The sequence below is a fragment of the Leptodactylus fuscus genome, chromosome 8 (assembly GCF_031893055.1).
Source record: "Leptodactylus fuscus isolate aLepFus1 chromosome 8, aLepFus1.hap2, whole genome shotgun sequence".
NCBI lineage: Eukaryota > Metazoa > Chordata > Amphibia > Anura > Leptodactylidae > Leptodactylus > Leptodactylus fuscus.
Genome location: NC_134272.1, coordinates 30,989,642 through 31,106,914, shown reverse-complemented (window position 1 = coordinate 31,106,914; position 117,273 = coordinate 30,989,642). Strand labels below are relative to the sequence as shown.

Here is a 117,273-nt window from a genome sequence, read left to right as displayed (position 1 = left end):
CATGTTGGCCCATTAAGAGACATAGAAAGTTGGACCGTGCAAGCAACACCAGTGATGGCGGAGGTGGGGGGAGGGAGGGGGAGAGGAGGACACTAGAGGGGAACAGGAAGTAGCGGAGTGAAGGTACTATACCAGAGAGATGAAATAGGATGCCGGCAGGTCTGCACTGCTGGTGATATACAGGAAATCCCTGTGCAACATGATATACTGTAACACTAACAGTAGTTCTGTAACAAGACCTCCATACACATGGTGACAGCATACTGAAGTACAGCATGTGAATTATAGGTGCTTTTAGATTTCATGTACCTGAACCCAATGACATTTACTGAACAATGAAACCATAAATCAATGCAAAACCAATACTAAAGATCATCGCAAGAACGCAGTCGAATGTGCCGCCAACTATAAGCTGTCTGTCTGAGTGTAACCATTACCTGTGTCTGTCATTTGGTTTATGTGGTGGCACATATAAAAAAAATTTCAGATCTAAATGTAGACTTGGACTGCCGAATAACTGAATCCCCCGTGCCCTTGTACAGTACATGGATTGTATTTCATACACATACCCATTGATTAACATGGCAATAATATACATTCAAGAAATTGTTTGCTGTGGCATTCATTATAGAAATCTGCATGTGTTCTCATTGTGGCGGGATAGTGCAAGTTGTTTGTTTTATCAGTGTACAGTCAATAGGAGAAGCACTTTCTGCTGATTCCTAACCGTATGCATCTGCCGCTTTGTAAAAAACTCAGTGTAACATTCATTGCAGGAAGTCTTCCACCACCCTCAAACATATTCAACTGGTGCCACTGCCTTACAGAGCACATTACAGTGATAAACATCAAATCTCTGTTATAAATATCACTTTTGTAGATGTGGAAAAAAACACCTTTGAAGTCTTATGCAGTTGTGGCAGTTGGTGTAGTGGAGGCAGGCCTATAGCCCTGGGAGCACTGCACTGCTGCCTACTGTATGAGGAGGTGAGGCTAGGAGATAGGAGTGGTCTGGGTGGCATGAGCAGTGCAGAGCTGCGAGTAAGGTCACACGGGGTATTTTGGTCCGGAACCTGAGACGGACGCCGCCTCAGGTTTCAGACCATGATACTGGTAGCTACGACTGGACGCCAATGCAGTGCACCGCCATCCAGTCACGCACTCCGCTCCAGTTTAGGCCCAAATGAATGGGCCTAGTCAGGAGGGAGTGTCTTCAGGCGGATGTCGCGAGGCGACTCTGCCTGAAAGAATGAGCATGTCGCTTCTTTTTTCTGGGAGCCAGAACAAATGGCTCCCGGAGAAAAGAACTGACCGGCTCCCATTGATTTCAATGGAAGCTGTCTTTTTGGTCAGGATTTTGAGGCGGATACGGCCTCAAAATCCTGACCAAAATACCCCATGTGAACTTACCCTAAAAGCCCATCCCCAGTGCACCAACTGCCTAACTTGCATAATACCTCAAAGTAGTTTTTCTTCAAATCTAAAGAGACTTGCATAAGAGGTCTGTTGTAACGTGCTCTGTAACATGGTAGGAACAGTTGAATATGAAATAAACCAGCAGGCCCCTAGGTCACTCTAACCACACTACTACAAATAGCCCCCATGTAGCGAACCCGAAGGGGTAGTGGAGTAAGGACACATGACTTAAAATGGATGAGGAGCAGTAGGTTGGGGTTCACTTAAGCGACAGTGGGTGGGCTTTTGAAGCCTGTTTGGTAAACAGCTGGCTAGTGACAGGCATTATTCTACAGGAGTTGGAAGAGGAAAGTTGTCCCGGCCACCCTCCCTTAATATATTCAGTTTGTTATAGCGGCATGCACCGGAGAGGTGTTTGGAGGCACAACGGGGGTGGAGGAATAAGGGGTCATCTACACCCTCTTGGTAGTATGCATGTTGGTGGAAAACCATGATGAATAACAAGTCCTGTGGTCAGGGGTATCCAGGACGTAATTGCCTCCGATGTTGGTGCCCTTGGGCTAGGTGAATCACGGCTGGGGGTAATATTCGGAGGTGGTGGCGGTGTCTCAGGGGTGGTGCCTTCAGAGGCCCCTCCTTCTTGGAGGGGATACGATTCCTGGATTGATGTGGCTCGGATTGGATGGTTAGGTAAACGGGGAGTTATGTTTGGATACGTACATTTAGGCAATGTTTGGTATGTGGGTTTAATGTCATTCTTGCTATGTTTATGAATATGGTAATTTAATGGTTCACTTAAGGTGTTATGTTAATAAAATGCCACTGTGTATTCTTCCAACCTCTAGTGTCAGTGTCTTTATTGGGGATCCATGGGTAGGAGGTTGAGGGGTAGGTTACACAGCTCAGCTAGGCCATTTTTATAGTCATGAGTAAAGTGCTTTGATCTGATTTCCTTTGAAGGCTGGCAGTCTGCATTGTATATTGATGACCCCTGTCCTCTGGTGCAGTGGAGCAAGACAGGTAAAAACGATTTATGATACACAGACTTTCACTGTCAGAAAGGAGAAAATCAACCTTTTAATGCCAAAAGCACCTTTATATACTCAATAAAGAAGTCTGTGGAGGGAGGCTGAGGCACAAAACGAGTCATGATTACTGTGTGTGGGGCACTGACATGTTGTGCATGTTATGAATATTTTTATTATACTTGAATAAAACTTGGAGTATTATGTGGCAGCCATTTTAATTCATCTGAGATGAATCTATATCTGTTTTGTAAAAAAAAAAACAAACCCGATCAATTTGGAATATTCGGGTCCAACTGAGATCAGTAAAATTCAGTTCTCCCATCTCTCCTAATGATATGACCACTATAAAGTGATCTCTACAGAACAGGTAGTGTTAGCCTGTTATGAGAATCTGTGGTTGGAGTGAAAACTACAATATTTCAGGATTTTTTTTAAAACAAGGAAAAATGTAAAAAGTCAAACATTCTTAAAAACTTGGTGATTTTCTATTAACACAATCCCCTTAAAAGGCTGATTTTGGTTCAGTACTGGAGAAAATAAAGTTAGTTGGAAATTCTAATCATGCCAATAGTGGTTTTTACCCAGCTTTCCTGGTTGTGAGTGTAACTAGGAAACAGCTGGAGAGAACCTTTATAACCAGAAATATCTGTGAGAAGTTTATTTGTGACTCAAAAGGAGGTCTGACTGTGTTTTAAATGCAATAATGACAAATTGACAAATGTGTGTAATAATTATAATGTAGGTCATAGAATACAACTCATATCTATAATACTGCGGTTTCTTTAAATTTACTAGATTGTTTTGCATTGAATAAACAGATGAACAAAAAAGCATAATAAATCATAATTGAGAAACCTCTTGCATGATACATAACCGGTAATTACACAAGTAATAGATAAGTAGACACCGGCACATGCAGGCAATGAATAATTCAAGCTCTTGCCAAGAAACAGCACTGATAGATGCTCTCCTCTCTTCTTATCTGTTGTTGAGGCAGATTCATGTGAGTGTTTATGGAAATTTGGAGATGCAAAAGAATTAAACTGGGTTTGGTTCAAAGTCATATGAGTAACATTTCATTACATCAAATCTTGGATTGGAACACAATGATAGGAAAAGATTCCATTTGAATAACTTAAAATGTAGATACATATTCATAATAAGCAGGGGCGTAACTACTGTAGAGGCAGCTGCCACAGGGTCCGGGCCATTAGGGGGCCCGGTGACAGCTGCTGCCGCTGCGTTTTTTATTTTTATTTTGTAATAGGCCGTTACGGGCCCTATTTACTTGCTGATCCTGACTGGGCCGGGATCGGTAAGTGACACCGCAGGCCCCACAAATACTATCATTATACTCGGGGGTCTTTGCAGACCCCCTGAGTATAATAATCGGAGACCCGGGGGAATAAAAACATTAAAAAAAAACAGTTGCTTACCTGTCCCCCGGGATAATACTGTGTGCAGGGGCCACTATGGGACATAATACTGTGTGCAGGGGCCACTATGGGACATAATACTGTGTGCAGGGGCCACTGTGGGGGATAATACTGTGTGCAGGGGCCACTATGGGGGATAATACTGTGGGCAGGGGACACTATGGGGGATAATACTGTGGGCAGGGGACACTATGGGGGATAATACTGTGGGGAGGGGACACTATGGGAGATAATACTGTGGGGAGGGGCCACTATGGGGTATAATACTGTGTGAGGGGCCACTATGGGGTCTAATACTGTGTGCAGGGGTCACTATGGGACATAATACTGTGTGCAGGGGTCACTATGGGGAATAATACTGTGTGCAGGGGCCACTATGGAATATAATGCTGTGTGCAGGGGCCACTGAGGGACATAATACTGTGTGCAGGGACTACTATGGGGCATAATACTATGTGTAGGGGCCACTATGGGATATAATACTGTGTGCAGGGGCCACTATGGGACATAATACTGTGTGCAGGGGTCACTATGGGGCATAATACTGTGTGCAGGGGCTACTATGGGGGATAATACTGTGGGCAGGGGCCACTATAGGACATAATACTGTGTGCAGGGGCCATTGTGGGATATAATACTGTGTGCAGGGGCCACTGAGGGACATAATACTGTGTGCAGGGGCCACTAATGGACATAATACTGTGTGCAGGGGCCACTATGGGATATAATACTGTGTGCAGGGGCCACTGAGGGACATAATACTGTGTGCAGGGGCCACTATGGGGCATAATACTGTGTGTAGGGGCCACTGTGGGGGATAATACTGTGTGCAGGGGCCACTATGGGAAATAATACTGTGTTCAGGGGCCACTATGGAGTATAATACTGTGTGCAGAGGACACTATAGGACATAATACTGTGTGCTGGAGCCACTAGAGGGTTATAATACTGTGTGCAGAGGACACTATGGGACATAATACTGTGTATAGGGGCCACTATGGGACATAATACTGTGTGCAGGGGCCACTATGGGGTATAATACTGTGTGCAGAGGACACTATGGACATAATACTGTGTGCAGGGCTTACTAAGGGACATAATAGAGTGCGGAGGAGGGGGTCGGTCGATGTCTTCGGCGTCGGTGTCGGTTGGGGGGGCGGGGGCCATGTCAAAAGTTCGCCACGGGGCCCCGCCATTCCTAGTTACACCACTGTATATACTATATGTACCGCAAACATTAACTACAACAAGAGCTCAGACTCCCAAAAACACTAATACAGAAGACAAGCAGGATTTATCTGTTATTCACTAATATGTTAAAAATCTATACTGCACCTAGCAAACTGTGACTGTGACACCAAAATCTAACTTTTTTTCAGAGTACACAGCATTCCGTATATAAAAACACAATTTAATAGTTCATATATACAACCACCTTCATTCAACTTTGCGGCAAATAGAGATTGCAAGCAAAAACTGCACAAAAATTCAAATTTGCCACTAAAGTGCGGCTCAAGCAATCCCTTTCTGCAAACATAATGTGCTGTCCATAAAACTGCAAGATATGAGGAGTTCATACATAGCACAGATGTATATATTTACAGGGGCGGGTGTTAAAGAATCACCAAAATCGCAGAAATGCGCCATCCCGTTTTGTGCATGCAAATTAAATAGGACTTTAAATAAAAATGTTATTTTCCATCCCCCTATAAAAATTTTAGCAATCTATACATTCATCTCTAATGATAATAATTATTGCTATTGTTTTAGTGTGTAACGGATATCACTAGAGACATATTTTACTCTACAAAGCTCAGGTATAGACAGGACAGGGATTGGGTGAAATGTAAACTTTATTCATGACTTTGTGTATATGTTGTGTGTTTGGTGCAACTTTTTTTTTTTTTTGCGCTGCGACCTGGACAATAGTAAACGTCTGGGTCACAGCGCCAATAAACTTCCTGGTTATGTTCAGGGGGTATTACATAAGAATACCCCACTAGTAAAGCTCAGGGGGGAATTACATTATACCTGTATGTGACAATCAGAGAGAAATGTATAGTATGCGCTCTGATTGGCAGGAGAAGGGTTAATAGGGACAGAAGAGTCCCTGCCACCCCCCTCCTGGTGTCACATACAAGTTATATACAGAGTCAGATTGTTTCTCTGTCTCTCTCTGTCTGCTGGCCTGCTCGTGCCCCTCTCCCTTTCCTGTTACAGTTTGCAAATTACTTACTTAGACAGGGGGGGGGGGCATTTTAGAGCTCTATATCTTTGGACTGCATCAACGTATCTTGATGCTTTCAATTGCATTGTAAAGAGGAGAATCTCATCTTTAAAATGATACCAAGAACTTGATATATGAACTTACAGTTTTGGAGCGATTCACTGTTGAATCGCTATCAAGAATTGAGATCTGCAGTTAGATCTCAATGCCAAATAGCGTATTCAACAGTGAATTGCTCCAAAACTGTAAGTTGTATTATCAAGTTCCTGATATCATTTTAAAGAAGAGATTCTCTTCTTTAAAATGCATTTTAAAGCATCAAGACATGTTGATGCAGTCCAGAGATATCGGCATTAGTAGGCAGTGGCGGATCCAGGGTTTGCGGGGCCTTGGGCAATTGACTTTGGCGGGGCCCTACTTACTGGGGGTCTCGCACTTCTAACCTGTACTTCCCAACTGTTGAAGACTAGAAAGAGGGAACAAAAAGAGGGCAAAAAGAGGGCACAGCGCGCCGCACCAAATTAGGCCCCGCCCACTTTTATGTTGACTCCACCCATTCTTATTCAATTTTCATGTGATTCCACACAGTATAATCCTCCTACAGTCACCCGTAAATTATATCTCCCCCCATTTTCATATACACCCTTCATCTACCCCTAGTTTCATGTTCCCCCCTCTATCTCTGTCCCCAGTTTCATGCCATTCTCCCCCTTTATCTGGCCACAGTTTCATTTCCCCCCCGTCTCTGCCCCAGTGTCATGCCGTTCTCCCCCCTTCATCTGCCCCAGTGTCATGCCGTTCTCCCCCCTTCATCTGCCCCAATGTCATGCCATTCCCCCCCCTTCATCTGCCCCAGTGTCATGCCATCCCCCCCTTCATCTGCCCCAGTGTCATGCCATTCTCCCCCCTTCATCTGCCCCAGTGTCATGCTGTTCTCCCTCTCCATCTGCCCCAGTGTCATGCCGTTCTCCTCCCTTCATCTGCCCCAGTGTCATGCCGTTCTCCCCCCTCCATCTGCCCCAGTGTCATGCTGTTCTCCCCTCTCCACACACACACTCACCATTCCTCGTTCCCCCGCAGCTCTCTCCCTCATACACATATTGTAGCCGCGATGTGATGACGTCATCACATCGCAGCTACAAATGCCGGAGATCAGCGTTAAAGCAGGAGCTGAGCTGTGACAGCTCCTGCTTTAAGCGCCTATGTATTCAGCTCATCGGCGTCCTACCACCGATGAGCCGAATACATAGGCATTTAAAGCAGGAGCTGTCAGCTCCTGCTTTAATGCTGAGCTCAGTTGGAATCGGGACATGCCGACCGGGACCATTTTGTTAGGTCCCGGCCGCGCCACGGGGCCCCGCTAAGCGCGGGGTCCCAGGCGGTTGCCCGGCTCTGGATCCACCCCTGTTAGTAGGGAGGACGTAGTAACTACATCCTCGGCTACTGAAGTGCCACCTTGAGAGCACGTATAGGTACGTGCTTGGCAGCGAAAGGGTTAAGGTGCATGCTACCCAATCTATATACCGTAACTTATTAAAGCCAGGTGTATGATACTGAGCTCCACTTTCTCTTCTCAGGCAGTGATATCACAACCATTTGTTCCATGACCTTGCTACAGCTGAGCCCCATTCATTTGAATGGGACTGAGCTGCAGCATGGCTATGTGACCAAGGGACATGATTTTACTTCCTAATAAGAGGAGATGGAGTTCAGTATCATAAGCTTGGACAACCACTTTAAATGGTAGGCAAAAATATATGAAATCATTGAAATAAAGCATCATGTGAACAGGCATCTAAAATTCCTATTATTTTGCATGTACAGGCAGCTCAAATTTCAATCACATAGAGGCCACACGGTGGCTCATTGGTTAGCACTGCAGCTTTGCAACGCTGGAGACCTTGGCATTTTACAGTCAGGGAAAAGTGGATGGAATTCTAGCGAATCCCATACCCACTTTGCGGTAAAAAGTGTGGTGCAGACACGCAAAACTGGCGCGGTTTCTGAAATCGCACCATGTCAATTATACGTACGGAAATGCTGACAGATTCTCCATAGATATAATTGTAACTGAAAGTCCACAGAGAAAACATCTGCAAACTTTTCGTCTAAAGCACTGCGGGAAGAACCACAATGCATTGCTGCCGCAGTTTTTCCCGCAGTGCTTTTTTGCTGTGGGACGACCCGTGGGGTCTTAGCCTAAGGATTAGGCCAAGAACAGCAAAACGCTGCAAAAACAACACTGGAGAAAAAAAAGCTGCGAAAACACACGTTGTTTCCCACAACATTTTTCATTGAGCTTTGCTGAATTTTTCTCTGCCCTTACTTCCCCTATTAAAAGTGGAAATGCTCACAACTCCGCAGCTAAAATTAACCTGCTGTGGATGAGATTAATGATTACATTTTGTTCACTTTGCTGGCACTAGCTGCAGCGGCCATAAACGCTGTGTGTCACATTATGGAAAATTAGATTTTTTTGTTGCGGATTTTGCTGCATTTTTTGTGCAACTTGTGTATGGGATTAGCCAGAATCCCCTCCACTTTGCAGGTACTATAAAACGCTGTGTTTTTTGCTGCAGTGTTTTTGCGGTGGCCAAAAATGCTGTGTTTTCGCAATGTGGGGTCCTGGCCTTAAAGAGGACCTTTATACCTGAGGTGCATGCGGTTTTACATACTGTTAGAAAGCTGACAGTGTGCTGAATTCAGCGCACTATCGGCTTTCCCGTTCTGTGTCCCAGGTGAAGAGTTATCGGTGCCAGTACTGTAGCTCTTCACTATCAGAAGGGCGTTTCTTTACAGCCAGTCAGGAACACCCTTCCTAACAGCAGCGTCTATAGCGCTGTACTGTGAGAGCGGTGAGGAACTCTCTCCCCTCCTGATAGTACTTGTCCATAGACGAGTACTGGGGGGCGTTCCTCCCTGCTCAGCGTCATCGCTGGGCGGTAAGCAACGACCGCTCTCACAGTACAGTGCTATGGGCGCTGCCAGGGGCAACTACTGTAGAGGCAGCGGAGGCGGCTGCCACAGGGCCCGGGCCATTAGGGGGCCCGGTGACAGCCGCTACTGCTGTGTTTTTTATAAAAAATAGGCCGTTACGGGCCCTATTCACTTGCCGATCCTGGCTGGGCCGGGATCGGCAAGTGACACCGCGGGCCCCACAAAGACTATCATTATACTCGGGGGTCTTTGCAGACCCCCGAGTATAATGATCAGTGGACCGGGAGAGGTAAGGGAACATAACAAACTGTTACTTACCTCTCCACGATCCTGCCAGGCCTCCGTCCTACTTTGTCTGACCTCACATGAACCCGGCATGCTTCCCGGGTCATGTGACGTCCGACGTCTTTAAAGAAGGACGTGAGCGGCGGTCAACAGCATAGGAGCCGGGGGACAGGTAAGCAACAGTGTTTTTTTTAATGTTTTTATTCCCCGGGTCTCCGATTATTATACTCTGGGGTCTGAAAAGACCCCAGAGTATAATAATTTTTTATGGGTGTCCACTATGGGGTATAATACTGTGTGCAGGGGACACTATGGGGGATAATACTGTGTGCAGGGGACACTATGGGGGATAATACTGTGTGCAGGGGACACTATAGGGGATAATACTGTGTGCAGGGGCCACTATTGGGGTTAATACTGTGTGCAGGGGACACTATTGGGAATAATACTGTTTGCAGGGGACACTATTGGGAATAATACTGTGTGCAGGGGACACTATTGGGGTTAATACTGTGTGCAGGGGACACTATTAGGGTTAATACTGTGTGCAGGGGCCACTATTGGGGTTAATACTGTGTGCAGGGGACACTATTGGGGATAATACTGTGTGCAGGGGCCAGTAAGGGACATAATACTGTGTGCAGGGGACACTATTGGGGATAATACTGTGTGCAGGGGACACTATTGGGGTTAATACTGTGTGCAGGGGACACTATTGGGGATAATATTGTTTGCAGGGGACACTATTGGCGATAATACTGTGTGCAGGGGACAGTAAGGGACATAATACTGTGTGCAGGGGTCACTATGGGGGATAATACTGTGTGCAGGGGCCAGTAAGGGACATAATACTGTGTGCAGGGCTTACTAAGGGACATAATAGAGTGCGGAGGAGGGGTCGGTCGAGGTCTTCGGCGTCAGTTGGGATGGGGGGGGCGCCATGTCAAAAGTTCGCCACGGGGCCCCGCCATTCCTAGTTACGCCGCTGGGCCCTGCTGTCAGGAAAGGCGTTCCTGACTGACTGTCAGAAACACCCTTCTGACAGTGACGAGCTACGGTACCGGCACTGATAGCTCTTCACCAGGGGCACATAACGGGAAAGCCGATAGTGCTTTGAATTCAGCACACTGTTGGCTTTCTAGCGGTGTATTTTGGGGCCCCACTTTTAATTTTGCCCAGGGCCCCACTTTGTCTAAAACCGGCCCTGCATATATGTCCCAAAGGAAGAGGAGCCACATGGCGGTCCAAAGGGAAGTGACGGGAAATGTGGGAAAACGTCTTCATTTCTATGGGAGCGTGCTATTCGGAACGGCTGTTCTGAATAGTGCTCGCTCATCTCTAGTAAGTATTATTGCATAATATATTACTGCTTTGTATTCACTGTAATGTTACCACTAGCATCCCCTCTCCCCCACTGCCTGAGGCGGACAATCAAAAGAGGAACACCCCCGGACTGAATACCGGGGGGGGGGGCGTAATTTGATCGTCCGCCTCAGGCAGCAGGAAGGTTAGGTTCACCACTGGTGCCTGAGATAATCGTTGCCCTTAGTTTTGGAACCGATATCTCTCCCCTGTCAGAGGGGCGGGCCTTACAGCCAAGTGTCATCGCTGGGCTGTAAGGAACGCCTCCCTGACAGTACAATGCTATGGAAGAGTACTGTCAGGTGGAGTCACTCCTCACAGACCAGCGATGAAGCTAGACTCCTCTGACAGGGGAGAGATAGCGGTGCTGAAACTAACAGCACAGATATCTCCAGTCGCATTCCGGCAAAGCTTTCTAGTGCTATTTAATACCGCTGATGACAGAGAACGCGAAAGGTTCTCTTTAAGTCCTTATGGACAGGGTCCTTTATCCCACTGAGCCAGTTGCTCATTACGTTATTATAAATGGTTTTGAATGTTTTGTGTTTTGTATGTGAACCCTTGTCATATGTAAAGCACCATGGAATCAATAGTGCTCTAGAACTAAATAATAATACTGTAATATTATGTGAGTTCAGTCCTGCCAAGCCATGGGAGATCCCGGAAGTGCAACCGTTACACAAACCATTCATCCTGGCCTAAATACAGTCATGCACATGGGACCTAGTGGTGGGCTACAGTGGCTTTTTCCAGTGCTACTAACTGATCTAATCTATCAAGTGACAGCGGCATCCATAAGATTGCATACAATGCAGTGTATCTCTGTGGACTATAGGTGTAGATAGATTTATCATAGCTCCATGTCACTCTGTGACTCTTTTGCTCATGTCAATGAATGGAGTTACAATGCAACAGACGTTGCAGGATGACACTGCAATATTTTGGTCATCCATTTGGCCCTAGCCATAACATGCAGTCTTGACTTTGTCGAGCTGCGGCCAGACCCCTCTGATAGCTTATCACTCCTCTCTCTCAGGAAACATGTTGAAATCCAACATCTGCATTGAGGGAGAATCTCGGAGAATATTCTCCTGCTCACCTGATCATAACACCTTCTAAGACATAACACACCAATCTTTTCCACTGTCTGTTTTAATTATTTCTGCCTTTGAAGTTCTCGTGTCTCATACTTAATACATGTTTTATCAAGCAGCTCAGTCTTCCCAGCCAAGAAGTGGGCTTACATAACTCTATACTGCTGCGCCTGATTCTACCGCCTGTGCTATGGTAAATCCTGGTAATAGTATGAGCACAAGGAAATCCAAATACATGAGGACTACAGTGTATTATACTGAAAGGCCACAGGCCACATTACTTGGAGGGACACTTTAGCAAAATATGTAGTGCCATAGGGCTGATGAACATGACGCAGACTATTACTTAGCATAGGGGTAGGCAGCCATTTCTGTACGGAGTGCCAATATAATTAATAAAAAATAAGAATGGGACCTGCAGCTATAATATAGGGTGTAGATTTCCTCAGTATTATAAGTGTGTGAACAAAATAGTGCAGCTGAATACCAGGACCCCTATATAAAGTATAATGCTTCATATTGCCCCATTACACAGTGTAATGCTCCATATCAGCCCCTATACATAGTATAATGCTCCTTATTGGCCGCCATACACAGTATAATGCTCCTTATTGCCCCCTATGCAAAATATAATGCTTCATGTTGGCCCCTATACACAGTGTAATGCCCTAGTATAAGTTTCCCACACAGTATGTTGCCCCATTTGTGCCCCCTCCCAGAGTATTTAAGCCGTTTTGGGGCCGCAACATAGTTTAGTCCCCCACAAAGATTCCTATATAGCTTGTGCTTTATTCCTGATGACTGCTCTGCCCCCAGTTTCTCAGCCTCCTGCATCCTGTCCATAGATTGATGGCGAGTGGAGGACCTTGTGATTATTCACGTCACTGAGAGTGCTCTATAGTATCCAAACTAAAGCAGGAGCGCTGGAGGAAACTGAGTGGCGTGAACGGCCATATGCCAAGCCATGTTCCAGTGCCAGATGCTGACAGAATGGGGGTGAAATGGAGGTGGCAGCACACAAGTGGTAAGCTGTTGTGCCACAAAGATATGGCTTGCACGTTACTCTTTGGCACTCTCATTGGGAGTCGCCGACCCCTGACTTAGCAGAGCTAGGCTATAATTATATGTTAGAGAATTACATGGCAAATCTAAGTTCAAGACCTAGCAGAAATGAAGGAATCAAAAGTATGCTCTGTTCTCCTTAGAAGTGCAGGAGCGTGCTGCGCATGCACAAGAGCGTCCTCCACAAAATGGCCGCCGGCCGACATGCGCAATTGGCTCTGCTTTGGTCTCGATGGCAGAGCCGACTATGCAGGCGTCGGAGCATGACCCCAGCTGGAAGAAGACGACAGTAGAGGCGGTTGCTGCTGAAGATGGAGGCATTGCTGGAGAGAGTCCTCTGGCAGCATTGGGGACGCCCCCAGTGCTGTTTGAGCGCTGGGGCCCGCCCCCAGTGCTGGAAGAGAACTCATTTGCATACCAACAAAAAACGGATTTTTGACCGAACAGCGGGCCGGAGGCGACTTATAAAGGTAGGAGACGAATAGCCTTTCTTAAGGCTATTCCGACGTGTTAACTAGAAAAAAAAGTATTTTAATGGCATTTTAATCCCTTTAACATCAGTCATGTGAATTGTTGCAGAAAATTAATCAAAAATGTAACAAAAACCACAATCTTAGGGTAAGGCCCCACATTGTGGAAAGGCTGGTTTTCTTGCTGCAGATTTTGTTGCTGTTTTTTGAGCCAAAGCCAAGAATGGCTACAAAAGGAATGGGAAATGTGTAAAAAGTACTTATACTTCTGCCTTCTGCTCAATCCACTCCTGGCTTTAGCGCAAAAAAACACAGCAAAATCTGCAACAAAAAAAAGCAGTTTTTCTGCAATGTGGGGACTTAGTCTTTGGGTAATGCCCCACGTACTGTGCCGCAGCAAAAATGAATTGCAAGAAAAAATGCAGCAGCAACGCATCACGGTTTCTCCCACATCACTTTCCACGTAAAATCTGCAGAGGTTTACATTACACCTACAAGGGAAACTGCCAGTATTTCTGTAGTTATAATTAACTTGCTGCGTTCTCTAAAGCCACAACAGTTCTGGCAATCGCAGCGTTTTCCGCTGCGCATATTTTTCTGTAATATGTGGATAGGATTCCACTTTGCAGTAATTCTTATGCTAGGTGGGGCCCCAGCCTTAAACACGCTTGCATTGTTCGCTACTTTTTTTGATACATTTTGCATTTTTGCCAATTCACATGTAAGGGTGCATTCACACGGAGTAACGTGCCGCGTGACCTGGCACGTATACGCCGTGGGAGATTTTGAGCGCTGTATACGCTCCCGTTGATTTCAATGGGAGTTACTCTCGTATACGCCGTGTTATTTTGCAGCCGTGATTTTGCGGCCGCAAAATAACGCGGTGTATATGATCCAGGCTCCCATTGAAATCAATGGGAGCGTATACGGCGCTCAAAATCTCACACGGCGTATACGTGCCAGGGAAAATGCAGTGGGTTTTTTGCATGTAAACATAATATACTATATTATTGAAAACATTGCGTTTTCTGCAGCTTTTTCCCCCACAATGTGGATATTAGATTGTATACAATTTCATTTACTTTGCTGGGACTGTAAAACACAAGTTTTTTCTAGACTGTGTTTCTGCAACAATAATAATGTAATGTGTGGCCTCAGCCTAAGGGTCAGTTCACACGTGAACTGCCCGCGCGGGTTTTGACACGGAGAGAGACGCGGTGAGCCGCGTCTCTCTCTTGTCAAAACCCGCCTGCCGCGACCATCGCGGTCGCGGCTTTCCCCTCCGCTGTCGGCTCAAATGAATGAGCCGACATAGGAGAGAGCTACCGGGGGCGGAAGCTGCGCGGCTTCCGCCTGAAGAAAGGGCATGTCCTTTCTTTTCTCCGCTAGTGGAGGTCTACATAGACCACCATTGTAAAGGGGCGGATTTTGAAGCGAAATCCGCTGTCAAAATCCGCCCCTTTGTTCACGTGTGAACTAGCCCTTAATGTAGTAATGTGTCGGATTAATCTAAAAAAAATCAACATAATTTTGTCCGTTTCCAAGCTGGCTGCTTGATTATTCATGCTGCCGCTCCGCCAGTGCCGTTGTCTTCTCACATACCACTGTAGAAATAATACCGCAATGCAAAGCGGAACAGAAAACACATGAAAAACAACCAATTTGCTGTGTATTTTAGTGACAAGAGCCAAGAATTATTTTGTACTATCTAACAGTTACGTGAATCATTTATTTTGCACTATAAATTTATAACATGAATCAATTATTTTTGCACGATATACTAGTAACATGACTCAATGGTGAGAACCAATTTCTTTTGTATTGTTTATTAAATGATAAGAGCCAATTACTTTGTACTATATACTAGTCACTGGAATCAATTATTATTACACAATATAATAGTGATATGCATAAATTATTACATAATATATTAGTGACATGTATCAATTACATATGTAGATCAATTACTTTTGCAATTGTTTTATAATTTTGCTTAATTCTACGCATCACTTTCAGCCATTGGTCATGCAAAGCAGAACCAGTTCCCAGTTAGACCATGTCCTTCTCCATTTTCTGCTTGTACAGGCAAATCTTTATTTTTGTATGTTTTGCATTGAGACTTCAATGACTATAAAACAAGACAAGTACATACAATATAACTTCTGTTCCTCTGGCCTGTTTAATTTGGTTACATTACATTTCAGGGTAGTCATTGACATTCATTATTTGCTCCAAGATCTTCTGGCTAACAACTGAAATACTTGATATTGACATTGCTCCTTGCAGAAGTGTCTTATAGCCACTTATCTCTTGCTGCTGGATTAGAATCAAATAGACATAAGGCCCCTTTATCTACAGTGAGTAAGGAATCCGTGTTCTTGTATGTCTTTTTAGATCTATAGAAGCATTGGGCTCAAAGGGAAACATTACTAAATATTTTCTTAACAGTAGAAGAAGGACCAGACGTGGGCTCAACAAGAACCCAAGTCTCAGGAATTGCGCTTCAACCACAGCAATGATTTATATTGGCTTTATTTGGCAAAACAACACACTACGCGTTTCAGGCTTCACACAGCCCTTTATCAAGTGTAATAAGCTGCATTAGAAACAAATTCAAAAACAAATGATGCATCCATATATATATATATAAAATCAAAAATTATTTTTTTTAAAAAAAAACCACAAAACAAAAAATCCAATAAAAACCTATTTGGCAATAACTATTGTATAAAAGGTAAACTTGTAAGATGGAGGATGACATGTAACAGTTCTATTGCATTTACTCTCAAATATTTTGATTTTAGAGCATTTGTCCCCTTTGTTTATGGGATTTTAACGGTGTAAATAATGTTCAATGTTATCAAAGATTACAATTTTACTTGTTATGCAATAGTTATTGCCAAATAGGTTTTTATTGGATTTATTGTTTTGTTTTTTTAAAAAAAAAAAATTTATTTTTGGTTTTATATGTATGGATGCATCATTTGTTTTTTTAATTTGTTTCTAATGCAGCTTATTACACTTGATAATGGGCTGTGTGAAGCCCGAAACGCGTAGTGTGTTGTTTTGCCAAATAAAGCCAATATAAATCAACGCTGTGGTTGAAGCTCAATTCCTGAGACTTGGGTTCTTGTTGAGTCCACATCTGGTCCTTCTTCTACTGTCAATACACACCCTTGAGGTGAATTGGAATTTATTGCAGCTGTTACCATCTCCACACAGAGAGGAACCCTCTGTTGAACGGTTCCGATGTTTTCAGCCAGGTGAGAACCTGTAGTTTTTTATTAATTGCCATTGGGATCCAGAGATACTATACTATTGGTCGCTCGGTGTTTTCTTGTGTTTATTTTTGTAAATATTTTCTTAGGAGATATTTCCGGTTTTCCTTAGTAGATATTCTCTTGGCCCTTTTCATTTGACAAACCAAGTGTGAGAATTATTTTAATGGAGATCGAGTATAAGTGGTCGTCAAGTATCTTTTAAATCTGCTTATCACACTCTTCTCCTACTTTCAGATTTCTACATGTAACAGAGGGAGTACCTTAAAGGGGTTGTCTGGGCTATATATATAATTTTTTTTTTAATTACACCGGCGAGGTGAAAAAAAAAATACAAAAAAACCCATATTCGCCTATCCTAGGGTCTCCAGTGTCTCCCAGTGCGGTATAATAATAATAATAATAATAAATTTTATTTATATAGCGCCAACATAATCCGCAGCGCTGTACAGTTTGGTCCTGCAGCTCTACTGTTTTCTTCCAGCAGAAGTCGACACCACATGTGACCACTGAGGCCAATCAGGTGAGTATTTGTTACACCTCTCCAACCTAAATATAAAAAAATAAATAAAAATTATGCTCGACAACCTCTTTAACTCTAATGATGGTCAATTTGTTTTGTGAATATTTGTAAACGGAGCTTCTATTATGTTTCTTCAGACGACAGAATATAATAATCAGAGGACAAGGAAGGTGCGTAAAAATAAATGAAACACTCCTACATGCTGACATTGGCGACCCTGGGTTACTGCTGAGGACCGGTGACCCAAGATCAACGATGTTAGTGTAGGAGGCCAGAAGATGCCAGAGTTGCCCAGTAAAGAAAACTAGAAGCAGAGTCCAGGAAGGCGAGTAGAGTTTTTTTGTTGTTGTTCTTTTTAGTTTTCTCACCCTAGTTTAGTTCATAATACCAAATATGAAGAAGAAATTGAGGTAGACGTGCACCTCAGGTTCCTCTTCATTTTCGGGTCATCAGGCTTCTCATTGCAGAGCTCTAACCCTTTGTTCACATCTGCGTTTGGTAATTCATTCGGGGAGTCCACATGGGGACCCCCCCGAACGGAATACTGAACGTACTGGCAAGCGGTGTGCAGCTAAAGCACACGGTCCCCATACTATAATGGGGTCTGTGTGCTTGCCGCGAAATCTCCACAGGGAACATGCGGACAGGAAAGTACTTCACAATCTACTTTCCTGTTCGCATGTTCCCTGCGGAGATCTTGCGGCAAACACACGGACCCCATTATAGTCTATGGGATCAGTGTGCTTTTACTGAACACCGCTTGCAAATACGTTTGGTATTCCATTCGAGGGGGTCCCCATGTGGACTCCCCCAAACGGAATACTAGCACAGATGTGAACGAGGGGTAAAATAGAGCTTCAGATTTCCGCTGCTCAACAGGCTCAGATGAATGCGGCTGAATCAGCCAAGGAAAAAGGTCAGTTTGAGAATGAGCATTAATACAGAATCCTATGCCACTTGAATTCAGAGACATGTGGAGGTACATCAGGACCCCATAGAAGTTTACAAGTCTTTTTACTGTGTCACACAAGTTAGAGGTTGTACAGAGCAGATATTCTGCCATCTGTACGATCCCTAGAAGAATAGATAGGTATTAATCAGCTCACAATACCCTCACGGTTCTGTTGGGTGTAGTGCGGATATCAGCAGTGAAGCCAACAATTATTTTCTCCTTTCATTGTTTTACTAAACCCTTGCTCATACAAGTCTTAAAATCCCGCACATTATAATATCGCTAATGTGAACCTTAACCCCAGTGGAGCACAAAGCTCAGGGGCAATAATATTACCCTGCACAATCCAGACAACATAGTACAGATTGGTAATAAGGCCTGTGACTATAGCAATGGCTTGCTAGGATGTAGTAATACTTCCATAATACAGTAAGATTTATTACAGTGCTGCAATAAAAAAGCTTTGTTATCTGGACAGGGCTGGGCTCGGCCGACATTATGATCTATCAACACTAAAGTACAGTCTCGAAAGTCACAGCAATAAACCAAGATCTACAGAATGACGCAGTCTACATAGTGTAACTGGTACGAATGTATATATATCCTCCTACGTATACTCTCTGAAGCAAAGGAATGCTCTGGCAATGCAATGGTTAAACATGTAAGAGCAGCCTGGGTTCATGCCTTTGAACCGCACATTACATCACATCTACAGCTTACATCCCACATTATTCCCATACAGAAGAGGTGGCTTTACCAATTGGAAAAACTGGTTTGAGGGCTGTATGACAAGGTCAAGAGATGTGTGCCCAGCCCTTTGGATATGACAGCCCAGCCAGGATGCGTACAAGCTGTGCGGAGTGATGACAAGGGAGGGGCTTCTAACACATTACCTGCATAGGTGTGGAGGTGCGAGTCTGCCTAGCTGACACACAAGGCAGGCCGCCTATTAAACCACTCAGAAAGAAGTGTGCAGGACGCCTGAGAATGTGATGGAAGCTGCTGGGTAATGTGACTGCTGTATTCTAGAAGAGAGCGCCTTCACGTTGTGTGGATTACCTACAACATCAGGTAAGTGGGGATCAATAAGCAGTAATATACCTGTTGAGTCTGACTGTCAACATCTACACCGTACCTGCCTCTGCCTCCGGCTGTAGCCGGCCTACATTACACTGCACAGGTGAGATGTTCTGTAGGATTATCTTGTAGAGGGTTGAAATACATGGTAGAGTAACTGGACACAGACATTCAACCTTCAGGATCATCCAACAATCTAGAGTCTAGGTGGTGACGGAAGCATCTTAATATTCATTCATGGACCAGAATTAAGTTTTTCTCACTGATTCCGCCATGTTTGTCACCAGATAATATTCTGTGCCCAGTATATATGTTAATAGGAGACTGCTGATGGTAAAGAATTAGACTTGTCTTCCCTGCTGACCGGTCTGCTTTAGTAAATTTATGTATTCCTCATAATGTAACTATTACAAAGCGTCTTTCCTCATGAGGGTATGGTAACACTGCTGTCATTACAGTCCGTTGCTCTTATCCATCATAGGATGAGAGCAATGGACATTAATGGTAGTAGAGTGACGCATGCACAACTATTTCTCCATCAAAAAAGTAAAAACCATTATTGAAAGAAAGTTTCCAGCATGTTTAACACATGGAGGTGAATGCAGATGGACACCAAACAGAGGAGACTCCATCTGCATCTGTCATTTAGTGTCTGTTGCTCTTATCCTGTGATGGATGAGAGCAACAGACATTAATTAATGGTAGTGTGAACCCTAACCCTGCATTCTGTTATTACTCCTAGAGTAAATTGAGTATTGGTTGTTACCACACAGTGTGACATTGACCGTTTATCTCTACCAGTATTAGGCTATGCAGGGACACATTTAAAGTGTCCACATCCAGCTGTTTGCATCTTTTAAAAGTTGCTTCTCCACTGATTCTGGCATAGTCGGAGTGTTTTCTTTAGTCCTCACCTTTCCTGAGTAATAAGTGCTGTTACTTTTGGTGCCTTATATTCCAGTCTCTCTGCTGTGGGTGGATTCAGGCAGGAGCAGACAAGGGGTCTGATTCAGAGCTCTGACACTGTTCACCTTTCATTGCTCCATGTCACAGCTCTGAACCACGTCCTTTTTCCTTCGTGACCCTACTTGAGAATAGAGAGACTAAATAGCATTTCAGGCACCAAAACTAACAGCATTGGTTGCACAGGAATGGTTGGGGCTAGAGAGAAAATCTCCAACGATGCCAGAATCAGTGGAGCAGCCCCATATAATTATGTAAAGAACAGCTCTTGGTGATAGGCAAAACATCTTTCCACATGGAAAAGATTGCTGTAACCACTACACAGTATAACAACATAAAAACATAGATACATTTGGTATTTCTGTAATGGTAGTCACCCAAATAATAAAGGTAACTTGTCAGCTGCTACATTCATGATAGACAAGCTAAGACTTCTAGTTCCTGAAATACAGTAAGCTGACAGTAAAGATGAGTTCCAGATGAGTTCCTATGTGTTTCTGAACCAATATAGATCCATTGTTAGTAACAGGGAACGTGTTCTCTGCTGTGCGTGTATATGACCTTGTCCAAACAAGTTTACATAATAGGAATGTGATTGTAATTGCATAGAAGACGTCTCCTGAGGAAGCGCAGAGATTCAGCGTCTCCAGTTTGTGTGCTGCTGTTCTGATGTTTTCTAGAATGTGTTATAGATTGTAAGTGATAAGAGTTTGATATGATAGTCCACGTATTGATAAGTCACTGTTCACATTTGCTTTGTGGCTTTCACTTAAAACTAGGTATGTCATAGGACATACAACAGAGCCTCCAATACAAATGTGAATGGAGTCTTAGAGAGATAGGAATACCTACCAAAAAAAAGAAAAAACAGATGCATCAGTTATCTGCGAAAAGAGAATGAAACATGGACAACATGCAGATGACATACGTGTGCTGTCTGTTTTATTTTAAAGACCCATAGACTTGCATGGCTGAGATGAATTGAGAAATACCACAATTTTTTCCTCATTTTTTCTTGGTACGTGATAAAAACTGACATTGGAATTCTCCATTCATTGTTATAGGACCTTGTGCCTGCTTTTTTTTTTACAGGCAGCACTTGGACAGAAAAATCGTTAGTCTGAAAGGGCATTAAGGCTAAGGCTTCACATTATGGAAAAGTTCTTACTTTTGTTGCAGATTTTGCTTCATTTATTTGTGCCATAGTCAGGAATGGATTTAACAGATGGGAAAATTATAAGCGCTTGCTGTATATTTCACTGTTCACTTTGGTTCAAAGAACCTCCACAAAATGTGCAACAAAAAAGGCAGCTTTTCTGCAATGTGGGGCCTTATGTTAAAGCTGAAGCCCCATGTTGCGAAAACGCACAGTTTTACAATACCTGCAAAGTGAATAGGATTCTGGATAATACCATCTATACAACAACCTGCAGCAGAAAAGCAACGTGTTCGAGAACGCTTTTGTTTTTGAAAATTGCAGCATGTCAATTCTAGATAGATAATAGATAAAACCTTTAATAGTCCCACAGTGGGGACATTTCAGTATGTTACAGCAGCATAGTAATACAGATACAGGATAATACACAGTAATATATTACGGAAGTAGACAAACATAAGCTGAGAAGAGAAGATATACTAGGAGCAGCTAAGGAACAGAAGAAGGAAGACTTCATGGTCATCGTCATAATCATTAGCTTTTGTGTGGAGTGATCTTCGCTTGGTCTGATGTAGATTATACAGCCTGGTCATGGTTGGAAGGAAGGACTTGCGATAGCGCTCCTTCTCACACTTGGGGTGAAGCAGACGCTCACTTACAGTGCTGCTAAGTGCCATCAAGGTCTCATACATGGGGTGGGATTTGTTCTCCCGCATGGAGGTCACCACAGACAGTATCCTTCTGTCACCCACCACCTGTACTGGGTCCAGAGGGCTCCCCAGGACAGAGCTGGCCCTCCTGATCAGCCTGTTAAGTCTATTTCTGTCAATGGTTGATATACTGCTCCCCCAGCAGGCTACACCGAAAAAGATGGCTGAAGCAACCACAGAGTTGAAAAAGGCCCTAAGAAGTGGCCCCTGGACTCTGAAGGCTCTCAGCCTCCTGAGCAGGTAGAGCCTGCTGTGACCCTTTCTGTGCAGCGCCTCCAGGTGATCAGCCCAGTCTAATTTATTATTGAGGAGCACGCCCAGATACTTATAGGTCCTGACTATCTCAATACATGTTCCTTGGATCTCCACTGGGGTCGGAGCACCTCTCCGTTTACTAAAGTCCACCACCATCTCCTTGGTCTTCCCAGCATTAATCCTGAGGTGGTTCAGCTGGCACCATTCAACAAAATCCCGATGTAAGTCTCTCTATTCCCTATCGTCACCATCAGTGATAAGGCCGACTATAGCAGAGCCATCGGAGTACTTCTGTAAGTAACAGCTGGATGAGTTGTGCCTAAAGTCAGCAGTGTACAGTGTGAAGAGGAAAGGGGCAAGAACTGTACCTTGTGGTGCCCCCGTACTATAGATCACAGCGTCAGACACACAGTCCCGGGCTCTCACATACTGAGGGCGGGTTGTCAGGTAGTCTTATACTTGTGGAAACACTGCCGTTTTCCATATAAGGGCAGAAAGTCCGCAGAGAAAAACTTAGCGAAATCTCAATGAAAACATTGCGGAAAAATATACAATGGATTTATGCTGTGTTTTTTACCCACAGCATTTTTTTGCTGTACTTCATCTCGTGGGGCTATAGCCTTAGGTTTCCCCATAGATATAATTGTAACAGAAATTCTGTGGAGGAAAACTCAGCAAACTTTCTGTCTAAAGTGCTGCAGGAAGAACTGTGATGCATTGCCGCTGAAGTTCTTCCCGCAGCGCATTTTGGCTGCAGGGCGTCCTATGGGGCTTTAGCCTTAAGGGATTTTCAACAAACAATACTATACAACCTATACTCTCAATTGGCCATATTTATTGCTTACAGAATATAATAATGGTAAGTGTTAGGGCTCGTTCACACTGGGGGCGGATTTTGACTCGAGGAGCTAAGTCAAAATATGGTCAAAAAACCCCTACCACGATGTCGCGGCTTCCCCCACCCTGGAGTCGGCTCAAATGAATGGGCCGACGCCGGAGGTTGCAGCTGCCAGGCAGAAGCCGCGGCTCAGCGAGCCGTGGAATCCGCCTGGAGAAAGGGCAGCTCGCTTCTTTTTTCTGTCAAAATCCGCCCCTTTGGCCACGTGTGAACTAGCCCTTAGAAGATAGCCCACTATAAAATGCATTCTTAGTACTATATGTTGTGGACATTGTAAACACACAGGTCCTGAATCTACTCGCAATTAAGTCTCCATTCGACACCTCCATGGTATAAAACAACGTCTGTTTTTCATAAATGTTTTGCACCCGAGGGGTGGACGTTTTCATGCATAGTTTATACATTACAGTGTTAAGGCTAAGGTCCCACGTTGTGGAAACGCAGCTTTTTTTGTTGCAGATTTTTCAGCGTTTTTTTTTTTTTTTTAGCCAAAGCCAGGAGTGGATTGAGCAGAAGGTAGAAGTATAACAACTCCCCATTTGTATCCATTTTTGGCTTTGGCTAAAAAAAACGCAGCAAAAATCTCCAACAAAAAAAAAGCTGCCTTTCTGCAATGTGGGGCCACAGCCTAAGGAGGGCTTCGTGAAAACAGACATATACAAAGCATAACCTATATTTTGATAGCAAAAATCAGAGAAGAAAGTAGGGGGCACTCACCCAGGGCGTCTTTTTTTTTTTCTCAAAATCAGTGCTTTATTCCAATGTTTGTAAAAACATGATACAGGGAGAGAGCAGATGCATAGATAAGACAGGCAACATATGTTTCGCACCTTTCTTGTGCTTTTTCAAGCCTTATACATGCCATATTTTGATAGTCCCAGAGAACAGACCATCAAAATATTGATCATGTAAATAGCACCATTCACAGGCATTGAAAGCAATGCAGTAGGGTGACAACCTTGGTCAGGAAAAATCTGCTTCAGGAAAATTCATGAAGCATTTTTGAGGAGTTTTTTTAGGTGTTTTTTCAGGCGTTTCCACTGAAAAAAATCAATGCAAGTCAATGGGAGGTGGATAATCTGACTGGAGTTTTTGAGGTGTTTTTTGCCAAAAACCACACAAAAAAAACGCTAGAGGTTTTTCTGCCTCCCATTGACTTTATTGATTTCCTGAGGCGGAATCCGCCTGAAGAATGGATATGTTCATTCTTTTTTCTGCTAGTGGAAAATCTGCTAGCAGAAAAAGAAAAAAAAAAAAAGATTACATAGGAATGTATGGTGAGGTGTTTTTTTGGTCAGGATTTTGAGTCAGTTTCCTGACCTAATTCATGACCAAAAAATTCTGTGTGAACGCAGCCTAAGGCAGTGGTGGATCCAGGGTTTGCGGGGCCCTGGGCAATTGACTTTGGCGGGGCCCTACGCGCCGCAGCAAATTAGGCCCCGCCCACTTTTATGTTGACTCCGCCCATTCTCATTCATTTTTCATGTGATTCCACACAGTATAATCCTCCTACAGTCACCCGTAAATTATATGTCCCCCCTCCATCTCTCCCCATTTTCATATACACCCTTCATCTACCCCTAGTTTCATGTCCCCCCCCCTCTATCTCTGTCCCCAGTTTCATGCCATTCTCCCCCTTTATCTGCCCACAGTTTCATGTCCCCCCGTCTCTGCCCCAGTGTCATGCCATTCTCCCCCCTTCATCTGCCCCAGTGTCATGCTGTTCTCCCCCCTCTATCTGCCCCAGTGTCATGCTGTTCTCCCCCCCTCCATCTGCCCCAGTGTCATGCTGTTCTCCCCCCCTCCATCTGCCCCAGTGTCATGCTGTTCTCCCCCCCTCCATCTGCCCCAGTGTCATGCTGTTCTCCCCCCTTCATATGCCCCAGTGTCATACTGTTCTCTCCCCCTCCATCTGCCCCAGCGTCATACTGTTCTCACACACACTCACCTTTCCTCGTTCCCTCGCAGCTCTCTCCCTCATACACATATTGTAGGCGCGATGCGAGCGTTAAAACAGGAGCTGAGCTGTGACAGCTCCTGCTTTAAACGCCTATGTATTCAGCTCATCGGCGTCCGTAGGGACATGCTGACCCAGGACCGGCTCCAAGTTTTTATGGGCCCTTGGGCGACAGAGCCTCAGTAAAGGAGGCGGGGGGAGTCGAGACACTGTGCGTCGCAGATGAAGCGAGTGACGTCATGCAGGAGTATGGCGTCACTAACGCCATACCTCCCAATTTTCAAAGAGTAGAAAGAGGGGTAAAATGTGCGGCGCGCTCTGCGCGCCGCAGCAAATCTGGCTCCACCCACTTTTATGTTGATTCCACCCATTCTCATTCATTTATCATGTGCTCCCACACAGTATAATCCTCCTACAGTCACCCGTAAATTATATGCCCTCCCTCCATCTCTCCCCCAGTTTCATATACACCCTTCATCTGCCCCCAGTTTCATGTCCCCCCTCCATCTCTGTCCCCAGTTTCATCACGTTCTCCCCCTTCATCTGCCCACAGTTTAATGTCCCCTGTCTCTGCCCCAGTGTCATGCTGTTCCCCCCTCCCCTTCATTTGCCCCCCAGTTTCATTGGGCCCCCTCCATCTCTGTCCCCAGTGTCATGCCGTTCTCTCCCCACCCCCTTCATCTTCCCCAGTGTCATGACGTTCCCCCCCTCCCCTTCATTTGCCCCCCAGTTTCTTTGGGCCCCCTCCATCTCTGTCCCCAGTGTCATGCCGTTCTCTCCCCACCCCCTTCATCTTCCCCAGTGTCATGACGTTCCCCCCCTCCCCTTCATTTGCCCCCCAGTTTCTTTGGGCCCCCTCCATCTCTGTCCCCAGTGTCATGCCGTTCTCTCCCCACCCCCTTCATCTTCCCCAGTGTCATGACGTTCCCCCCCTCCCCTTCATTTGCCCCCCCCAGTTTCATGGGCCCCCTTCATTATGTTCCACCTTAATATTTAATACAAAACAAACACTTACACTCACCTTCTATCACTCACCTTCCATCGTTCCCCCGACGCTCCTCTCTCCAGTCACATACGCGATGCAGGAGCTGGGACAGCTCAGCTCCTGCTTAGCTGCGGCCCGGCTTGCGTGTGTAAGCGTGATGTGATGACGTCATCACGCACACACACGCAAGCCGGGCCGGAGCTTTAAAGCAGGAGCTGAGCTCACAGCTCCTGCTTTAATCGCGATTCAGCTCATCGGCGGACGGACGCCGATGAGCTGAAATCGTGACAGGCAAGTGCCGGGGGGCCTCCAGAGGCTCTGGGGGCCCCGGCACTTGCCCGACTATGCCGAGCTGACCGGGACCATTTTGTTAGGGCTGGGCCGCGGGGCCCCGCTAAGCGCGGGGCCCCGGGCGGTTGCCCGGCTCGCCCGGCCCTGGATCCGCCCCTGGCCTAAGGGTCCATTCACACGGAGGAAAATGGTGAGGAATTTGGTGTGGAATTTCAGCGCTGAAAAAAAGCCTCCAATTGACTTCAAACGAACAAACCGCTCGTGGAAAAAAGAAGCAAGCTGCCCTTTCTTCAGGCTGATTCTGCAGCTTATTTAGCTGTGGACATCTGCGGCGCAATACTCCCTCCCAACTAGGGTTATTGATTTGGGCCTAATCCGGAGCGGAATGCCGCGACTGGATGCCGGTGCACTGTATGCACTGCACCGGCATCCAGACGCGGCTAGCCGATGTTTGGACCGAATTCTGAGGTGGCCTCCACCTCAAAATCAGATGAGCCATGCATGTGTTCTGAATGGGGGAAGCCACTGCCAAATCAAACTGCGGTGGAAGCTGGAGGAGAATTGGGAGGGCCCCATATACATTAGATGGTGAATTTGGCCAACAATCATCGAATGCATATGATCGCTATAAGGCTCTTTTCACATTAATATACTCTTCCATTGGCTGAATACACAGCACATGCTCCAGGAACTTTCCCAGCACAAACGCCACACATGTTTATATATGCGGTGTGAACATCCTCTAAAAATGAGTATCCCTAAAGATAGACATGTCGACAGATTGGATTATGTACATATTCATGACATTTATCATCACCTTAAATTATATTCTTTAGTGCCAAAAAGAAACCCAATTACATAGTATACTTATTGCGATACATATCAATAAATTAATGCCGGGGAAATTACTATGTGCATACAATAGATCTATGACAGATTAGTAAATTATTGCCCCTGTGTAACCTGATTATCAATGAGATGGACATAAAGTACCTATGTAAATTTAGCTGATGTTACACAGCAGATGAATGTTTATTTGCTTTACTGTGTATATTAGCGCTGATTCATTGTCCCGTTCCTCTACAGTATATCCTTTGTTCACTGTGCTGTATAACGAGTGATTATGAAGATAATCTTGTTTCCCTTAGTCCTAACAGCGGCACAATGTGGGGTATTTCTGCCCCTGTGTGCTGGTAGGACAGGCGGATATTTAATTACCCAATCAAATGCGTGGCAGGCCCTATAAGAGGGCACAAGAACCTCCCCTCTGCGTGTAAATACAAAAGTACCTCCATTACATTTATATACAGTTTTATACATAAGATATGATTCCCAGGGTGGGAAATCTTGTGCCGCTGTTAGGACTAAGGGAAACAAGATTATCTTCATAATCACTCGTTCCCTGTCGTCCTCAACAGCGGCACAATGTGGGGATATAGCAAGCAGGTCCCCAAGATGGGTGGGACAAACCCATGACCGAACTTAAACTGGTCTGGGCAAAGGCAGTGGAATCTGCCACTTGGTCCTTCAGGCGGTAATGCCGAATGAAGGTGGATTCAGATGCCCAAGAGGCAGCTGCATATATTTGGTCCACAGACAAAGCACTTCTTTCTGCCCGTGAAGTGGACACTGCCCTGGTTGAATGGGCATGAAGGAAAGATGGAGCCGACAGCCCTTGGGCGGTATAGGCGACTCTAATAGTCTCGGTAACCCACCGGGATATTGTAGCTTTGGCGGCTTTGGCGCCCTTGTTTTTCCCCGTGTAGCTGACCAACAGGTTTTCAGTCCACCTAAAGGGGCGAGTGCGCTGCAAGTAGATCTGCAGGCATCTAACCACATCCAGCTTGTGCCATCTTTCTTCTTCAGCAGAAGAAGGGAACGGAAAAAATACTGGAAGGGAAATCAGTTGGTTCCTGTTTACAGCAGATGGCACCTTGGGACGAAACCCAGGGAGGAACCTAAGCTGTACATGGTCAGAGAAAAAGTTGGTATATGGCTCCTCAGCGGACAAAGCTTGTAGTTCACTAACGCGTTTGGCAGGTGTGACTGCCAATAGCAGCGCCATTTTGCCGGTTAGCGACTTGAGGGAGACCTCTTCCAGAGGTTCAAATGGCTGGCCACATAGGGCGTTCAGGACCGGAATAAGGTCCCATTGGTGGACAGGGGTGTTTACCACCGGTCTCAGCCTAGTTGCCCCTTTAATAAAGGTGCTCACTAAAGGATCCTGAGACTCCCCAGATAGGCGGACAGGGCCGCTACGTGTACCTTGAGTGTGGCCGCAGCAAGACCTCTGTCTAGTCCGTCTTGAAGGAAGTCCAGGATCGCCTCCGTAGGGGGATCGGTGGAGTCCACTTGATGCTGCAGACACCAGGCATTAAAGATGTTACCTATTCGACGGTAGTTCCTGTTAGTCGAATCTGCTCTGGCGCTGGATAGGGTCTTCAAGACGGCTTGTGACAGTCCTCTATTTCTCAATAGGGACTGGTCAACCTCCAGGCTGTCAGGTTGAGTCTCCTCAGATCCTGGCATCTCAGCTCTCCTTGGGTTACCAGGTCTGGGAGTGGGGGGAAGCCTCCAATATATGCCCTGACTCATTTGTATGAGCTGAGCAAACCAAGCCCTTTTTGGCCAGAACGGGATTATGGCTATTCCCGAGGCTTGGTCCTGTCTTATTTTTATCAATGCCTTCGGTATGATTGGAATTGGAGGGAATATGTAAAACAGCCTGAACCTCCATGGGATGGACAGGGCATCCACCGCCAAGGGATTGTCCTCCTGGTACAGAGAGCAGAAGGTCCCCACCTTGGCGTTGAGTCGGGTAGCCATAAGATCGACCTCCGGGAGACCCCATCTCTGGACGATCTGTTGAAATACGTCTGGATTGAGAGACCATTCTCCTGATACGGTAATACCCTGACTCAGCTGATCCGCTACTATGTTCAGGGAGCCCTTTATGTGAACAGCGGATAACTGGACCAGATTCTTCTCCGCCTAGGCAAATATGAGATTCGTCTCTCTCAGCAAGGTTGGTGACCTGGTGCCCCCGTGTTTGTTTATATAGACTACCACCGTCATATTGTCTGACCGGTTTTTGACAGACTTGCCTTTCAATTCTGGGGCAAAGTGTACTAGGGCCAGGTACACTGCTCTGAGTTCCTTGAGATTGGATGACCCCAGCTCCGGACATCTCCATCGTCCTTGTACAGTTTTGTCTTGACAATGGGCTCCCCATCCCCACTGGGATGCATCTGTTGTCAACAGGGTCCACACTGTCGGGACCGTGGACCTTCCGTCTTTCAGGTGTATCCACCATCTGAGGGAAAGACGGGTAGCGGGAGAAAGGCAGATCTTCTTGTGCAATCCCCGTGGAGACCTGTTCCAGGTTCTCAACACTTCCATCTGCAGGGGACGCAAATGCCATAAAGCCCAAGGCACCGCCCTGGCCGAGGATGACATCAGGCCCAGGACTCTCATGGCGGTCCGGATGGTTACCTGCCGAGTGCGCAATAGGAATCGTGCACTGGCTTGGATTCTTTCCTTCCTTGGACTGGAGAGGAAGATCTGCATCGCTTCTGAATCCACTATAAATCCGAGGAATTTTCTTCAGGTGGATGGAACGATTTCGGACTTCTCCCAATTGATAATCCTAACTCCTGTAGGAAGTTGATGGCAAGGTTGAGCTGCTGGAGGAGGGCAGCAGGAGACTAAGCTTTCAGTAGCCAGTCGTCTAGATAAGGGACGATGAAAAGACCCTGAAGTCTGAGGGCCGCGGCGACCGGAGAAATCACCTTGGTGAATACCAGTGGGGCGGATGTGATGCCGAATGGCAGAGCTGTGAATTGATAGTGCTCCCTGTGGCCGGCCATAGCGACGGCAATCCTGAGGAACTTCCTGTGGAAATGAGCAATGGGGACATGTAGATAGGCGTCCTTCAAATCGAGGGTAACCATCACCTCTCCTGGCTGAAGAAACACAGCCACGGAATCCACGGTTTCCATTCGAAATGACCTCTTCCTGATAAACCGATTGAGGTACCTCAGATCTATTATCATCCTCCAGCCCCCGGTGAACTTGGGGACCAGAAAGACGGGGGAGTAGACTCCCAGACCGAGGTCTGAGGCTGGTACCTTCTCCAGGGCGCCCTTGGTAACATATTCGGCAACCAAGGCTTCTAGACTGGCCTGCTGAGAAGGTGGAAGAGTTTGGGTGGAAACGAACCGATCTGGAGGTGGAAGATGAAAGTCGATGTGATACCCGTGTTGTATGATCTTCAACACCCATGGGTCTTGGATATGGGTGAACCATGCTCTGGAAAAGGAGGAAAGACGTCCTCCCACAGGAAGGGGGGCCACAGGGAGCTGCCCCACGTCAAAACTCAGGCTTCCTCTTGGTGTCCTCCTTGGAAGCGCCACGACCAGCTGCCCTAGGGCGATATCTAAAACGCCGTTGTTGGGAAGGGCGTCTATAATTAGAGGAAGAACCTCTGCCTCTAGAGGGAGCACGTCTGCCCCTGGATGCTTGACCTTCCCCTACCTTCAGCTAATCCCTCCATAATGGCGTCTAAGCTTTGGCCAGACACCCTTCCCGGCTCAAAGGGGAGAGCACAGAGTGCTGCTTTAGACGCAAAATCTGTCCGCCAAGGCTTTAGCCAAAGGGGTCTACGGGCCGCAGTAGACAACGCCATAGATTTGGCGGAGATTTTTAATTGATGGCAGGAGGATTCCACCAAATAATCTGCAGCCCTATGAACTCTTTTCATAGAGGCCAGAATCTCATCTCTGTCTACGCCCAAGTCTATATCCCGCTCCAAGGCGGCTAAGCGGTTGCGCAAAAAGTCACCAACCATAGAGGAGGCTATGGCCACAGAGGCTTGCGCGGAGGAAGCTGAGTAGACCTTCTTCAGAACGGAGTCCACCCTACGATCCAGAGGGTCCTGAAGATTTGAACCATCTTCCAAGGGCACCAGGGTTCTGCGGGACAGCTTTGCTACGGCCAAATCCACCTTCGGGGGAGGCCCCCAGGAATCCCACTGGGTAGTGTTAACAGGAAACAAACTCTTGAAGATCCTGGAAAGCGAATGTCCTTTCTCTGGCTGTTTCCACTGCTGCGCCATAAGGTCGGTCAGCGTGGCGTCCGCATGGAAGGCAATATGTCCCCCAGAGGCAGACGTGGAGGCTTCCCCGTCAACATCTCGGCCCACTGTAGACCGGATGGACTTCAGCAGCCTGCCCGTTTGTTCATAATGGAACGCAGTTCTGCTGGAATAACTGAGTCGTCCTCGGAGGAATCATCCTCTGCCACCCGCAGGTGTTCCAAGGGGGGGAGAGACGAGGAACGGAGCTCAGAGCATGGTCTCCTGGTGAGCTGAGACAAGGTGCAATGGATCCCTTTGAGGGAATCATCCTGCAAAACAAAAAGGAGAGTACAAGCAAGGGAAAAACTATTTACCCAAGCGATGCCCAAACTCACCATCTCATTGACCCATGCCATCATATCTCTGGGAGAGGGCTCCACAGGTGGAGGACCTCTGCACCCGCGACAACGGGCCCACTCATAGCCTGAAAATAGGCAAGTTATAGGACCAGTAGTACCCCGCAGGGCACAACCTTTCAAGCCGCTACCTACCATCAGGGAGCGGTGTGTCGCAATCGAAGCAGGAAAGATGTTTCCTCTTGGAAGAGGTTTTCCTCCTACCATCCCCAGGAGGGGTAGTAGAGGATGACATATCCTACAGAGAGAGATAATAGACCATGCAACACTGTCACCATGACATCATACCAGCTTTTTAAAAAAAGGGTAAATCTTACCAGGTCCTGTAGACCGGACAGAGAGGTGACGGATCCCAATAAAGTTTGCAAACTGGAAAAGAGTTCAAGATCAATGAACACCACAATCGCACGCCTTCAGCAGATACTGCAGGAAGGTCTCTGACACCAGGCCAGCCAGCCTTTTAATTCTGGCCGGCTGGAAGTGGGCGGAGCCACAATCAAAGCAGGTGAGGCAACCTGCCCAGACAACTAACCCTGTAATCAGGGGTCTGCAAAGATATACATTCCCCCCCACCAAGAGGCCCTTAACACGGGCACTTACCCCCACATCTCCCCGTCTTTTCCGGCCTTTAATAAGGCCTGAATCTTCCCTGAGTGAGCGGCCGCCAGCGCCAGGCCGTTGCCATGGCGCTATGATACTTCCGGCGAAACCGGAAGTGCGCGCTTACAGCGGCAGGCGGGGAACAGGATACACAACAGTGTGGTTCCACCCGCCGGCAGTCCGCGCGGCCACCAGAGGCGGCATGCGGAGTCCCCGGACTCTCACCAAAATGTCAGGTAAGTCACAAGGAGCAGGGGAAGCGGAGGAGAGGGGGGGCAGGGGGGATAGAGGGGGGTAGCCACACATGGCTAACAAGCACCTTCTCCCCGCAGGGCACAGAAGGTGACAAGAAAAAAACAACCGCTCAGGAGGTGAGTGATCCTGCTGAGCTTCTCTAAGAGGACACAAGTCCTCCCACCTGTCCTCTGTCCACACAGGACAGAAAAAAACACGCAGAGGGGAGGTTCTTGTGCCCTCTTATAGGGCCTGCCACGCATTTGATTGGCTAATTAAATATCCGCCTGTCCTACCAGCACACAGGGGCAGAAATACCCCACATTGTGCCGCTGTTGAGGACGACAGGGAACTTACTATAGTGCTAGATGAGATATTCTGGGATCACTGCTGTTAGGCTTGGTGTAACCTTTTCCTTTTTGCAGAGAACCCATGTTAGGCCCCACGTTGCAAATATGCTGCATTTTACATTAATTACAAAGTAGATGGAATTGTGCCTAATCCCATCCACACAATGCAGAAAAACATCCGCAAAGGAAATTCTGTGATTTAAAAAACGCTTGTGTCTTTGTAAATCACAGCATGTCAATTATACCTGCAGAACCGCTGGCCTTTTCCATTTAGGTATGATAGAGACAGAAAGTCCACAGAGGAAACTCTGCAGACTTTCTGTGAAAAACACTGCGGAAAAAAACACAATGAGTTTTTACTGTGGTCTTTAGGGCCCGTTCACACGGAATAAACGCGCGTGTATTTTGGCAAAATACATGTGTAAAAATAAGACTCCCATTGACTTCAATGATATTTCACACATGTATTTTTACGTGTTTTTTGATGTGTATTTTGACATGTTTTTTTACACGTGTATTTTGCCAAAATAGGTGCACGTTTATTCTGTGTGAACAGGCCTTTACTCTGCGTTTTTTGCTAGCGATTCGCTGCGTGAAGCGTTACCTCAGCATAATATGCCAGAAACACCCATTTATATGTTCTGACTTAGTAATTGATGTAATAATGAAATCATGGTATGTTCTGGCTCTATCATTTTTATAACCACAATGGGGAATATGGTTCTTACTCACGTGATCTAGAACTCTGCTCTAATGGTTACATACATCCATATAGTTACATAGTAGATGAGGTTGGATGAAGACATCAGTACATCAAGTCCAACCTATAACCCTACAATCCCTACAGTGTTGATCCAGGTGAAGTTCCCCCAGGGTCCTCCTTGTTTGCCCTTGAATGTCTTGGTAGTTATCTAATACTCTTCTCTTTTCCACAGGTGTTTCAGTGATCTGCACTTCAGAAATATTCTACTTAAGGTCCGGTTAACATATGCGTTTAGGTTTCCGTTTGTGGAGTCCACTTGGGGACCCCCCGAATGGAAACCTATCCACATAAAAAAAGTGGTGACATAAGGAGACCTGCGAACCCTATAGACTATAATGGGGTCCTTGTGGTTTCCGCTTGGTTTCCACACAAAAAATGTGGACAGAAAAGTGCTGCTTGCAGGACTTTCTCTCCGCATATTTCATGTGGATAGGCAAACCAAATGTCTGAAGGCAGATGTAATCTGGGCCTTAGTTGGTATACATAAGAGTTCTCCCTGCACTGACTTCTAGATGAGCCTGGTATAGACTTGTGTTATTCACAACGGCCAATCTGGAGAGTGAGACCTGGGGGAGAAATAGAGGAGCGGCCTCAGCCAAAGATGAGACCGGAGGTGTGATTCAGACTACCACAGACATCCTGTTATAACTGTAGCCAAGCTGTACTCACAGATCACAGATAATGGAGTTGAGCTGAAATATATAATACAGTGCCAGAAACGTCCAATTTTTTTTTACATGCTACAGAAATTTTCTGTACATAAACTATCCTGCTGTGCGGACTTCAGAATCTGCAGCATGTCATTTCATATTCACTATGGATTTCACTCCTTTCATCAGGAGGGTTGATATTCACAGTGAAATCTTTATGTTATATTTGGACCAAAATGGACTGTGGGATTTAAGTCCGGGTTATCCAGTCTCTGTTCTGGTAGCTCTGAAGTTTCCTAAAACCTGAAGCACTTAGTTTAGAAAATTCTAGTTAGTACTAGAACCAGAGATATGGAGTGACAATGCCTGCTCACTGCATACTGCCAAAATGACACTAACTTTTTTCTGCTATGTGTCAATCTGATAACCTAGTAGATAATAGAGATGAGCGAGTAATAATCGATCGAATACCTCCCCTGCATAGTTATTGGTGTAATCGGTCGAATACTACGTGGTAAACACAGTAAAAATTCCCCACCTTCCTTGGCGCTTTGTTACACCAATAACTATGCAGGGGAGGTATTCGATCACATACTACTCGTTCATCTCTGGTAGATACCGTCCATAGAATTTCAAGATGGATGTTGTTAGGCAGTACAACCTTAGTAACCTTTTTGTCAAAGATTACTCCGTACTTAAGCATTTTTTTTGTTTTCCTTCAAATTTGAATACATTATGGAGAATATATAGTTAAAGACCTGGTGCCCCCCTTTGTCACTGAATCACCAATTCTGTGTATATATAGTGTGTGTTACAAGTAGTAAATGTATGTGTATATAAAAGATCGATTGTGCTGGATAGTTGTGGGTGGCCATCAGCCGAAAATACGTGTTTGGCATGATTTGCCTGGTCATCAGCCAATTTGCATGGACTATGAGCGTGTGCGCCTTCTTTATTTCCCTGATTGGGAAGTTTAGCTGTTAGGTCCCATGCACACAGCCAAGTATGGGGCCGAGCTCACAGTGGAATGAACTTCGATAACACTCCAAGTGTCATCCAAATGTATTCCATGATGTACTCACCTCTGTGAGAGCTTCCAATCTATTCAGTTCCAATGACATGGATGATTATAGACCATTTCCCATCCTGCTCTATGCCACTGGACCAGAATGAATCGGAAGCCCCATAGAGGTGAATGCACCATGGGATGCACTCAGATGACATTTGGCGGTCACTCTGAGTGTCATCTCAGTGCATTCTGCTAAAAACGACTCCACAATGAAAGCACACTCGGCTGTGTGCATGGAGCCTTAAAATTGTTGGTGGGATCAGTCCTATTATCAATCAGACAGTCATGTGTATGTGTATGGCCAACCTTAGACTTAGACTTAGTCTTATAACAAACGTTCTGGTAGCTGTAATAGATGAAGGTGACTGCATGGCGATTACCAACAGACTTCCAGTGATGGTTTTTCTTCCTTCACAGTTAATAAATAATAATAATAAATTTTATTTATATAGCGCCAACATATTCCGCAGCGCTGTACAATTTGTAGGGTTCAAATACAGATAGGAAGATACATTACAAAGAAAGTCATTTCACACAATGGGACTGAGGGCCCCGCTCGCAAGAGCTTACAATCTTGTCTGAGATGTATTTGTTGAACTCACCTGGTAAAGAATATTGCAAATACTTAATGGAATACCGGGGGGAAACACACCCAGACTGTAATAAAACATGAACAGGCAGAAAGCTGAAAAACATCTCAGCTGATTCCTCATATATTTGGGTGGAGGACTCCTGCATAACTACTACCACACCTCTCATTGGTTTCCTACGTTCATCACTTGGTTCAAGTTTTAGGAGGGAAATTATAAGGGTTAACATGAGTTCAAATAGCAATTTTATGTGTCACAATTAACCCAAAATCACAGCAAAATCAGGTCATTTTGCAGCAATTTTGTACAAATTTCAGGAAAAATTGTGAACTGCAACTTATGAACTCACTGTAAATCTTATTCACATTTCTACCCTGCATGTACAGTGGATTATTTTTTATTGTATAGCAGAGGAAGTATTATTTAGCAAATCCAATTCACAACAAAAAGGTATAGTAGAGAGGACAACATAACATCTGGGAAAAAAGGTACACAAGATGTGTTGCATATAATTAATACATTGCAATGTATGAGGGATCCATGAAAATGGGTGGCTCTCACATGCAAAAGAGCCATGAAAAATGGATGTTTTTCACGGTCATTTTCACTATTGGTCATTTATTTAAAAAAAAAAAATGCTATAAAAACACATGTATTGCTAACATTGCTCCATTTTTTCAGGTTTCTTTCCTATAATGTTATCGGAGATTTCCTATAATGTTTACAGGAAAATGCCTTAAAAATGCCAGATGTTATAAAAAGGCCAAGGAAGAAAAGCAATGTATGTAAAGCTATTCATAATTTGCAATAATGCCCTAAAAAAGCTAAGTCTGCAACCAGTCATTTTTCTGCCTTGTCCAAGAGAAGCAAAGGAAGCCAGATAATACATTGTATAAACCTAGATTAGACAGTCTAAGTATGCATATGATTTATCATCCAGCATCAAACACTGCATCTAGGTTTGTACTGTCCAACAATTAGAAAGCAAATTTGCCCATTGTCTTGTGGCCTGTCTTATATTCAGCATCTGGCAGGTAACATTTATGGGTGTCGAGTAAGAAAATGGAAAAGTTTATACTCTCTGGTATCCAATATCAATGGGACTGTATTTAGGCCTGGTTCACATCTTCGTCGGTAATCCGTTCGGAGGAGTCAGCATGGGGACCCCCCAAATGGACTACCGAACGCATTGGCAAGTGCTGTGCAGCGAAAGCACACGGACCCCATAGACTATAATTTTAATAAATATATATAACTATAAATTTGCGGTCTGTTCTGTCTTTGCCTCAAAAAACTTCAAAAACCTGCAGTGGCCGCTCTGCTATGCTCAATTTTTTGCATTTATATACTTACTACAAGATTTCCCTAATCTACTCTATTAGCTGATCTGTTCCCATTATAAATATGACAAATTCTACCTGTCAGCAGACACTGTGTTCAAGAAGAATAATAGTGTTAATATTAATATTATTAGTATTAATGATACGTCACTCAGTTTCAGAGGGATAACGGTGCACAAAAAAAGGATCTCACATCCTTATAGATAAGAATATAATATTCTAGAGTAAAGGACAGTCCATCTCTTCTTTACTCCACACCTACCGGTCATGCATCCTTTTGTACTCCTCATCCAATGACTGATGAAGGTCCACTTGTGGGACCGAAACATTTCATAACATGTCACATGTATAAAGATGAAATAAATATTTGGAGTATTTAAGCAAATTGACGACAAGCACACAGCGCACCACAAATCCCAGTAAACCAGACACTGACATGTCTTACCAGCAGATGTTTTCAGTAGCAGTGAAGGTCCAGGATCCTGAAGGCTGTGGTGGGTGGTCATTAGATAGCAGCAGAGGGTAACGTGTAGTCGTCACCAAGAGGGAACTGCAATACAGTGGGTAATCCAATGGGAATGTCAGGCAGGCCAAGTCGGTAACAGCAATGGTCAATCAGTACAGAATGGTAATTCAGGAAGCGGAGGTCTAGAGGCAAGGGTCATAAACAGGAGAAGGCACAGTACAAAATCAGGAGGCAAAGGCAATGTCAGTGGTCAAAGCAAGGGGGTCAGAAACACAGGTAATCAGGCACAAGAAAACGCTTACTACAGGACACAGCATTGATTAAATAGGCTCCGGCTGGCCAGTAGGCCGCAAACCGGAAGTCACCCGTCCGGCTCAGGAGGAGGCCGGCAACTCCTGCACAACGACACGGAGGCCCTGCTCCTGACAAATGGTCTTCTTCTGAAGGCTATTATATTGCCCCAGTCAGAAAGGATACACTTCTGCTAATAGAAGAACCCTGGGAATCACTGGATATGTAATTCCCTATTACAGAAGTGTAGGTTCACCTTAGGAACCTGAAAGGTATGTCTATATTTTTATTTATTTCCATATTGTTTTGTCAGAATGAGTTGTGCGCAACTAGATCAGAACTACAATAGATAATGGTTGTATCAACATTGGCACACCCATGAATCCATGTATTGCTCCTGTTGGTTTTGTTATCTTTATAATACTTTGTTATCTGAGACCGAGATCGTTTCTTAATATAGTGGCGATGATAATCATGACCTTTGGCAGCGGGTGTATTCAGCAATTATATAGGGCGACAACAAATCATCCTGATTTTCTAGCATTGTCCTTCCCCTGTTCATCAGAGTGCAGGGTGCAGTTTAATGCTGTGAATTAGACAGACATTAGAATGACAAATAACTTGTAGGAGTGACCGGGAATCTGGTGACAAACTGACTTACTGGCTACTTCTATATTTCAAAGCATATAAGGGAATTATTACAAAGAACAGATGACTTCTTACTGAAACCTTCCATAGCTAGCAGAAAAATGAAGCGCCCTGTTCGTTCTTGAGTCAGAATCTGCCTGACACTCCCCATGGAAAGAGTGGGAGGCAGATTTTGGAGTAGTTTTTTAAGATTTTGGAGCAGATATTCAGAATCAGCATCTAAACCAGCTTCCAAAATCTGATTCAAATACGTGAAGCTGAAATGTTCTGCCTGACAAATTCAGCATCAAATTAAACCGTGCTAAAAACGGCATCAAAATATTGTTTCCTAAATCCTGAAGCAAATTTTTTCTTCCTGAAAAAACTCCATGTGAACTGAACCCAAAGCTAAGGCCTCATTGGATGACCTGCAGCAATAAAGCGCTGCGGGAAAAAAACGCTGTGGGAAGATATCGCAGTTCTTCCTGTAGTGCTTTAAAGAGAAAGTTAATGGAGTTTTCCTCTGCAGACTTTCTGTTACAATTATATCTATGGGGAAACCACCGGCGTTTCTGTAGATATAATTGATATGGTGCGATTTCCTAAATTGCACTGGTCTTAGAAATCTTGGCGTGTCCGCACCGCGGTTTTTACAGTAAAGTGAGCATGGGATTTGCTAGAATCCCATCCACTCTGCACTTACTGTAAAATGACACAATTTTTCCCACTGCGTTTCCGCTGCAGTCAAATTGCGGCATTTCCAACCTATAGAGCCCTGGCCTAAGGCTAAGGGCTAGTTCACACGGGGGGGTGGTATGGCGCATTTTCGTCCTGATTGTGACAGTCGTAGCTTCTCCCTCCGGAGTAGGCTCAAATGAATGGGCCTAGTCCAGAGGGTGCTGCCGCGAGGCGGACACCAGGGCTAAATCAGCCGCGGAATCTGCCTGAAGAAAGGGCAGCTCGCTTTTTTTTTCCATGAGCGGCATGAAAAAAGATCGCTAGCGGTCTACATAGACCTGAATTGTGTGGGGGCGGATTATGACGTGGATTCAGTGCCAAAATCTGCCCCCTCTTGCCCCGTGTGAGCCCTAAGACCCCGCATTTCAGCAGCTTTTTTGTTGCAGTTTTTATTATCTAAAGCCGGAAGTGGATTGAGCAGAAGGTAGAAGTATAAGAACTTCTTATATATTTCCCATTCCTTTTGTAGCTATTCTTGGCTTTCGCTCAAAAAAACGCTGCAAAATCAGTAACAAAAAAGCTGCTTTTGCGCAACGTGGGGTCTCTAGCTGAAGAGAATGGCTAGTGAGTTTTCTGATCTCCAGTAAGGGCCCCTTCACACGGCGTAAGCGCTCGGCTCATTCCGAGTCGTACACGCGAGCGCTTCTAAACACTTCCCATTCACTTCAATGGGAGCGCTTGTAAAGCCATCTTTACGCGCGCTCCCATTGAAGTGAATGGGAAGTGTTTAGAAGCGCTCGCGTGTACGACTCGGAATGAGCCGAGCGCTTACGCCGTTTGAAGGGACCCTAAGAATCATTTGATAATCGGGGGCAGTTATTTCTTACTTGGCTGATAGAGATGCTGAATAACATAAAGACTTTTCCATGTGACTGTCATTTTCACACCCTATACAATGGGGTTTGTAGTTACTTTTATTACATTCTTGTTGGGAGTTGACAGGTTAAGAAGCTGTGGGAACATGACCTCGTGTCTGTGCTTGTACATTCTCCCCAAAGCCGCATCCTAAAACATAAAACCTCATCTGGCTATAAAAACATTATTTAACTGTTTTATTACCGGGTAATTGGCAACCAATAATTTTATATGGTAAACCATATACAGTATATACACAACAGCCCTGCACCACAGGAACAGCCCATGTCATTTCTAATGGCCTAAGACATTGCTTTTCCCACAATATTATGGACCAGTGTAAATCGGAAGAGGATTAGTCCTCCTAACTATAGCGGCAGCAAAATGTCAGCAAAGAAGGGAAGCAAAAGGTCCTTATGTAATTCTACGGGGAATGGGAAGGAAAGCAAAATCACGGCCGCAAAATAACGCGGCGTATACAATCCTAACCCCCATTGAAATCAATGGGAGCATATACAGTGCGCAAACTCTCACACACTGTATACGTGCCAGATCACGTGTCACGTTATATTGTGTGAACGCACCCTAAGGCAGAAATGCCGCGGGGAAAAAAAACCAGCGTTATACAGTAAATGCAAAGTGGATATAATTGTAACAGAAAGTCCGCAAACAAAAACTCTGTGAACTTTCTGTTCAAAGCGCTGCGAGAAGAACCACGATGCGTTCCCGCCGCGGTTTTTCACGTAGCGCTTTAGCGCTGCAAATCGACCCGTGGGACCTTAGCCTAAAATGGTAAAATTTATTGTATCTTACTCAGTCTATTTTTGCCAGTGACTTTACAATTGAAGATATCTGGTACTGACATCTCCAGTGTAAGTTCTGTAAATCTTTAAGAAATTGAGGTTTATTTCTCACCTTTGAAATCCAAAGTTCTTGAAATGTAGCTACAATATATGTTCATAACGTGTCTTTGTAAATGTGTAGCAAAGATTTGACCATGAAGTCTGAACATGTCCTTACTGATGAGGGGAATCTGCATTGATGTGTATGAGAACAGTGTATAGTTATTACTGAATGATTAAATACTATTCTTGGAAATATTTCTTAACCAGTAAATTACAAGACTAGGAGAAGAATTTATGAACTATTTGATGCAGAAGTAAAGATAGAAGGTTGTAGGTAGTAATACTTTTTGTCCACATTTTTTCTAATTGTTAGCTATGAGACAAACACATCTATGGCTTCATTTCTTTCTGCCTGGTATATAATTTCTGCAAATATGAAGTTATTTTCTGTTTTGTTTTTTTTGTTCAAACTAAAAAGTTACCAGGTACAGAGGCACAGGTGTGTTTCAGCTCCTAGGCAGGCTTGACATCTGACTCCTGTGGCTTTAAGCAAAGACCTGATATGTTTTAAGTCCTTCTAAGTGGAAAGGTCCATGGTAGAAAAACAAAATTCCTTGTAGGTGGCTGCCATACTGTAAGCAACTTACACAATTGCATGACTGGGCAGTTCAGCTGCTGCTGCCACGTTCTTGTCTGTAAAAAAAAAACATATAATATATAAAACTAACCACTAAATATTAAAAAACACCTCTCCATGAAATAGTGTTACAGTGCTTTACATTGTGCTAATAGTGCATTGTGCATACAGCATATAACTTAATATATACACATGGCAGATTTTTCTTTCTTTTCCTTTCTTGCTTCTCTTCCTTACCTTTCTTTCTTTCTCTTTCCTTCTTTTCCTTCTTCCTTCCTTCCTTCCTTCCTTCCTTCCTTCCTCTTTCATTTCTCATACAATGATGTTTTCCTTCTTTCTTTGATACTGTCACCCACCACCAATTGCACAGTATCAAATTATGTAAGGATACAGATCATTGATTTTATTTAGACATTTACAACAGATATGGCAGCACACAGCACACACACCACACACATGTCACATCCTCTTCTATGTCTGCCCAGCTTCACTCTTTATATGGGACAATGTCCCTTGTTCCAGTGGCTGACCTGCCTTTATTACTAGAGTATGTGGTATTATAGTATGATACTATATATTGTTTTTGGAACCTATAAATAAAGAACATTCTTCTCCTATTTCTTTTTTAAATTTTGTGCATGTGCAGGAAATGTGGTTAGTGCTCACACGCACACAAACATACACACAAGAGATGCCCTAAAGGAAAATTAGTTAAAAAGTACCTGTGTGTTCTACTTACAATGTATCAGTGTCAGGTTTACGTATACAGTATCATTCCACACATAATAACAGTGTAAAGTACAGCAAAGGGAACGTCAGCTTTTTTTAAAAAAACAGAGTACCAATAAAACTATAAAATTGCCTTCTTGATTTACGCAAAATTATACAGTAGGTAAGGAGAATTGCTATGAGGTCGAGGACAGTCACAGGTGCTAATGTTTTTACACCTTTATTTAATGGTATGCTGTATATAGGAGCATTTGAGTTAAGAAACACAAAAAAATAGAAGCGCGAATGCACAGAAACTCTATATTTTAAAGAGAAACTGGCCAAACTGGAAAATCTGCTGAGCTGTCTAACAATGGAAAGGAACTTTCTGCATCAGCCTGAGGTTCACTATTGGACCTTATAGTCCATCTTGTATCTAAGCATGTATCAACTTTTCTCAACATTGAGTTACATACAAATGTAGCAAAGAGATCCCAAACTTCTGCAATTAAATTGCTGCAAAAGTTTTCCCAATTACTTTTAATTGGTTTTTGATGTCTTCTGTGATAAGATTTTATGATGAAGCATTTAACCAATTGCAGAGATTCGGGTAAACTGCTACAATGGTAGTAAGAGCTAGTTTTAGTTAATGATAGTGTTGTACCAAACAAATTACAATAAGGATTTGTTCACACTTGTTGGTGAATCAGGTTCCTCTACATTTAAAGGAATGTTTAATCAGAAAAAAACATAGTATTTAAAATAATATTTAATTATAAACATTTTTTATTTTTTTTATCCTTTTATTTTTGATGGGACGATCCACACTACAAAATCTTATAGTTTTCACCCTGGCCACTAGATTAGCCATAATCTGACTGAGATTCTATTTTTTGTAGTTTATTTTTCAGCTTTTTTGTGTAACCTGGGGCAGAATTAGCAGAGTCATCTTATTTGTATTAGTGGGTAGGCAAGATAATGGCAGCTTTAGTCTAAGGTCCTTATTGTTTTGCTGGATAACTAAATAAGACAGAATATCAACACTAAATACTATATAAAGAAATGTATAAAGAAATAAAGTGTGTGCCTTGGCCACCCAGCTGGAAAATATATAGCAGAAAGCTACAACAGTTACTTATAATTTCAGGAATAAGGTCAGAAAACAACAGGTACAACTTAGCAGACACCAGTGAACTAGGAATCTATTTGCTCAAATAGGGTGTTGCAGTGAAGCAAACTTTTATACCCGCAGACTGGCAGAGATAGACTAAGGAAGATTTACTGGGATGAGTGCTGATCCCATGTATGAGACTGTGACAGCACTGGGCAGTACTGTCAGTGACCGACTGCTTCACCCCAAGTGTGAGAAGGAGCGCTATCGGAGTTCCTTCCTCCCAATCGCAGTCAGGCTGTATAATCAACATCAGGCTAAGCGGAGATCACTCTGCACAGAGAACTAAATGATCCTGAGTCGTTCTTTTTCTTCTTAGTTGCTATGACTCCTGGTATATTTTTCTATCTGCTATAAGCTTGTATGTGTTCTTTCTTGAATTATATTACTGTATTATCCATGCTGCTGTAACACACTGAATTTCCCCATGGTGGACTATTAAATGATTATCTTATCTTATCTTAAGTAGCAGGAAGGGAGTGCACACCATGGGCGAAACCAACAGCAGCAGGAAGTGCACCTGCACAGAAATGTAGGGCAGCAGGAAGTGGACAGCATGCCTGCTGGGAAATGTAGTATGCCAGCCGGTGCATAGCTCTAAAATAGCACATAATAAAACTAACTGGAATTTTCTGCAAATACAGTATGATATTCCAGCTTGGATTTTCAGGCTTACAATTTTACTTTTATAGCAGCTTGAACAATGTGATCAACTTCAAATTCCACATTACTGTAGTCCCAGCATCTGAATAGATATTCTGATATATTGAAAGTTTTCTAATGTTACGTACTGTCTCTGTCCAGATAATGGATGACCAAAGACGGAGAACTCTGGTTTTGCAAGGTGATAAGAGCACATGGATAACTCCGTCATGTCTTACTGAACTCCTCCAGCTGAAATCCTGCTACCCGCTGGCTCCCTTGGTAGTGGGCAATACATTTATTGGTAAGTAATGTTAATAAATATTATATATTATAAATCAAGAAGCAGATTGCGTTTAAGTGAAGAATTAAGTGGTTCAAAAACATTGACATATAAAACATGACGTAACATGCCATAAAGCCCCCGGCGGAGTGAAGTTAATGTAAAGGGTCCATAACATGCTATACAATAATTGTGTCTCAGATATCTAATCTAGTGATCATACATGATTATAGTATTTCACTTATTTTCAATACATCATATTGTTCAATGTATCCACGTGCATAAACCACAGAATATAATTATACACATCAGTGGACAACCCTTTGAGTTACAAAAATGGACAAAATGAAATATTCTTGTCCTTTTAGAAAAAGCCAGGATTTCAAATTGGAAACATGAAATATTTACTAAAAAAAAAAAACTGACCTGCAACTGTACCAAAACAGCGCTATGACAGCTTTAATTCATGAATTTTACATCTCTCATTCCTTAGAAGGTACCTGGATTTTCATGAAAAGTTTAAATATCTGCAGGGTCTTGCTGGGCAGTCTGTTCTCCGGTTGTAAAAGTCTTACACCCCCATTATTCCTGCAGCACATTTCTCCCTTAGCCAAGGAATCCCCCCCCCCCTTCACCATCCGTTGTTACCACTAGTGATTCCTTAACATGTAATTCTGCCAGGAGTAACTGTACTATAGCAAACAAGTAGTTGAGAAAGGCCCAACTGAACATCATAAAGGAGATGAAAGGGACAATGGGCTCCAAATCAGGTTATGAAACAGCTATAAAGATCACTGATGCGGAAAAAGAAAGATCTGAGCAATACAGAAAGCTGCTTACTGTCTATGACTAACATCTCATCAGCAATACCACAAGCAGCTAGCAGTAGATACAAGTTCATAGTAGACTTTTATTAAACTGTAAACTGTCAGATGCTGCAGAATCCTCATCATAGTGCAGTGTACAGAGAAAGGTGAGGGCAGGCATGTACCAGTCCTTCCCCTCTCCACTCACTGTGATCATTTTGAAGGTATCTTAGGATGGTACTTTCCTAATAGCAGGGAGTGAACAGCAAGAGGTTTTAGAGGCTTTGCAGGCAGAAAACATGAACATTTTTAAATAAAGTGCATAACGTTTTGGTCTAGAATAATATGCTCTATTAAATGAGATTAAGATGTCTGAAAAGTTAGAGATCATGTAATATACATTTCCATTTTCTTATAGGTCCTCCAGTCAATCTTACTGGATCGTATTATCCAGTTATCATCACCCCAGCCAGGGTCCCAGAGCTGAGCATTGTGAATTTTGCAGAAAAAGGTAAAAGAAAAAAAAGCAATAAAAACATTAAAATATTAGCTTTGTTTAAAACCCCCCCAAAAAAACCAAACATATATACAGTATATTTGACATTTTTGGGGTCTTTTTTAGTGTCAGTGTTGCTCCATTTAGAGAGGCACCATGTATTTTCCTTGCTGAGTTGTACTGCAGGATTTTAAACACATAAAACAAAGATCAGATCCTATAGTATCTTCTGGCGCTGTGCATTTTCTTTACCAAAGACATAAAACCTTCTTATGGACATAGGTCTAGGTATGGGTCATATTCAGGAGGCTGTAATGCACCTCCATTTTGGAATTTGCATTATGTCCACACATCCTTGATTCAGGGTCTAATCACCTAGAGTTACAGGACCATCAATTGGTACGACGATGCTAGGCTTGGGTCACTGAATCTGTGGTCATTATGGAATGTGTGGCCATAATACGGATGTTAAAATCCAGTTACATAACAGCTGTCTGAATGTGCCCTTACAGTTCCATAGATAATGATTATTACCTTGTTGAAAACATAAATTAAGTCTGACAGGTTTCATTCTTAAAATTTTTCTTCTTGGAACAGTCCTCCCCTGTGGTTGGGCCTCAGGCTTAGACAGAACCTCGGCAGATTTCTTTAGTTTGGGTTTTCAGAGGAGGGAATTTCTGTAGAAATTATCAGTCACGCTCAGCTTATTAACCTTATACCCTGTAATCACATGATGCATATGTTATAGTGGATACTGTGATGGTTATATGCTTATTGCAACACGTGGTAAAGAAATGAGGGCCCATGTGCTGCCTTATTCTTTGCATTCTGTGATATTGTGGGATAGCTTAGCAGCCCCTCACTACAGATAGGACGAATGAGCTGCAAGGTACTGGTGAAGGGATGAGGGTACTTTGGTAGGATAGGGTGGATGAGACCTCGTGAGGAACTTATGGGGCCCTGTGATGTACCGTATTTTTCGGACTATAAGACGCACTGGACTATAAGACGCACCTAGGTTTTAGAGGAGGAAAATAGGGAAAAAAAAATTTGAAGCAAAAAATGGTAAAATATTTAATATATGGGAGTTGTAGTTTTGCAACAGCTGCAAGGCCACATTGACAGGTGACCCTGCAGCTGTACGGGGACGCATAGAGTGTTTTTTTTTTTTTTTTGCGGGGCCAGATGTACTTTTTAGTTTACCATTTTGGGGAATATCTATTGCTTAGATCACCTTGTATTGAAAAAAAACCCGGCGGTTTATGATATATGATTTTCTACTGTTATATATATTCTAGGGAAAGGAGGTGGGGACCGGCCCTGGGGGAGAAGGGGCCGCCAATACTGACTACAGACCCGGCATCCGCTGTACTAGAGAGGCGGATGCCGGCGAGGGATAGACGCCATCACAGGTGCCGGGGCCTGAGACATCGCTGCGCTCCTCTGCAAAAAAAAAAAAAAAAAAAACACTCTATGCGTCCCCGTACAGCTGCAGGGTCACCTGTCAATGTGGCCTTGCAGCTGTTGCAAAACTACAGCTCCCATATATTAAATATTTTACCATTTTTTGCTTCAAATTTTTTTTTCCCTATTTTCCTCCTCTAAAACCTAGGTGCGTCTTATAGTCCAGTGCGTCTTATAGTCCGAAAAATACGGTAAGTGGCTGGCTTACATTACACCCATTCTTTATACCAAAATAATGCTACATGCCATGAATAAATCTGACAATGAAATTCTACTCCACTTTTCAGAACTTTCTAATAGGATTTAAGAAGCTTCTCCATAGCCAGATCATCTTATAATTTCACATACACTAGCACTGGAAATGAGAGGAGCATAGGACGGGACACAAAAAATTATTACCTCTTGGGACACAGGAAAAACAATTCTTTTATAGACTTTTTTTTTCTTCAACTTTTGTATTGAGATTAGAGAGGGAAAGATAAAAGAAGACATGTTAATGTTTCTGGAAATTGTATTATTTTTGCTTTAATAAAATAATAATAATTATATATGTGATATAGATAATATATATGATATGTTTATATCTACAAAATAATATTTATCTAGTGCAATATTGTAAGAATTGGGGCAGATTTATTAAGACTGGTGTTTCATATGCCAGTCTTAATAAGGGCCCAGCAGTCACAAGGCATGGCTGATTTATGCAGGAATAGAGATCTACTGATTTGTGTTATAATAACTATGTCTAACCAAGATGTCCCTGCCCTGATGCTCTGGATCCCGGGGGCCCCTTTGAGGACAGGGGCCTTGGGCAATTGCCCAGTTTGGCCCCTAATGCCAGATTCTGCCTTTTATCTACACCAGAGACAATGGCTGTCAACTTGTGACTATATATTTGTTATTACAGACTGCCTGGGAATCTGCTTTATGCAATCTCACAACAGCTGGACAGCCACAAGATAGAAGCCATTTATGTGTGGTCAGTGGCATAAATAGGAATGGCGGGGCCCCGTGGCGAATTTTTGACATGGGCCCCCCCAACCGATGCTGAAGACCTTGACCAACTGACCCCTAATGCCGCTGCCCCCCCCCCCCCCCCGCGCGCGCATTTCTGCACACACTATAATACCCGATATTGGCCCCTGCACACAGCATTATGTCCCCATAGTGGCCCCAGTACACAGTATTATGTCCCCATAGTGGCCCCAGTACACAGTATTATGTCCCCATACTGACCCCAGTACACAGTATTATGTCCCCATAGTGGCCCCAGTACACAGTATTATGTCCCCATAGTGGCCCCAGTACACAGTATTATGTCCCCATACTGACCCCAGTACACAGTATTATGTCCCATTGTGGACACACATGAACAATTGTTATACTCTGGGGTCTTTTCAGACCCCAGAGTATAATAATCGGAGACCCAGAGGAATACAAACATAACAAACTACTGTTACTCACCTATCTCCCAGCTCCGCTGCATTCTCCGTTGCTGTCGGCCATCTTCTGGGACGTCATGTGACCGGGGCCCTGCTTCGCAGGTCATATGACGTCACGCAAGTTGGCCGAAGCCTGCCTGGAGAGGTAAGTAACACAGTTTTTTAATGTTATCTTACCTCTCCGATCGTTATACTCGGGGGCCCGAAAAGACCCCCAAGTATAATAGTGCTTGTGGAGCCCGCGCTGTCACTTACCGATCCCAGTCCCTACCAGGATCGGTAAGTATATAGGGCCCATTACCGGCTGGAGTTACTCCAGCCGGCAACGGCCTATTAAAAAAACCCAAAGCGCAGCGGTAGCGACTGTCGCTGGGCCCCTAATGGCCCTGTGGCAGCTGCCGCCGCTGCTTCCCCGGTAGTTACACCCCTGTGTGTGGTGTAGCCAGGTTTTATATATTAAAGAGAACTACAATTTTTTCCATTTACATGTAGGTCTAACACACATATGTCAGTACAATTTGGTCTAACCATTATCTGTTTGCTTTAGGTATCACCATTGGAGCAGCATGCAGTCTGGCAATGGTTCGATCAATTTTGTCTGAGGCTGTCTCCCAATTACCAGAAGAAAAAAACAAGATCTTCCGGGTCATTCTCCAGCAGCTGTCAGCAAAGCACATAAGATCTGATGCAGTAAGATATTTATTTAGACTAAACAAAGGATTTAACATATAAACCCCTTTTACATACTGAAGGGATGTAGATAATAAAGTAGGACAGTAATGGTGGAATAACCCAGTAACAGCCCTGCAGGTTACATCTGCAGGATTTAGGCTTCCATTATCAGTAGTGAGGCTATCCGAAAGTCCATTACCAAAATCTGAAGGAGCAGGAAAGGCCGGGGAGAAGATAGCTAAATATGACACTTGCCTCTTGTGGTCTGTGGCTTACAAAGAGTGGTAGAGCAGGAAGCCTGCCGATCTTTTCCGAAGATGATCGCTCAACCCTAGCACGAGCATGCCGTACGTCCGAACGTTGAGCGCTGGCTTCAACTGCTTGACGCACCCTTTTGATGTTTTGATGACGGTCAACGTTGAAATGATTCCGGAAACATCTCTGTATTTGAATGACAGAACGCTCTGTTTCAAAAAAGGTGTTGCACATGAACACACAATGCTCTATCAACCACATCTCCATTGCTAAAATGGCGGCTCCTGACAAGCAGATACCCCCACTCTTTATCCACCAAGGTTATCCCCACCTTGCATGGCGCCCCATGTTCAAATCATCTATACCTCCCTGCCTAACCCTGTATTTAAATGCTGCAAAAAGCAGATATATGTAACATAACCTTTACTGACTATATATTTTCCTGTTATATTGTAGTCACTTGGGGGAAGCATTTTAAGTGGTAGCTCTTCATGGGAACTGAACCCTATCCTGGCTGTTGGAAACTGCACCTTTAATCTGGCATCAAAAGGTAAGATTACAGGGAAGGCAGTCATTAAATTGTGTATATACAATCAAGACTGTATACACAGCGTCAAGGCTTCCTATTTAAGGGAGCGTTCACACTACCGTCTGTGTCCGACATGTAGTGTCCGCTCCTAGTGTCCGCTCAAAATCTGTCACGGACACTAGGAGCGGACACTAGATGTGTCCGTGACACCTGTCATTCACTTGACTTTTGGATATGGGATGTCCCTCACTCCTTCCTAAAACCACCCAAACTACAGTAAGTATTGACTTTGGAATAAATGCACAAAACACTTTATTTTGGGTGTCAAAATGGCCACAGCTTTATTAAACTCACAGAAGTAAAATAATGACAGAAGGAGTCAGGTGAAGTGCTAGACCATTGGGATTCACGAATACTGTGAGATCCCCAGCTGTCTGACATACAGCACCCGGCCAGACAGCAATAAATAAATAAAGGGGGCGGCACGCTCCGGCTTGCAATTCTAGCAGAGCCAGTACACTTTAAGGGCACCAACGACCTTGTGCTTAACCACTGTGCCCGCCCCTGGATGACGTTCCTATTCCGACATCCTTCAGGCTGGCCATTTCCAAAGCTCAGCCTGTTCACCACCATGAGGTTTAACCTCCTCTATTAGTTAAAATAAGTCCACAATAACTTGCCTGCAACTTCCACCTGACTCCTCAACCGCAAAAGTAAAGCTGTGACAGTTTACCAGTAGTCCATGTGACAAGTAACACTTTATCACATTCTACTTGACTATCTTTATTTCATTTTTTTTTTTTTTTTTTTATTATTATTATTTTTTTTTAATACTTATTGAATTAATTTACTTCCACACTCATTGCCAATGCCATGAACAATTAACTCCAAAACTAAACGTTCAGGCAAATGACAAAAATATGGACCAAACACGACAAACCCCCGACTCACGAAGAGTCATCCTACAGCACTCAGGAGAGGAAAAAACCCCTGTGGAGGAAACCTCTAGGGAACCATGGCTGGAGGACTGCCCTTCCCTTGGGCTTAGAAGGATAATGCCAACAACAATTTGTGAAACTCATCTCAGAATTGTATATATAGATCCAGATACACAATGACAGTAACAAAGAAATGATACAATAATACATTATACAGGAAAATGTAAAAAAAAACAAAAAACAAAAAAAAAACAATTGTAAAATAGTGATTAATAGAGGGCGGGTGGGAGGGAAATGCTTCATCCAGGTCTTGTGATGAGAAAGAGGATGAAGGTGGATGAGACAGGAAGTTACATCTATTCCTAAACTCCTCCCTCCCTACAGTGACACACTAAGCACTACATACTCCTAAAGCTGAATATACCCAGATATACCGTTAAAGCTGAACCATTCTGTATAAATCTACACAACTACTGCACAAAGAAGAAACTGCAGGAGTTATTGGTTCCCCCATCCCAAAGTCATGTCCCCCTTTGCCGATGGCTCCGGGGGTGTCTTGACTTTTGGATATGGGATGTCCCTCACTCCTTCCTAAAACCACCCAAACTACAGTAAGTATTGACTTTGGAATAAATGCACAAAACACTTTATTTTGGGTGTCAAAATGGCCACAGCTTTATTAAACTCACAGAAGTAAAATAATGACAGAAGGAGTCAGGTGAAGTGCTAGACCATTGGGATTCACGAATACTGTGAGATCCCCAGCTGTCTGACATACAGCACCCGGCCAGACAGCAATAAATAAATAAAGGGGGCGGCACGCTCCGGCTTGCAATTCTAGCAGAGCCAGTACACTTTAAGGGCACCAACGACCCTGTGCTTAACCACTGTGCCCGCCCCTGGATGACGTTCCTATTCCGACATCCTTCAGGCTGGCCATTTCCAAAGCTCAGCCTGTTCACCACCATGAGGTTTAACCTCCTCTATTAGTTAAAATAAGTCCACAATAACTTGCCTGCAACTTCCACCTGACTCCTCAACCGCCACAGAAGAGGCCATTTGACACCTTAAATGGACTCGACCGCCACCAAACTGATTAGGAATGCTCTAGCCTCTAGAAACCTTATATACCACAAGTCTCCATACCATCTTCCCTACAGTACAATACAAGCTATGAATGTGGCTAAAAAATGCAGTTAGAAACTACTAAAAAGAAATAGGACTACAATACTGAAATTCCCATAAACCAGTATACACGGGGAATACCGCCATACCACAAAAATGTAATTGCCAACCATTTCTGCACATAAGTATATACTTCCCCCTTATGAGGTGTGAGGTCCCGCTTATGGTGGCAACTATATACATATGATATAGATGTATATACCACGTACGAAATAACACCTCTGCAAGGAACTGCCACTAAAACTAGAACTGTCGATTTAGCTCCATTGGCAACCCTATACACTGCCAGGAAAGACATAGAGAGTATAAAGAAGGGTAGAGAAAATTACTTGCTGTGCATCAGCTTCACCAGATACTACAGCAACTCCAGGGGACTTACTGTATTGAAATAACTCACCATCGTTGTTTGATGGGTGCCAAGCACATCAACAATAAAACAAGCCATTAAATGATGCTTAGCATGATGAGAATAAGCCCATGATCAGCTCGAGATACAGAAGTCTGTGAAGGCAGCGTGAGACCCTTTCCCGTCATCTCTCATTCATTGTCAGAGTACTTGATGACCTTTACCCTTAGCCGCATGCACCGACCCAAGGGCACCCAAACCGAAATTCGAGGCTGAAATTCTCTTCTTTGCTGGACATGAGCCAGCACCATCCTGATGCTGCCCGTTCCGCAAGGAGGGGGGGGGGGGGTTGCAGGCCTATATAGCTCCTGCTCGCAGAGCATGTGGTCATCATAGTAAGCAGTGCTGGGTTCCATTCGCTAACTGGCTGCGATAGACACTCTACTGCAACAACGGCGGTATCAAACTGTTGGCAACCTTAAGAGAATATAAGTTGGTCAATATAAGCGGTCAAATACCTTCACTAAGATAAGTACAAATCAACAGAAAGGGTCCTTGAAGCTATAGATTGTTATCAAAAACATGCCCCTTTTTTTTTTTTTTTTTTTAATAAATATTTTTCTCTCACTCTCCAGCCGCAACCAGCACCAGCTCGGAGGGCTCAATTTAGTGCACAGGCATGTGAAAACTGATAGCCATGACCCTAGGGACGTACCCTAACAGGGTCTTCTTAAAATTAATTGGTTTGCCATAACCAGGGGTCCATACCTTTGATGGTTACCCCTCCACACCAGGGGGCCATACTTCCGATGGCTACCCCTCCACACCCAGGGGGCCATACCTCCGATGGTTACCCCTCCACACCCAGGGGGCCATACCTCCGATGGTTACCCCTCCACACCCAGGGGGCCATACCTCCGATGGTTACCCCTCCACACCAGGGGGCCATATCTCCGATGGTCACCTCTCCACACCAGGGGGCCATACCTCTAATGGTCATCCCTGCACTGGGCTACACCCGAGGTGGTTGCCCATTATTGGCCAAATTATAAGTAACTTCAAGGACCCAGTAAAAAAAAAAAAAAAAAAAAACATATTTAATGTCAATGGTGCAAATTATATTGCACAACAATAGCTATAGTTTAGGATTATATTTAAGAAAATAAATTAATAAATAACTATATTACATTCTGTTAAACACGCGTGATCAAGCTTGTTAGTGTATCGCAAACAACCTGTTACACAGTGGCTTGGAAGCACTTGTGTGTGTCTCAGTCCTAAGCCACCAGGCCCTTTAGGGTTACATAATAAGGCAAGGCCAGTGATAGTAACAAAGTAAAACACCGGTCTAAAAATTGGAGATCCAGACACACAAGGTCCTCTCTTCTACCTGTACTAGATCACTCAGCTAGTTAGACATGTATGTACAGTATTGTACTTATGTTGGGACTATGCATGCAAATCCCTTTACATATATATTCATACAGCACCATGAAATTAAAGGCTCTAAAAGAAATATAACTTATAAGAACTTAACTTAAAAGAAAGAATAACTTAAGTCTCACCCCACTGTTTAAGCAATAATATTAAGTAATACCAGCTCCAGAATAATTCTGACCCATGTAGGTAATACGGAAAAACTTAGCAGCTGTCAGTGGGTACATTATACTGTTATAGGACACCACTGAGAAATAACCCATCACATAGTATACGACATGGGACCGGCTGCATTATATGATGTAACATATAATAATGGTAATCTATATACTTATTTGGATACAGACTGAAATTGCTCCTAAATGAAGGGCTACACGGGAAGACTAAGAAATACAATAATCCGATGCATTATTTGTCTGATATCCATTGTCTAAATGTGTTGGGCCCTAATACGGAGGTCATAAATAGAGCATTAGATGCCATATAAGGAGGAGGAAATAATAACACAAGCACTTAACTATTCCGGATACAAACCCCTTCCTGTTGAGGGGGAGGTCCTTGGAGCTACAAAAGTCTGGCTGCCAATCTGTTCCACCACACCAAATTACCCCCAGCCGCAAGCACTGGCCCAGGAGCACCATAACACCCAGAATAGCAGATACCACATATAATAACCCACTCCCCTGGACACCACCCAGCAGGAGCCCATAGACCAGCTAGACCAAGGTAAATTAATATTAGGGGAAACTAACCACCATGTTTCCCCACCTCCGAAAAATTTCAACCAACTCCAAGGACCCCCTCACCCCCCCAATTAAAATTAACCTTTATACAGTACCTTCTATAGGAAGGGTTAATAGTAACACAAGCACTAAACTTCTCTGAAGACAAACCCCTTCTCATGAGGGGGAGGTTCTTGGAGCTACAAAGTCCTGGCCGCCAATTTGTTCCACCACCAATTTACCCCCAGCCGCAAGCACTGGCTCAGGGGCACCATAACACACAGAATGGCAGTTTTCCATATATAATAACCCCTCCCCGGGACACCACCCAGCAGGAGCCCAAAGACCAGTCAGACCAAGAGAAATAATCCCAGGGGAAACCAACCACCATGTTTCCCCACCGCTTACAATTTCAAACAACTCCAAGAACCCCTCACCAACGGTATAGCCTGTATACACAGTATGACCTGTATACAGCCCTGAGAAATTACATAAAAATGATTAACTTTAACTTATCCCCAGCATGATAAGTATTAGCACAGAAATGGTATACAGTACAGGGATTACAGTGCAGCCTCCATTACCCTCACCACACTGTACCAGGCTGTCCCTCTCTCACCACAGTGACCTCTCAGCTCCACCATAGACAGCCCCTCAGTCCCCTGGACTTATGTACAATCTGCATTAATTGACTGTATATATCTTGAGGTAATACTGAAGTATACATTATATATCAGCAGTGTGTGACATGAGGGGACACTGTGACTATATATAACCTGAGGTAATACTGCAGTATATATGATATATCTGCCATGTCTACAGTGTGAGGTAAATACATGAGGGGACACTGTGACTGTACATATCTTGAGGTAATACTGCAGTATATATGATACATCAGCCATGTCTGCAGTGTCTGTGGTAAATACATGAGGAGACTCAGCCATGTCTGCAGTATGTAGGGTAAATCCATGAGAGGACATAACTGCAGACATCTTGTGGTAATACTGCCTCATATACAGTATAGTTGGTGATACTACACTAGTAGTGCTGTGTAATGTGGTGACACCAGTCCTGTGTGAGGTGATAAACCCCAGTCTTATACTCCCTGATACAGCAGACATGCTTCATCCAGGTCTTGTGATGAGAAAGAGGATGAAGGTGGATGAGACAGGAAGTTACATCTATTCCTAAACTCCTCCCTCCCTACAGTGACACACTAAGCACTACATACTCCTAAAGCTGAATATACCCAGATATACCGTTAAAGCTGAACCATTCTGTATAAATCTACACAACTACTGCACAAAGAAGAAACTGCAGGAGTTATTGGTTCCCCCATCCCAAAGTCATGTCCCCCTTTGCCGATGGCTCCGGGGGTGTCTTGAATGGGCATCGGGTGCGTTCTTTTGCACTCCGTGCCCGTCCTTCCCTGTCCGCAAGTGAAGATGTCCGACTTCTCAAGCGGACAGAAAAACCCTGCATGCCAGAGTGACCCCTCATGTAATATAATGACGCCCACTGTTCTCCACATATACCGTAATATACTGTCCCTCACACTGCCTCCATAGTGCCGCTACATATAATAATTTGGGCCCCACAGTACCTCCACATACAATAAAATGCCCCCCATGATCAGAGATGTTTAAGGAGCGAGTGGCAAGATGCATTCATTACTTACCACTGGGGCAAATTAAGGGTATCATGGGCACCCCACTGTTTAGAAAGCACCCTCCCATTTTTGCCAAAGATCCTTTTGACAGAATAATGTCCCATAGTGGCCCCTTGATACAGTATAACTTCCCATAGTGGCCCCTTGACACAGTATAACTTCCCATAGTGGCCCCTTGACACAGTATAATTTCCCATAGTGGTCCCTCCACTCTGTTTAATGTCCCAGAGTGAATTTTGGTGTCATCTGCTACTCGCTAACTATTATGATGACCCATGTCCCCCCCCCCCCCCCCCCCGAGGCCTTATCACAGGCCTTAGTGGTACCTAATGTTATTTGGGAGGCTGGAAGAGGCCCAAAGAGGACAGGTACTTGTGCTGGAAACCAGGGGAGGTGAATAACAATGTTTGCTATGTTTACTCACCTCCCCTGGGCTACTGATTATTATATTCTGGAATCTGAAGAGCATAATATTAGTCTGTGGGATGCGAACCCCACAAACTAAATTTATGGAGGGGTTCTCAATCTCATGTTTGACATCTCCTAATCTAATGCATTAATCCTTAATCAAATACAGTAATTACAAAAGGAATATAATCCAGCTGCTGTAGGTCATAGAAGTTTTCTATTATCTATTAGATTGGGGTAAATTCCTAAACTAATGAACTTATTACTGGAGAATTGTTCAAGAAATGACAGGGGTTCTCAATAGAGATGAGCGAACAGTGTTCTATCGAACTCATGTTCGATCGGATATTAGGCTGTTCGGCATGTTCGAATCGAATCGAACACCGCGTGGTAAAGTGCGCCATTACTCGATTCCCCTCCCACCTTCCCTGGCGCCTTTTTTGCTCCAATAACAGCGCAGGGTAGGTGGGACAGGAACTACGACACCGGTGACGTTGAAAAAAGTAGGCAAAAACCCATTGGCTGCCGAAAACATGTGACCTCTAATTTAAAAGAACAGCGACGCCCAGCTTCGCGTCATTCTGAGCTTGCAATTCACCGGGGACGGAGGTTTCCGTCCAGTTAGCTAGAGCTTAGATTCTGGGTAGGCAGGGACAGGCTAGGATAGGAAGGAGAAGACAACCAACAGCTCTTATAAGAGCTAAATTCCAGGGAGAAGCTTGACAGTGTAACGTGGCACTGACGGGCTCAATCGCCGCAACCCAGCTTTCCGCGGATCCTGAATGGAATACACTGACAGTGTATTCCCGTATACCCGATATATACCCCCGATACCTGTTCCAACGGTGTGCCCCCCCACCTTCACCCCAGAAATACCCTGCAAGTCCCCTAGCAATAGAATTGGGGCTATATACACCCACAATTTTTGCTACTGCCATATAGTGCCATTGTCTCACTGGGAATTCAAAGAATATATTGGGCTTACATATAACTTCAATTCCAGGGAGAAGCTTGTCAGTGTAACGTGGCACTGACGGGCTCAATCGCCGCAACCCAGCTTTCCCAGGATCCTGAATGGAACACACTGACAGTGTATTCCCGTATACCCCATATATACACCCCAAATCCCCGTTCCAACGGTGTGCCCCCCCACCTTCACCTCAGAAATACCCTGCAAGTCCCCTAGCAATAGAATTGGGGCTATATACACCCACAATTTTTGCTACTGGTATATAGTGCCATTGTCTGACTGGGAATTCAAAGAATATATTGGGGTTACGTGCACCCACAATTTTTGCTACTGGTATATAGTGCCATTGTCTCACTGGGAATTCAAAGAATATATGGGGGTTACGTGCACCCACAATTTTTGCTACTGCTATACAGTGCCATTGTCTCACTGGGAATTCAAAGAATATATTGGGGTTACGTGCACCCACAATTTTTGCTACTGGTAGATAGTGCCAGTTTCTGACTGGTAATTCAAAGAATATATGGGGGTTATGTGCACCCACAATTTTTGCTACTGGTATATAGTGCCATTGTCTGACTGGGAATTCAAAGAATATATTGGGGTTACGTGCACCCACAATTTTTGCTACTGGTATATAGTGCCATTGTCTCACTGGGAATTCAAAGAATATATTGAGGTTACGTGCACCCACAATTTTTGCTACTGGTATATAGTGCCATTGTCTCACTGGGAATTCAAAGAATATATGGGGGTTACGTGCACCCACAATTTTTGCTACTGCTATATAGTGCCAGTTTCTGACTGGTAATTCAAAGAATATATTGGGGTTACGTGCACCCACAATTTTTGCTACTGGTATATAGTGCCAGTTTCTGACTGGGAATTCAAAGAATATATTGGGGTTACAAATACCCTCATTTCTTGCTACTGCCATACAGTGCCATTGTCTCACTGGGAATTCAAAGAATATATTGGGGTTATGTGCACCCACAATTTTTGCTACTGGTATATAGTGCCATTGTCTGACTGGGAATTCAAAGAATATATGGGGGTTACATGCACCCACAATTTTTGCTACTGGTATATAGTGCCATTGTCTCACTGGGAATTCAAAGAATATATGGGGGTTACGTGCACCCACAATTTTTGCTACTGCTATACAGTGCCATTATCTCACTGGGAATTCAAAGAATATATTGGGGTTATGTGCACCCACAATTTTTGCTACTGGTATATAGTGCCATTGTCTGACTGGGAATTCAAAGAATATATGGGGGTTACGTGCACCCACAATTTTTGCTACTGCTATACAGTGCCATTGTCTCACTGGGAATTCAAAGAATATATTGGGGTTACGTGCACCCACAATTTTTGCTACTGGTATATAGTGCCATTGTCTCACTGGGAATTCAAAGAATATATTGGGGTTACAAATACCCTCATTTCTTGCTACTGGTATATAGTGCCATTGTCTGACTGGGAATTCAAAGAATATATTGGGGTTATGTGCACCCACAATTTTTGCTACTGGTATATAGTGCCAGTTTCTGACTGGGAATTCAAAGAATATATGGGGGTTACGTGCACCCACAATTTTTGCTACTGCTATATAGTGCCATTGTCTCACTGGGAATTCAAAGAATATATGGGGGTTACGTGCACCCACAATTTTTGCTACTGCTATACAGTGCCATTGTCTGACTGGGAATTCAAAGAATATATTGGGGTTACGTGCACCCACAATTTTTGCTACTGGTATATAGTGCCATTGTCTCACTGGGAATTCAAAGAATATATGGGGGTTACGTGCACCCACAATTTTTGCTATTGCTATACAGTGCCATTGTCTCACTGGGAATTCAAAGAATATATTGGGGTTACGTGCACCCACAATTTTTGCTACTGGTAGATAGTGCCATTGTCTCACTGGGAATTCCACAAATAATTTGGGGATTCATTCACCCTACATCTCAGGCTCTTGCCATATTCACCCAGGTTGTCAGTGCTGCACCAGCTCGTTCCCAGACAGCTCGGCCCGAAAAACACGTTACCTATATAGAGGATTTGGACAATGAAGACAACATGTTCTAAATCTAATGTCTGCGAGGAGTGTGCTCTGAATGTTTTCTGCCTAGCAGAGGCTAGTTCTCACTTACGAAAATGGCCCCACTTTGACCTGTATATCAGGCACAATGGTGTAGGTTTCAAAGAAACATGGCACCAACAAGTTGGAAAACGTGGGCCATGCGTGGACCGTGTTTGAGTCTGGCAAGCTCCAGATCTGCTACCAGGTTCCAGCCATTATCACAGGCGCAAAAATGCCAGGCCCCAGGTGTAGCAGGGAAAAAAAAATGCCATCTCAGCCAGGATGGCATCCCTGACCTCGGAGGCACTGTGCTGTCTGTCCCCCAAGCTGATCAGTTTCAGCACGGCCTGCTGACATCTCCCCATGCCAGTGTTACAGTGTTTTCCGCTAGTAGCTGGGGTGGGGGTTGCAGCATCATAGGGTTTCAGTCTACTCCTGCCATGAATTTTGGCCTGGGAGAGGAGATAGGCCACCCCAGTTTGCACCCGGGGAACAGACTCCACCACATTCACCCTGCCTGTCATTAAAGATAAGCACTGCAGCATCCCTGACCACAGGCGCTTGTCCATGTGTCGGTGGTCAAGTGGACCTTGCAGCAAAGCGCAGAGCTCTGGGCCCGACTGATGTTATGGGACACATGCAGGCGCAAGGCAGGGACAGCACACCAAGAGAAGTAGTAACGGCTAGGCCCAGCATAAGGAGGTGCCCCAGCTGCCATCTGCTGACGGAAGGCCTGGGTCTCCAGAAGCATAAACAAACACCAACATCTCCAGGGCCAGCAGTTTATCGATGAGGCTGTTAAAGGCTTGGGCATGGGGGTGGGTTGTGTTGTACTTCTGCCTGCAATGAAAAGCTTTGGAAATGTGGAGTGGCTGGGAAGAGGCGCATGATGGTGCAGGCCAAAAGGGCGCATGAGGGTGAACTCCCCAATGTGGCAGAGATAGGTGTGTAGGTGTCCTTGCGTCATATACTTGCACCATATTTGGCTTTGGAAGTTAATTTTGTGCCAAAAAGTGGTTAAGACAGCGATCCCTCAGCTACTCCCGTTACACTGTCTAGTGAAATTACCATCTTTGGAAGTGGACCACCACTTGTAAGATCCCAAAGGAAGCAGGCAAGAGATGTGCAGTGCAGAAAAAAAGATGAGAAAATAAGTGTAGGCTGTAGAGCACAGAGGGATCGGAGAGGACAGAGCTGGTGTCGGCCAGGTATTCCCACAACATGCGCCTATACTTGTCCCTCCTGGTGACACTAGGCCCCTGAGTGGCAGTAATTTGTCCAGGGGGGCCATTAACGTGTTCCAGACCTAGGAATAAGTCTTCCATCAGGGTAGAGTTTTGCATGCCTTTGCTTCTACCCACTGTTTTTGCTGCTTAGCTTCCCTCCACATCTACACTGCTTTCACCCCTAAACATCACCCCAGTTTATGCCTTTGTTTCTACCCTGTTTTTTTTGTTGAATTAGCTTCCCTCCACATCTACACTGCTTTAGCCCCTAAATATCACCCCAGTTTATGCCTTTGCTTCTACCCTGTTTTTTTTGTTGAATTAGCTTCCCTCCACATCTACACTGCTTTAGCCCCTAAACATCACCCCAGTTTATGCCTTTGCTTCTACCCAGGTTTTTTGTTGATTTAGCTTCCCTCCACATCTACACTGCTTTAGCCCCTAAACATCACCCCAGTTTATGCCTTTGCTTCTACCCAGGTTTTTTGTTGATTTAGCTTCCCTCTACATCTACACTGCTTTAGCCCCTAGACATCACCCCTGTCCATGTGGGGTCGGTGGCCTCGTCATCCACCAACTCCTCTTCCAATTGCGCACTGGCCCCTTACTGCAAACCGCACATGACCACAGCTTGCCCTGATGGCAACTGTGTCTCATGATCCCCACTTAGGTCCAGACAAGTCGGTGGCGGGTCCAAAACCCCAAAATTGGAAGGAAATGGCGGATGCTGCAGTATTTCTAACACCTGTTCTTGGTGCTCGGGCCTGGTCTGTGTTGTACCCTGCACCCTGCTTAACGCAGCTGCCATATCCGAAGTTGTGCTGAGCGCATGCTAATGTTTCGTGTCCAGTGCAATGGATGGGATGGGATTTCACATAAGTCTGCCACCCATGGCCACTCATGGTTGAGCAACTGAGGGAGTTGACTTTCACGAACCCGAGGGTTTTGGAGTTGGAACTACATCAAAGGTCTGTGCTGCTCACACACTCTGCTCAACACATGATATGTTTAGTGCCAGCAGTGTGGAGACGTCGCACAACAGCCGTTGTTCCAGCAGTTACAGGCGTTGTAGGAGTGCATAGAGGCTAGCAGCAGCAACTATACACTTTAAAAACTATTCGCACAAGCGCCACACTTTCACCAGTAGCTCAGGAACATTGGGGTACCTTTTTCAAAAGATTAGCAGCAATGAGTTAAAAACGTGGCCCAGGCATGGAATATGTTGCAGGCTGCCAAGCTACAGAGCCAATCCCAGGTTACGGCCATTATCACACATGACAACATGCCTGGGCCCAGGTGCAGTGGCAAAAACCACATTGCCGTCTCATCGAGGATGGCATGACTCACTTTGTAGGCAGTGTGCTGTCTGGCCCCCAAGCTGATGAGCTTCAGCACGGCCCGCTGACGTCTCCCCACACCAGTGTTGCAGCGTTTCCAGCTCGTAGCTGGGGTCAATTTAACAGCGGAGGAGGGTGGTGTTTCAGCCCTCCTCCCAGGAATGTTGTGTGGGGAGACAAGTCAGGCCACCACATTTTGCGACCCGGTCCACGCCTCAACTACATTCAACCACTGTGCCCAAATTGAAAGGTAGCGTCCCTGTCCGCATGCACTTGTCCATTCGTAACTGGTCACATGGAACTTTAGGGCTAAGCGCTGAATTTAGGGACCGCCTCATGTTTGGGGGAAAGTGCTGGTGTGGACGGCACAGTGCGGTGGCGCAGTAGACACTCTGCCCAAAAAGGGCAGAGTGTCCCCCAGCCGGGATTCCAACATCTCCTGGGCCAGATTTCTTGAGATGAGGCCGTTGAAGCCTTGGGCATGTGGGTGGGTTGCGCTGTACTTTAGCATGAAATGAAAGGCTTGGGAGATGGGGAGTTGCTGGGAAGAGGCGCATGATGGCGCGGGCAAAAGGAGAAATGGCAGGAAAAGGTGAGGATAAGGGTGAACTCCCCAAAGTGTCAGAGGCAGATGTGGAGGTGTCCTGGCTGCTGGTCTGGACTGCAGCGCCAGCCCTGTCAACAGTGGGAGAGGCAGTGGCCGCCAGGCCAAACGACGATTATCCTGCGCTTGCTCTCACCCACTGAGCCCAGGGCTTGCCTTCCAAATGATGGCACCCGCAAGAGGTGGTGAGATTCCTCTCCGCAGATCTCCAACCCATCTTGGACTTGCAAATTGCACTAAATTTGTCATGTAACTGACATGTATATGATGAGTCTATCCATTGTCTGTTCATTTTGGTGAAAGTCAGCCTGTCAGCTGACAGACAGCTGTGCTTGTCAGTGATGATGCCACCGGCTGCTTGTACCCCCAGTTTTTGCTGCTTAGCTTGCCTCCACATCCACACTGCTTTTGCCCCTACACATCACCCCTATCCATGCCTGTGCCTCTAGCCATAAGTCTGCCACCCATGGAAACTCATGGTGCAGAAAGTGAGGGAGCTGACTCTGAGGAACCCTTGGGTTTTGTAGCTGGTACTCCATCAAAGGTCTCTGCTGCTCACACACCCTGCTGAACATACGGTATCTAGGGTTAGAGCGTGTGGTGACCTCGCACAACAGTAGGTGCTTCAGGCAGATGTAGGCCTTGCTGGAGTGTATTGCGGCTAGCTCCAGGTACTGTAGACTTGGGAAAGTGGGTGTCCAAGTGCCGCACTTTCACCCTTAGCTCAGCTAATTTGGGGTATGTTTTTAAAAATCATTGCACCACTACATTGAACACGTGGGCCAGGCATGGAACGTGTTGGAGGCTGGCAAGCTCCAGAGCCCTCCAACAAGACAAAAAAGCCTGGCCCCAGGGGCAGCGGGGATAAACAAATTGCCATCTCATCCAGGATGGCATCCCTGACCTCAGAGGCAGTGTGCTGTCCGTCTCCCAAGCTGATGAGCTTCAGCCCAGCCTGCTGACGTCTCCCCACACCAGTGTTGCAGAGTTTTCAGCTCGTAGCTGGGGTCAATCTAACAGCGGAGGAGGAGGAGGGTGGTGTTTCAGCCCTCCTCCCAGGAATGTTTTGTGGGGAGACAAGTCAGGAAAATTCTTGAAACAGGGGAGAGTTTTGCATCTTTGCCCTTGCTGCCTATGGACATCCCTTTGCCTCTAGCCACCATTTTCCCTGCTTTGCTTGCCTCCACATCCACACTGCTTTTGCCCCTAGACATCACCCCAGTCCATACCTTAGCTTGTACCCCCAGTTTTTCCTGCTTAGCTTGCCTCCACATCCACACTGCTTTTGCCCCTAGACATCACCCCAGTCCATGCCTTAGCTTGTACCCCCAGTTTTTCCTGCTTAGCTTGCCTCCACATCCACACTGCTTTTGCCCCTAGACATCACCCCAGTCCATGCCTTAGCTTGTACCCCCAGTTTTTCCTGCTTAGCTTGCCTCCACATCCACACTGCTTTTGCCCCTACACATCACCCCTATCCATGCCTGTGCCTCTAGCCATAAGTCTGCCACCCATGGAAACTCATGGTGCAGAAACTTTGGGACCTGACTTTGAGGAACCCTTGGGTTTTGTAGATGGAACTCCATCAAAGGTCTGTGCAGCTCACACACCCTGCTCAAGATATGGTATTGTAGGGTTTCAGCGTGTGTGAATGACGGACAACAGCCTGTGTTTGGACAGATGTAGGCCTTGCTAGAGTGTTTTTAGGCTAGTAGCGACTCCTGTGCACTTGCAAAAGTGGGCGCACAAGCGCCGCATTTTCAACAGTAGCTTCGGTACATTTGGGTATGTTTTAAAAAAACTTTGCACCACTAGGTTAGACGTGGGCCAAACATGGAGCGTGTTGGAGGCTGGCAAGCTCCAGAGCCGCTACCAGGTTCCAGCCATTATCACAGGCGTAAAAATGCCAGGCCCCAGGTGTAGCAGGGAAAAAAAAATGCCATCTCAGCCAGGATGGCATCCCTGACCTCGGAGGCACTGTGCTGTCTGTCCCCCAAGCTGATGAGCTTCAGCACCACCTGCTGACGTCTCCCCACACCAGTGTTTTAGCATTTGCCGCTAGTAGCTGTGGTGGAGGTTGCAGCGTCGTAGGGTTTCAGTCTACTCCTGCCAAGAATTTTGGCCTGGGAGAGGAGATAGGGTACCTCAGTTTGCACCCCGGGACCAGACTCCACCACATTCACCCTGCCTGTCCTTAAAGATAAGCAGCATCCCTGACCACAGGCGCTTGTCCAAGTGTCGGTGGTCAAGTGGACCTTGCAGCAAAGCGCGGAACTAAGGGCCCACCTGATGTTGAGTGACACGTGCTGGTGCAAGGCGGGGACGCCACACCAGGAGAAGTTGAGACGGCTAGGGACGGCATAGTGAGGTGCCACAGTTGCCATCAGGTCCGGGAAGGCGGGAGTTTCAACAAGCCGGAACGCCAACCTCTCCTGGGCCAGCAGTTTAGCGATGTTGGCGTTCTAGGCTTGCGTGGGTGGGTGGTTAGCGGTGTATTTCTGCCGGCGCTCCAATGTCTGAGAGATGGTGGGTTGTTGTAAAGAAGCGCCTGATGGTGCCTTTGATGGTGCAGGAGAAGGAGATAAGACAGAAACAGGGGAGGATGAGGGAGAAGTCAACAAAGTGGCGGAGGCAGATGAAGTGATGTCCTGGCTCGTCCTCTGGAGTGCATCGCCAGCACTGTGAGCAGAGGCAGTGGCATGAACGGCGGGCGATGTTTGTCCTGCCGTTGCTGCCTGCCACTGATTCCATTGCTTGGATTCCAAATGACGGTGCATTGAAGTGGTGGACAGGTTGCTCTTCTCAGGGCCCCTACTCGATTTCGAGAGGCAAATTGTGTAGACGACACTATATCTGTCCTCGGCGCATTCCTTGAAAAAACTCTACACCTTCAAGAAACGTGCCCTCGATGGGGGAGTTTTTCTGGGCTGGGTACAAAAGGGAACATCTTCGGACATTCCGGGTCTGGCCTGGCTTCGGCAAAGCAGCTGACCTCTGCCTCTGGACATGTCTCTGCCTCTAGCTACCCTTTTTGGTGCTGCACCTGCCTCAACATCCACACTACTTTCCCAGCTTGACATCCGCCTTGTCCAGGTGGGGTCGGTGTCCTCGTCGTCCACCACCTCCTCTTCCAACTCCTGTCTCGCCTCCTCCTCCTGCACAATGCGCATGTCAACTGGCTGCCCTGACAGCAACTGCGTCTCATCGTCGTCGATGAGGGTGGGTTGCTGGTCATCCGCCACCAAATCGACCGGAGATGGAGGAGACTCTAGTGTTTGAGCATCTGGACACAGATACTCGTCTGTTAGGTCCGTGGAATCGCGAAATGGAGGGGCAGGTTGCGGTACAGTCAAAGGAAGGGAGAACAGCTCTGGGGAGCAGGGACAGTTGGGGTTATTGTTCTGGGAAGATTGGGAATTTTGGGTGGAAGGAGGACAAGACTGTTGGGTAAGAGGAGGTAGAGGCTGACTGGCTGGTGGACAATGTGCTTTAAGCGTTATCCGACAGCCATTGCAAGACCTGTTCCTGGTTCTCGGGCCTACTAATCTTTGTACCATTCAGCCTAGTTAATGTGGAACTTTTGTGCAAAGCGTAGAACTTAGGGCCCGCCTGATGTTAAGGGACACACGCTGGTACAAGGCTCAACTCACCCTAAGTGCCAAAAACACTGCTGGTGCAAGGCTCTACTCATGCCAAGGGCCTCAATCTCTGCTGGTAGCTCAGCTTAAGGTCCTGTAACTTTGTTTGGAAGGGCTCATGTTAAGGGCTAGAAAAGTGAATTTTGGAAGGTCTTACCACATCACACACACACACACACACACACACACACACACACACACTCAAAATGACAGTTAAGGGTGAGGGCTTTTGGAATTCCCATTGCCTATTCCATTTGTGGTTGTCATGGGGAACGTGATTTAAAGGGGTGGTTGTTACTGTTTGTTGAGCTTAAATTGGGGTTTGTGTCTATCCATTTGGGGAGTAAAGAAGGTTTCCAGGTATTTTCCCACTTTGATAGAGGTTTTTTTGAATGTGGAAAGTGTGTAGTTGTTAGGCAGTGATGTTGGGGTAATAGAGGGTCTTTGGTGTGTTAGATGCCCCCAGACATGCTTCCCCTGCTGTCCCAGTGTCATTCCAGAGGTGTTGGCATCATTTCCTGGGGTGTCATAGTGGACTTGGTGACCCTCCAGACACGGATTTGGGTTTCCCCCTTAACGAGTATCTGTTCCCCATAGACTATAATGGGGTTCGAAACCCGTTCGAACACACGAACATTGAGCGGCTGTTCGAATCGAATTTCGAACCTCGAACATTTTAGTGTTCGCTCATCTCTAGTTCTCAATGCTGAGACGTTGAAAAACAATGGCCACTGATCCATCTTGTATATCAAGAAATAGAAGCTGAAGGTTAGGATTTCACACCAGTTTCTTTCAATACTGTATCACTATCATCTGTACAAAAAAGACCAGCAAGAGCATGTAAAGCTGCAGGTATAAACTGAAGCCAAGAAGGCCTAAATATACTGTTATTTCACCCTCAGGAAACATTCTCCTTTATATATAGTTCACTCTTCTGTATATTGACCTCTGAGCATAAAGTTTATGTAAGGGTGGGTTCACATCTGCGCCCAGTGTCCGCTTTGTGCAATCCAGCGTGTTTCCATCTTCTGCCCCAAGAAACTGGACAGGAGACGGAAACCTGGTGGTCAGTTTTCAAATCCATTCACTTGAATGGGTTTGCAAAGTGACCACCCGCGTGCGTCTTTTGCCTGTCCGCGGCGAAACCTTTTTTTTTTAACCAGACACAAAGTCCTGCATGACCGACTTTGTGTCTGGTTAAAAAAAAAATTGGTTTTGCCGCAAACAGACAGAAGACGCACACGGGTCACAAGGTTGGATTCACACCTGCTCCCTATTTCCATTGGGGGATTCTGTACCCCATTCCACTTGAAAAACACGTCGAGAAAAACCTTGCAAGCAGCGTTTTTCTCTCTGAATTTTTCAGACTAAAACTGGTCAGACCTCATTATAGTCTATGGGGTCCACAGGTTTCCGCCATCAAAGTATGAGATCAGACTACCCCTTTATAGTTACATTCTGATGATGACAGTCAATATGGCCAACAATTCTGCTCCTACAATGGCTGTAACCCCATATTCTCAAAGCCTCAAATAGCTAATTGGCTTAACTATCCAGCGAAGTGGGCTGTTCTACAATAAATCTACGATTTCTAAATTGGTCATTTTTATTTCTTTCTTAACAGACAAGAGACGTCAAGTAACCTTGAAACAGTTGCTGTTTGATGAGTCCGCAGATTTAAGAGCCGAAGAGATTCTTATATCCATTAATATCCCCTTCTCTAAAAAGGTAGATTTATATATTTAAGTGTATTTTATAGTTCTATGTTTTGTGTTTTCTGAATAAGCTCTAGCGCTAATAGTGGAAAAATTATTGTGTAAGTATAATATAAGACGTGTATAATTTAATATTCACATAACTGATAACTGAACAAACGAATGGCTATTATTGTGAGATGCTAAAAATCTAAATAATAATTGATAGAGTTACTATATATCACAGTGTTCAATGGAAGTGTTTAAGCCTGAGGCATAGCTAGGGGATCAGCATAGTGGGGAAGGGGTGGGAGCAACAGGTAAACATACCCAAGTGGGCCCTTAAGTTGGGTATACCAATATTATCACTACACGGTGACTGTATAGTGGTATATATCGGCTCTATTCAGGGCTCTGCAAACCATTTTGTGTACATTAAATGATCAATATTTTGCCAGTGAAGCCAATTTATTTTCTTAATAAAAAACACATTTGGCAGGGTTTCAGCTTTCATATGAGTCATTTCTAAAACCAATGGATGAATTTAAAGTTTGTTTATAAGCTTTTGATTCCACAACATGGATAAGCGACAGAACTTCTGTCAGGGATTGTACAGGACCACTACTGATCAGCTGTTCAGACATGTCAACTCACCCAGTTATCAGGCCCCTTTAGCTGGTCACCCGATCAATAGTCACTTTAACCCGGCTGAAGTCACCTCAGTGCAGTCAATATCTACGAGGAGGTTGCTGGAAGATATGTTTACATAATGTATTGGTATATAGAGAGCTCTCTAACAACCCCTTATAATATTATAAGGCTCCAACTGCCTGCGATCTGTTGATGAACTGAGCCGCCTCTTCTTATGTGTTGCTTACAAGGCACCGTGTCCACACACAGGACGTCTCAGCACAGGCGGATGTCATTGTGCCCGACTGTGCCAAGAAGCAGATAACTTGTCTCTTGTAAGAGTGTCTTGTAAACTGCAGGCCAGAAGTTCTCCTCAAGCGGAGCTGACGGGGATCATCAAACTTATTATGTGGCTTCCGAGCGAGCTGCTGAGATGCCAGAACAATCACAGGCACAGTGCGAGGAACAAGTTCAGCAGCAGGACAGGTTAAGAGCTGCCGAAACACTGGAGCAGGCAAACCATTGACGACAGCAATTTGCTGAATATAGGCAGAGCATCGACGCCAACAACACGCAGACGAAGTCGCGGGCAGAGACACACAAACGACATACAAAATATACAAGTGCAAAACTTGGCAATTCTTATAGGGCCACTACACAAACAAATTATGAAACATACCCGTGCGAAGCCAAATCCTCTTGCTAGTGGCTACATACAACTCAGACTAATTATTTTTTTTTTTTGTTTGTCTTTATACATAAAGTTTAAGTATCATTACTATCAAACCCTAATTCCCATCCTAATAAAACACACCTTACAGGAGTGCCAGGTTTGCTGATGGATTCTTGTTAGCCTTTGCATTCATTTAATGGTAAACCTTGGTCTTAAAGAGCTATGCAAAGTCTCTTTGAATTCACAATGAATATATTATTTGCTAATCTTTCATATAACAAAGACCATTAAGACTAGTTTTAACCTATTGAATTTCTCTACTGCTCTTTTGACAGTTTTTGGCGTGCAAATACGTGCATATTAATTATCATACAGGAAGCATAAAATGTATGGATATGTTCATATATCACTCACAGAAAGTGTTGCATTTTTTTATATACTTTGCATTTTCCTAGGCTGTTATGTAGTTGTACATGTTTTGGCTCGTGAATTTCTCAGGTCCCTCATATTCCTAATTCCTTTGGAAGACAAATAAGTTGAAATAAAGTTTAAAGGGTATGTGACTTTTTATGAGACGTTGAAATATGTGCACGATATTTCTCTGCAGTCTTTCATTTGGCTGTATAACCCTTCATACACCGTCTCCTAACAGATTTTCTGCTACTAGTAGTCCCATCATTGCTGCAGCACATTTTACATTTTTCTCTCAGGCTGTGGGCGTGCACAATACAGTTTGCCCCATCCATGATTACAACTACTGGTTTCCTTACTTGTAATTTTGCCAGGAGTAACTGTAAAATAGTAAACAAATAGCTGAGACAAAAAGCCAATTAACTACAATATTGTAGGTTCAGGGACACCGGGCTCTAAATCCAGGTTATGATCCAGCTAAAAAGATCCCTGACACTGAAAAGAGATATGCATAATCAGCACTTGCTGTTTGCTGTCTATGACTAACATCAATAATAGCACAAGAAGCTAGTAAGAAATAAATCTACTCACTTTGACCTGTAAGAAGCTTCTCTGTAAGCTCTCTAAGACTCCTCTGTGCAGTGTAGAAGCTGAGAGAGCTTTGTGAAAACCTTGCAAAACTACAGACAGTGTGAAGAGGGCCCTTCCACTTTTCATTCACGGTGTGAAGAAGGACCAGCCCTCCAATTGCAAACACATTTTGAGTATCAAGGTAACTAAGTATGGAACTTCCCTAGTAACAGGGATTAAGCAGCAAATTAGCTCAAAGTGAGACACCAAGTGGAGGGAACTTTATGGAGGTTTTTCAGGCAGAAAACAGAAACTGTTTTAAAAGTAAGATGACTGGAAACTTACTGACCATTTAAAGTGAAAAACTGATTCAGCTGATCACTGTGGGTCTGGCTTTTGAGGACCTCCAAAATGTGGCTGCAATTCAAATAAATATCAAGCCATGCAAAGCAATGTTAGGTCTGGTCTTCCAGAGCAAGAACCTGGGGGAGCACTGAAAAGATTTCTGGACAAATCACTGTTAATGGTTTACATTGAATGCAATCCTCATACAGACCTAATACTTCTCTGGATTAACACGATTGTATCTCTCTATGTATATGTTTGTAGGGTGAATTCGTGTCTGCATTCAGGCAGCTGCAGAGGTGGGGAAGTACAGCTCCAGCTGACATTGCAGCCATGAAGGTCAACTTGAAAGAAGGAACAGACCTGATTATGTCCATGAATATTTATTATGGAGGGTCAGAATCAGCCTGTTTTTTTGCAAAATGTGTCAGTGAATTACTTGTTGGTAGGTATGTATCACCTAACTGTTCACAGCATTTTGTTTTCTGCTCCTCACTAGCCTTTATAGTGTTCTATGGTGTCAGTTGTGTCTATGTGAATGTCTGTTGACAACTGTGTTCCTTCATATCCGTTTCAGTTGTGACAGTAAAAATATAATTTCTGACATTTAAATCCATGGTCGTCATCAGGTATTTAAGGGGCTCATACAGGAAAATAGTCTTGGCCCCCGCTACTGCCATTTTTTCATAGAGAGACAACCCTCATCCACCCCTGTGCTCAATTACATTAAATATAAATAATTATAAATAAGATGGAGTCACAGGTAAATTAGGAAGAATACATATTTATAACATCCAATAACTCTATCATGCCCTATCTATGCACAGAATGAGTTGAAGGAAGGTTTTTTTCAGTAGTGGGGTTATACTGCATGTTTGAAAGAAAAGGGAAAGATTAGAGAAGAAAGAGAGGGTTAAAAATCCATAGTCGTGTGTGCTAAAGCAGGAATATTGGCTTTAAAATAAGATTAAGTCTGTAGCCCGCATAGATTTAGAGATATCTGGTTAAAGTGGAGAGGCAGACACTCGCACTTACACTTTAACCAGTGTATAGCAGGACACATGCAGCTGAGAGGAGGAGAGGAGAAAATTATTGTATAATTCTCCTGTCCCTGTCACTTCAGAAAACCCCAGGGGATAACCCCCATTACAAATCAGACGTATACTTGCCATTAACCCCTTATATTCTGTGGTCAATGCTAACCACATCACCTAAGTCATTTTACAGAAAAAAAGTTAACTAGATTTTTCTTCTCCCTTTGTTAATGAAAGATAACAGCAACAATAAAAACCACACAACTGGTATCAGCACATCTGCAACGACCCCCAAATAGAATTAGAACATTGCTTATTTTACATGATAAATGCCATAAAGATTGAAATTCAGATGCCGGAATTAATATTTCTGATCATACCACTTCTCAAAAACAAAAATAATAAAAACTGATCAAAAAATCTTATCTACCCACAAAATACAAAGTCTCATAAAGCTACATTGAAATAAATTATGTGAAAACAGGAACGCAGAGAGGTATAAAAGGTTAGTGGTTTAAGGCTACAATGTGTTACATTGCTAAAGGGTTAAAATGCACATAAGGCGCCCGAGTTATGTGCCAGCAATATTTATTTGAGCCATATGTTAAAAATCTGCAATAAAAAAAAAAAGGCAATTTCAGGAGGGTTTTTGCAATTTCAATTTTAATGTGACTCTTAAGGGGTTAATGTCCCTTGAGTCATCCCAATAAACAGTATATCTTCCATCACCTGCCCTTATTGACACCCAATTTCTCCCATACATGTACAGCAAGTGTCACAAAGGGGTTAAACAATATAGGAAGATTTTTAATTCTGAAATGTGAAACCTTTATGGAACTTACAGTAGCAAAAGGAAGGATAAGAATGAAACATGCCGGCACTAGCTTAGTATTTAAGGTTTGGCTTTTTGGTCCCCCTTCTAATGTATCTATATTAACATCAGGCTTTAGGTAATAAATCAGGCCAAATAAATATAATTGATTAATGCAAAAAAGGGAGGCGGATTGTTAAACTTCCATACATGCCATAAGCGGCTAGGTTACATTCTAGGAAGCGATTCAGGTGTAATGTTATATAGAAGCCCCTGCAGCCATACAGATGGTCTCCAGCTGATGAACCTTCTCTACCACAGGCACTGGAATGAGACAATGCTTGATGAAGCATGTAAATTATACCTGGAAGAGATCCCAGTACAAGAATCGGCCCTATTTGGGATGATGGATATGGAGAAAACGCTGAGTATCAGCTTCTTATTCAGGTTCTACCTTGAAGTGTCCCAGGAAATGAAGAAGACAATGCACTTTCCCCTTAATGATATCAATGTGAGTCACAAAGTATCTCTGTTGTTTCAGTGAGTAAACTTTCTATTATCCCAAACTGTTGCCCTCTGACGATATTACTATAGGCAGAATATGCAAATCTGACTTCCGTGATGTAATTAGGAAGACTGAGAATCAGTCATGCAGCCCAATAGGTGGCGCTCCCTTTAACATCTTGCCCGACCTTCTCAGAGGCGTTTGTTTGCAATGATGTTGGGATTTTATCAGGTAGTCTCTCAGCCAAGGACAGCTGTTTCGATGTTATTGCATCTCGTCAGCTTGGCGCAGAGAGGACTGACCTGGCAGAGATGAGAGGCTTCTAGACAGGGTTGGGGAGATATCGTCACTCCATAGGGAGAGACCACCATTTAGGTGTGTGGAGTCTTATTAAGCCATTAGCGCTTCACTGTGCAAGGGAACATGGGAAGAATATGCAAACCTGACTTCCATGATGTCATAGGAGCTACAGTAACAGCACCGATAGCTCTTCCCCCGGGGTACATAATAGGAAAGCTGATAGTGCGCTGAATTGAGCACACTGTCAGCTTTCTAGCGGTATGTAAAACCACATGGACATGAAAGGTCCTCTTCAAGCACAATATAGATATTTGACATCTGATGGCTTGTAAGATGGAGAACTTAGAAATGTATATATTTGATGTTTCTTAATCCATTCATCGTCTGTTGTGTTTTTAAGCCTATGGTTGTCATTTATTAAACTTTGACCGAATTCTCCATTGCACAGGACATGCACTATGCCACATCTGCTTCAAACAGCAAGAATTCATGGAAAGTCTCTCCGCAGAGGACTTTAAATGGTTTCCATGCTGATCATGTATGTATTTATATATGTATGTTGATATACAGTATATATACTGTATAATATAAGTTGTCGTTGAACTGTTGAAATGAATTGTTATCTATAGCTAGGCTAAACATTTTTTTTTTTTATTTTAAAGGGGTTTTCAGGGATAAAAGTATTCATAAATCATTCATAAATCATTAATATCAGATCAGTGAGGGTGCTACAGACAGCACCCCACTGACCAGTTGTTCTAAATAGCTGATACACAGAGAATGGAGTAGAAAGCAGACAGCTCTCTTCTCCGTGTAGTTGCTGGACTGGGCCACCGCAGCTTAGCTACAATTCAATTGAAGGTTAGCTGATGTTTAATAACCTGGCCCGGCTGCTACACAGAGAACACAGTTGTCTGCTTCCTGCTCCATTCTCTGTGTATCAGCTGGTGAGAATAGCTGATTCATGTGGGGTGTTGGGTGTCAGACCCTCAGAACAGGTCATCCATTTTTTTTTAGCCTGGAATATCTATTTATTGTGTTGACCATAGCCATTGTTAACAAGTGGTAAAATCAAGCAAACAGCAAAGTTTATTGCAAATATAAGCAGAACAATGAGTCAGTATACAAATCTGACCCTGGATGTTGAGACGGGAAAAAATATTCCTAGTCTAGATGAGTGAGTGTGCAAATGGGTGCCATTGGTCCTGGCTGTCCAAAATTTTGAGTGAGCGACATGGAGGGCAAGCACCTGGATATTAAATGGTTTGAAGATTTTCCATAGAGCAACCAGACCATTCAGGTGATGAGATTGTGTCTGCATAACTCATCTACAATGTTCAGGGAACAGTTCATACAGCTATTGTACATCTATTGGCTTTCAGGTAACAGGGTGGAGCCACAATGTCTGTTTCTTCTGGACCATGACAACCCATAATGGACTTCAGCACTGTCTTCAGCACGGGCATATCAAATTAAAAGGAGTCTAGTACCACCAAAACTGCTTCCATATCACTTATATGTCATTGTCAGGACAGTTTGGCTTCATGTGCATGACTAAGTGTGCAGCCTGAGGGGCTTCTGATTTTTAATTGAAGGCCCTCGAATGACACTTGGAGGAAATTAGTGCACCAAGGCAGGGCCACAAGCACAGGAGCACTGCAAATTCCTGTCCATGGTACATGTCAGTCTTTCTGTTTTGGTAACAGCACTGGGTGGTGGCCACAAAAGAGAATAGGCGCTATAGCAGGTGCGCTACCGCTTTGAGCAGCTCATTTGCATATGGAATAAAAGTTGAATTTCTCAGCAACAAAATTGCATTTTGTCACAACAAGTGATTTTTGAGATTGTAAACTCCCTTTTATTACAACTAAGAAGAAAATTAGAATATAACATAAAGGAATATATTGAATTCAGTAACGGAGTCTTCATTTTGTGTTTATGTCATAGAGTAAACAGCAGGTTACAAATGAACCTTACAAACCTCATGGCCTTCAAACCATCGTAGAAGAAGAGTTTGTTGATGGAGACACGTCCGCTGTGGAGGGAGAGCTTTTTTTAGCATTAGTAACCAGCAGCAGACACCATGCAAAAATCATGTAAGTTTCTGAACTATTAGAATGATATCAGTCTATGGAGATTTAAAGGCATCATTTTATTCCGACCCTTCTAAAGTTCTTATACTTCAGTGTATTTCTGACATCAATCATAGACAGCACCTAAAGGCAGAACATTAGCCAAAAGACTTCAGCAACTAGGTCTAGTGTCTTATTTTTCAAGGGGGGGGGGGGGTGTTTATAGCCTTATAGAATGAAATTCATATAAATTACTAGCAGGAGAACCTGGCTTTGCACAGGTATATTTCATTTTTTGTTTGTGTAGTGGCCTCGTAAGAATTGTCCAGTTTTAAACTGGTGTATTTTGTATTGTTTGTGTGTGTGTCCATAAGCAACTCAATTCAGATATTAGTGAAGAACCTGTGATCGGTTGTTACGGAGACCAGAAGTAAAGCTGTGTGTATGTGACCTTGTGTAAAAGTGTCATCCACAGCGCCCTGCCCTTTTAAAACTGACATAAAGCAGTGAAGAAAAATGGCTGGGTTGCTATGGAAACCTGGAGTAAAACTCTAATATGTGGTACTCTGTGCACATCCGTGTATCTAATCCTCGGCGTGTGATACTGTGTGCTGACTTGCGTATCTAATCCTCTAGCATGTGGTACTGTGTGCAGATGTACATATCAAATCCTCTGGCGTGTGATACTGTGTGTTGACTTGCGTATCTAATCCTCCAGCGTGTGGTACTGTGTGCAGACGCGCACATCTAATCCTCCAGTGTGTGGTACTGTTTGCAGACACGCATATCTAATCTTTTGGCGTGTGGTACTGTGTGCAGACATGTGTATCTAACCCTCCCCATGTGGTATTGTGCGCGTGTATCTAATACTTCGGCGTGTAGTATTGTGTGCAGTGGTATGTATCTAATCCTCCATCATGTGGTATTGTGTAAAGACATATGTAGCTAATCCTCCATCGTGTGGAAGTGTGCACAGACGTGCGTAATCCTGCGGCATATGTAACTGTGTATAGATGCACGTATCTAATCCTCCGGCGTATGGTACTGTGTGCTGACATGCGCATCTAATCCTCTGGCGTGTGGAACTGTGTGTAGACTTGCGTATCTAATCCTATGTCATGTGGAATTGTGTGTAGATGCGTGTATGTAATCCTGTGGCATGTGTAATTGTGTATAGACGCACGTATCTAATCCTCTGGCATGTAGTACAGTGTGCTGACATGCGTATCTAATCTGGCATGTGGTACTTTGTGCAGACACATGTATCTAACCCTCCCGGTGTTGTATTTTGTGCAGTAGTCCATATCTAATCCTCCGCTGTGTGGAATTGTTTGCAGTGGCACGTATCTAATCCTCCATTGTGTGGTATTGTGTAAAGACGTGTGTATCTAATCCTCTGGCGTGTGGATCTGTGCGCAGATGGGGTGTATCTAATCCTCCGGCATGTGGAACTGTGTGAAGATGCGCGTATCTAATCCCCTCGCATGTGGTACTATGCGTTGAGTTGCGTATCTAATCCACCAGTGTGTGGAACTGTGTGCAGACTCGCGTATCTAATCCTCCGGAATGTGGAATTGTGTGTAGATGCGCTTGTATAATCCCACGGCATGTGTAATTGTATGCATTGGCGCATATTCAATATCCCCCGGCATGTGGTATGGTGTGTAGTGACGCGTATCTAATCCTCTGGCGTGTGGTATTGTGTGAAGACGTGCGTATCTAATCCTCTGGCTTTTGGTGCTGTGTGCAGATGCGCGTATCTAATCCTCTGGTGTGTGATACTATGTGCTGACTTGTGTATTTAATCCTCTAGCATGTGGAACTGTGTGCAGACGTATGTATCTAATCCTCCAGCGTGTGGAACTGTGGGCAGACGCGTCTATCTAATCCTATGGCATGTGATACTGTGTGCAGATGCACGTATCTAATCTTTCGGCGTGTGGTACTTTATGCAGATATGCATATCTAATCCTCTGTAGTGTGGTACTTTGTGCAGACACGCATATCTAATCCTCTGGCATGTGATAATGTGTGCTGACCTGTGTATCTAATTCTCCAGCGTGTGGTACTTTGTGCAGACGCTTGTATCTAATCCTCTGGCATATGGAACTGTGTGCAGACATGCGTATCTAATATTTAGCCATGTGGTACTTTGTGCAGACACACACATCTAATCCTCTGGCGTGTTATACTGTATGATGACCTGTGTATCTAATCCTCCGGTGTGTGGTACTCTGTGCAGACACGCATATGTAATCCTCTGGTGTGTGGAACTGTGTGCAGAAGCGCGTATCTAATCCTCTGGCATGTGATAATGTCTGCTGACCCGTGTATCTAATCCTCCAGCATGTGGTACTTTGTGCAGACGCATGTATCTAATCCTCTGGCATGTAGAACTGTGTGCAGATGCCCGTATCTATTCTTTTGGCGTATGGTACTTTGTGCAGACATGTGTATCTAATCCTCTGGCATGTGGAACTGTGTGCAGATGTGCGTATCTAATCCTTTGGCTTGTGGAACTGTGTGCAGACGCGCATATCTAATCCTCTGACATGTGATACTGTGTGCTGTATCTAATCCTCTGATGCGTGTATCTCAGCTTGGATATCAGTGTTGTATTGTACATGTGGAGTGACCGTGTGTATTGCAGTTGGAATATGAGTGAAAGACTTGCAGGTTTGTTTTGGCTAATGGGGGGGTCAGTGTTTTGGGAAAGCTGTATCTCTGGAACGGTACGTCCGAGTGAGTTGGAGTCTCATCTTAAACCTTCCCAGACACCTGAAGTATCTGTGTGCCAAATTTGGTGAAGATCGGTCCAGTCATTTGGTTGCACATAAAGAAGAGACAGACAGGAATTCATTTTTACAATATAGAGAGATAGATTGATCCCTGACTGCTGTATATACTGTATGCTGCATATTAACGGTACATCTTGTTGTATTATCAGATCCATACATAAAGACGATGCACTGAAAGTACCTGGAGTAGTTGATATAATAACCTTGGCAGATGTCCCGGGATTAAACTCTGATCTGTTTGCAGAACAGGAGGTATGGTTGAAATGCCTGTTTCATTACTTCATCACCCACAGCGATAGCATGTCTATAAGCACATATATTTCTATCTTCCCTAGGTAAAATACATTGGACAAGCTATATGTGCTGTAATAGCAAACACCCAGAACCATGCCAGCCAGGCAGCATCACGAGTCCGAGTACAATATGAAGAGCTGGAGCCTGTTGTTCTATCTGTTCAGGTAAGAATACTGCAGATAAGTCATGTGTTCTTAAGTAGAGATGAGTGAACACTATTCGAAACAGCCGTCAAAATAGCTACGTCCATTCATTTCTATTGGAGCGTGCTATTCGAAACGTGGTCGCTCATCTCTAGTTCTTAGGTTTCCCTCTAGATAGAAGATCACACACAGTGGCGTAACTAGGAATGGCGGGGCCCCGTGGCGAACTTTTGACATGGCCCCCCCCCCATCCCAACTGACGCCGAAGACCTCGACCGACCCCCTCCTCTGCACTCTATTATGTCCCTTACTGGCCCCTGCACACAGTATTAACCCCAATAGTGTCCCCTGCACACAGTATTAAGCCCAATAGTGGCCCCTGCACACAGTATTATCCCCAATAGTGTCCCCTGCACACAGTATTAACCCCAATAGTGGCCCCTGCACACAGTATTAACCCCAATAGTGGCCCCTGCACACAGTATTATGCCCCAATAGTGGCCCCTGCACACAGTATTAACCCCAATAGTGGCCCCTGCACACAGTATTATGCCCCAATAGTGGCCCCTGCACACAGTATTAACCCCAATAGTGGCCCCTGCACACAGTATTAACCCCAATAGTGGCCCCTGCACACAGTATTAACCCCAATAGTGGCCCCTGCACACAGTATTATGTCCCTCTGTGGACACCCATAAACAATTATTATACTCTGGGGTCTTTTCAGACCCCAGAGTATAATAATCGGAGACCCGGGGAATAAAAACATAAAAAAAAACCCCACTGTTGCTTCTTACCTGTTCCCTGGCTCTTGTGCTGTGCTGTCCTCCTGTGCTGACCATCGCTCGCGTCCTTCGTTAATGACGTCGGACGTCACATGACCCGGGAAGCATGCCGGGTTCATGTGACGTCAGAGACGTCAGACAACAGTAGGACGGAGACCTGGCAGGATCGCGGAGAGGTAAGTAACAGTTTTTTATGTTCCTTTACCTCTCCCGATCCGCCGGTCATTATACTCGGGGGGTCTGCAAAGACCCCCGAGTATAATGATAGCCCCTGTGGGGCCTGCGGTGTCACTTGCCGATCCCGGCCCAGCCAGGATCGGCAAGTGAATAGGGCCCGTAACAGCCTATTTTAAAAAAAAACGCAGCGGTAGCGGCTGTCACCGGGCCCCCTAATGGCCCGGGCCCTGTGGCAGCTGCTACTGCTGCTACCACGGTAGTTACGCCACTGATCACACACTATAGAATATATTTCCTGCATTATGCAGCTCAGTTGTCAGCTTTGCTGTGTAGACTGGGGCAGGGTCAGCACATTTATCTCACCATCATCTTTACAAAGGATGGAATTTAATCATAGACAACAGCTTTACTGCACTTGCAAAAAAATGAAAATGGAGATTGCCACTGTCATATATACAACACTGAGCCTATGCCACCACTGACCCGTGCTTGTTGATATATCACTGCTACTTTTGCTTTGGTACATTTTTAGGATTCCATAAAATACGGCTCATTTTTTGAGCCAGTGAAAACAATGGAATATGGGAATGTGGAAGAAGCTTTCAAAAGTGTAGATCATATACTAGAAGGTAACTATACCTTGAAATTGAAAATATGCTAAATGTCCTACACACCACATGGTAGGTCGTGGTCATTGTCTGGAGTGCTGAATTTATTTTACTTTTCAAAGAACAGGTGAAGACTATATAGGAGGACAGGACGATCTTCGCCTGGAATCACAGACCGTACGTGTCATACCCAGGGTAGAAGAAAGTGAACTGGAGGTGTTTATATCTACAAAGGATCCATCATCTATACAGGTAATATATGTCACCTGATGATGTCAAGGGACCTCATACATACAATGAAGAAAAATAGAGATTCTTTATAGAGAAACTTTATATGTTAGTGTCTTAGAGGACTTGTTCAGGATTCTTTGGCGTCAGCGGTACGGGACTGCAGTACAAGGCTCCATGCTGTATGGGAAACAGTTGGCTCCATGCCCTGTATACTGGAGGTCAATATACTGTAGGAGGGCCAATAAAAGTGGAAATACACTGTGTGGGGGCCAGTAAAGCGGACACTATACTGGGAATAGGCCAGTAAAGGGAACATTATACTGTGTGTGGGCCAGTAAAGAGAATGTTATAAAATGTGGGAACCAGTAAAGGGTGTGTTATACTGTATAGGGGCCAGTAAATGGTTTTATAGTGTAGGGCCAGTAAAGGGGACATTATATTGTGTTTGGGCCAGTTAAGGGGATGTTATACTTTTTAGGGGCCAGTAAAGAAGTTGTTATGCAGTATGGGGATTATTCCACCCCCTGTTACATACCTTCTATGCACCGACTCCCCCATAATATACCTTCCCCGCAATTTGCCCAGCCCACATGACATGTTCCTCCTCCACCTTCACCCCAGTATTCCCTCTTTAGCAAATCTTGCATATGTCCGTGTCATTGATACAAGTAGAGTGCTAGCTCTCAAATGTCATATATGCTCAGGTTTACAGTATCGAAGAAAATGAAGGCACCTCAGTAATGCTCATCATGAAATATCTACTTATTGAAAGAGAAGCTTCTTGCTCTGTTTGTCCCCTTCTATAGAATATGGACAGCTATTTTTGCTTATGTACCGTATATACTCGAGTATAAGCCAAATTTTTCAGCCCAGTTTTTGTTTAATTTTTTAAATTTTTCAGTAGCTGCTGCATTCCCCCCCCCCCCCCCTCGGCTTATACTCGAGTCAATAAGTTTTCCCAGTTTTTAGGACCTGAGATATTATTTGACAAGATTTCCTATTTATTTTGCAAACACAAATTCTGCCCTTCAAGGATATATAACCTATTGTAATAGGCTGAAGGCTGTATTTACTGATAAAGGCGCTCTAATAGATACAACACTGAAATATACACAAAAAGGGAGGAAAAAAAGAGGTGCTCAGAAAGGAACCCCCTCCGTGTAGATACAATACAAAAGAATCCGGCATTCTCCAATTTTGCTTACACTCCAGACCAAATTCATGATATTGGATAGTGGAGGAATATGGAGCAAGGTAGGCGGCACAGTGACTCAGTGGTTATCCTTGCAGCACTGGAGTCCTGGGTTTGAATCCTACCAAGGACAACATCTGCAAGGAGTGTGTATATTCTCCTCGTGTTAGGGGGGGAAAAAAGGAGCAAATTACCGTATTTTTTGGACTATAAGACGCACTTTTTCCCCCCAAAATTTGGGGGGAAAAGAAGGGTGCGTCTTATAGTCCGAATGTGGCCACCTGGCATCCACTGTAATAGAGAGGCTATAATGGGGTCCGTGCGCTTTAACTGCACAGCGCACAGACCCCATAGACTATAATGGGGTCCGTGTGCTTTAACTGCACAGCGCTCCTCCTAAACATTCTCCTCCTGCTACTTGGACTTGGTGACTCTCTTTTAGTTGAATAGTGGTTTCCCCTGAAATGAGCATTTTTTCCCATAGACTATAAATGGATTCAATATTCGATCAAGTAGTCGTATATTGAGGCTCTACTCAAAACGAATATCGAATCTCGAATATTTCACTACTCGCTCATCTCTAGTCAGAGGTATCCTGTGTCCAGGAGGAAACACGATATAAAGCAAAATGCCGAGAGCAGAGAAGGCATAAAAAGGTACAGAATGGCCATAACAACTATAACCATTTTTTCCTTATTGCAGAATGGTCCTCCAAGCCCACTTTTATTATCAGACTCCATGATTTGTTGTTACACATCTGCTGCAGACAATACCATCTTGTCTCAAAAGATCAACAATTTTCAGTAAATTCTATGGCATTTATAGTTTTGCACTTTTTTCTATGTGTAACTGTGCACCTGGGCAGAACATCTCACTCCATCCCTTCTGTTGACAGGCTGCAGTAGCATCAACATTAAACCTTCCCTCTGATCACATCTTGTGCTGCGTGGAGAAAAGTCAAGGCTTGGAGCACCCACACGCGGCATCTCAGGCAGCCATTACAGCAGTGGCTGCTCACAAGTAAGTATGGACAATATGTAGTCATCTATGTATGCATGGTGACGTACTGATGAGGTAGCGGTGTATAGCGGTGTAGCATTGTGGGTATTTCTATATGTGAACAAACTTGAACTGATCTCTGAAAACCACCTCTGAAAAACGCCTCCCTCCCCTCCTGATAGTCCATAGACAAGCGGAGATGACAGGGAGTACAGAGAATTGAACTGGGGTTTTGCGGAATGGTGTCAGTGGAAACACCTCAGGATTAATGCTGGGCAGACTAAGGAGATGGTGGTGGACTTTAGTAAGCAGAGAAGTGCCCTGAATCTGGTGGACATCCAGAGGACGGGCATTGAGACAGTCAAGACCTATAAGTACCTGGATGTACTCCTCAATAATAATCTGGACTGGGCTGATCACCTGGAGGCACTGCAAAGAAAGGGTCACAGCAGGCTCTACCTGCTCAGGAGGCTGAGGGCCTTTTGATTCCAGGGGCCACTTCTTATGTCCTTTTTCAACCCTGTGGACGCATCAGTCATCTTCTTCGAAGTGGCCTGCAGGGGAGGTAGTATACTAACCAAGGACAGAAATAGGCTTGGCAGTCTGGTTAGAAGGATTAGCTATATCCCCTGGAAGCCCCTGGACCCAGTACAGTTGGTGGGTGACAGAAGGATACTGTTCGTGGTGAGCTCCATGCTGAAGAACAACTCCCATCCCATGTATTAGACCGTGACAGCACTGGGCAATACTGTCAGTGACCGATTGCTTCACCGCAAGTGTGAGAAGGAGCTTATCAAAGATCATTCCTCCCAACCGTGGTAAGGTTATATAATCAACATCAGACTAAGTGAAGTTCACTCTGCACAGAGAACTAAATGATCCTGAGTCCTAGTATCTTTTCTATCTGCTATGAGCTTGTATGTGTTCTTTCATGAAATATATTACTGTATTATCCATGCTGCTGTAACACACTGAATTTCCCCATGGTGGGACTACTAAAGGATTATCTTATTTTATCTACTACTGCTAACCTACTACTATACTACCACTAATATACTACTACTACTAATATACTATTACTACTGCTGCTAATTCTATACTATTATTACTACTACTATTACTACTACTATACTATTACTACTACTGCTACTACTACTACTATACTACTATTACTACTACTGCTTCTTTACTACTACTATTACTACTGATACTACTACTATACTACTATTGCTACTATACTACTACTACTACTACTACTACTGCTATAACTGCTGCTACTACTACTACTATACTACTACTATTACTACTGCTGCTTCTATACTACTACTGCTACTCTACTACTACAACTGGTACTACTAGTACTATGCTACTATTACTACTACTGTTTCTATACTACTACCACTACTATAATACTATTGCTACTATACTACTACTATTACTACTTCTGCTACCACTACTACTATACTACTGCTGATAATAATAATAATAATAATAATAATAATAATTTGATCCTTCTATATTTCAGAATGGGTCAAGCAGTGAGCTCAGTTATTGAGCGAAGAGAGAAGATGCCAGTGTTAAGGGCACAGCCTGCATTTTTTGGCAAATACAAGGTTGGTTCTGTGGATAGTCAGAATTGAATGTGCTCATTTTTATCTTGTAACTAAAGTGACATTGCATCCATCAGGCATGCCTTATATGTAACCCACAGTCTAGTCAACATTTATGTAATTTAATCAAATCTAGCAATAGCCTTGTGTATTATTTAGGCTGCCGTCAACAGATGGTAAAACTAGAGTTGTTTTCCTACATACTATTACTGTATTGTACTTTTTCTAAAACCTAGTTTTCCTGATCTATGGAGACTTTTGAGATATGGCTGCTGAGGGAGGAAGCAGCAACAGAGTACAGTACCTAAATTCCAGGATTACTTGAGATCTGAAAGTTTGGAAGTTATTTTGTACTTTAACGCCATTTTATAACATCTTGAATAAAAGATTCTTTATTCGGACTGTCATAGAGACTAGTACAGTATGTACCTATGTACTTATGTACCTATGCATATGTTGCAGTAGAGATAAATATATGCCCCAAGAAGTAGTAATCAAATCCGAAATAGAGACATTATTACTTCTGTTGTTTTGGTACAAGGTTCATGGCCTCTGTAACTTTGTTTCCTTAATTTAACAGCTAGGCACCTTTACATACGAAAATCCTGCCACGGGTTCTCTCTGCTATACGCATTGCTATTTAGCTCAGGTCTTCACTTGGGTTTCTCCTTCCTTAGGTTTTATTCACATACCCATATTTGTCAGGACTTCATCATTTATTGCTTCTAGTATTATTAACAGGTAGTTTTTGTAGCATGTATACAATTCTTTATTATCTGAGTGCTAAATATGTATTTTGAATGTAGGTGGGGTGTATGAATGATGGAAGAATTATAACATTGGATGTCACCTACTACTGCAATGTTGGTCACAGACCTGATGCATCTTTCAAGGTATCAGAAATCTAACCTTCCTTCCATTATAAATCTCCAAAATGCATTTAATTACTATAAATTGTAATAAGCCATATAGCAGAATTCTATTTTTGTTTTGTTGTTTAATCTGTTGTTCATTGTGCTTATTGATTTTGTAATATTTTATGTAGGAACATTAATTATTAAAGCGATCCCCCGTACGGCCAATGTACAGTAAATGTACCTGGTTCCCTCCCTACTGCCAATGCACAGTAACCATACCTGACGCCCTCTCTACTGCCAATGTACAGTAACTATACCTGATGCCCTCCCTACTGCCAATTGTACAGTAACCATATCTAGCGTCCTCTTTACTGCCAATGTACGGTAACCATACCTGGCGTCCTCCCTACTGCCAATGTACAGTAACTATCCTTGACGCCCTCCTTACTGCCATTGTACAGTAATCATACATGACACCCTCCCTACTGCCAATGTACGGTAACCATACCTGACGCCCTCCCTACTGCCAATGTAGAGTAACCATACCTGACGCACTCCCTACTGCCATTGTACAGTAATCATACATGACACCCTCCCTACTGCCAATGTACGGTAACTATACCTGATGCCCTCCCTACTGCCAATGTACAGTAACCATACCTGACGCCCTCCCTACTGCCAATGTACAGTAACCATACCTGACGCCCTCCCTACTGCCAATGTACAGTAATCATACCTGGCGTCCTCCCTACTGCCAATGTACAGTAATCATACCTGGTGCCCTCCCTACTGCCAATGTACAGTAACCATACCTGATGCCCTCCCTACTGCCAATGGACAGTAATCATACCTGGCGTCCTCCCTACTGCCAATGTACAGTAATCATACCTGGCGCCCTCCCTACTGCCAATGGACAGTAATCATACCTGGCATCCTCCCTACTGCCAATGGACAGTAACCATACCTGACGCCCTCCCTACTGCCAATGTACGGAAACCATACCTGGCATCCTCCCTACTGCCATTGTACAGTAATCATACCTGGCGTCCTCCCTACTGCCGATGTACAGTAACCATACCTGATGCCCTCCCTACTGCCAATGGACAGTAATTATACCTGGTGCCTTCCCTATACCTGGTGCCCTCCCTACTGCCAATGTACAGTAACCATACTTGGCGTCCTCCCTACTGCCGTTGTACAATAATCATACTTGGTGCCCTCCCTACTGCCATTGTACAGTAATCATACGTGGCGCCCTCCCTACTGCCAATGTACAGTAAAAGATGATACAGCACCTTACACCAATAAGATGTGCCAATACTTTGGTGCATTTTTTTTCCACAAACTAAGCCAACAAATAAGTTGTGTAGAGCTAGGCTAGATGCACACAGCCAAGGTGCAAAACAGCCATGAAAAGCATCCATTTTTTTATGGCCTTCATGCACCCGGGGGAAACTCTTTTTCACAGATCCCCCATACATTCAGTGTATGGAGGGATTCTCTAAAACTGCAAAAAAATAGGACATGACCTATATTTTGATGGTTCATGACAACAGAATCTAGCCTTAGACTATGACAAATGGAAACAAGGCAAGGGGATCTGGTTGTGCTACTTGGGTATAGAGAATTGAGATTCCATTTCCCTTTCCATTTGTGATATTCATACGACCTAACCCTTGAGCTCTCGGAGTTTAAGGGGTGACGCAGCAGCTTCCGGTTTTATTAGAAGAGGCAATAATTACAGTTCTGCTTATTCATTGCACACCCGAACAAAGTGAACAAGAACTGAGTCACACCACTACTGGTATTTCCTGCTGAGAACGTAATATCCTATAGGTAATACCCTAAACTTATACCAGACAATCTAAAAGTAGGTCAGATTTATCCTTCAGCGTGAGACACTTTGATAAATCTGCCGCAGGTTTAAACACATAGTCTATGTTACGCTGTCTAAGTTTTAGAAAGTATTAGCAACTTTTCTCCAATATGCAAACTTCTGTCTAATTAGATAAACTGTGAAATTACTAGAATATTATATACCTGTCCTTTGTGTAATGTCGGGATTATGTTTAAATAAAATGTTTAAATACCTTTTGCCAATTGCAGGTGCTTACTATGTCCCTACTGAGCTCCCAAAATGCCTACAGCATCCCCAATATCCGCTGTAATGTTGCAGCATGCAGGACAAACCTACCAGCCAAGTTATTCTGTGCTGGATATGGGTTTGCACAGGCTGCTATGCTGGCAGAGATCTGGATTGATGCGGTGGCCGACAGGTGTGGCGTATCACCAGAAAAGGTAAAGTGAGCTCTTTGTGGCTGAATCTTAGTTCTGCTATCGGTATAGTCAACTCAGCCACCAATATACAAAATGATTTATACACTGTCTACCAATTTGTATTTGGACACTCATACAATTGAAGATATCTACAGTCGTAATGTACGTCAGGCCTTCCACCATTAGTAATCATGTATGAAACAGCATTGGCAGTAGTGCATTGGCATTAGTCACATATAAGATGCCATGAAGTGCACAGTTGTTTCGAGAAAGGGGTAATTGTCGGGCACCACAGAAATGGTTGATCCTTAAGGGACATAGCAAGGGAACTGAGTTACCCAAAATCGACAGTGGCCTATGTGATTACGAAGTGGAAGGTGAACGTTGAAATAGAGACCGACGAGTGCTGGCCAGAGAAACCGCACCCAACCGATGGCTCACATACACCAGGAGTTTCACCAGGCATCCGGGAGTATTGTGTTGATCAATACCATCTGTTGGGGTCTACCAACTATTGGATATGAAGAAATGTTGATTTTCTATTCTACCACAGGGGTCCAAATACTCATTGGTAGTCAGTGTATCCCAGGACCATTGTATTCTTGGTGTGTAAATGTTAGAATAAACAATGTAACACAATTTGGTGGTCATAAATAATATTTTCTTAAAATTAAAACCCATTTCTAGGTAAGACACTTGAATTTACACAGAGAAAAAAGCGAGACACCATTCAAACAGGAGTTTGATGCAACTAACTTGTTGGGGTGCTGGGATGAGTGTCTGGAGAAGTCTTCATATCATCAGAAGAGGATTGCAGTAAGGGAAAGCAACAAGCAAAGCACCTGGAAGAAGAGGGGCTTCTCCGTCATTCCTGTTATGTTCCCTGTCGGATTTATTGCAGACTTCATCAATCAGGTTTGTAGACCTATTCATTCATCTAAAGCAATACTTGAGTTTTTTGTGTGGGAGAGGGGGGCTGACGGACAAGTGCCTTGAATGCTAGAGGGGCAGCAAATTTACAGTCAAGCCTCTCCATTCAAGTTATTACGTGTTAAATGGGTTATCCAGCTTATAAAAATTCTGAGAAAGCCCATGGGTGGTCGGGTAGTCTTTCACCACTCAATATTCATATTTATTAACATGGTAACAGTCTTCATAATGAATGATATCCTATAGTTATGGAGTCAGTTTAGATTAGTCAATAATTTCGCAGTATTTTAATAATTGATATTTTGTTACTCTAGGCTTCTGTGCTCATTCATGTCACTAAGGATGGATGGGTCCTGCTAACACCTGCTGGAAGTGACATGGAACAAGAGACTCTGACCAAAATGATGCAGGTGAGATTCACTATGTGAACTATTCAGTCATGGCTTACAGATACAATGCGTCTCAATAGTTTTCATCCATCTTCACCTTATTCGCTTTCCAGTTGCTATTGTTCAGGTTCTGGACTAAACTTATCCAATGGTCTTAAAATACAATATAATGAAAGGGGTATTGTAGGAAATTCTATGATGACATGATATTGATACAACTGTGGCTGATATAATATGACATGATATGGATGACCGTGGCTGTAATGCCCTATACTGAAATGATATGTTTGGGACAATAGAGCCTAGGAAGTTTGGGAACACAGCATTATAAATCGAATGAATTGCAGTTGGTCCAGTAATTGTGCCTATCGCATCCACTATTTTGGGCTGTCTGAATGGGCCCTGAAGTGTATGGACAACTTTAGACTTCGCATGACTGCTCAGACGGTCTTATCATTGCGTATTAGAGTATTTGAGACTGAACTTTTGTCTTTGTCATTGCAATGCCATGCTGATAATTCTAACTACATTATACCTTAGTAAGTAACCAATCCATAAAGCTGCTGAGAGTATTTGTAAAATACCCCATTATATCATTATTGGCTCAGTTTAGAGCCTAGGTGGCTCCTTTAATAAATTGGGAGAGAATGACTCTACAAAAATATGCAACAGTCAAGTTTTATTGAAGGCTCCTAGTTTAATATATCTACCTCTTCATATAAGTAAAACCTTATTATTCTTAGATTATTATAATCCCTCAATAAAACAATTCAAGTCGGGCATTATGGAAGTATTACTATATCCGTCACTGGATTTGTGGTCTATACACGTTGAATTGATAGCTCTATAGTAGTTCATGTACAGAGTATTCACATGTCGGAATCATACCAATGCCTTACCTGTATATAGAGCTTACACAAATATTGCATTATTTATCATAGCATATATAAATACCTAAATTACAAAGCGGGATATCCAACAGAAATTTCATTTCCTTATGTGAAATATTCCTCATGATGTGAACTAACTAGTGCTGCATTTTTTTTGGTACAGGTTGCCAGTCGAGAGTTGCGAGTACCAATTTCATATATCCATGTCAGTGAAATGAGCACGTCATATACCTCGGAGGCCGGTACAACGCCATCTTCTGGATCAGCAGTCTATATCATGGCCGTACAGGTAAATATGTTTTATTCGGTTATAAAGACAAAAGTTCTGTAAAACTATAGCAGATGAGAAAATAGTATTGGCATAGGTCATAGACTGTATGTAAGCGATTATGTTATGGGTTGTGCCATAGCCCCATCAGGACAACCCCTCACCATCCTCATGTGAGTCAGGGGATAATCATACACATTAGGGAGAGTGTGTGCCTACATAGGCGTACGGAGACTTACAAGTCATTCCTGCTCCGCTAGGGAATCTGGGTAAAAAATATGCAAATCTATTCTCCAGGATGTAATTAGGAGAACAGTGCCTCTGTATGCCGCCCTCTAGGGCCCTCTAGGGGCAGCTCCCTTAACATCATACATGACTCAGTTAATAAGCCTACTGATATGATGTGGGATGTGATAATAGAGAGGGGTCTCATACTAAAGTTTGCTTATTAAAGGAATTAGTAATTTACCTTTATGCAGCTACACCTTGTGGTGGCACGTGAGCGAAACAATCTAAATACAAAATGATCAGTGTATTTGTCTGCCAGAAATAATTATATCTCACACCTACACATAATATCTTACATGTGTCCTGATATAAACCCATAAACAATGCATCAATCAAGAAGACACCTTTCATCTAAATACCATGACATATGACAGTGTTATATGTACAAATTATACAATAAGAGCAATTATCAGCTTACAAACTCTTATCAACTGCCTATATATACATAGTACTGTGCAGGTGTTGGCGGGTGTGGAAAATTGCTGCAAAGTAGAATGCAGTCAAAAATAGAAGTATATTAATAATTTCATTTTATTTTGAATGGGGATTTAAAAAGAAAAAAATCAAATGTAAAAAAAATGGATTTTAAGTCAATTAATTTTTTTCTCATCCGCTTTACTGCTATTATCCTGTGCTGTTTAGAATATCTGCAGCATTTCTGTTAGGTGTGGACAGACCATCATTTGGTTATCCAACAGCAGAAGTCTCAAAATACTGACGACAGTAAACTTATCCATATGGTATATCCATATCCAATAACATATGGTATACAGAAGTCTATAGATTTAAAAAAAAAAAAAAAAAAGTGAAATACTATTTTTAATGTAGTTAATTAATATTGTACATGAAATGAATTGCTGTGTAGTATAAGGATAGCACTAGGCAGAGCGAGAAGAATGCCTTGCATATTCATTTGATATGTTCACGTGCATACAAGCATCTCACAATGGTTATTACTCTTGATAGAAAGCGTGTCAGGTAATTCTCCAGCGTTTACAACCAATCATCACTCTGTATCCTGAAGCCACTTGGATGGAATGTGTAAGATTTTTATTTATTATTAATTATTATTAATTATTATTAATTATTATTATTATTATTATTATATGTATTAGAGAATTTGTGCAGAACACACCAGAACCTCCTCCCTGTATAGATGAAGTATAGACAGGCGGCATGTTATAGAGCAGGAGGAGCTGAGCAGACTGATATATTGATCTGTGTGGAAAGATTCAGTACTTCTTGTCATGTATCCATTTATATATTTGCCTTTTTCTAAGCTTATTAACAGTAATTGAGTCATGTGATGGTCCTATCATTGAGGGACAGTAATCTCTATGCACAGTCATAGAGCGAGCCTGCTATTACTGAATGAACGACAAGTACTGATAAATCTTGTCCCATAAAACTAAATATCTGTTCTGCTCCCCCTGTTCTATAACATACTGATGCTAGGCTCACACCTATGGTTGGGTTTCCGTTGGGGATCCCCTAAATGGAAACCTAATCCGCTTAAAAAAGCGATTACCCTCAGACCCCATTGACTATAATGTGGTCTGCTGGGTTTCCGCCCAAAAATGCAGAGAGCGCTGCTTGCAGGTACAAGCGTGAACCTGTGAAGGTAGACCATGTCTATTCTTATTTTTATACATTCTTTATACTGCTTAAGAAATTATATTTTTCTTTGTGCAACGTTTATACATTAAGATGGTGCCTGTATCCGGCACCGCACCCAGAGGCTGACGCACACGATCGTCATGTGGTTTACAAGAAAGACAGTATCATTTCTCTGGAAATCAAAATCTAAGAGATGTTGAAACTTAAGAGCCAATGACTGATCGCCAGTGTATTCGGATACAAGACGTACATGCTTACAGCCTGCCGTTATCTTATCTTTCTTGCATTCCTGTATAAGATTTGTGACTTTCTCAATAAACCTCAGTACTGTGTGAGCAGGCACCGCGCCCTGTGCATGGACTGGGATTAACACTGACTTCTGTGTCGGAATTCATTCTGGTCAGCGCGCACATGCATGATTGATTTGGAGCAGGTGACTGACCACTGGAAGTGACCTGTATTCTGGCGGAGGTCACTACCTCAACAAACCTAGCCTGAGGGCCCCTTCACACGGCGTAAGTGCTTGGCTCATTGTGAGCCGTACACGCGAGCGCTTCTAAACACTTCCCATTCACTTCAGTGGGAGCGCGTGTAAAGCCGGCTTTAAGAGCGCTCCCATTGAAGTGAATGGGAAGTGTTTAGAAGCGCTCGCGTGTACGGCTCACAATGAGCTGAGTGCTTACGCTGTGTGAAGGGGCCCTCAGATTATACTGCAATTTTATGGTGACAGGTTCCCTTTAAATCTAAGTGTGCAATGTATAGTATATGTATAGAGCCCTGGATGTCAATGGAGTTATAAATAGATGAAAATACTATTATACTATATTTTATATAGTTCTGTGTTTTCAAAAATGTACCGTCCACCTTCTGAGCATGTTCTTGTTTTATTTAGATTCGAGAAGCTTTTCGGCTAAGAATCTGTCTCTCAGCAGCCGGTTATTACAGGTGATCTCGTTTTTATTTTTTTAAATTGTTTATTTATATGAATTTTTAGCAATAAAGGAAAACAACAAGACCAATAACCAGTATCGGTTCAAAAACAGTACAATGAAAATACAAAAGGCAAACTGTTAATAAGAGACAGAGACATGGATAACAGACACGGACAAGACAAGACAAGACAAGGAGACGGGAGGGGAAGAAACAACAGGGGTATAACCCGAAGTTCCAGAAGATAGTAGTACAGTCACAGGGGTTGAGTGGCCCAGAACGAGTCCCATAAATTCCAAATCGCATGAAACCGTTCCTCTTCATCGTTAAGCACAGCCGTCAGGTATTCCAGAGAGCGCGCATTCCTGATCCTGTAGTAGAGCTCCTCTAGAGATGGGGGTTGGGGCTGGCTGACGCCAATGTTTAGCAATCAAGCATCTAGCAGAAGTAAGAAGGAATAGAAAAAGTCGCAGGGCTGGCTTGCGCAACTTCACCGGGGGGAGATTAAGGAGATATGTTTTGGGGGATAGAGGAAAGTATATTCCCATAACCCGGTGTAAGAGATCCCGGACCTGACACCAATAAGGGACCAGGGAGGGGCAGGACCAGAATAGATGAAAAATGTGCGCAGGGTGAGCACCACAACGCCAGCAGCAGTCCGGAATAGACTTATCAAAGGAATGGAGGAGCATCGGCGTGTGGTACCAATGCAATAGCATTTTTTTAAAAATTTCCTTATGGACAACACAACTCGAGGTCTTAGAACCTCTACTCCAGATAAGAGACCATTCCACCTCTGAGAGAGACTGACCCAGGTAAGTCTCCCATCGCGCCATATTTGGATGCGCGGGTGGAATATCGGGTGTAGGGTCACAGGTGATCTCTGCCATGTGGTCTGATATTCTTTGTAGTACACAAGTGTTATACTTACCTCTTATATCCACAGAATTACCAATATGTTTAGAGATGTTTCCAGTACTATTATGGCAAGAAAGCATTCTTTGTGTCTGAATGATTGTGGAGGAACACTATGCATGGTGGCTGTAGTGGTGCAATATTTTGTATTAAGATAAGATAAGATAATCCTTTTTGCGGTGTAAGAGTATATATATAGGCACCTGCCTACATATTGCAACATATATAATGTTCTTCCTGGACAAACTGGTTTATCAGGGATAATGACTGTAACAAACCCATCCCCTTTCCATAAAACTATATGAATTCTCAGGGACTACCCTGGTCCCAAGACTTAAACACAAAGCCATTATCCCATAACACAAGCACCAGAAGAACAAGACGTAATATAGTACCAAGAAGTAAAAAAAACAAACCACCATTACAATGGGAAACAACTAATAGATATATAACTGTTTAATAGCATTACGATAAACTTATCGTGAGCATAAGACAAAAAATATGGTGACTAACCCCAATGGCAAACAGTATGGCGCACTGAGGTCTGTAGGCCCACTAGAGATAAGTGTTCTGATGCCTCTGTCTATACGTCCTTTTCTAATTGCCTAAATCTTGTTATTATCATTGTACATATAATTAAGGTCTAATAGGTTATTTGTCACTCAATCCATAAGAAAAACTTATTTTTTGTAAAAAAAAATTAATAAAAATAAAAAAAACACTCTTTGAAAATTACCATTTTAAAAGTAATGTTTAGAAAATTGTAATATGTTTTATTTTATTTTAGGGTTCCTGATCCAGTCTCTGACTGGGGCAAAGAAAAAGGTGTGGAAACTCAAGATTTTATATTTGGAGCAGCGTGCAGTGAAGTAGAGTTAGACTGCCGGACAGGAGACCACAAGGTAGTACACCCCCCAAAAAAATGGATTTTTTTCTTTGACTTAACACGGTTTCTGTGATTCTGAAAAATTGGGCCACAGATAGGGGATGACTTCTGCTATATTACTTCAAGCCCGGCCTCTGGCTAATTTTTTATAATCCCATCCCATCTATAATCTGGGGTGAGATTCCAGCACCCTGCCTGTCACCTTCTCACACCTCATAATATTTAACCTCTTAATATTTAAGACTGGCCTTCTCCGTTGATCTATTAGTATAGGATAGTATGTTCATGTTTGGATTGTTCATTCTCTGGATTATACATTCTGGTCAGTCACAATCTTACACAGTCATGGCCGCAAGTGTTGGCACCCCTGAAACTTTTTCCCAGAAACGTAAGTATTTTCCCATCACCCACAACAGCACCCAGAAAGAGGATTCAACCCCAGGGACAGAAAAAACTCTCCTACCTCTCAGCTATTTGTCGGACCCATTTTTGGAGTTTTGTGTGAAATTTTGTCAATTTGCCTTTTTTCAGTTTTTATTTATTGCTTCAATACATACAAAGGAAATAAACGTGTGTATAACAAAACATGTGTAATTGTAATAATTTTCTGGGAGAAATACTTAATTTTCTGCAAAAATACAGGGGTGCCCACACTTGTGTCCATGACTGTATGTATGTACAGCTTTAGCCTACAGTACATTTTTGCTAAAAAAAAAAAAAAATCATGCAAATCCATATGTGTGTGAAATGTTTTTTGCTTTTGGATTTCTTACTTTTCTTATTTATGTTTTTCAGTATTATAATTACTTTTTTTTACCTATTATTTTCAACAGAATATAAGAACAGATGTTGTAATAGATGTTGGCTCCGCTATGAGTCAGGCTGTGAACATTGAACGGGTAGGTAAAACTTCTTTAATTCGGATTTAGTGATGGATAGAGATGAGCGAACAGTGTTCTATCGAACTCATGTTCGATCGGATATTAGGCTGTTCGGCATGTTCGAACCGAATCGAACACCGCGTGGTAAAGTGCGCCATTACTCGATTCCCCTCCCACCTTCCCTGGCGCCTTTTTTGCTCCAATAACAGCGCAGGGTAGGTGGGACAGGAACTACGACACCGGTGACGTTGAAAAAAGTAGGCAAAACCCATTGGCTGCCGAAAACATGTGACCTCTAATTTAAAAGAACAGCGATGCCCAGCTTCGCGTCATTCTGAGCTTGCAATTCACCGGGGACGGAGGTTTCCGTCCAGTTAGCTAGGGCTTAGATTCTGGGTAGGCAGGGACAGGCTAGATAGGAAGGAGAAGACAACCAACAGCTCTTATAAGAGCTAAATTCCAGGGAGAAGCTTGTCAGTGTAACGTGGCACTGACGAGCTCAATCGCCGCAACCCAGCTTTCCCAGGATCCTGAATGGAACACACTGACAGTGTATTCCCGTATACCCCATATATACACCCCAAATCCCCGTTCCAACGGTGTGCCCCCCCACCTTCACCTCAGAAATACCCTGCAAGTCCCCTAGCAATAGAATTGGGGCTATATACACCCACAATTTTTGCTACTGGTATATAGTGCCATTGTCTGACTGGGAATTCAAAGAATATATTGGGGTGACGTGCACCCACAATTTTTACTACTGGTATATAGTGCCATTGTCTCACTGGGAATTCAAAGAATATATGGGGGTTACGTGCACCCACAATTTTTGCTACTGCTATACAGTGCCATTGTCTCACTGGGAATTCAAAGAATATATGGGGGTTATGTGCACCCACAATTTTTACTACTGGTATACAGTGCCATTGTCTGACTGGGAATTCAAAGAATATATGGGGGTTATGTGCACCCACAATTTTTAATACTGGTATACAGTGCCATTGTCTGACTGGGAATTCAAAGAATATATTGGGGTTATGTGCACCCACAATTTTTACTACTGGTATACAGTGCCATTGTCTCACTGGGAATTCAAAGAATATATTGGGGTTATGTGCACCCACAATTTTTACTACTGGTATATAGTGCCATTGTCTGACTTGGAATTCAAAGAATATATGGGGGTTACGTGCACCCACAATTTTTGCTACTGCTATACAGTTCCATTGTCTCACTGGGAATTCAAAGAATATATGGGGGTTATGTGCACCCACAATTTTTACTACTGGTATACAGTGCCATTGTCTGACTGGGAATTCAAAGAATATATTGGGGTTACGTGCACCCACAATTTTTACTACTGGTATATAGTGCCATTGTCTGACTGGGAATTCAAAGAATATATGGGGGTTACGTGCACCCACAATTTTTGCTACTGCTATACAGTGCCATTGTCTCACTGGGAATTCAAAGAATATATTGGGGTTATGTGCACCCACAATTTTTACTACTGGTATACAGTGCCATTGTCTGACTGGGAATTCAAAGAATATATGGGGGTTACGTGCACCCACAATTTTTGCTACTGCTATACAGTTCCATTGTCTCACTGGGAATTCAAAGAATATATGGGGGTTATGTGCACCCACAATTTTTAATACTGGTATACAGTGCCATTGTCTGACTGGGAATTCAAAGAATATATGGGGGTTATGTGCACCCACAATTTTTACTACTGGTATATAGTGCCATTGTCTGACTGGGAATTCAAAGAATATATGGGGGTTACGTGCACCCACAATTTTTGCTACTGCTATACAGTTCCATTGTCTCACTGGGAATTCAAAGAATATATGGGGGTTATGTGCACCCACAATTTTTAATACTGGTATACAGTGCCATTGTCTGACTGGGAATTCAAAGAATATATTGGGGTTATGTGCACCCACAATTTTTACTACTGGTATACAGTGCCATTGTCTGACTGGGAATTCAAAGAATATATGGGGGTTATGTGCACCCACAATTTTTACTACTGGTATACAGTGCCATTGTCTGACTGGGAATTCAAAGAATATATGGGGGTTACATGCACCCACAATTTTTGCTACTGCTATACAGTTCCATTGTCTCACTGGGAATTCAAAGAATATATGGGGGTTATGTGCACCCACAATTTTTACTACTGGTATACAGTGCCATTGTCTGACTGGGAATTCAAAGAATATATGGGGGTTACGTGCACCCACAATTTTTGCTACTGCTATACAGTTCCATTGTCTCACTGGGAATTCAAAGAATATATGGGGGTTATGTGCACCCACAATTTTTACTACTGGTATACAGTGCCATTGTCTGACTGGGAATTCAAAGAATATATGGGGGTTACGTGCACCCACAATTTTTGCTACTGCTATACAGTTCCATTGTCTCACTGGGAATTCAAAGAATATATGGGGGTTATGTGCACCCACAATTTTTAATACTGGTATACAGTGCCATTGTCTGACTGGGAATTCAAAGAATATATTGGGGTTATGTGCACCCACAATTTTTAATACTGGTATACAGTGCCATTGTCTGACTGGGAATTCAAAGAATATATGGGGGTTATGTGCACCCACAATTTTTACTACTGGTATACAGTGCCATTGTCTCACTGGGAATTCAAAGAATATATTGGGGTTATGTGCACCCACAATTTTTACTACTGGTATACAGTGCCATTGTCTGACTGGGAATTCAAAGAATATATGGGGGTTACGTGCACCCACAATTTTTAATACTGGTATACAGTGCCATTGTCTGACTGGGAATTCAAAGAATATATTGGGGTTATGTGCACCCACAATTTTTACTACTGGTATACAGTGCCATTGTCTGACTGGGAATTCAAAGAATATATGGGGGTTACGTGCACCCACAATTTTTAATACTGGTATACAGTGCCATTGTCTGACTGGGAATTCAAAGAATATATGGGGGTTATGTGCACCCACAATTTTTACTACTGGTATATAGTGCCATTGTCTCACTGGGAATTCAAAGAATATATTGGGGTTATGTGCACCCACAATTTTTACTACTGGTATATAGTGCCATTGTCTGACTGGGAATTCAAAGAATATATGGGGGTTACGTGCACCCACAATTTTTGCTACTGCTATACAGTTCCATTGTCTCACTGGGAATTCAAAGAATATATGGGGGTTATGTGCACCCACAATTTTTAATACTGGTATACAGTGCCATTGTCTCACTGGGAATTCAAAGAATATATTGGGGTTATGTGCACCCACAATTTTTACTACTGGTATATAGTGCCATTGTCTGACTGGGAATTCAAAGAATATATGGGGGTTATGTGCACCCACAATTTTTAATACTGGTATACAGTGCCATTGTCTGACTGGGAATTCAAAGAATATATTGGGGTTATGTGCACCCACAATTTTTACTACTGGTATACAGTGCCATTGTCTGACTGGGAATTCAAAGAATATATGGGGGTTACGTGCACCCACAATTTTTGCTACTGGTATACAGTGCCATTGTCTCACTGGGAATTCCACAAATAATTTGGGGATTCATTCACCCTACATCTCAGGCTCTTGCCATATTCACCCAGGTTGTCAGTGCTGCACCAGCTCGTTCCCAGACAGCTCGGCCCGAAAAACACGTTACGTATATAGAGGATTTGGACAATGAAGACAACATGTTCTAAATCTAATGTCTGCACCTTCTCCAGAATTAAAATAAAGGCAGCGTTTAACTTTCAAATAGCACTGCACAAAGGAAGAGCTTATCAGCTTGTCTCATGACATGCTACTGAAAAGTTTCATTTGTGTATCTTAATGTAAATATAGTTGTATAAGCTTTTTGGGTTTTAGGCACTGCCAAGTTATTTATTACCACCCGCTCCCTTATAATGATGATGACGCCAAAGTCACTGTGGGTGTTCAGAGCTCACAGCTTTGGGTGACATTTGTCTTGCTCTCTGTCGGTACCAGCTGTCTTTTTGGATACCGTAAAGTTATGTTGACTTTATTAACAGCTATAGAAGCTTTAGCCAGGTTGTGACGGTGTGTAACCCTAACAACACTAAGTGGGATACACATTAATAGTCAGTCTATGTACGCTAAACGTATCACTGAAGTAATTTTTCTCCCCTAATATAAGAAAGGAACAGACATTAGACCTAGACCGGGGTTCGAGGCTTGAAAAAATCCAGTATTATTTGTTCTTCATGATGTGAAATATGTGTTGAAAAGCAACCCAAGATGAAGTCAGCCATGTGTGCCAGTGTGTTACTTGGCATGCCTTTGCTGGCCCCAACTGTAAGGGTCACTCTCCATTTCCTCCATTTTCCACTCCCCTTCACACCATTTGTGGTGAAGCAATGGGATGCACTGAAGTGCACCCTCTAGCCTCGTGTGGGACAGGGACATCAGATGCCACTCCAACCCCCTCGTCTTCCTCCGCCAGCCAACGGTGCGAAGATGAGAGGAGTGTGCTCTGAATGTTTTCTGCCTAGCAGAGGCTAGTTCTCACTTACGAAAATGGCCCCACTTTGACCTGTATATCAGGCACAATGGTGTAGGTTTCAAAGAAACATGGCACCAACAAGTTGGAAAACGTGGGCCATGCGTGGACCGTGTTTGAGTCTGGCAAGCTCCAGATCTGCTACCAGGTTCCAGCCATTATCACAGGCGCAAAAATGCCAGGCCCCAGGTGTAGCAGGGAAAAAAAAATGCCATCTCAGCCAGGATGGCATCCCTGACCTCGGAGGCACTGTGCTGTCTGTCCCCCAAGCTGATCAGTTTCAGCACGGCCTGCTGACATCTCCCCATGCCAGTGTTACAGTGTTTTCCGCTAGTAGCTGGGGTGGAGGTTGCAGCTTCGTAGGGTTTCAGTCTACTCCTGCCATGAATTTTGGCCTGGGAGAGGAGATAGGCCACCCCAGTTTGCACCCGGGGAACAGACTCCACCACATTCACCCTGCCTGTCATTAAAGATAAGCACTGCAGCATCCCTGACCACAGGCGCTTGTCCATGTGTCGGTGGTCAAGTGGACCTTGCAGCAAAGCGCAGAGCTCTGGGCCCGACTGATGTTATGGGACACATGCAGGTGCAAGGCAGAGACAGCACACCAAGAGAAGTAGTAACGGCTAGGCCCAGCATAGGGAGGTGCCCCAGCTGCCATCTGCTGACGGAAGGCCTGGGTCTCCAGAAGCATAAACAAACACCAACATCTCCAGGGCCAGCAGTTTATCGATGAGGCTGTTACAGGCTTGGGCATGGGGGTGGGTTGTATTGTACTTCTGCCTGCAATGAAAAGCTTGGGAAATGTGGAGTGGCTGGGAAGAGGCGCATGATGGTGCAGGCCAAAAGGGCGCATGAGGGTGAACTCCCCAATGTGTCAGAGATAGGTGTGTAAGTGTCCTTGCATCATATACTTGCACCATATTTGGCTTTGGAAGTTAATTTTGTGCCAAAAAGTGGTTAAGACAGCGATCCCTCAGCTACTCCCGTTACACTGTCTATTGAAGTTACCATCTGTGGAAGTGGACCACCATTTCTAAGATCTCAAAGGAAGCAGGCAAGAGATGTGCAGTTCAGAAAAAAAGATGAGAAAATAAGTTTAGGCTGTAGAGCACAGAGGGATCGGAGAGGACAGAGCTGGTGTCGGCCAGGTATTCCCACAACATGCGCCTATACTTGTCCCTCCTGGTGACACTAGGCCCCTGAGTGGCAGTAATTTGTCCAGGGGGGCCATTAACGTGTTCCAGACCTAGGAATAAGTCTTCCAACAGGGTAGAGTTTTGCATGCCTTTGCTTCTACCCACTGTTTTTGCTGCTTAGCTTCCCTCCACATCTACTCTGCTTTCACCCCTAAACATCACCCCAGTTTATGCCTTTGCTTCTACCCAGGTTTTTTGTTGATTTAGCTTCCCTCTACATCTACACTGCTTTAGCCCTAGACATCACCCCTGTCCATGTGGGGTCGGTGGCCTCGTCATCCACCAACTCCTCTTCCAATTGCGCACTGCCCCCTTACTGCAAACCGCACATGACCACAGCTTGCCTTGATGGCAACTGTGTCTCATGATCCCCACTTAGGTCCAGACAAGTCGGTGGCGGGTCCAAAACCCCAAAATTGGAAGGAAATGGCAGATGCTGCAGTATTTCTAACACCTGTTCCTGGTGCTCGGGCCTGGTCTGTGTTGTACCCTGCACCCTGCTTAACGCATCTGCCATATCCGAAGTTGTGCTGAGCGCATGCTAATGTTTCGTGTCCAGTGCAATGGATGGGATGGGATTTCACATAAGTCTGCCACCCATGGCCACTCATGGTTGAGCAACTGAGGGAGTTGACTTTGACGAACCCGAGGGTTTTGGAGTTGGAACTACATCAAAGGTCTGTGCTGCTCACACACTCTGCTCAACACATGATATGTTTAGTGCCAGCAGTGTGGAGACGTCGCACAACAGCCGTTGTTCCAGCAGGTACAGGCGTTGTAGGAGTGCATAGAGGCTAGCAGCGGCAACTATACACTTTAAAAACTATCCGCACAAGCGCCACACTTTCACCAGTAGCTCAGGAACATTGGGGTACCTTTTTCAAAAGATTAGCAGCAATGAGTTAAAAACGTGGCCCAGGCATGGAATATGTTGCAGGCTGCCAAGCTACAGAGCCAATCCCAGGTTACGGCCATTATCACACATGGCAACATGCCTGGGCCCAGGTGCAGTGGCAAAAACCACATTGCCGTCTCATCGAGGATGGCATGACTCACTTTGTAGGCAGTGTGCTGTCTGGCCCCCAAGCTGATGAGCTTCAGCACGGCCCGCTGACGTCTCCCCACACCAGTGTTGCAGCGTTTCCAGCTCGTAGCTGGGGTCAATTTAACAGCGGAGGAGGGTGGTGTTTCAGCCCTCCTCCCAGGAATGTTGTGTGGGGAGACAAGTCAGGCCACCACATTTTGCGACCCGGTCCACGCCTCAACTACATTCAACCACTGTGCCCAAATTGAAAGGTAGCGTCCCTGTCCGCATGCACTTGTCCATTCGTAACTGGTCACATGGAACTTTAGGGCTAAGCGCTGAATTTAGGGACCGCCTCATGTTTGGGGGAAAGTGCTGGTGTGGACGGCACAGTGCGGTGGCGCAGTAGACACTCTGCCCAAAAAGGGCAGAGTGTCCCCCAGCCGGGATTCCAACATCTCCTGGGCCAGATTTCTTGAGATGAGGCCGTTGAAGCCTTGGGCATGTGGGTGGGTTGCGCTGTACTTTAGCATGAAATGAAAGGCTTGGGAGATGGGGAGTTGCTGGGAAGAGGCGCATGATGGCGCGGGCAAAAGGAGAAATGGCAGGAAAAGGTGAGGATAAGGGTGAACTCCCCAAAGTGTCAGAGGCAGATGTGGAGGTGTCCTGGCTCCTGGTCTGGACTGCAGCGCCAGCCCTGTCAACAGTGGAAGAGGCAGTGGCCGCCAGGCCAAACGACGATTATCCTGCGCTTGCTCTCACCCACTGAGCCCAGGGCTTGCCTTCCAAATGATGGCACCCGCAAGAGGTGGTGAGATTCCTCTCCGCAGATCTCCAAACCATCTTGGACTTGCAAATTGCACTAAATTTGTCATGTAACTGACATGTATATGATGAGTCTATCCATTGTCTGTTCATTTTGGTGAAAGTCAGCCTGTCAGCTGACAGACAGCTGTGCTTGTCAGTGATGATGTCACCGGCTGCTTGTACCCCCAGTTTTTGCTGCTTAGCTTGCCTCCACATCCACACTGCTTTTGCCCCTACACATCACCCCTATCCATGCCTGTGCCTCTAGCCATAAGTCTGCCACCCATGGAAACTCATGGTGCAGAAAGTGAGGGAGCTGACTCTGAGGAACCCTTGGGTTTTGTAGCTGGTACTCCATCAAAGGTCTCTGCTGCTCACACACCCTGCTGAACATACGGTATCTAGGGTTAGAGCGTGTGGTGACCTCGCACAACAGTAGGTGCTTCAGGCAGATGTAGGCCTTGCTGGAGTGTATTGCGGCTAGCTCCAGGTACTGTAGACTTGGGAAAGTGGGTGTCCAAGTGCTGCACTTTCACCCTTAGCTCAGCTAATTTGGGGTATGTTTTTAAAAATCATTGCACCACTACATTGAACATGTGGGCCAGGCATGGAACGTGTTGGAGGCTGGCAAGCTCCAGAGCCCTCCAACAAGCTAAAAAACCTGGCCCCAGGGGCAGCGGGGATAAACAAATTGCCATCTCATCCAGGATGGCATCCCTGACCTCAGAGGCAGTGTGCTGTCCGTCTCCCAAGCTGATGAGCTTCAGCCCAGCCTGCTGACGTCTCCCCACACCAGTGTTGCAGCGTTTTCAGCTCGTAGCTGGGGTCAATCTAACAGCGGAGGAGGAGGAGGGTGGTGTTTCAGCCCTCCTCCCAGGAATGTTTTGTGGGGAAACAAGTCAGGAAAATTCTTGAAACGGGAGAGTTTTGCATCTTTGCCCTTGCTGCCTATGGACATCCCTTTGTCTCTAGCCACCATTTTCCCTGCTTTGCTTGCCTCCACATCCACACTGCTTTTGCCCCTAGACATCACCCCAGTCCATGCCTTAGCTTGTACCCCCAGTTTTTCCTGCTTAGCTTGCCTCCACATCCACACTGCTTTTGCCCCTAGACATCACCCCAGTCCATGCCTTAGCTTGTACCCCCAGTTTTTCCTGCTTAGCTTGCCTCCACATCCACACTGCTTTTGCCCCTAGACATCACCCCAGTCCATGCCTTAGCTTGTACCCCCAGTTTTTCCTGCTTAGCTTGCCTCCACATCCACACTGCTTTTGCCCCTAGACATCATCCCTATCCATGCCTCTTCCCCTAGCCATAACTCTGCCACCCCTGGAAACTCATGGTGCAGAAACTTTGGTTGCTGACTTTGAGGAACCCTTGGGTTTTGTAGATGGAACTCCATCAAAGGTCTGTGCAGCTCACACACCCTGCTCAAGATATGGTATTGTAGGGTTTCAGCGTGTGTGAATGACGGACAACAGCCTGTGTTTGGACAGATGTAGGCCTTGCTAGAGTGTTTTTAGGCTAGCAGCGACTCCTGTGCACTTGCAAAAGTGGGCGCACAAGCGCCGCATTTTCAACAGTAGCTTCGGTACATTTGGGTATGTTTTTAAAAAACTTTGCACCACTAGGTTAGACGTGGGCCAAACATGGAACGTGTTGGAGGCTGGCAAGCTCCAGAGCCGCTACCAGGTTCCAGCCATTATCACAGGCGTAAAAATGCCAGGCCCCAGGTGTAGCAGGGAAAAAAAAATGCCATCTCAGCCAGGATGGCATCCCTGACCTCGGAGGCACTGTGCTGTCTGTCCCCCAAGCTGATGAGCTTCAGCACCGCCTGCTGACGTCTCCCCACACCAGTGTTTTAGCGTTTGCCGCTAGTAGCTGTGGTGGAGGTTGCAGCGTCGTAGGGTTTCAGTCTACTCCTGCCATGAATTTTGGCCTGGGAGAGGAGATAGGCCACCCCAGTTTGCACCCGGGGAACAGACTCCACCACATTCACCCTGCCTGTCATTAAAGATAAGCACTGCAGCATCCCTGACCACAGGCGCTTGTCCAAGTGTCGGTGGTCAAGTGGACCTTGCAGCAAAGCGCGGAACTAAGGGCCCACCTGATGTTGAGTGACACGTGCTGGTGCAAGGCGGGGACGCCACACCGGGAGAAGTTGAGACGGCTAGGGACGGCATAGTGAGGTGCCACAGTTGCCATCAGGTCCGGGAAGGCGGGAGTTTCAACAAGCCGGAACGCCAACCTCTCCTGGGCCAGCAGTTTAGCGATGTTGGCGTTCTAGGCTTGCGTGGGTGGGTGGTTAGCGGTGTATTTCTGCCGGCGCTCCAATGTCTGAGAGATGGTGGGTTGTTGTAAAGAAGCGCCTGATGGTGCCTTTGATGGTGCAGGAGAAGGAGATAAGACAGAAACAGGGGAGGATGAGGGAGAAGTCAACAAAGTGGCGGAGGCAGATGAAGTGATGTCCTGGCTCGTCCTCTGGAGTGCATCGCCAGCACTGTGAGCAGAGGCAGTGGCATGAACGGCGGGCGACGTTTGTCCTGCCGTTGCTGCCTGCCACTGATTCCATTGCTTGGATTCCAAATGACGGTGCATTGAAGTGGTGGACAGGTTGCTCTTCTCAGGGCCCCTACTCGATTTCGAGAGGCAAATTGTGTAGACGACACTATATCTGTCCTCGGCGCATTCCTTGAAAAAACTCTACACCTTCAAGAAACGTGCCCTCGATGGGGGAGTTTTTCTGGGCTGGGTACAAAAGGGAACATCTTCGGACATTCCGGGTCTGGCCTGGCTTCGGCGAAGCTGTTGACCTCTGCCTCTAGCTACCCTTTTTGGTGCTGCACCTGCCTCAACATCCACACTACTTTCCCAGCTTGACATCCGCCTTGTCCAGGTTGGGTCGGTGTCCTCGTCGTCCACCACCTCCTCTTCCAACTCCTGTCTCGCCTCCTCCTCCTGCACAATGCGCATGTCAACTGGCTGCCCTGACAGCAACTGCGTCTCATCGTCGTCGATGAGGGTGGGTTGCTGGTCATCCGCCACCAAATCGACCGGAGATGGAATGGAGGAGACTCTAGTGTTTGAGCATCTGGACACAGATACTCGTCTGTTAGGTCCGTGGAATCGCGAAATGGAGGGGCAGGTTGCGGTACAGTCAAAGGAAGGGAGAACAGCTCTGGGGAGCAGGGACAGTTGGGGTTATTGTTCTGGGAAGATTGGGAATTTTGGGTGGAAGGAGGACAAGACTGTTGGGTAAGAGGAGGTAGAGGCTGACTGGCTGGTGGACAATGTGCTTTAAGCGTTATCCGACAGCCATTGCAAGACCTGTTCCTGGTTCTCGGGCCTACTAATCTTTGTACCATTCAGCCTAGTTAATGTGGAACTTTTGTGCAAAGCGCAGAACTTAGGGCCCGCCTGATGTTAAGGGACACACGCTGGTACAAGGCTCAACTCACCCTAAGTGCCAAAAACACTGCTGGTGCAAGGCTCTACTCATGCCAAGGGCCTCAATCTCTGCTGGTAGCTCAGCTTAAGGTCATGTAACTTTGTTTGGAAGGGCTCATGTTAAGGGCTAGAAAAGTGAATTTTGGAAGGTCTTACCACATCACACACACACACACACACACACACACACACACTCAAAATGACAGTTAAGGGTGAGGGCTTTTGGAATTCCCATTGCCTATTCCATTTGTGGTTGTCATGGGGAACGTGATTTAAAGGGGTGGTTGTTACTGTTTGTTGAGCTTAAATTGGGGTTTGTGTCCATCCATTTGGGGAGTAAAGAAGGTTTCCAGGTATTTTCCCACTTTGATAGAGGTTTTTTTGAATGTGGAAAGTGTGTAGTTGTTAGGCAGTGATGTTGGGGTAATAGAGGGTCTTTGGTGTGTTAGATGCCCCCAGACATGCTTCCCCTGCTGTCCCAGTGTCATTCCAGAGGTGTTGGCATCATTTCCTGTGATGTCATAGTGGACTTGGTGACCCTCCAGACACGGATTTGGGTTTCCCCCTTAACGAGTATCTGTTCCCCATAGACTATAATGGGGTTCGAAACCCGTTCGAACACACGAACATTGAGCGGCTGTTCGAATCGAATTTCGAACCTCGAACATTTTAGTGTTCGCTCATCTCTAGTGATGGACCATAAGAAACCTCTTACAACATAGATACAAACAATTCCAAAAAGGAGCAAAATGGGGAAAGAAAAAATATCTAAAACATAACCTTTAATAAAGTCATTTAAAATATCAAACACAGGTATAAAAGGTGTAGCATTTAGCCAAAATAGCTGATAAACATCTCCACAATGTGGTAAATAGCCACAAAAAAGACAAGTCACTACAATATAATTAATTAATGGACACGGCGGTCCCACGTCAGGAAAAGAAACCAGTAATAACTTACCCACTGGGTGTGGTTGACATGGAGACGTGGAGACGTGTATCAAATCCAGGGGGTCAGCATAAAACGTGCTAATAACTAGCAAAGTTGTAAAGAGGCAAGGTATACTATCCCTGAACTGTTACATATCAACAGGGAGGGGACTAATAAGCCCTAATACCTAAACACGGGGTCGCCTCCCTAACTGGCCGGCGCCCCGTCAGGAACCTCACCCTATTACTGGGATCTGTCCCTAATGCGACCCTCCTAGAGTAATATGTGAATAAGAAAAAAGAAGTGTGCGTAGAAATGAAATTACACAATTAGGCATACAATCTCAGCATGCCCAGATAGACATAAATTACTTTAACAAACCCGACATGCATGTTACGTGGTGCCCAAAGCACCCACTCATCAGGGGTAGTAGTCAATGCCAATAGAAACACGTGAGAATACGAGTACAGATTCACACACACATGCTCCACGTCTCCATGTCAACCACACCCAGTGGGTAAGTTATTACTGGTTTCTTTTCCTGACGTGGGACCGCCGTGTCCATTAATTAATTATATTGTAGTGACTTGTCTTTTTTGTGGCTATTTACCACATTGTGGAGATGTTTATCAGCTATTTTGGCTAAATGCTACACCTTTTATACCTGCGTTTGATATTTTAAATGACTTTATTAAAGGTTATGTTTTAGATATTTTTTCTTTCCCCATTTTGCTCCTTTTTGGAATTGTTTATATAGTATTGAGCAATTTTTCTTATATTACTGGATTTTCTTGGAACATAGATACAAAGCATGTATATATATGTATACAACATCAAATACATGGTAAACCCTGAAATGTGTGGTAGTCCTGCCCCCTACATATGCTTTGTAGCTATTGTTTGTTGTATACACACTTGAGAAAGGGACCTGTTCACGAAACGTGTGGTGTGCAAATAAAGCTTTTCATGTTGCGCCTATTTGCCTTTTTCCTCTACCTCTAGATTTAAGTCTATCTTGTCTTCCAAATTTTTGGACTACAGCATTGCTAGACAGAGAGAATCTCACAACAACTGTCATATAACTGCTGAAAAATCTCTCTTTTCATTAAAAAATGTTTTTTATTTTGAACTTTACAGATGAAAACTGCATTTATTGAAGGGCTTAATCTGTACACAACTGAGGATTATAAATATGTTCTTCAACCAACCGTGAATGGTGCCCACAACAAGCAAGATGAACCTCCGACCAACAAAAGAGAGCCTGAAGAGTTCAATGTAACCTTGCTACCAACCTCTCCTAATCCCTACATGGGATGTTCTCCTGAGGTAGGTTAACATAACTTTTTAGCAGTGCCAAATAACAACGCGGATTTGCCAACAATATGTCTAGGAATGCTTGTGACAACTCCTTAGCGTTCACTATCATCTGCTAGAATCCCATCCACTTTGCAGGGACTGTAAAACAATGTGGTTTTTGTGGTTTGGCCACAGAGTTTACACCATGTGGGGCTCCGGCCTTAAGGAAATTCCGGCCAAGAACTAGTTTTAGAAGTAATGTAGGCAAAAATTGAATATGCCCGTCTAGTATTTATATTGTCCGATAGTCTGGCAGAATAGTTTTCTATTCATGTGATTGCTAGAAAAATGTGACTAAGCACCTAACTTTTTTTTGATGCATTTTAGGCCTTGGAAGAGGTGTCAGCATTTCTTGGTTCCTCTGTGTTCTTTGCCATAAAGGATGCTGTTATGGCTGCCCGACAAGAGATAGGTTTACCTGGAACTATCTTACTCCCTGTCCCAGCCCGTCCTCAACATATTCGAATAGCCTGTGGCAACCACCTGCTAGATGCCAAACAGACTTCAGATAAGCAAGAATTGACTTTGGATGGCCATGTATCAGAAAACGGCAATAGTAATGGGATTGTCTAAAAGGACACACATAAAGGCCTAGTTATGAAGTTTGGCTTGTGAGGACTATATCAAACACTGCAATGGGTGGTGGATTCATGGACTAACCTTCTATAGAAGAGATGAAGCATAATTCAGCAAAGGAGGTTACACATAATTCAGTTGGCTAGTAGGTTTTGTAATGTTCTAATTGGGTTTTTTGGACAATTTGCAGAGATGCTTCCTTAAAGGCAGACTTAAGACTTGGTGTTCCATCTCCGTATCATATGTGAAATGTCTGTCAAGCTCTGATTCTGGGATATTGTTCACAGTTTTAATAAATTGTGTTTATTTAACCAGTAAGATGTTAATAAGAAATTTTACAAATTCAATGTATTGTCCATAATACAGATGTTTAGAGACTAACAGAAGAAAACTACAACACTTTTATTGATGCAGATTTAGCAAATTACCATCAACAGGCTTTGGATATGGCGATCCAGTGGCTTTGGTGGTTACTAACATTTCCTCAAGGCCCTGACGGCGTGGTGATTTATCTATGCTGTCATACATGTCCCATGTTGATGATTTCCAAATATTATATACAAATGCACCATGATAAGGTAAATTTTGATGTATCAAAATGGAGGTACAATTTTTTTTAATTTGCTCAAGAATTTGCTGTGGCAATATGTGAAAGGAGTGTAGCTTAATAGTATGAAATACACCAAACTGCGCCAAAATTTTGGCTTAAAATTTGGACCCAAAGTAAGCCAACTAATATGTGGTAGAAACATAGAAGAGACAGTCTAAAGATGTACCAGATTTATCATCCAACGAGTGTGGCTGAGAAGGGGTTTAGCCTTCATATCCCAACACATTTATTATTATGTACACTCACCGGCCACTTTATTAGGTACACCTGTCCAACTGCTCGCTAACACTTAATTTCTAATCAGCCAATCACATGGCAGCAACTCAGTGCATTTAGGCATGTAGACATGGTCAAGACAATCTCCTGCAGTTCAAACCGAGCATCAGTATGGGGAAGAAAGGTGATTTGAGTGCCTTTGAACGTGGCATGGTTGTTGGTGCCAGAAGGGCTGGTCTGAGTATTTCAGAAACTGCTGATCTACTGGGATTTTCACTCACAACCATCACTAGGGTTTACAGAGAATGGTCCGAAAAAGAAAAAACATCCAGTGAGCGGCAGTTCTGTGGGCGGAAATGCGTTGTTGATGCCAGAGGTCAGAGGAGAATGGCCAGACTGGTTCGAGCTGATAGAAAGGCAACAGTGACTCAAATAGCCACCCGTTACAACCAAGGTAGCCAGAAGAGCATCTCTGAACGCACAGTACGTCGAACTTTGAGGCAGATGGGCTACAGCAGCAGAAGACCACACCAGGTGCCACTCCTTTCAGCTAAGAACAGGAAACTGAGGCTACAATTTGCACAAGCTCATCGAAATTGGACAATTGAAGATTGGAAAAACGTTGCCTGGTCTGATGAGTCTCGATTTCTGCTGCGACATTCGGATGGTAGGGTCAGAATTTGGCGTCAACGACATGAAAGCATGGATCCATCCTGCCTTGTATCAACGGTTCAGGCTGGTGGTGGTGGTGTCATGGTGTGGGGAATATTTTCTTGGCACTCTTTGGGCCCCTTGGTACCAATTGAGCATCGTTGCAATGCCAAAGCCTACCTGAGTATTGTTGCTGACCATGTCCATCCCTTTATGACCACAATGTACCCAACATCTGATGGCTACTTTCAGCAGGATAATGCGCCATGTCATAAAGCTGGAATCATCTCAGACTGGTTTCTTGAACATGACAATGAGTTCACTGTACTCCAATGGCCTCCACAGTCACCAGATCTCAATCCAATAGAGCATCTTTGGGATGTGGTGGAACGGGAGATTCGCATCATGGATGTGCAGCCGACAAATCTGCGGCAACTGTGTGATGCCATCATGTCAATATGGACCAAAATCTCTGAGGAATGCTTCCAGCACCTTGTTGAATCTATGCCACAAAGAATTGAGGCAGTTCTGAAGGCAAAAGGGGGTCCAACCCGTTACTAGCATGGTGTACCTAATAAAGTGGCCGGTGAGTGTATGTCAGAAAACTGGAATAAGTAACACATGATATCTACTTCACTTTCTAAGGCCCAGACTCCTTGTGTCTCTGATGCACACAGACTGAAGTATAAAAAAAACTGTCTTAATAAATATGCCCCATTTTGTGTCCATTACCCCCCAATGCTAGAGATATAACATGTTTAATACTTATTACAAATCTCAGGACTTCAGTATTATCGGTTAGTTGCTCACGTGTATTAATTTTCAGATTTTGACACCTCTCATTGGTTTAGAATTCATATGGAGTCCTGGGTTCAAATCCTGCCAAGGCACAATCTGCAAGGAGTTTGTATGTTCTCCCCGTGTTTGCATGGGTTTCCTCCGGGTACTCTGGTTTCCTCCCACACTCCAAAAACATGCTGATAGGGAATGTAGATTGTGAACGCTATATGGGACAGTGACTGACAATGTCTGTAAAGTGCTGCGGAATATGATGGTGCTATATAAGTAAGAATAAAAAATAAATAAATTTCATATGTTTCCCTCTGGAACATCAATTGTATTGTTTTATCAATATAAAAAAATAACATAAGCCACATATGTTGCCCTACAAGTAATAAATTGTTTGATTCAATACTTGACTCCCATTTGTAGAAGTGTTTTCTAATTGGATTTAATTTATAACAAGGACAATGCACATTTCTGTATCCCAGTCAGGATAAACTTACACAACTAAGTGTCAGACCCTTCTGCAAACCTACAATTTATGATATGGTTCATAAAGTCTCTCCTGGAGACATTTTGCATTATTAATGGCAGACAAAGAACCTGAAGCAGCTATCTCTAAAAGTCCATCTTTGGGGAATATATGTGGAAAGGAAAAAAAAGAAAAGAAGTAGAAAATAAGCATCTTGTGAAAGTTCTCCTTATGTGTGATACACCTAGAGGTCTTGACTGTACTTCCCCAAAAAAGCAACCAGGCAGCACTCAAAATAGGCTCACCCTAATAACATTCCCACCAGGAGCATAACTACCGGGGTAGCAGCAGTAGTGGCTGCCACAGGACCCGGGGACATTAGGGGGCCCAGCGACATCCGCTACCGCTGCAGTTTTTTTGGGGTTTTTTAAATAGTTTTTTTTATGTTGTTATCCCCCATAGGTCTCTTATTATTATACTCTGAGGTCTGAAGAGACCCCAGAGTATAATAATTGTTCATGGGTGTCCACAATGGAGCATAATACTGTGTGCAGGGGCCACTATGGGGCATAATAGTGTGTGCAGGGGCCACTATGGGGCATAATAGTGTGTGCAGGGGCCACTATGGGGCATAATAGTGTGTGCAGGGGCCACTATGGGGCATAATACTGTGTGCAGAAATGCAGAGGAGGGGGTCGGTTAGTTGAGCCCTTTGGCATCAGTCAGGTGGGCCCCATGTCAAAAGTTCACCATGGGGCCCCGCCATTCCTAGTTATGCCACTGATTCCCACTAAGACGTATAGCCATATGTAGGCAAAACATCAGGGGCGGGGTATGAGATGAGTTGGTAGATATCAGAGATGAGTAGTAACACCAGGCATACAAATCTTTTCAAAGAAACGTGGGTTTCGGGGAACCTTTCAAGTTAAGTGAGAAAGTTGGATATATGAGAACTCACTAGTCCGGGGGAGGCCAAACATGAATTGAAAATCAGTAAATGGAAGGAGGGAACATGTCCTATAATCCACAACTTCAGCAAACCTAAAAGTGCCAGTCCTTGGCCAAGGTTCTGCCACTGGCGTATTGAGTCCAGGAGGGAGATTAGGAAGGAGGAGGAATGTTGTTATGTAGGATTGTTCAGAGGAGAGAGGAAAGCAGGCCACACAAGTGCTAGCCAAGAAATGCCGCCATTCAAACCTGAAAAAATAATAGTAAATATATAAAGAAGGAAAAATAATACCAATGATAAGAGGTGACTAACAACAAAAATACTAATAAATACAAACACTAAATATATGTGCGCATATATAAACCTATCATACGACACATTGCACTAATATATACACATATTATAGTGGAAATGAAATAAAATAACAAAAAATAAAAAATAATAAAACAAAATAATAAAAAATAATAATTAGCAGTGATAATCAAGTGACAGTGGTCAGAAAAAAAATTAAGTTAGTTCATAATAAAAGTGTTATGTGTGTGTGTGTGTGTGTGTGTGTGTGTGTGTTTTCCCATTCTTTATTCCTTTTTCCCCTTCCCTGACGTGCTCCTTCCAAAACTCAAGTTTGAAGGCAAGAAAATAGCCAAACAGACAATATTGAGACAGTGTCATCAAACAGCACTACACACAATCACAAAATACACATGGACCTACAAAAAACATATAGCTAGATATTCATATTAATTCCTATCTTCCTCCTAAACAGCTGAATTCACTGGTTAAAGCAGTGAAGACTGACTGCAGTTCATAGAAGTCTATGGAGAAAGGAGGGAGACAAACTGAAAGACATGGATACAAAAATCCTGCTCCAGATAACAGAACCTAAAATTGTTGCAGCAAAATTAAAGATGCATTATGATTATTTTCTATGGGCAACAAGGCCTAATTGTCAGATAGATAGATAGATAGATAGATAGATAGATAGATAGATAGATAGAAAAATAGGAGATATGAGACAGACAAATAAATAGATAGATAGATAGATAGATAGATAGATAGATAGATAGATAGATACGTTCCATTGACTATGGTCTGCTTATTCACCCCTTAAGGACATAAGTATAGGCATTAAGACTCTCAGGGACTTTATTGTTTTTTCATCTCCACATTTCGCCCCCTCTCAAATTGTCACCTGCATGTCCAGCAGCCAACAATTTCTCACCAAGATGTACACTACCCAGGAGTAGCTTCTGAGATACTTCTTACAGGACAGCAGGAGAAGAATTTCTTCACCCACTTGTGGCAAGGCTGAGTGTCTAAAGGATTAGAAAATTTAGCTAGAAAATTAAAGAGACATCACATTTCTGTAACAATATCATGGATGCCGGCGGCTCAATGATAACAGTCATAATTCTTAGGTTTACACTAATCCTCCACACAAGTCACATGCCCATCCACTGCTATACAGACTAGTTTACTCTATAGATCCTCCAAGTCAGAGATGTAGCTAAGGAATTTGTACCCAAGTCCAAACGTTTCGCCTGTATTCAGACTGACCTTCGCCACCTCCACGTTTCTGCAGGTCTTCAATGACTAATCGATAGATATTTTAGTTATAGAAACTGTTCTGGGGAAAAGGTTCCGCTTCAGGAATATTCTCCAAGGACGTATTTATCCTCAAAATTCAACTTCATACTGTCACAATAACACCATCATACCATGTGCATATACGTCTACCATACATTGCTCATTAATCATAGTATACCTGAAAAATTACGCTCCTACTTCATAATCTTGGTAAAACTACATGTGTACAAATGTGTGCATATGCGGGCTTCAGAGGAAAACAGCACAGATGCATACCTCCCAACTTTTGAAGAGCAGAAAGAGGGACAAAATGTGCGGCACGCACAGCGCGCTGTGGCAAGTTTAGCCCTGCCCACTTTTATGTTGACTCCGCCCATTCTCATTCATTTTTCACGTGCCCCCACACAGAATAATCCTCCTACAGTCACCCATACATTATATGTCCCCCCTCCATCTTTCCCCCAGTTTCATATAACCCCTTCATCTGCCCCCAGTTTCATGTCCCCCTCCATCTTTGTCCCCAGTTTCATGTCCCTCTATCTCTGCCCCCAGTTTCATGCTGTTGTCCCTCGCCTTCATCTGCCCCAGTGTCATGCCGTTCTCCCTCCCATTCATCTGCCCCAGTGTCATGTCATCTCCCCCTTCATCTGCCACCAGTTTCATGGGCCCCCTACATTATGTTTCCCTCAATGTTTAACACAAAAAAAAAAAAAGTATACTCACCTTACAACGCTCCTCTGGACGCCGATGAGTTGAAATCGGGACATACTTCCCGCCAACCGGGACAGGACATCGAATCCATGAATGTCCTGCGAAATTCGGGACGGTTTGGAGGTATGGGAAAATAGCCAAAGTACAGCACTCGGCTATCTACGTCACTTCCATTGAAATGAATGGAGCCGTCCGTGCTGCCCGGCCACAATGCCATTAAAAACAAGGGATGAAAATTCCCATTCTCCTGCTAATTGGAGACCCCACAACGATCTGAAAGTTACCCCCTGTCCACAGGATAGAGAATATCCTTCCAAGATGGGGAAAAACCTTTAAGTGATTTCCATCTTTATCACCATGGCCCAAATCTTGTGCCTATTAATTTCTCCGTTTATCCTTATATAGATTGGGGCTGTGGGGTAGATTTATGAAGGTCGGCGTTGTAGCGGTGTAGATTTCAGGAATCATCTACAACATAAATAGACCTGAAATGTGGCAGGGCCTGTGGTCCCGCACACACCGCACCGCCTTATAGTACAGTGGCAAAGGTGGCGCACACACAGAAAACATGACAAACAGATTTGTGCGATATTGTGCAACTTTTTATGCCTTGTATGCTTGAATACTGATGTACAGGACAAGATAAATTTCCATGCACGTTTTTTTTTTTTCTGATACAAAGCTCCAAACCCACTGCATAATCCTAAAACATTGCAGGAAAAATACAGAAAGGAAGTTCTTAGACTCTCTTCTGTCAAATCCACTCCTGGCTTTGGATCAAAAGAAGAGCAGCCATCTTACTACACCCACTGTTAGCCAAAGCACTAGAATATTTGCCCAATTCCACAGTAGCAAAAATCATACAAAATGGTGCGGCGTTTCAGGCGGTATACATAACATATGGCGGTACGTGCGGCGTAGATTTCACCCTATGTAAAAGGTGAAATCCTCGGTGACGCCTGCAACATAAACTGACATGGAGCAGAATGAAAAGCACAGGCCAGGATACACTGCAGATATAGGAGAGCATTATACCTATAGGGGGAGGAACCCTATACATATATATAGCATCAATGGTCTGTATACAATGCATAGAACCCAGGCCTGTGGGTGCAAGCACCAGGGGCGCTATTACAACGAAATGGTTAATCCCTCTCTATCCCAGATACACTAAATCTAGAATAAAGCTCATTGTAAGAGGGGGCAGAATTTTCACAAGATCAATTTCTGCACCCTTAGTGACAGAGCACCCCCCTAAAGATTAGAGTGCCCCTATAAAGAAGATTAGAGTGCCCCCTAAAGAAGATAACAGTGTCCTCATAAAGAATAGTGCTCCCCCATACAGATTAGAATACCCCTAAAGAAGATTACAGTGCCCCCATAAAGAAGAGTAGAGTGCCCCAATAACCATTGTCAGAGCCCTTTCGAATGATTATGTTTTTTATAGACCCCCAGGAAT

At 44.0% G+C, this 117,273-nt stretch overlaps 1 protein-coding gene across 1 annotated transcript; it reads left to right on the top strand.

Moving 5' to 3' along the window:
- The first annotated feature begins 19,016 nt into the window (after positions 1-19,016).
- LOC142216502 (aldehyde oxidase-like) lies at positions 19,017-110,066 on the top strand. The gene is made up of 27 exons (XM_075284376.1): positions 19,017-19,141; positions 44,591-44,732; positions 45,936-46,028; positions 49,467-49,609; positions 50,303-50,396; positions 68,569-68,672; positions 71,532-71,716; positions 73,434-73,623; positions 74,366-74,455; positions 75,865-76,013; positions 78,937-79,039; positions 79,123-79,245; positions 80,719-80,815; positions 80,922-81,046; positions 83,113-83,237; positions 84,742-84,829; positions 85,633-85,719; positions 87,790-87,981; positions 88,648-88,875; positions 89,205-89,300; positions 90,333-90,458; positions 91,692-91,766; positions 93,235-93,287; positions 94,975-95,089; positions 95,907-95,972; positions 109,041-109,229; positions 109,587-110,066. The coding sequence occupies exons 2-27, from the start codon at positions 44,594-44,596 to the stop codon at positions 109,830-109,832; spliced, it is 3,321 nt and encodes a 1,106-aa protein (XP_075140477.1). The 5' UTR covers positions 19,017-19,141; positions 44,591-44,593; the 3' UTR covers positions 109,833-110,066.
- Positions 110,067-117,273: the final 7,207 nt, after the last annotated feature.

Excerpts from the sequence above, each read along its gene's own strand:
- LOC142216502 (XM_075284376.1), top strand. The coding sequence starts at position 44,594 with ATGGATGACCAAAGACGGAGAACTCTGGTTTTGCAAGGTGATAAGAGC. Across the intron at positions 73,624-74,365 it reads TTCCCCTTAATGATATCAAT|GACATGCACTATGCCACATC; the intron begins GTGAGTCACAAA and ends TCCATTGCACAG. Across the intron at positions 109,230-109,586 it reads ACATGGGATGTTCTCCTGAG|GCCTTGGAAGAGGTGTCAGC; the intron begins GTAGGTTAACAT and ends GATGCATTTTAG.